The following is a 129272-nucleotide window of genomic DNA, read 5'->3' as shown; positions in this document are numbered from 1 at the left end:
AACGGACATATATAAATACTGGAAAGGAAAGATAGCTCAAATTTTAAGCTGCAAAACAAATTTGATTACTGCCCTTTTCCCGCGGTGTTTTAAAATTAGTCAACACTATAACATATACTATTCATGGGCGTAGCCAGGGGGGGGGTTCTTGAGGTTCAAACCCCCCCCCCCCGAAATTAAATCCCCCCCCCGCGAGACTGATTTTTACTTTCATTTTGTTTATTTTAGGTGAGATTTTAATACTAAATCATCACTTACCACAGCACAGCCGAGGCAGTTTTGAGTTAAAAACCCTCTACCAGGGGGTTTTGAGTTTAAATCCCCCTACCAGGGGGTTTTGAGATTTAAAAAACACCTATCAGGGGGTTTTGAGATACAAATCCTTCTACCAGGGGGCTTTGAGTTTAAAACCCCCTACAGGGGGTTTTGAATTTTAAACCCCTTACCAGAGGTTTTTGAAGTTAAATCCCCCTCTTCTATAAAACAAAACCAACAAATGCAAACAACAATCCCCAAATTCCAACAGCACAGTTGAGGAAGATTTTGATTTTAAAACCCCCTCCAAAATGTACGATAAACCCCATCTTCAATATAAAAAAAGCAAATTACACACTCAAAATTCTATGAGCGTAGCCAAAGGGGTTTTGAGCTTAAACCCCCCTCCCCTCCAGTTGGGGTTTGAAGCTAAAAAGTACCTCTTCAATATAAAAAAAAAGCAAATTACACACTATAAAATCTATGAGCGTAGCCAAAGGGGTTTTGAGTTTAAATCCCCCTCCTCCAGATGGCTTTTTCTTTAAAGTTTAAAACCCCTCCAGATGGTTTTGAGTTTAAAATTCCCCTACAGAGCGTTTAGAGTTGAAAACCTCTCTCTTCAATATTATTTTAAAGCAAACTACAGTCACCAAATTCTATGATCGTAGCTAAATAGGGTTTTGAATTAAAAACAAAAGAAAAAAACTCCAGAGATTTCTTAGTTTAAAACCCCTCAACAGATGATTTGACGAAAAAAACTTTCCTTTTCGATATAAAATCTAAAGCGAAATATAGGCAAGTGCTTGGTCAAGAAAGGTTACAAATTTATACCAGTGGCTTGGGCTCCATTAATAAAGTGTGAATAGTCTTCTGCCGAAATTGAAAATCATTAAATGTGTCTCAACAAAGATAACTAAGACAGATTTTAGGAGTCAGTCATAGAGATCGGGTCTAAATCAAAGAAATCATATGCCGAACTGGGAGTCGAATCCTTAGTAAGGTTGTGACAGAGCGTCGCATGAGGTTTTGCGGGACATGTTCTCACACAAAATGATTACGCAAAATAAGAGTTGCGGAAACAGCTTGCCGGAAAATGCGCCGAAAGGCGCGAGAGGGTCTAAATCAGTAAGAATAGCACATTAGGTTTTTGAAATAAAACTTTTTAATAGCAAGATAATGCACTGTAGATACCTCAGAATATGCATTTTGTTGGCTTTCAATACCAGAAATAGTGCTCGGCGGCGGGGCTTCGCCCCGCGCTGGGGGAGCACTGCGAACTCCCGCAGACCCCCTTGCTAGCAAGGGCGGGGAGTCTACAATAAACAATAAACGTCTTCCGAAAGGGTCAGAATGTAATAAAGATTAATTATGTACACACACATATATATATATATATAATTTATATATATATATATATAATTTTTTCCGCGGGGGGGGGGGGGGGGGTCAGGAGGGAACCCCCCCCCAAAACCCTCCCCGAAAAAAAATCCTGGCTACGCCCATGATACTATTTATAACAAAACTCTTATTACAAAGATTATATCAACTCACTGTGTCTGTCTGTCTGTTCAGTAAAAAGTTTTTACACGTAATAACTCCCACAACTAACAAAAATATAAAAATAGACGTTCAACAATTAGTTAATTAACTATTGATAATATGTTAATTTTTTGTTTGGTATCGAAAAGGGAGAGAAAATGTACTTGACAGATGTGGTTGTATAAATTGATTTAGTCCCCTTTATACTTAGTTTAAGAATTAGGTTGTCGCCTAAAAGTTTAAAACTAAAAATATATATCTACAAAAGCTTCTATTTTCATATGCCCTTCGCTGGCACAATAGTTAGTGTAGGCTATTAGTTCGAGGAGGGATAAACCCGCGAGCTTAAATTTAAGTCATCTAACAGTAACACTCACACAGATACCCCCTCTTCCCCCTCCCCCATTTTCCTAACTGGTACAGACAAGTGATAGGATAATAGCGCACAGAGTAAAGGTAAAAGGACGAATTGATATTGTCAGTCTAGTTACACCTGTAATGACATGACTGATTCAAACTAGTTCATTCAATTACACTTAATATAGGCTTTGCTTGAAAAAAAAAATTCTAGTTATTCATTACATCTAAGAGAACACACAATTTTAATTCACTAAAAAGAAAGAGACGATCAATTAATGAATAAAGTTCTTGGAGATAATTGGTTTGATCAATAACAAACACACATAGGACTACTTGCCGAACCCCCCCCCCCCCAAAAAAAAAAAAAAAAAAACTTTTTTTCATTAAATCTCACGTTAGTTATTGTTGTTGTTTTTTTAATCATAATACAAGCATAATTGTCTACACTCAGAGCAAAGACTTCCTTGTTAATTGATTATTGTAGCGAAGTCTATTTCTCTATGTTTTCCAATTTTCAGTTTAATAATAATTCATAAAATCACACAAAGTGATTTGAACTAGCTAACAATACAATAACTTTGAAAACAAAAATTCTTTTTTTTTTTTTTTGACAATTTTTTTTTCAGTATTTTATGTATTATAGCTACTTTACTTTTTAGTCTCCTGTCTTGGAGTGTCTCAAAGTTTAGATCAAGATTTACTACTGATGTTACTCTAGTTAAATGTCAATATACATTCACTTGTTAGGCCTATGTTATTTTCTGTATCATTTTTGATTACTAGCAGTTATTATACCTAGTAACCTAGAGAAGGCCGTGATGGATATGTTAAATTTTATTATCATTTTCTTTATTTCTCTAAAACTTGTGGACGCTCTTCTCTCCCTGATGTTGCACTTTATTATAAAATTAATTAACTTAATGATTGTGTTTCACGGGGTACGTTGTATTCAAAGTCATTGAACTATTATATATATATATTAGGACTGTGGCTGTAGTATAATGTAAGCTCATATCAGGGCTGATCTTAACTCTTTCTCTCCGTAATTATTTACCACATTCTGGTGGAATCAACTCTGATATCGTCAGTTAGGAGATAAAGAGTTAAGCATGGGCAAATTAGGTTGCCAGCAAGTGCCTCCGATTGGTGGAGGCCTTGCACAAGACTAATAAAAAAATATTTTTTTAAAATTAGAGCAGAAATAGCGACACTTGTGTTATTATTGGAGTACTGAACTAGAACACTAGGTTTTAAATAACTATGAAATTCTCTTTTTTTTTTCGCTGTTTATTTTTCTATTTCATTTGGGGGCCACCAAATTCACTTCACCTCAGTGCTCCAATTATTTTAGTCTGGCCCTGCTTATATCGATTAATTCGGTCTGTCTTTCTGTCCATCTGTCTGTCGGGTAAAAGGTTTGAGCATGTTACTTTTCTCAGACCCATTCTCCGATCAAGTTGAATTTTTGGCAGAGACAATATACGAAACAATAAAACAAATTAACCAATTAGTCAATTAATTACTACCAATTATTTTTTTTGTTTGATACCGACAAGGGAAATTATTTCTTCAGTATTCAGAGATATGGCTGAATATTTAAAGTTCGGTCCCCTTTTGATGGTTGTAGACCTAATTATTTCTCCCACATCTACTTTAGGATCAAATCAAAACCTTACCCTATTATTGATTGTAGCTAACAAAACATGAATCAATTTTTAAATTAACCAAAAAAGGAAATTAATTATTGATAATTAGTTATTTTAGTTGATATCAGTAAGGGGAAATAACGTCAGCTTTATTGAGAAATATAGTTTAAAACTGTGGAGTTCTTCCCCCTTTGATAAACTTTTTTTTTTCTTTTTGTAAGTATTTTTATAATTTTCATGTTGTTTTTTTTTTTTAATATTACAAACAATACAGAGGAATAAGACATTAAAAACATTATTTGGTTTTGTGGAAGTTTATTTCATATTTAAATTGCTTCAATTCATATTGTTAGCTTCAAATCATACATATATATAATATTTACAATCATTTAGTAGTTACATTTAAATAAATAAGATATCATTACATTTGTTACCGTTTGTAATAATTTTACATAATAAAAGATTTTACATAACAAAAGTCAAGCATTACTATTTAAGGTGTCAAAGCCAAACAAAAAAACAAAACATTTCAGTCTTACATTTGTAAACGGCGAAAAAAAAAAGCCTAAACTAACAATTTTAATATCTTTCAAAAAAAAAATAGATAAATAAAAACTAAATACATCATTACATTTTTTCTCATTATGTTATTCAGGAAACTTTTCAAATTCATATAGTTAGCTTGTTAAGTCTTTCAAATGTATTCTCAAAAAAAAAAAAAAAAAAAAAAAAAAAAGATATATTTGAATCTTAAGTTTAAAAAGAAAATTTGTCTTGTAATATAATGTATGACAATTTTCAAACATTAGTTTATAAACTAATCACAAGAGATATTGTTACATTATTCTGAAGGAAGCACAGACGAAATACACACTGGGTATGGGCTAATTTGCATTAAAAAAAACAACATTGACTTATGAAATTTTATTACAAACGGAAACAAAAGAATGTAACTAGCAAAAATTTACATAAATGTACAATAAAAAAAAAAATCAATGAGAATCATAAAAGTTTACCAGTACCATTGTTTGTTTTATCCATAGGGTTTTGTTGGTTCAAATTGTTCACATTTGACGTTAAGATCAATACATAGAGAGCATAAACAGTTGTTTTTTTTTTCAGATTTTTACCTTACACTAATAGATAATTATTTTAAATAAATAGTGTTACGTTTAAGCTACTGACCACTAAATACAGAAAACTAGATAGGGCACAGTGAAGCTGTACAACAGGCTACTGTGGGATTAATTAAATGTGATAAAATGGTTCACATTAAGAAAAAAAAAAAAAAACTAGACAGACTTACTATGAAAAAAACAACTAAAGCTTAAAAACTACATAACATTTTTACTTTATGTTTTTGTCATACATGAAGCTAAATCAACGGTGTGGCTGTATGAATTGTTTTCTGATGACTAGAGAGAAATATCATTCCATCACGCAAAGACTAGATTAGTCATTTTTATAAACATTTTCTAATTTTTCATGACTAGAGAAACAGACTATAAAATAATTTGAGAGAAATGATACTTTTCATACACCATAACGCTTGTGCAAACTGGCCAATCAAAGGTGAGGAAGCATGACTTTATGGGGAAGTACATATACAAACGTGTGTTGATAGCATTCTCCATAATGGACATGTTGAAAATATAGGAATGTTTTTTTTCTTCTATCTTCTCTAATAAGATTTTTAAAAAGGTATTGGTGGTAAAATGTCTAAATCAATGGATTTTCATTGATACAATTATTTTAAATTTCAGCAAAAGATTTTTACAAACTTAAACTATAACTCTTAAATGAAACTTTGTAAGCTAGTGTACACAAAATTGGATGTGATATGCAGAAATATATATACCCTTTTAACTTTGAATTTATTATGGTAATCAGGCTCATTCATAATTACTGCATTTCAGTGTAAATCGTAAATTCACACAAATTTACACAAAACTAATACAAAAAGAAGATATTGTTATAAATGTGTGTATTGAGTTAGCGGGAAAAAAATGATCAGATAAATGTTAACTCACACAAAGAGCATAGATTGCTTTATATGGCTTTGTAAGAAATAAGAAAACATGGCCACTGCTATAAAAGTCTCACATTTAATACGACTTCTCCATAATGTGAATATATTATTGATACATGGACCAAATAGGAAGGTAGCAAAGAAGGGGATAAAAAAATACAACCAAGAGTATTAGCATGTATCTGAGAAAAGGAAATACAGTCACGTTTATTGTATTTTAATTCGCTTAACAGCAGAAGTACATTTTCAATTATTGAAGTGGATAACTTATAACTATTTGAGTTGTTTTTTTTAAAAAGATCCCAAACAGGCCTACTGAATACTTTTCTATTCAAATGAGATTCCAATGACCCATTCACAAAGCTACGCCTACTCTATACAAAGCACTATTATATCATGGGGTCTGGATAAAAAAATATTGTACAGAAAGTATCTTGATAGATTACTTTCCATTAGCTAGTCGTTGTTACGCTAAAGTCAAAAAATTATATATTTACATGTGGAGAAAATGATTAGCTGTAAACAGCAGCTTCATAAAGCTCTCAGATAATCAGAAATTAATGAACCAAAATCAAGCGTAGGTCTAATAATGTCAGAAATTTACATTTCAAGCAACTAGCTTTTTGCAAGGAAAAAAGCTTTTTGTAGTTCAATCTGACTTCAAAACTTTCGTATTCAGCTGTTGCCGAAACCGACATTTTGGTTGTATCAATATCAAAATGTGAAATCCTGAATGACACTGACAAAGCCATTCAATTTCCTTCCGATCAGAGTGAAAGCTTTTGAAACTAGTAACACATACGAAATGAAGCAATATAAACTCGAGATTCCACTTTTCAATGAGTGTGTGTGGCTGTGCAAAGCCTAAATGAAATTGCGGGTACAATGTCCGCTCACACACTCAGCATAAAGGAGAAGATGGTAGCGTTCTATTTGGATAGAACAGATATTTATCAAAGCCCGGACAGAAGGCCTATAATAAGAACATTTCATCTGATGTTCTTGTTTGTTTTTTTTTAGTTATCTCCCTTACATAGGTTTCGTCTAAAAAAAAAAAAGGCGTTGTCGCCCTTGGTAGCCTGGACCTTCAATGCTTATACATAATTGACTTGCGTTTGCGTTCCACGCTGGTGCACGTGTCACGTGTAAGTCAAGTCAAACAACAACAAAGAAAGGTGCAGAATGGTGAGTATGTGCGATTGTACGTGTGTGTGAGTAAATGTATGTGTGCTTAAAAACAACAACAACATAGAATATTCTACCAAAAGGCAATTAATCTATGTGTTTGTTTTTTATTTGTTGTTGTTTTTTTTTTGGTGGGTGTGTGTTTCTGTAAGTCCCAATTATGGGACTGCATTACGCCAAAGTTTCAGAGAAAAACTAAATAGCGTAGCGTATTGTGGATGTCTGTTTGCGATTAGCCACTTATTTTTTGAACTGTGGCACTGTGGAAGGTCCAGTTTGTTCCCAGACACAAAACACTAGAAACTTAACCTTGAAATGTTCAAACTGATGAGTAAGAAATGAACAAGGTGAAAGGGATGACAGATCAAGCTTAAGATATTCAGCGACATTAAACCCAAATGATAGCTGTCCAGTTACAGCATTAGAATAATGGGAATAGAAGTGAATCAGCCAATATGTAATCCCCTTTTAGATTCACAAGCAGAGCGCTAATGAAAAGAAACAGTGCAGGGATAGGTCTGCAGTACCCTACGTTTGTTTTGACCTGAACACTGCTTAGTAACTGTAGAAGTAATGGCTCCTAGAAAACCTTTTGAAAGCAAATCTAATTTGCTATTTTAACTGAAAGGACAGCTCTGCTTGGAAACAAAGAATGTATCCATGTGAATAAAAAGCAATGTGCTGCACTTTGACTAAGAAGTATTTTATTTGTAGCGTTTTAGTTTGTGTAGTTTATATGTTTCAGCAAAGTGACCTTGATCAATGTGTCTCCTTAGTGGCAATTACTTTGTTCTCCCACGTGACTTTGGTATAGTGGTTATGGTGCCATTGGTAAAGAATTGTATTTCTACAGGAGAAAGGACGCCAAATCAATCACCACCTAGTGTTGTGGCGATACCTCAATGCAAGAATAATCATGGTCATTTAAAGTCCAGCTTCCTCATAAATCTTAGTGCCACATCGACATGGTAGCATTGATTATCACAGATAATAAATTAATAAATGTGCAGCAATGAATGACAACAATGCTGACACCTAAGTCATCAGTCTACAGTGACTTGTCAATAAAAGCCTGCCATCAGCTCTGACAGATAAGTATATTTTGAGATGCCCAATTATATTCATGTCACTTTTTATAAGGATGTATTCATAAATTGAAATTTAGGTAATGAAAGCATCCCCTTTCCCATAAATCACTAAATTAAAATTGGCCTAAAATCTGCCAAGGGGTTTTAATCTAGAGTCAGACGGTGACAGCCTTGCACTGGCATTGGATTTCAAGATAAATTTAACTACAAACAAAAAAATTAACCATAACCTACTTTCTATTTGTAACTTAATATGCAGACTACATTATACATTAACTATTATACTTATTTCCTTTAAGATATGGAATTGTTATGATTTTTTTAAACATTTTTTTCTTTCCTTTAATTAATGAAATATTTTAATCTTTAGAAACTTGAATTTTTTTTTAACTAAATTAAAAGTAAATTAAATAGTAAAAGGGACTTAAGGGAAAGTACAACAAATAATAATAAAAAAAAATGTGAAGTAATAAGGTAAAAGTGAAGGAATGGTATTCAGTAAAAATAATCACAGCGAATTCAGGAGCTACCCATGCCCTATGTTGTTACCAACATGTTTAAAACAAATAAATAACCCAGTCTAGTTTACTTGGGTATATATCCTTTGGTAGATGATGCTAGCATGAAAGCACTATTAACAATTACCAGTTTAAACTTAATACATTTTTTTTAAAAAGGGGAACTTCAGTCCAAAGAAAATTAAAGTGTAAAATATCAAACTAACAGTGTGGTGCTTTTGGTATTAAATATGTTAAAACATGTTTGGGAATTTCTACGAAACAATATATTATTTCAGGAAACTTTAACTCGAAAAAAGGGAGGGTAAAATAAAATTTAGGAAAAAGGTTCTTGCTAGCATCACCTACCGGGATAGAGGATAACAGCCTTAGAACTATCTAAAGGCAATATGCTCTATGTTAATTATCATAGACCCTAATAAAATAACCGTTTTTTGGCAGGTGGAGGGGCGTCATGATCCTGAGGTGCACGTCTGAACTTTCTTGCAACCTTGGGCGCCAGAGGTTCCTGTGGGTTGAGCCGTGCTTCTGATATAGATGCTGGTGGTTCTGGAAATAGCTGTCTGGCAGACTTTGGCTTGGGCTGGTAGTCAAAGGGTTTTGGCGGGGCTCTCACCTTGAGGGTCTGAAACCTGTTCACTTTCTTAGGTGCACTTGGTACAGCCAAGTAAGCAATGCTGAAAAATAAATTTAAAATACATAAGACTTTAAAAAAAAAAAACACTAAATTTATAGACCAACAAGAGGAATCTAAACCTCCACCTTCAATATTGAACACACACACACACACAAGCTAAAATATTCAAATTTTTAGAAGACAAAATTAAATTCAAATTACATAAGAGTGAAAAAAAATATATAAGTGGCTTTAAAAATCAAAACCTTCAGAAAAAAAAAGAGAAAAATAAACACACACACAGACACACAAGTTAACATATTTCAAATTTATAGAAGACCGAAAACTAAATTTAAATTACGTAAGATGAAAAACAAAATCTAAATTTATTGAAGAGGTCTTAAAGCCAGCAACTTAAAAATTGAAACAAAATAATTTAAAATGCATAAGACAAATAAATCTAACTGTATGAAAGGAAATGTAAAACCAGTAACTTTTGCTTGTTTCTCATTGGTCTACCATTTTACAGCATCAAGAAAAAAACAGGAAATACTATATGTGACAGCCCTTTGGAAATACAAATAGAAAATTTCACTACTAGTTTTGCTTTTTTGCTTAAGGTCAATATGACCCCAGGCCCAAAGGCATATTTTATCAATATGTGCACGCTATCTGTCCTGAATAATGAGGTTATAGTCTGTGAATGTCTTTAATTATACATAAGAAATCAAACATAGGTTTAAAGTACACAGGGCCTGTATTGTAACCATCAAGCACTAATTGAAATTTAAACCAAAATGCTTTACTAATAAATAAACGTATTCAAATTCACTTTAAAAAAAAAAAGCAGCTTCCATTTTATTAAAAATAAAATGGATGACCAGTGATCTGGCAATAATGTAGTCCTCGCATTCACTAGTACATAATTCTTTACATTCAAACAAAAAAAAAACAAACAATAAGTTCTCTCACATTCAAACGTGATATAAAAAAAAATCGCAATATGTGAAAGTAACTTTGAAATAAAATTGAAAAAACAAATTCCAAATACCATCACCATAATCAGAAAATACATAGAGAGTTCAATGTCTGAAATCAATCAGTTTTAAAAATGGCCAGGGACCATGTCCAAAGAGATGGTATGCTTAGATTGTAGGTACGGAAAGAGTGTCATAAAGATTTAAAACGTCGTTTGAGATTAATGCTAAGGTTTTACACATTAATACATCTTTTAAGATACTTTACTAATAATACATTAGCTTAACCTTGACGGGGGGGGGGGGGGGGGGGAAGGGGGCCGTAGCGCTGACCATATTGAAGACAGAGAGAGAGACACACACACACTGACCCAGTTTTGTCATTCTCTGCCGTGGCTTCTAGGTCAGCGTGTCACCTGTGTCACGGTGACTGATTTTGAACGTAAACATGTAGTAATAGGCTGGTGCGCGGTCTTTCCCACTTGCTGTTTCCCGGGACAGAACGGTCAGTAGGTCAAATAATTCCTAGTCGTTTTCGTTGTATACTTTAATTAAAACAATTGGTTGCCATGGTTATATGGCCCTAAGTTAATAAACATTTCTTAAACTAACTCCCCCCCCCCAAACAAAAATTTTAAAGAAAATGGTTGGATAATACCTGTGAATCAAGTCACAAAATAGTTCTAATCAGAAAAGAACAGGGAGTGATAACTTTGAATAGAGTACAAATGTGTATCAAGTGGCAAGTTTGTAATAATTCGAACTGAAAAAAGGATGGGGGGGGGGGGGCCTTGGATTAAAATTTCAAGTTTGTAATATTTCGTATGAGGAAGCTGGTAGCCTTGAATCGAGTTACAAGTTTGTAATAACTCTAATGGGTAAAATGATGTGTGTGTGGGGGGGGGGGGGAGTGATACATTTGAATAAAGTTACAAGTTTACAATAAATATAAGGGAGGGGGGAATACCTCTGACTCAAGCTGTAGTATTCTAATTAATTTTATAGTTTGCTTCCTTTGAATCAAATTACACGTTTGTACAAAATCTAATTTTGTAATACGATTAACGGTTCAAGGATGATTTTTTTTAATTTTGTTATATACTAACAAATTTAAATAAAAAAAACCAACAACACAGTCATTGATTCAGAAAGATATAGAAAACAACACTTACCGGACTGGTTCACGCTCATTGTAGGCCTGGATGTAATTGACTGGTCGCTGTTGTTGTTCCATTTTGTAGGGTATATCACTGGATACTAAATGTTAATATGACTTTAGGCGAATCACAGAACACGGAATGTAGACAATATTGCTAGTTCTTCGCAGCGCTGTACCAGAATTAGAACGTTATGAGTACATAGTGAAGTTATCTGCTTTCTTGCGATATCCTAATTCCTTGGTAGGAATGCAAACACTTGTAGACCTGAAGTACTGGTATCAAATGTTGCCCTATCACGCTAATGTAGAATGTACGTTTTTAATGTAGTAAACGTTTATTCATTTATTTTCGATAATTTTGGTCTACCTAAATCTAGTATGAATTAGTTGCCTTAGCTTTGATTCAACATTGTCGTATTAAGTCCAGTGTACATTTAATACGCTTCTTGATAATAGCTTGCAGCTAATTTGCTAACTTAATCTAAAATGCCAAGAAATTACTTTTCATTAGTAGTCTCGTTCACTTTTAACTACAAACTAGATGTTGACATGTCATACTGACAGGTATAGCGATAATGTTAGATAGTCCAATTGAAGAAATGATTCAGAATCGCGAACTAAGTTTGTAGATAGCACAATCAATCACAAATTAATGCTATTAGATCCTGAAGCCAGCGTAAAGCAGAATGCACTATAAAAGTTAATCATCTATCATGAAGTTCTAATCCAGATTGAATTTGTTTTTAATGAACAGAGTTTGGCACAAATATCTTGAAGTATCTTCTAGTGAACAAAGTGCACTTAATAATCCAAGAAATTACAAAGTAAATCCGTAGAACGGATCAACGTTAAGTTAAAAGTATTTCCTTAAGAAAGCGCGCGTAAGTGGATAATCCAGACGGGTAGGTAGGTAAGTGTCGCGGGAACACGCTGGACTGTTGTGACACACCGGTATTAATGTGGACACTCGGTGACCGGCTACCAGTCTTATAGGGGGAGGCCAACAGTAGGTAAGAAGCGAGAGAGAGAGAGGCGAGTGTGTATATTTTACAACCATAACGAGGCAGTCCGCTCGTCGTTTTACGATCCGACCAATCAGGCAGAGCGAGGGAAAGCGGGTACGCAAAATTACACAATGAAAGAGACAGAGAAGGGGGAAGGGTGGGGGTAGCGGTCAGTTGTGTACGCCAAGATGAGAAGGGGTGGAGAAGGAGAGGGCGAGCGTTTGGCATTTGAAGGGCTATTGTATTCAAGCGTGTCATAGGTCACTAGCTAATAGTCCTACATGACCATTACAATACTGTACGATTAAGTGCATGTATAGTCTGCTTGTAATGAAGTCTAACCATGACACTTTACGACAGGCGCTGATCATAAACTTTGACATCTCCAACTAAATTGTCATTAATTCAAACTGCGTCTTCTCCAGTTATCCCCCTATTGTGTATCAACTAAAGACCATAAGCCTGGTCCATTACACGGCAGAGGTCCCTATTGTACTGTAATTGAATACATTTACAGTGTTATATCTTTCATAGGCGTATCACAAGGGAAGAAACGATGGCACAATAATGAGTTGCTCTAACATTGCTTATCATACAACATTGGGAAAGGGGGAAGTACTGTAGTCCAAAAACATTTAGTAATTAGACTCACATTCAGAAACCATCATTTGCAAAACGCTTTCTACAAATATTTCATTTTTTCGTTCAAGCATTGAAAGCGAGACTTTGTGTTAATGGGAAATTGTTTCCAGAAGAGAGAATCATTAAGCCCGAGTGATTGTAAATGTGGTAATAAATATCTCTTGTCTGTAATAGTAGGGCCTAACCACTTGAATGGTCTACTAATTAATATTACTTACATGGAGTCAGGGAGAAGTGAGCCTGGGTAACTATGAAATATTACCGAGTATTTCGACCCAAACATTTGTACCAATTCGAGGCAAACCTTACAAGTAAATTGTAGTTTCCTTTTCAGACCTTGTGGTCTATAGGGCAGATGATGTACAAGTCTTTATTAACGTGAAGCCAAAAAAAAAGAGGGCAAAAAAGAGATATGCACACATTAGAATAGGTTATGAATGAATTCTAAATTGAAACATCAATGAATGAATGCTAATGAAGCTTATTTATTTACCTCTCTTGCAAATTCGCATGGGAGTGTCTGACACTTTCAAAAATATAATGGCAAAAGTGTCCCATTGTACATACACAATAAAACTTTCAAAGGTTCACATGTATGCATATATACATATTTGAAGATTTTAGAGAAGGCAACATTAAAACTGAAAAGCTTAGACTCACATTTGCATAATTATGTCTTATTTGTTTTCCACAGGAGAATAATGGCATTTTATTTCTAATAGTTTTAACTTTTCTGAGTTAGGGTTAGGGATTTTACATTAATTCCTTAACTAACAAAATAAAGGCAGAGGATTGATCCATAGTGTTAAAAAAAATGAAAATCTCTTTGTAGGCCTAATCTTGCAAGCTAGACTTTCTTATTTATCTTATAGAATACAGACGTTACTTCAAAATGACTATGCCTTAAAGAAATAATAAAAATTGTGTCTATTTCAGCAAAGAGTTATTTTAAGTTACGGTCTAATAATATAAAATATATAATAGTAACTAACACGTCCATTATAATGCAGTCTTGTCATTTTTCTTTTGTATTCAGGAGTATATGAACATTCAGCGTTTTTGTTTTTTCAACTAATGTCACACAAAGGCTGCTTGGACTAATTCAGGTATAAACGTCAAAACATGAGAAAGAAAGAGAGTCCAGAACAAAATCCACCGGTAGCGTCATAATGTATGCAATGATAAGAACTATATTTTTGGTTAGGTCTTTAGTTATAGTTTAATTTTACGAATGATCTGGTTAATATACTTTTTAAAAATCACAATAATTTTTATATTTATTTTTTTTAACCAATACTTGTGTGTGTGAAATTGTCTATCGGAAAATGCCGGGTACTTAAAATAAGCTAGTCCTAAAATATACTCAAATCTTGGGTAAAAGACTCGTCAAAGAAAGTACTGTAAATGTGTAGTTTCACATGCCTTTCTGGTCTTTTCTTTTTATAGTGCAACTCCAACTGTGACGAAGGGATGCAACTCAAACTGTGACAAAGGGATGCAACTCAAACTGTGACAAAGGGATGCAACTCAAACTGTGACGAAGGAGTGCAACTGAAACTGATACATTTGAGCCCTCTCCCTCTGAGACAATACTACCGTTCGTACTTCTCTCTAGTGACGTTAAGAAGTTGCAACGGTTTCGTAGGCCCGACTATGACTGCATGTAGCTGACACCACCAGGACGAACGTAAACGAAGAACATTCCAGAATGACAGTCTAGAATGGTGATCTTTTCAAAGGAGAATCAAAATAAATAAGATACATTTTTAAATTGCTCTCTAACTTCCTATTCTATAAATTTGCCCTATGGTTAAGTCAGACAGCTGTTATCCTAGTAACATTCTGTTATACAGTCATACTTTCAATATCACTTATCATACCATCATGACGTTTGAATAGGTTAATCCATCCATCCATCTTTCTTTCTTTTTTTTCTTATTATATTCTTATATATATGATAGGAGGCGCGGTGGCGCTTGGCTTCCGAACCGGGAGTCCCGGGTTCAAATCCTGATGAAGACTGGGATTTTTAATTTCGGGATCTTTGGGCGCCTCGGAGTCCACGCAGCTCTAATGGGTACCTAACATTAGTTGGGGAAAAGTAAATGTGGTTAGTCGTTGTATTGACCACATGACACCCTCATTAACCGTAGACAACAGAATCAGATGACCTTTACATCATCTGCCCTATACATCACAAGGTCTGAAAGGGGGAACTTTACTACTTTTTATATATTGGATAGCGTCTACTTATGGTTTTCTCTACAGCGGTATTGATTCAAACTCTTTAATACCAATTTTATGCACGTTTTCGGTTTTATTTGAAACGTAGAAAGTCAAAACATAATATTCCATGCAGAGAGGTAAAAAATTGCTCCAGTATGAACTACACATTGCTGGACATAAAATATTAATATATTGATTTACTCCATTTATTAAATTTTTATTTCCATTGCTCTTGTCAATGTGAAGTTGAACACAAATGATTTAAAATCTTAACTTTCGTAGTAAAACAAAAACAGAACTAGAGAATTGAACTAAACATTCAAATTTCTATAAGTATTGAAAAATAAACTAAAAACTAAATTAAAAAGACCAGTATGGGGATCGAACCTAGGACATTCTTCGTTATTAGTATGACGCTAAAATAACTTAGCTGACCAGTCATATTTCTAGGTGCGAAATTGCAGCTCACAATACATTTTTCATTTTTTTTTTGCAAACTTGAAAATCAACCAAAACTGAAGTAATAGTCGAGGAAAAAAGAAGGCTATGCGTTTGGGTTACACATAACTTCTTCTTCTAGGCGCCATTTACTTTTCAAATATATATAAGCTCTGTGCTGGACACGTGGTGGCATAGCGGTAAAGCGCTTGGCGACCGAAACGGGATCCCGTGTTCGAATCTTGGTGAAGATTTTCATTTTTAATTTCGGGATCTTTCTTGGATTGTTAATTTTGTGAGTCTGGATACGTGGCATTAGTTTGGGAAAATATAGGCGGTTGTTCGTTGTGCTAGCCACATGACACCCTAGTTAACCGTGGACCTTCACATCATCTGTCCTATCGCAAGGTCTGAAAGGGGAACTTTACCGCCTCTGAACTAAGGAGATTTAAAAAAAAAAAACTATAACTAGTACTGATATAAAGCGGTTACTAAGCAACGTCAGGGGAACATACTAGATCTGTACCCATAGTTAGGCAGTACTTTAGAAGGCCTGCATTTGTTTCGTTTACAAAGCCAAACAAATATGGGAAGAAATATCCTAGGTCTCTGCAAAACACTGTCATCGTCATCAAAGTACGAGTTTATTTTAAAAACGCAACATTTGAACGAAACAAAATATCGTGTTTACTCAAGCGAAACGATTACTTTCCACTGTTATCTTTCCAAGGTGTTGACGGATACCTCTGACTTACAGCCACAAGCCCGCCCCCCCCTCCCCTCATGTATTTGTGTCTTCTCCGAAATTGAAAAAAAAAAAAAGATAAATGTTGATAAAACTAGAGTCACGGACGAAATCATTCTGTATTGTTGTCAAGTTTCTAAACTTTTGAACCTTATTGAAAGCTCTTGACGTGCTTCAAAATATTTGAACCTTATCAGTAGAGTCACTAGGTTTGAATATCGGGTCAATACTTGGAGTAGGGTAAAAGTTCGTTTCTGGAAACATTTGGAAAGTTTGGGGAATCATTAGGAAAGACCAACACAAACTTGTATTGAGACTAAAAGATTTTATTTTTTTTGTGCTCGGGAGATCATTGTGTGTACTCGGGCGGAGAGATAGTTTTCTGTTATCTTGCCAAGATGTTCCAAGATTTCTTGACTCGCTTGACTCATATATACTGTCATCTCAAAAGAGCAACATAACTCTGAATTGTTGACGAGTCAAGAGTTTTTTTAACAGAATCAAGTCATTTCAACATAAATCATTTTTTTAAACCTTATCAACTCTTTGAGTTCTAATTAAGTCTTGTGAATCTAATCAACTGCCTTCTCAGGTGGTATGTTCTTCAGACTATCGTTGCGATGGTCCAGAGTTCAAACCCTGACGCTTCCATTCCTTGCCATCCCGCAATAGTCCTAAGCTATGATATAATAATATTTTGTTTCTCGACAAACGATGGAAACTTAAGAGATCAACATAAATAGCTCTTTTCAAACCTTAGTTGCCTGAATCAGCCAGGAAAATCAATGACTTAGAATAGTTTAAATCTTTAATTAACATGCACGATTTGGTTAACACAATAATTGGAGCTTGATGTAATGATCTTCTATTTTTTGAAGAAATGTCTGTAATTTATAAGATACGAAAATCTCTTCTTTATTGTACAAGAGAAATATATACGCTGTCAGTAGATCCAACAGATTAAAAGTGTGTGAAACCAATTAAACAAAAATACTAAAAAAAAAAACAATGTCATATAAGAGAAAAAAACTTTATGAGATTTATCTCATCTTTCTATATAATACGCTATTAACTAGTTACCACTAACTAGTTAAATAATTGATGTGTGGGCGGCATTTTTCCGACCACAGCTAATGCCCAGGCATTCATCTCGTTTCCATGAGATGATCCAAAGTCGCTTCTCGTCTGAAGGAGGTCATATATTAGAATTAAATAACTGGTTTTTTGATTGAATAGTGTATTGTCATCGACAATGAATAATTGTGCAAAGCTTCAACTTGATCAGAGAAATGTGAAAAGAGAGAAACAACTTGTACAAGATGTGTACCACAAACAACATGTACAAGATGTGTACCACAAACAACATGTACAAGATGTGTACCACAAACAACTTGTACAAGATGTGTACCACAAACAACGTGTGCACAAGATGTGTACCACAAACAACGTGTGCACAAGATGTGTACCACAAACAACGTGTACAAGATGTGTACCACAAACAACATGTACAAGATGTGTACCACAAACAACATGTACAAGATGTGTACCACAAACAACTTGTACAAGATGTGTACCACAAACAACGTGTACAAGATGTGTACCACAAACAACATGTACAAGATGTGTACCACAAACAACTTGTACAAGATGTGTACCACAAACAACGTGTACAAGATGTGTACCACAAACAACGTGTACAAGATGTGTACCACAAACAACGTGTACAAGATGTGTACCACAAACAACGTGTACAAGATGTGTACCACAAACAACGTGTACAAGATGTGTACCACAAACAACGTGTACAAGATGTGTACCACAAACAACGTGTTCAAGATGTGTACCACACAGACAGGGTTGGTATAAGTAAGAAATGTTTCGAAGAATCGAACAAATGAACACGTGACTTGAACCTTATCATACGTAATAAAAACACACAACCACACACTATGAAAAACAAAATTTGGGCTAATGGTAATAAATTAATTTTACTTTTAAGGAGGAAAAAAAAAAAAAAAGTAAATCACCATTCTGACTACTTTCCAAGGTTAATCTTTATGGGAAAGGTAAACTATATGTAGCTTATACCCCAATGGACTTATTTATTACAAAACGGCTAGTTTAAACTACATAGTCCAACATAGCTGTGGATGGGGATTTAGTAGATGCTGAAATAGTCAACTTGACTATCCGCTAGCTATTAACTAAATGTCGCTCGGTAAATTTGAGCGATAAAACTTTTCGGAAAAAAGAGGACAGTAAACGATTTATTCACGGTAAAAAAATATCCTGAGAAAAATTTCCACCCGAAACTAGTTTTTATAAATTCAACATTTTTCGCCTTAATTTGATCATCATATCAGTATGACCTTTTTTTTCCTTTTCCGTATTCCACCTTCATTTCTTACTGAAGTTTTGTATGCATGACTTGGCCAGTAGGCTATAGAAACTTAAAACTCACTGACCTAGATATACACTACGTTACCGAGCGCTGTATCTACTATTTACGCAATCCAGCCAGCTTGTTAAGGGTCATCCTGCCCAATCGCGGTACAGTCCAGCCAAGTGTATAACTTGTAATATTTATACTGGCGTCAACAAGTATCGTCAGTGATTACGTAGCACACACAACCAAAGTTAACTCCCCTGGCACTGATGCCTGGCTTAGGGTATCCTAATAAATTGGTTTCTAAACATTAAAACAACTTAACTTAATGAAACAATTTTTTTCTATCCCTAGTATGCGTATGCAGGGAGGAAAAAGTTAAAAAGTTCCCCTTCAGACCTCGTTGTCTATATGGCAGATCATTTTGTGGCCAACGGTTAACGAGGGTGTCATGTGTATGCATTTTTTTTCTATCCCTAGTATGCGTTAATCATCAATATTTTTTTTAAAAAAAGCTTTATTTGATTATTTTCTCTAATACATTATGACACCCCTCCCCCTCCTATTTTACATAAGTGTTCATCCCAAGGCCAGCTACGATTCGCCAAAGTCGAACATTCTGATAACTTTTGGTATCAGTTTGATCTCGCATACGCAGATTGTGTTAGATAAACAGTTATCATGATGACGTTTTCGTATCTACTAAGGCTACCTAATGTTATTCTTCCCAGGTGTTCACTTCTGCTCCTGGCCTTGGAAACAATTGTAAGAACTAAACTGAACGATATAGTTTTCAAATGTGATGGACCCAGCTGACGATTTCATTCTACGATGCTTCCCATAAAACTATCAGTATCGTCATCTTCTTTCTTTGAAGTAACTTCTGTGTTTGATAAGATAAGATAGTATTGACATAGGCGGCAAAACTTTTTGTTTCTTATCTGTATAGCTTAACTCTGACACACACAAACATTGTTTCTTAACTCAATAGCTACCAACTCTGAACTACGCATACAGAAGCCATACAATGTGGCACTATTAAGCCAACTGGGGTTTGTGCTTTCGTTTTGTTTTTGTTTAATTCTAGAAAGGTCTTTAGGGTTTTGTTTATGTTTTTTTGTTTAGTTAGAACGAGCTCTAATAATACAAACACTATAACTTTATGTCGTTATTTTGTATCTCCCTCTATAAGACTTACATAGCACAAGGGGTGTATCGGACGAGTAGGCCTACTGTTACTTATCTGTTACTTGGATAGAGTCAACATGTATCCCTGTTGTGACAGTATCTTACCAACATACTATCATATTTCATTTGGCCTCTTTGTCAAGGTCTACACCTAAGCTTTTAACTTAACAATATGGACATATATAAAGTCTAAAGTAAATACATAAATATATATCTAAATGTTCCATCTGGTATTTTAGTATGCACGAGGGTAAATGACCCTTTTTCATTATGGGTTAACAATGATGGATTTGTTTTTAGATAATGCTTTTGTTTGAATTAGAAAATGTTGTACTGTATGTTATATTGTTGTTTGCTATGTTTTTACAAAGTACTGTATAAATGTTTAGCCTTGACCCCTTTCCTTGTTTTGATAATATCTTTTTTTTTTCCTCGGAGGCGCGGTGGCTGAACGGTAAAGCGATTGACTACCGAACCGGGGGGTCCCGGGTTCGAATTCTGGTGCAGACTGGGATTTTTATTTCGGGATCTCTGGGCGCCTCTGAGTCCACCCAGCTCTAATTGGTACCTGACATTAGTAGGGGAAAAGTAAAGTCGTGCTGGCCACTTGACACACTCGTTAACCGTAGGCCACTAAAACATCTGCCCTATAGACAACGAGGTCTGAAGGGGGAACTTTTTTAAACTTTTTTTTTCCTCCCTGCCTAGAGTTACATCTATATATATAGTTTGTAATGATGTTATTTTTTAATATTTAGAAATTTAGGCCCTTAAGCATTCATCTTCGCAAGCAATAACATCTAAAAATCAACAATAACAAATAGAACGAGCAGGTCTATCTTATACATAGAGATCTATTACTGATAAATAGGATCACTCTATTTGTAAGCCTCCATGCACTAAGGCTCCGAGCTGGGATTAATCCCTTACAGCACGGTCCAGGTATCTGGCAGTGTTTTGCAGGGTTCGCTTGTCTTCTTACAGGGAAAGACCCTTGCATGCATTAGTTCTTTCAGTTTCAAGACTAGTCGTATCTTCGAATACGGATTGTCCTATTTGACTTTTCAAATGTCTCCTGTATCTCCTAACAGCTAGAGGGCAGAATAAGAGAATAAATTGTTCTAACTGCGCTCCTGAGTTATGAGCTCAGAAGCAGATTTAGCAACGTTGCTGTTCCTGATACCTTATTGAATTAGCGTAACATATTGTATACATCCATCAAAGGAAGACAAGAGCTTTGCCACTCAAACACCACACCCAGGGCCGGTCCTAACAATTGCGGGGCCCTATGCGAAACAGATTGCGCGGGGCCTAGTCTGGGTGGAAATAAGGATAATAAATGAAAATTAAGATTTTGTATTAGAAAATAAAATCGACTTTGAATTTTATTCATTCTTTACTAAGTACAAAATTGCGATCAAATTAACTTTATTTTACGAACCTTGCAACCTATGGCATATTTATATGCCAGTGACTATAAAAGTAAATAAAGTATTGTAACTACCGATTAAGGTGTAAAATTCGCCCGATTATTACATTTTATTACATGAAAGCTGACAATGCCTTTTTTTCTTTTATCGCGAGTAGGATTGGCTATTTCCGCAATGAATGACAACCACCAATGACAATTTTGTCTATTTTTCAGGAGATTTTAATAAATTCATGAGATTTCCATGAATGTTTCGTACATATTTTGAAATTTAATAATTACACATAGAATTAACGCGGGGCCTATGAAAGCGCGGGGACCACTGCGACCGCATAGGTTGCAGTGGCCTAAGACCGGCCCTGACCACACCCCTCAACCTAATAATATACTTACAACAAATAACAAAGCTAGTTGTTGTTTTTTTTTTAATGCCACTTCCTCCTTTACTAATGAAGCAGCTCAAACTATTATGAGTGATTATTTTGTTCTTAATTACTAATGAATGATAGATTTAAAAAAAAAAAAAAACTTTTTTTTATCCCGCCCCTATGTTTCTCTCTCTCCGCATGAAACAAAATCATGTTGAAGTGAATATATAAATCTACTTTATAAAATTTTTAACGTTTTTGAAAACAACAATGTCTTTATCGATTTATTCATACTTTTGAATTAGATTTGTTATGTTGTAGTATGTATAGTTGTATGCTTATGGTTTCTCCCCCCCCCCCCCCCTGTTTCACCCAGACTGAAAGTGGTGTGGAAAAAAAAGCTTGCTCCCCCCCACCTCCAAACCATTATATATTTTCTTGTTCATGTATATGAGTCATGTGCCTGATGACTTACTTCGTTGAACTCTTCCAGATCTTTCTGAACCCTGGCCTCGTGTTGATCTGATGAGGTAGCACATGTGAATGTTATCAGGCTAACTTCCATTTCGTAACATTCAGTAGGTCTCAGAAGTCATTGTTTAAAACCAGCCATGCAAAATCAGCCCACTTGGCCAATGTGGGACACGTCTTCCCCAGCACGATGGCCCATGAATACCCCCCCCCCCCCACCAGTCCCCCGTTTGCCCTAGGATGACTTCAATACAATGATAAGAATCAAGGGGAATAAACCCAAGGTGCAATGACATTGACTTATTTTTATACGCCAATCATTTTCGAGGAAGTTCGCCATGATACTTTCTTCAATATTGAATGTTAGTTAGTCTTTAGTTTTTGGTACGCCTTTGCTTAAAAAAAAACACAAAATAATATAATTAGAGGCTAAGAAAGCCTCCCCCCCCCCAACCAAAAAAAAAAAGGCAAGAAAAAAAAAGACAAAAGCCCAAGGATTTCAAGAATGTAAACAATACAATAGCTAGTGTCAAATTCACAAACAAAACTGAGGTATCCTAAAAAAAAAATCATTAATCAATAAGGCTGTTAGGCTGTGTGATGTTGAATATATCATTACAATATTTGCATTTCTTAATTGATTTTACAATTTGTTGGTTTACACTTTGACGTATGAGAGTCTGCACTGCCAAGAGATGGCTGCCTGGTCGTGCGGTTTGCACGCTGGACTGTCGTTCGGACTTATCGATGGTCCCGGGTTCAAACCCTGCCCGCTCCCATCCCCCGCCGTCCTGCGGGAGGTTTGGACTAGGAAGTAATTATCTTCAACTCTGAAGGAACATCCGAAATAAGTAAAACATTTTACAAACAAACAGATGTGCTCCACCATATTATATCTACACTATTATAAGATCGATTATGCGAGAAGAATCATGTTCCCAATCTAATTCTTGTATCATTTAAATGTATGATTACTGAAGAGGGGAGGCGATCATAAAGTTTTAGTGTTTAGAGTTAATGGTTCAAAGGTCTTGGGTTCAGATCTTGGATATTGTGGATTTTTGTGTGTGCTCTGGCCAGGGTTCAAAAAAGCTCTTAACAACTAATGCATATCAGTTGGTGCATAGTGCCGTAGAGTTGGCCCTACAATACCCTCGTCAAATTTGTCTTGGGCATTGTTGAACTTCCTTTCACCTGCTGAAGCACTTATATCAATAGACATGAGTTTTTCAAAATATAGTTTAAAATAAAGGAATTAGTTGTAGATCTGGTTATTTAATTATTTCTTTGCATAAACATAGTTTTATTTGTAACTATGTTTTCCTGATAAAACACCCTTGGGTGATGCGTACAGTGGGATTTGATGTTGACTACTGGGAAAACAATGCCTTAGACCTCGCCGTGTGGAGAGAAATGTGGACTACTGGGAAAACAATGCCTTAGACCTCACTGTGTGGAGAGAAATGTGGACTACTGGGAAAACAATGCCTTAGACCTCACTGTGTGGAGAGAAATGTTGACTACAGGGAAAACAATGCCTTAGACCTCACTGTGTGGAGAGAAATGTGGACTACTGGGAAAACAAAAGTCTTAGACCTCACTGTGTGGAGAGAAATGTTGATTACTGGGAAAACAATGCCTTAGACCTCACTGTGTGGAGAGAAATGTGGACTACTGGGAAAACAAAAGTCTTAGACCTCACTGTGTGGAGAGAAATGTTGACTACTGGGAAAACAATGCCTTAGACCTCACTGTGTGGAGAGAAATGTTGATTACTGGGAAAACAATGCCTTAGACCTCACTGTATGGAGAGAAATGTTGACTACAGGGAAAACAATGCCTTAGACCTCACTGTGTGGTGAGAAATGTTGACTACTGGGAAAGCAATGCCTTAGACCTCACTGTGTGGAGAGAAATGTTGACTACTGGGAAAACAATGCCTTAGACCTCACTGTGTGGAGAGAAATGTTGATTACTGAGAAAACAATGCCTTAGACCTCACTGTATGGAGAGAAATGTTGACTACAGGGAAAACAATGCCTTAGACCTCACTGTGTGGTGAGAAATGTTGACTACTGTAAAAACAATGCCTTAGACCTCACTGTGTGGTGAGAAATGTTGACTACTGGGAAAACAATGCCTTAGACCTCACTGTGTGGAGAGAAATGTTGACTACTGGGAAAACAAAAGCCTACGACCGCACCTAGCCTTCAGACAAAGCATTACTTGATGGCTGTCTGGTCGTCAGATTGACATCACGAGTTTGAACTCTATCAGCTTCCATAACTTGCCGCCCTGCCAGAAGTTTGGGACTATGAAGCGTTAATCCTAATTTCAAAAGGAAACGTCCAAAACTAATTTCAAAAATTAAAAAAAAAGAGTTTTAAAAATATTTTTTGATAGAAAATGAGTTGTTGTTTTTTTTTAATTACTTTTAATTACTACAAAAATATCACGAGACGTACTGTGTTCAATGTCAAAGTGGGTTTTTAGTATTAGTTTTTACGAGTTTGTCTAGATAGAGGATGTTATAATGAATCAGGTTCCCCACCTCAACAGTTTGTATGCATTAAAGCATTAATCAAAGAACAACAGCTAACCAAGTTGCACAATAACCGAACTGTATATAAGTGGTCAACGACCAACCGTCTCTACTTTTCCCCAACTAGTGGGGCGTACCTATTGCAGTTGGGTAGACTATGGGGCATTCTTAGAGTCGCGAAATTCAAAATCGGGAAATCCTCATTTGGAGGCCAAGCCCACCCCCTTGGAAACATATGTAAAGCAGAAAAAAAATGTGTTTACTTTTTTTCAATTAAAACAAAATATAAACACAAATAAAGCAAAATATAAACACAAATAGAGCAGTTTATTACTAAAAAATAAAAGATATATACATATGAAACAGGTCATGATTAAAACATATAAAAGCTATACACATAATTCAGTGCAGGAAAACTAAATACAGATCATAAAGAGATCAGGTCTACAGTCAATATGATGCTATACAAAATATATATTAAAAGTCTTTTTTTTTTTATTCGTTTTTGACGAAAAAAAAAAGAAACTAAAAAATTGAAAAAAAAAGTAGTCCTTTCTACTATACACAAATTTAATCCTATCCAGTTTTCAAAACTTGTCTCCCAGAATTCACGTTTTGCTATTTCTAATCTAACGTTGTTTTTACAGCCTATTGATCTAAATACCTCTGGGACTAGTTAATGTTGTAATGTTTTAGTAGATGCATTCAAAGAACAAAATGTACAAGTTGGACCCAACATTAGTTTTGAAAGTAACAAACTTTTAATGTACCGTTTCAATGCGTATTTATTTTACTGGCATCCACAGGTTCTCACTACCATGTCCTTGAACCTCCTCAGCACCACACTGGACTTGTCATCGTAGTACAGCAGCGAGATACTCCCGTAGTCTTTGGGCGCACAGCACGGCACCGGCGCCGCCTCTGGTCTTATGGTGTGCACCAGCATCTGCATAACGGCGTGGTTGGTGGCGTTAGAGTTGACGTCCATGGGGAACTGGCACTGGCCGGCGCAGAAAGAGGCGTAGTACCCTTCGGGGGCGATCAGAAACTTGTCATCGAACCCAATGTCCCGGAAGCTGATGTAGAAGTTGTGCCACCTGCAGACACCTTCGTTCCAGACGTTTTGGATGCTCGGGACAGAATAGGGAACTTCTTTTATGGAGAATTGGGGCTCTTTTCTCAGCCTGTTCCTCAAAGATCTTCGTTTTCGTAAAAGTTTGGAAGATGATTCCATGTAGGTGACCAAAAAAGCTTGCTTTTCAGGAGGCCCTTTATTGCCTATGATTCCTGTATGCCTCGGCTCGATACCGTGTCCAGTCGCGTTGGTCACTTTGAGATAAAGACCATTGTTTGAAAGCGGGAAAAGCTCCCAGATTTGCACGACTTGCGTCACGTCCAGACTGATCCAGCCCCTTTTGCTAGGATATGTTTTCAGGGTGGCTTCTAACTCCAGTCCTTTGGAGGCATCTTCTAAGACTACCTTGATATCGTACAGGTTTAGAGTGAACTCGTTGGAAGCTTCGCCTCTGACTGCCTCTTTGTACAGGCGTAGCTCTGCGGATTTCACGCGCTCGCCATCAGACACCTGGAAGTCGAAGTAAAAAACGCGGTCCCGCTCGTTTCTCGGGTAGCGAACTTTGTGGGGCATGTTGACATAGCTCACGATCATGTCTGAACGTTCAGCTTTGGCTTTGGGCGCAGAGGGCTGGTTTCTGAGACCCGGGTCATTCGTCTCCGACATTGTCTCGTAGAGATCATACATAAAAGTAGAAGCTGACTGAATGTGCTTGATTTGGGCTTTGACCTTTGGCTTTTTGGGCAGCCCCATGAGCAGCAGCAGTTCTTTTCTAAGCTCTTCTCTCTCCCTGTGCTGGACGTTGGTCAAAGGTACAGACTGACCGAGTTGGTTGTCTATGAAATAGGAAGGGGGCATGGCTTTTAGAGTAGTAAAAAATATAAAGATCAAGATGAACAAAAACTTCATGGTGACGTCTCTACTAAATTTGTTAGAACCTTTTGTCTATCTGAAATGAAAAAAAAGTAAAGTGAATTAATTCTATTAGCTTACGTTATTACAGAAAATTGAGTTGTCTTCTTTCAGTCTTGAAAGTAAAGCATACGCCAACTAAAGCAACAGTAAATAAAAAATGATCTATTAGAACAGATGATGTGAAAGCTCATTTGTTTTAAGGCCGACGGTTAACGAGGGAACCATGTGGCCAACAAAACGACCAAGCTTCTCTTTAACTTTAACGTATGTCAGGTACTAATTAAAAATTAGAATTGGGGTTTCTCAGGGGGCGTCTTTAAAATTACTGAAGCTCATAATCTAAGTCTTCACCCAAAATACCCACGCGGCCACCGCGCACCCTGCTCGTTGACCGCTATCCAAAGAAACAGATGACCTTAACATGCACGCCGATTAAAGTCTACCTTAAAGTTGAAATGGAACAATAGATTTCAAAACCCGCGATCTACGGGTATATGCTATGGCTAGCGCACTGATTAACACCTTTCCTTTCTCTGGATGTTTCAATTACCTATTGAATAAGCGTTTAGTGTACCAATTCATCCAGATCTGTCTTGTTGTATGTACAAGTGATGGATCTTTTAAAGGATTAAAATACGACTGGGAAGAATAATTATACAAATAAGATAAACAGTGGTAAAGAGTTTTACGGCAGATTCATAAGTATTGAGAACGATGAAGAAGAAGAAGAAGAGAACGATAAGTATTGATTCACACTCCTTATAAGAACCCATACGTGATTCTTCTCTAATACTCTAAGTATCTCAGTTCCCAATAGCCATTTCGTACCAGCTAGGGAAAGAAAAAAGCGGCTAATCTTTGTGAGCCCCCTTTCTAACTTTACAAAACTCCTTTAAGTTTTCCCTCTCACTATTCTATCCCAGTTCCTCAATCCTGGCGCGTCTTTGCTCATTCCTCGTGTTAATGAAAATAAAACTGTGTGAATGAAAATAAAACTGGGGAGAAAGTCCCTCCTCGCAGAACGCAAAGTGCGAGACGAACTGATTCAACTTTGAACTCAAAGAAAGCTGCGGATTATAGCAAGCATTTACGAATGTTTTACCGCAAAGACAAAGAATAATACGAAGTTGAGCTTCAAAGCTGAGACAAAATCCTTGCAAAACAAGAAATATTTAACGAATTAGAGAAAAGAACAACAATAAATTGAGCCTTTTGTGGACCTCCGTCCTAAAAATTCACGTGGACCGCAGTCACAGATTTAAAAACCGAATAGTAGATATATTCAATAAGAGATGCGTCAAGTATAGTCCAGCGGCAGAGATAAAAGGGTTGCGGACTTCGGCGTAGTCTGAGGACAATATTTGATGTTATTGTTTCTCTTATCCGAGTGACGCCACTGTGACGGGATGGTTGTAAATTTGTAAGCTTCGTAATTTAAGCTCCACGGCGCAGACGCCCCCCGTGGGCATTACGGGTAGTTTTTGAAAACATTGAAAATAAAACAAACTCTCGTAGCGAGCTATTGTCTTTTCTTCCCCACCCCAACCACACACACGTTTTTTTTTTTTTTTGTTGACGTTTTGCCAATCGCAAGGTGGTAGCGAGGGTACTAAGCGTCGAGGTACGTAAAACTGTCCAATCGATGTCCGTTGTTTAAATTTAAATTTGAACTTGAAACACAAGGTCCACAACGTGGACTAAGGCAGCCGGACGCTGTAAGCCTACCAAGTGGCCATCTTTGCTTGTGGTTGTTCAACACTCAATGACAGTTAGGCCTTTACACATAAACAGTAGCCCATCAATGGCAAGCGTGTGGCAATTGAGAGAGGGAAAAAATATGAGAATTTACTGCACCAACCCCAAAATTAAGATTTTGATATTTTTATCGATGGAATTAGAATTTAGGAAATGACTGCATTTCACAGTCATAAATGGTCATGATAAATGTGTGCACTTTTACAGACCTGTACAAGCAGATTCCTAAGTTCTTTCGCATGTGACACGAACTAATTGTTATTTAGTTGGCAAAAAGTGATCTTTCCTTATAGCGTCCTTGACATTGTCTAGAATCTAATTACTATTTTTTTTTTGTATGAAAATCCCCAAATAGTTCATGGCTAATGTTTGGAAATTCACAAATTACAATCGAAATCATTATAATTATAACCGTAATAAAAAGGGTATCTTGTAAATCTTATCAAGAAGGTATCTTTGAGACAAACTTTAATTTGATTGAGTTCGGCTCTAATGAGATAATTAAGCTAAGTCTGTCTGAGACAAAATGATGGACTGAAAAAAAGGTATTTTCAAGAGTGTGTGTTTAGTGGTGTTAAAAAAACGCTAGCTTAAACTTTATGGCCATTTCACAAGAACCTCAATGCTCGCACAAAGCTCACTTCATGGAACAGTACCAGGAAAAAGAAGAGGTGGCAGACAGAGGGGAAGACCACATAAAAGAATGAACGGGCCTGTCATTGAAAAAGCTTCTATCAAAGGCGAAAGACAGAGATGAATGGAGAAATACAGTCAGTAGATCTTGAGTGGTGCCCCAACGTTCGAACAGACTAAAGGATAGGTAAAAGGTCTGTGTTTTGAGCAAGCAAATTAAGACATGGTAAACAACTTGACTGGTGGGTGCACCAAAATGTTGCTTGTTTATGATTTCATTATAGTGTGTTATGTCATTTGGGGTGCTATGCATGGACAGAGCTGTGAAAAGGCAGTTGGTCATTTGGTCGATGTTCTAATTAACAGTCGTCCTAAGAACACGTTAATTTAAGGTCACATTTTTCATATTATTTATAGGTCTTAAAGTTTTTAGAGCCTTTTCTTTTTTTTTTTTTTTTTTTTTTTGAAAAAAGAAGGGGAGGGGGAGGTCTATTTTGACAATGTTCTTTAAATCATTTGGGGATATATGATACATTTACGATACAATGTAAAATACTCAGAAAGACACAAAGATAAAGGCACATTCCTCATTCCATATACTAGGACAAATTTATACAAGTGCTCCTTCTTCCCTAGTGCTGTTAGAGCATGGAATGGGTTGCCTGAGCTAGCCAGGAAAACCAGTGACTTGGCAGAATTTAAGTCATTGGTCAAAATACACGGCTAAATGCATGACGCATAGGACGTAATCATCTTCTTTTTTGAAGTAACGTCTGTAATATATAAGATAATATTCACAGTGATAAAAAAATGATGGTGTTCTTGTGGATAAATTAAGTTTACGACATTCTTCAATGATATTCTCATGGATAAATATAGTTTAAATATATAAATAGGCCATAATTTGCCTAGGTTGTTATTTGTAGGATTCCTCCCCCTCCCCATTACTTCAAGGAAAAAAAAAAGGTTTTTAAAAAGAAGCGAGGAGGTTTGTCCCTTAACCTTAGGGGGTGGGGGGGGGGTGGGTGGCGAGTCTTGACCAACCTTTAAACAATAAATGACCCGCTTTTCTGTTTTTTTCCCATGTATTTAGGCTAAGTCTTTTTTCTTTTTATACCCAGTAGACTATGTAACAGTACACTATCCCCGTTACCAACATCGCCCACAGCACTCTTTGACTTAACTAGAGTGTCATTATCCGCTGTTCTAACAGAATCGTGGTGACATTGAGATAATCGGTAGCCAGGGGATCATGGTCTTTACGACACAGTGTCCAAACCACACACTTACCTCCATTGTTGGCCACTTCGTGTTCACATCCAGCTAGCAGATCTGTTAGTAATAGAGCCCCTTCCTCTCACCCTAACCCAAAACACAGGATGAAGGTGTGCTATGTCTTACTATTACGTGATCTTTAACTCTTTCTCTCCGTAATTATTTGTCCACGCTTCGACGGAATTCTTCGTTTTGCTCATTACTATTTCACTCCCCTGTTATGATTAGGCTTCAATAGCTTTGTCGTTTGTTATCAGAAAATGTTTTACTTGGTATAGAATTAAATTAATTAAATTTAATGGTATCGTCAATTAGGAGAGAAAGAGTTAAGTTAATATTTTTTTTTATAAATGTATTCTTTTAGCCACTCTTACCCAATGGACCTTATTTACAAATCGAAAACAAACAAAATTAAGCCAAGTGATTCTCTATCTCTTCTATACAAAATACGAACACATTTTTAATACACTATGACAGTTTTTCGTTGTTTTATCAATATTATCACCTGACTAAATGTTTGTTTACGATTGGTGAATGAGGTCCGTTGAGAACACAACAGCGATATAACTAAACAGCCGTTATAACTACAACATTTTTTACCTCTATTTTAAATAGTGATATCTGAGTCTAGTAAAAGTAAACTAAAGTAGGTCCCTTTTTTTTTCAGACCTTACGATTATATAGGGTCAGATGATATAAAGCTCACCTGTTTTTATGGCTGATGGTTAACAAGGGTGTCGTCTGACAAACACAACAACCACTAGATTATTTACTTTCCCAACCTATGTAGGGTACTCATTAGTATTCTGTGGTCACTAAAATTATTGAAGTTGTTTATGAATTAAGTAAAAAAAAAAGTAAAACATCTGTGTTTGAACCATAAACCTGTATGCCAATTTGTGAGGGCAGTGGCGTAGCTAGGGTGATTGACGAAAAGGGGGAAAATTGGAAAATTCCAAGGGCCCCCACTTCAGTGGGAGTGGCCCAAACGACTGTTTTTGGCAAAAAAATATTTACATTATAAAATATTAAATATTACGCAAAATGCAGGGGTCCCCAAAGAGGTCTAGCCCACCGAGGCCCAAGATGATGACAAATTCCAAGCTACACCCCTGAGTGAGGGTGCAAGCCCCTCTCACCTCCCAAATCTGTAAGTAAGTAAATTTTCCCTTTCAGAATTCGTTGTGCTGGCCACGTGACACCTTCGTTAATCTTCGTAATTCTTCAAAACATTAGCTCAAGTTCAACCTTGCTACTAAACTTTACTCTCTCCTTTCTTTTTCTTTTGCCCAGAGAATCGCGAATTCACATCTCAAACTGGCGTCAGCGGAAGATAAGATATAAATGGAGAACAAATTATAAATAGTATTTTAATCTTTAACCAAGGAATTGAGAAACCTCTAATCCAGTCCCCATTATTCCTATAGTATTGTGTGTTTGTATGTTATGAATCTTGCGCTGGCTTGGACATGTTCGCCGGATGGAGGACAATCGCATCCCCGAAAGTCATCCTCTACGGACAATTCGCGACTGTCTCAAGAAAAAACTGGTCGCCCCCACCTCCGTTACATAGATGTAATAAAACGTGACCTCAAATCAGTGAACATCAATACTGACCATTGGGAAGACATAGCTCTAGACCGCAACAGATGGAGAGAGACAGTGACCAAGAAAGCTATGGACAGTGAAAGTACATGGGTCTCAGCTCAGGAAGAAAAACGTACAGTACGAAAAATGACCAGCTCCTCTACCACCGAAGCAAAAGCCACCTTTAACCTGCGATATTTGTGGACGGGAGTGTCTCTCCAAAATAGGGCTCCACAGCCACATGAGGAAGTGTGCAAGATGAACCATAGTCGTTCTTTGACTGAAGGAGGCCCAACAACTATGAATCTACGTAAGTAAAGTAAAGTTCCCAGATCTTGTGGTCTATGAGGTAAAAGTCATCTGTTTCTATGGCCCACGGTTAACGATAGGCTATCATGTGGCCAGCACAACGACCAACCGCCTTTACTTTTCCCCAACTAATGTCAGGTACCCATTAGATCTGAGTGGACTCAGAGGCGCCCTAAACATCCCGAAAGTAAAAAAAATCCCAGTCTTCACCAGGATTTGAGCTAGGGACCCCCGGTTCGGAAGTCACCGATCATCCATGAATCTATGTAGAAGCTTTAATGTTTACTTTCCACGGACTCTTTAGGTCTATACTTAAAAAGAAATAATTCTGAAGTATTTTAGACTGTTTTAACATTCTATCAGCCAACAACAATAAAGTATGGAATACTTACAGACTTTTAGACAGATTTCATCGTTAATTATCACTGACCTACGTAAAGAAGACGATTAAGAGAAGAGAACTACACAGACTCTTAGTAGATTCTTGCTGAGATAAATAATCCATACAACGAATCGGTACATCAAAGCTATCTGTCTTGTATCTTTTATTTTTAAGGGCTAGTTGGATGAAACAAGAGGCAGGGCGGGCTGAAGGAGGGGGGGGGGCAGGGTGCTAAAACGAAAACACAAAAAAGAAATCACTCAGATAAATATTACATTTGGACTCATATTGCCTCATACTGAACCAGAAAATAAACAAACATGGCGCCGTCAGACTACGATTTGTTAACTGTAGAGGTCCGAGGCTCGTGGGAGACAGGGGTCGGACCTTTTGATGGGCTTATCACTTTGCCCTAAGGCTTTTGACACATCTTGAAACAACTTTATAAGGGTTTGTTTTAAAGAGAGGGGGGGGTGGCGATGGACGTTTTTGAGGGCCCAGGTATTTTGAGACCCAAGTGGGGACGATAAGGCTGTAGCAATAGTGTCTAAATGGATGTGGTCAGGTGTCAAGGGACAATGTTTTGATGATAACAATTGCCGAAGTACCCCCAACCCCCTACCCTACCCCCTCCTCCATCTCACATCATCTTGTTGAGCGCGCTGGGTTAGTGTAGTACACTACTGACGCTATTGTAGGACCCGTACCAACACGGACGGCAGGTTTCATGAATGAAATCGAGTACTTATTTACAGGTGTAGTGTAGCTGTATGTGTGCGGTGCAGGTGTGTAGTAATTACTACAGCCGGACCATTACGCAGGAACACACTAGTAGCTTCTTATAACACATTTAAAAAAAAAACAAGAGCGTAGCTGGCCCACCCTCCCGTATAAAAAGATCTAGGTGACTGCACACTCTACTAATTTTTAGCCGCCCCCGAAAGGGGAAAAGACGCTATTAGTTTTGTGCGAAATGTCTGTCCGTCTGTCCGTCCGTCCCGTTTAGATCTCGTAAACTAGAAAAGATATTGAAAATCCGACATCACAATATTTTAGACCATTCAAAGTTCTGATGCAACGGCTACTTTTTTTTCTGAAATCGAAAAATCTCATTTTTAAAATCAGTTACGCAAACACAAACTCAAAATCGGCCCCCGAAGAGGTCCACCCAGGCAGGCTTCAATATTTTAATTTGAGCTAACGTCGGAAAAAGAAAGAGGGGATGGAATAGGGTAGGTCGAAAAAAAAAAAAGCGTTTATATTAGCATTAGATCTTGTCTCTAGGATAACAATATACACTTGCATGTACAAATATATGAACAAACTTTATCAGAAATACTTTAAGCATTAAGTAAATAAATGTATACGTCATTGTGTTTACATCATTGAAGCTAGATGCTGCGAAAATTCAAAGTGAATTACATAAAGTCTGACTGAATATACGGATTCAAAGTTATTGAGCCCGATGAAGTACAACCAGGGCCGGATTTGTGGGTGAGCAGGCTGGGCTACTGCCATTAGGACTCTTATACGTTTCTGTTGTTGTTGTTTTCGAAAATTCCCTACAATATTTACGTCTTCCTGTTAGTAATATTCTTTAAGATGCCATTATTTGTCCATCCATCCGTCCAGTCATTGTTCATCCACATCAATATAAAATGCTAAATTGTGTGCGTGTGTGTTGTGTATACACACACACACATATGTGTGTGTGTTTAAGCAGCACTGAACTTCAACAGGATTCTGATTTATAATCCCCAATTTCTACCAAGGCTTAAACTCGTCTATTTTTGTTTCCGACCACTTGGGTTATCACGCTTATCATACTGGTAATTGCTGAAAAGACAGATAAACAGTAACAAAGATATTTCCTTTAGTAGAGCATATTGCTGTCAGCTGCACGTGGGACAACATTTTACTTCTTTTGAGATTCCAGTCAACACTTAACAGGTCGCCTAGAGCTCACTTGTTTCTTCTTCTTCTTTTTTCCTCGTTCTCATTTTTAGGTTGGAGTGTTCAGATAACTAAACCAATATATGAGATGAACTGCGCAGTGGTTTCCAAATCAGGGAGCTCTCCATATAGTTTTCTTTGTATTGGGGTGTTTTGGGGCCAGTGTCTTGTACGGGCCTCATGGTATAGAGAACAGTTTTGAAGGACATGGTCAGCAGTCTCTGGTGACACTCCGCTTGGGCAGATTTCACTGGTTCCAATTTTGAGCTTGCGGTACACACATGTTTCTGAAACCGACGATTACTGAGCGTGTCCTGTGGCCGGCGTTACAATGAAATCACTGTTGCTACAATTGCTGTTCCAAACATATAGAATACATCCCTGCTCCCACTGCGATTTGAACTCGAGACTATAGGTTTGCCAGTCAGGCGTTTAACCACCTTTAGTAATTTTTGTTAGTTTATTTATTATATGGGAGACGCGGTGTCTGAGCGGTAAAGCGCTTGACCCGGGATTCCCAAGTTCGATTCCTGGTGAAGGCTCTTTGGGCGCTTTTGAGTCCACCCAGCTCTAATGGGTACCTGACATAAGTTGGGGAAAAGTAAAGGCGGTAGGTCGTTGTGCTGGCCACATGTCACCCTTGTTAACCATAGGCCATAGAAACAGATGACCTTAACATCAGCTGCCCTATAGACCACAAGGTCTGAAAGGGAAACTTTTATATATATATATATAAAAGTAGAAAAATGTACTTCCATTCAATAAAAAAAAAATCCTGTCTAAAACTGGCTAACAGAATTCGAGTTAACCCTTTAAATCCTGTAGATAATACGCAATCAGATACACCTGGATACTCTAAGCTTCATTGGCTTGGGGGCGACTGGACCACTCTCAGTTACAACGTACACGTTTCCCATGGCCTACCATGAGTCGGCAAAATGGTTTTGAACTGGCTCCCTAACAGTTAGCGACCGTTGTGTGATATTGAATTAGGACAAGCCAAGCATTCATTAACTTTCGCACCGTACCGGATAACCCTTGAGGTCTATTGGTTTTTAACTAGAAAACAATGGTCACTGATTGCTTTAAATGTCACAGCCGGACAGGGAGTAGAGAAGTTGGCTAAGGTGCAAGACTTAGCTATTGACTCTGGCCTCGGGAATATTTGAAGTAATGTTCCTTTAAAGATCTGCTGGTTGAAAGTAAAAGAAAAAAAAAGGGGGGGGGGGCAGGTGTTCATATCGTGGGTAGGCGATGAGATATTAGTGTGAACTGTGACTGAGTTATTGATTCACTAAAACTGAATTATTGATTCACTAAAACTGAATTATTGATTCACTAAAACTGAATTATTGATTCAATAAGACCGAGTTATTGATCCTAATGGTACATATGTAATGATAATGTAATCATAGACACCTTTTTATCAAGGAGAACAAGTTCAATTCAAAGAATAACCACACACAACCACAGACACGACGCATAAAGAGAGATGCAAAGTGCAGGGCCGGATTTAAATTTGATAAGGCCTAAAGGTATTTAAGACTTGAGACCCCTTTTAATCAACATAAGACAATGTTTTCTTTGCTTTTTCTTCAAAACCGAACATTTTTTTTTTGGGGGGGGGGGGGGCAAAGCTCTAGCTTTTGTTGCCTACTATAGGTAAATCCACCACGGGCATGAGTTGGCATTAAAATTAACACAACTGAGATAGTATGGACATCAGACCTATATGAGTATACACTATATCTCAACTGGACGCGCCGATCTCTAAACACTATACTAAAATATCCTGAAACAGGGTGTTGTTTTGTAAAGTAGTTTTAAAAGTAAAGTTTTTTACTTTAAATTATATAGTTCTGTGATTAATAGCCTCTTCCACTTAAAATTCGGAAATTAGAACTTTATTATTTCTGAACTTTGAAAACTAAAGATCATTACTTTTCCGAGACAGAAGAGCGATTTCCAAGATGCATAAAGCGAATTCCTTTACCGCTTGAAAAAGAATATGTACATTATAATGTGACCCGAAATTTAACCGTGTTGCCAGTTTCACAGGATTAGTATGATATATATCTATGGTAGAGGTGTGGTGGCTAAGTGCTAAAGCGCTAGACTTCTGAACCGGAGTTCCAGGGTTCGAATCCTAGTGATGAATGGGATTTTATATTTCGCGATCTTTGGGCACTTCTGAGTCCACCCAGCTCTAATGGGTACCTGACATTAGTTGGAGAAAAGTAAAGGTGGTTGGTCGTTGTGCTGGCCAGATGACACCCTCGTTAACCGTCGGTCACAATAACAGATGACCTTTACAATGTTACATCATCTGCCCCATAGATCACAGGGTCTGAAAGGAGAACTTTACATTTTATAAATATATCTATACCATCTATGGTATTGACATAACAATGACTGGTGTATTTATCTAATTTGGCAATAAAATTAATACAAATCAGGTAAAATGAATACTATGGAACGACGAACAAATATAGAATATTGTGATTTGTAGAGGAAACTACTAGAACTGTGATAATGAACTAGATGGTGTGTAGCTCTAGAGTTTGGTAGAATCGCTGTAGAGGCTTCGATTACATTTCTTCTTCCGAATATTTTAGCGTACTTAACATTTCATTTCTTGTTTTCAATAAAATAAAATAGAAGAGCTATAGAAGAAAAAAAAAAGGCTCTACTATTGGATGTAGAATTGAGACAGGAAAAGTTTAACTCCACTCTGTTCAAATAGATAAAAGTGATATCAAAACGGCTTCATTGTTTCTTCTGTCTATATAATAGGGGCCTACATTCGTCTTTAACAGTTACCCAGAATTCAATATGAAACTATAAGATTCTTCTCTTCTCTTTTTCATTGGCTGACCATTAGAGTCTTAAACTTTGGACTTAGCCTACACAATGTTTCTTTCGTATACAAGTGACGAGCGCATGGTGTTGTCAGTACAATGGCCGACTGCTGGACATTGCTTACATTTGACTTGTGTTCCACTCTTTAGTACGTGAAGTGCATTAATACTAATTTATGTCAAGAGAAATAGAATAACTTACCAGAACTATGGCGTTAATAACATAGCAGACATTTAGAGAAGGGGAGGAAGGGGATATGATAGAATGAACAGGATAGCAAGAGTGACAACAGAGTGTGATTGCAATATGGTTTTCTTTCTTATATCACACTTATGTACCACAAGAAATCATGTTCAGATACTGACTTGTATTATTTTATTTTAGTAATTAGTCATAATTGGTGACTTCAGTTAACTCTATCTAACTACTATAACCATAGGAGGCGCGGTGGCTGAGCCCTTGGCTTCCAAACCGGGGTCCCGGGTTCGAATCCTGGTGAAGACTGGTTAATCTCGGGATCTTTGGGCGCAACAAGGCACCCTCGTTAACCGTAGGCCACAGATCACCATCTGCCCTGTAGACAACAAGGTCTTAAAGGGGAACTTTACTTTTTTATTCTTTACCATAGCTAGAATTCTTGTTCATCTTCTTCATTCTCACTCCCCATTGATCTCAGACAGACAATATATTTCACTACATTCAAGATGAACATTGAGACCTATCTGTTAAAAACTTTTTTAGATTAGTTTGTCATTTTAGCTTTCTTTTTTATGTATCACAGCACCTCGAGCCTGCATTATATTTGTTAACAGCGCTCTATATATTAAACTATTATTATTATTATGTTGAAAACTAAAGAATGTTCATTCTCTGGAGCTGCCAGGGTCGAGTTTCGTTAAAGGGAAACAAAATTCATCGTAGTCCCTTTATCATTTTTCACATATAAATTTTCTGGTAATGTAGCAGGTCCTAACCCTAAAGACCTTTCTTCAGGGAACAGTACCAGGAAAAGAAGAAGGGGCAGACAGAGAAAGCCATGGAAGGACAACATTAAAGAATGGACGGGCCTGCCATTGAAGGCGGTTCTAACTAAGGCAAAAGACAGAGAGGAATGGAGAAAGACGGTCGACCAATCTTGCATGGTGCCCCACTGGTCCAACAGACTAAGGGATAGGTAAAGGTAAACATGTTTTAAGAAAAAAAATAATAATTTTGTTTTCAGAGTTGATTTTATAACTTCTCATCCAATGGATCTGTTCGAATCCACAGCACCGTTAGAGCGTTGGTTGTACAATTGACACTTTAAATTGTGTTCCTTCTAGTTCTCTCTAACAGACCAACACACAATACGCAACGCTAATTTCGTTCAACGTATTTTCCATGGGCCTTAATTGAGGTTAAGCGTACATCAAAGGCGTATCTCTAATTGTGCTATTGTGCGCAACCTGCGGGGATCAGACCAGGTGTGGTCCGCTAGAAGTGGAGTTGAAGTCTCCTTAACATCGCCCAAATAGAACTGCTATCTATTCAGCTAATTGAGCTTTTGTGATATCTATTGACACAGCTTTAAATCTGGAATATATAAAAAAAAAGAGAACAGTTTGGCCTAAAGACTGATCCCTATAACTAATTAGCTTAGTATGTTAGTTTATAGGACATTTAAAAAGTGTGCTGGTGTGAAGTGTCAAATACAAACGTGAAATGCTTAATTGAGAAGGGGAGACAGTCTTAATTATACCATCTTTTTCTCAGAAATATTGCCGAAATACGAGATTTCGTAACCATGAAGTGTACGGGTAGATATACAAATGTAGACGAAGCGATATTATCTTATCTTAGTAAATGAAATATAATTTTGTGAATCACACAGCAAAAAAAATAAAATAAGTGTTCATTTTGTTGATTAATAGTCTAGAAAAATAAGTTCGTTCTTTTCAGTAGTCAACGATTTACTAGGATGTTGTCTCGACAGTACAACGTGAAACTTTCCTTGGCATTTAAAGAATTGATGCACTTTTTGTTTTTTTCTCATTGTAAGTAGAGATAAAGATAAAGAAAGAAGTAGCTTTCAATAGCCATTACAAATATCGCCCTTAAAACTTGCTATTCAACAAACAGAAATTTTGTTTTGTTTTTTTAAAATGTCAATGCAACATCCTAAGATGCAGGACATGTTTTTAGTTAACAAGAACAAATGGTTTCATACGTGAAACATAGACAAGGGATACATTTGTGTTATCGTATCTTCAGATTTATAATATATGACACATTCCCAATATTTTGTTCATATAGGTGCACACATAGGGTTATTAAGGCTACATTTTTTTCTCTGTATTTTGTTCCCTAATAAGAAAGTGTAAAATTTATTTTGTTATACTTCAAAATCATACATTAAATTTTTGGTTAGTATTCCGTATGATAGGGGGGGGGGCGTGTTTGCTGAGTGGTAACGCGCTTGGGTTTTGAACCGAAAGGTCTCGGGTTCGAAACACAGTTAGCACTGAAATTTTGAGTTTCGAGATTTTTAGAGTCCAACCAACTCGAATGGGTACCTGACATTAGTTAGGGGAAAGTAAAGGCAGTTGGTCGTTGTGCTGGCCACGTGACACCCTCGTTAATCGTCGGTTATCATTTAAATCATCTGTCCTATAGATCGCAAAGTCTGAAAGGGATACTTTACTTTTTTTAAATGTCGTACAATGAGATGAGGTCTATATTCACTACCATGTTGCCTAATCTCATTACTTGACCAGTATGACATATGCATTAACCCATGTCAGTAGGACATATGCATTAACCCATGCCAGTAGGACATATGCATTAACCCATGCCAGTAGGACATATGCATTAACCCATGCCAGTAGGACATATGCATTAACCCATGTCAGTAGGACATATGCATTAACCCATGCCAGTAGGACATATGCATTAACCCATGCCAGTAGGACATATGCATTAACCCATGCCAGTAGGACATATGCATTAACCCATGCCAGTAGGACATATGCATTAACCCATGTCAGTACTTTGTTGTTTATATCCCATGTCAGTAGGACTCTATCCACATTCAATACCATTAGAATGTTGTTGTTTTTTTATTTCACAGCAATATTCTATGCCAGTAGTTTTTTGTCTATACCTCAAAGTCTAATATCAGTAGTATTGAATACCTAGTAGAATAATATCAATGTGGTGTCTTTTAAAAAAAAAATACAAGTATAATGATGTCACCCAGCCACCGCGCCTCCTAAATTTGTTGATGAGATGCATAGATAAAACCATTTAGCAATACAGATGTATGTGTCCATGACCGTACCATGGAAGAGAGACCAATAGATGAGCGAACATGTTCCTGAGTAAGGATGCGAATAGCTTTAAGAATATCTCATTTTCCCGTAATAAACAATGTTTAATGTTAGCATATGCATATATTTGACATAAATCGGGACAGGTTAGTATGTGTCATGCTTTAGCCAGGGCCAGCGTTACGAATTGCGGTGCCCAATTTAATGGGTGATTGCGAGACTCCATCTTCTGTTTAAAAAAAAAACAAACAATTACTATTAATTAGATCCTTATATCAACATGTACTATACAACACGAATAGGAAGCAGCTCAAATGCAATGGGCGCCAGTGGGTTAATTAAAGTTACGTCAATCGTATTATACACTAAATATGTTAACCCTTTAAGTCCTACATTTTTACAGGCCTGAGACAAGAGCCTTGACTGACAGTGATATGCTAATGTAAACTGCAGGCCCCTGCCTAGCACCTGGCCCAATATGGAGCAATCGGTCAAAGCGGTCTAAGGCCGGCCCAGGTTTTAGCCATTACTATTTTAGAACTATTAAATATTATTTTGGAGAGTAACTCTGCCTTAGAAAACTAGATTTGTTGATGAACTGCATTAACAAAACCATTTAGCAATATTGATTTGTGTTTCTACCTTGAAAGTGGGGGCGGTAGATGAGGAACTATTCTCAAAGAACTTTACATATTCTAGATTTACTGTCACGTGGTATGCACCGGCTACAAAGAGATCCATGGCTTTACCCCAGACCGACGCTATCTCCCTTGTCCTAAGGAAGGTTTAGGCTAGATGGTAATTCTGAAGGAAACCCAAAACCTGTAAAACAAAACAAAAGCTAGCCCAGTATTAACATAGTGTTTAAACACGTAGCCACCTAAAATACTGCACTCATTATCTGATGACTTGAAGTCAAGGCTTATATATATATAGAAATCATGTTTCGGTATTTCAAAAGGCTACTAATAGTAGTAGCCAGCAGAAGCAAAGGCTATCAAGGTCACATTGTTGACCGTGCTAAGGCTTCTTTACAAATAGATCTTCATTTTACCAGCTTGGAAAAAACAAACGCATTCTTTGTGTTTTGTTTTACTTAAAACCCAGAAGGCGGGAAAAGCGTACTATTCCGGTTTCCAACTTTTTAAAATTCAAACCCGGGTCGTGCTTATGACATTGAATGGAATGGCGACTAAAAAGAAAATACCCCCCCGGGTAGATTGTGACCTTCAGCGAGGTACAACACTAGATCTCGTTCCCGCGTTAGTTCAGTCAGGTTTTGAAATGCCTAATGACTGATTATATTAAATAAGACATATCCTCTGTAAAATGTATTGAATTAAATATAATAATAACGAGTAGGCCTACTACAGAATTCCAAAGGTATAATTGGCTTTAAGATATCAGGATTAATTAAACATGTCTTAATTTTATATTTTAACTTAACCTCTGTAGCATGATTCTAGTTGACTACAAATAATGAGAAGTCACCGTAAGAAGCTTGATGTACAGAGATTTCCACTAGAAGGTCTTGATCAAATCTTTCCCAGAAATAATTTGTTATGCCTAATTAAGTTTTAAAAAATCTTTATCATTTTTATTTTTACATTTTCACGTTCGTAGAAAGCCATTAGGTCGATTTCCACAGGACATTCTGTATGGCGATCTAATAGAAGGGAGGAGAGCCGCTGGTCGCCCACTTTTACGTTATACGGACGTATGCAAACGCGACATGAAGCTATTCAAAATCGACACTGGCAGCTGGGAAGAGGTGGCACTGAATAGATCCACATGGAGAGAGAGAGCATAAAGCGCTTGGTGATTACATATGCCCAACCTGCGATCGCTGCTGTGTATCAAGGATTGGCCTCTTTAGTCACACAAGAAGTTGCAAAGGGAAAAGATCGTCTCTCGAAAAGTAAAATGCCACTGATAGAAGCACATCACCGAGGTTACAAATCTGCTGGCAAGTTTGATCATCTAAACATTACGAGAGTCACATAAATGATTGAAAATCTTAATGCTCACAATAAAATAAGACACTGGTTTCTCTTTCAATTAAAGATTTTACAGACAACTTACAGAGTTTAGTATTAGACATTTCTAATAGTCAACAGCAATCAAAGCCATCAATTATTAACACACACACACACACACAATCATTCATTCTATTAGTAAATCAATGACAGGGTGTGTGCATTGTTGAATTGTTATATACAAATTTTATTTTCGAAACAATCACTTTTTTCAAAAGCATTATATCAAAACCATGATTCTAATGGCATAATTTAAACAAAAAATGTAAACAATAAAAGATTTTGTATTGATTTTTCCAAAAAGATATCAATTTGAGAGAGAGAGAGAGAGAGAGAGAGAGTGAGAGAGAGATGTGAGTAAAATTAATAGAAAAACATTTAGTTTATATTTTGAAACAAAACTCAAACAAATGAGAGAGAGAGATAGAGAGAGAGACAGAGAAAGAGTGAAGAAAGAACAGAATTTTTAGATGTAAAAAAAAGAGTGAGAGTAAAAAAAAAAGAGTGAGAGTGATATGATAGAGACAGAGAGGGAGAGAGAGAGAGAGAGAGAGAGAGGGAGTAGTGAAAAGAAAGAGCGTCTGGAAGAAGAGAAGAAAGAAAGAGAAGAGACAGACATTGAAGAGAGATGAGAGAGAGAGAGAGAGAGACAAGTTAGAGAAAAAAAAGAGAAGAAAGGCGGAGAGAGAGAGAGAAGAGAGAAGGGGTAAAATATAGAGCAATTCGATATTTGTGCGTGTGTGAGAGAGGTCATGTAGATCCAGGGCTAGTGATCAATTAACAAGGTTACAATAGATTGACTGAGTGATGCCCACTTTATGGTCAGCGCCAATCGTAAATGTCAAACACCACAACTCATTAGGAAAGACGCAACGAAACGAGTGCGCACAAGAGAGTTATAGAGAGAATATGAGAGAGAGAGAGAAAGAGAGAGAGAGAGTCGAGAGTGTCAGAATCAGGGAGAGGGTGGGGGGTCCTAGATAAGAGCACTAAGAAGCAGGTACCGTAAGTGGACGAGTTACATTTGCATATTCACTGTATGGGCTGGTGTACTATGACACCCTTAACACAAAAGCGCCCTTTTATGGCAAGTAAGTGTCATGCTCGCTAATCTAGCCAACCCACCCCCTCCATCCCCACTTTCTAGCTTGACCTTGTCGCCATTTTCTATGAATGTACTAGTCTTACGAAAAGGTGGGGGGGGGGGGGGTCACTTTCTTGTTCCGCTTCGGTGGTTTTGTAAAAACCTATCCCCCTCGCCTACTGACCACGCCTCTCCTCGCCTACTTACTTGCTACGTTTTGCACCACTGACCAGTGGTAGTTCATATCTATGACACCCCCCCCTCCACTTCTCTCTTCGACCGCCGGACCATAACGTCTCAAGACAGTCCAAGATCTAGATGTCCCCGCGTGATCGTAGATCGTCCCCCTCAAAACACTTCGAGATTTAGTGCATCGTACATCTAGATCTAGTCCACTGATAATTCATTGACAATCTATATCTCGTTAGTTTTTTTTTTTTTAAATGTTAAAATTCTAAGATCCTTCTCAAAATCAAGATACTAATAACTCTTGTGTTAAATTAAAGTCTATTAGCACCAAATGATCTCAAAGGACTATCTCGTTCGTTGATCACTAAATAGTTTTCCTGACACTTTGGACCGTATCTGTCTGCCAGTTACTTCAAAACATGGAACAAAATCGAAGAGTTGTCAACAATACCAACAACAACCGGATTAACGAGAGAGAACCAGCACCAGCACAGTAAGTGAACACGACTTTTAGTATACATTTGAGTATTTCTATTACTATTGCTTTTCACCTTTTTTAATACCATTCCACTTTTATATGCCTCACCAGATTTTTATATTACTTTGATCACGACATATACATCAGTAAATAATAATTAAAGCTTCCCAAAACTATCTGTATGAACAATTTTCAGTTTCTACAAGTCTGTGTAGAAATGTAATCTCAATAGAATAGAAATGTTTGTTAGGAACAGCTGTAACTTGGCACAATTCACTTGATTTGTAATTTAAATTATTACATAAAAAATCTAAAATATGTGCAATGCCTGCTGTTTATTTGTATTGGCTACAGGTGATACATTCATGACTTTAAACTATTTGATATGATATACTCATTACTAAACTGAAGCTATTTGATATGATACTTTCTTTACTCTTAAGTTATTTGATACAATGCATTCCTTACTTTAAAGATATTTGTTATGATATACCTCTTACTTTAAAGATATTTGATATGACAAACACCTTACTTTAAAGATATTTGTTATGATATACCTCTTACTTTAAAGATATTTGATATGATACAACCCTTACTTTAAAGATATTTGATGTGACACACACCTTACTTTAAAGATATTTGTTATGATATACCTCTTACTTTAAAGATATTTGATATGACACACACCTTACTTTAAAGATATTTGATATGACACACACCTTACTTTAAAGATATTTGTTATGATATACCTCTTACTTTAAAGATATTTGATATGATACACCCCTTACTTTAAAGCTATTTGATATGACACACACCTTACTTTAAAGATATTTGTTATGATATACCTCTTACTTTAAAGATATTTGATATGACACACACCTTACTTTAAAGATATTTGTTTTGATATGACACACACCTTACTTTAAAGATATTTGTTATGATATACCTCTTACTTTAAAGATATTTGATATGACACACACCTTACTTTAAAGATATTTGTTATGATATACCTCTTACTTTAAAGATATTTGATATGACACACACCTTACTTTAAAGATATTTGTTATGATATACCTCTTACTTTAAAGATATTTGATATGACACACATCTTACTTTAAAGATATTTGATATGACACACACCTTACTTTAAAGATATTTGTTATGATATACCTCTTACTTTAAAGATATTTGATATGATACACCCCTTACTTTAAAGATATTTGATGTGATACACCCCTTACTTTAAAACTATATCTACCTGCAGAGCTTACCCATTACTTATTAGCTGGATATTTGTTAAAGTGCTCACCTTATACATACTCAAGATAAAGAAATCCTAAAAATTACTGAAGTTAAAAAAATAAATTATGCTTTTTCCTTTTTTTTTTCAATTCGGTCTTTCTCCCATTTCTTTTACTAATGCACTTTTACCTAATGCACTTTTACCTAATGCACTTTCACCTAATGCACTTTCACCTAATGCACTTCCACCTTATGCACTTCCAACTTATGCACTTCCAACTTATGCCCTTTTGCTTAATGCACTTTCACCTAATGCACTTTCACCTAATGCACTTTCACCTAATGCACTTCCATCTTATGCACTTCTAACTTATGCCCTTTGCCTTATGCACTTTCACCAGATACATTTCCTCTTAATGCACTTTCACCTAATGCACTTCCACCTTATGCACTTCTAACTTATGCCCTTTGCCTTATGCTCTCCAGATACATTTCCACTTAATGCACTTTCACCTAATGCACTTTCACCTAATGCACTTTCACTTAATGCACTTTCACCTAATGCCCTCCTGTGTCTTGTTAAAAAGGATCTACAGTTATTGTTTATGCTTAAAGCTAATCTTTACACGAAAAAGAAAAATCTCGTTTTAGAAGCAGGCCATAACAATAATCACCTCATTAATATCACTACCCTAACCACCTCATTAAAGTCATCATCATCACCTCATTAATATCACTACCCTAACCACCTCATTAAAGTCATCATCATCACCTCATTAATATCACTACCATAACCACGTCATTTAAGTCATCATCATCATCACCTCATTAATATCACTACCATGACCACCTCATTAAAGTCATCATCATCACCTCATTAATATCGCTACCATGACCACCTCATTAAAGTCATCATCATTACCTCATTAATATCGCTACCATGACCACCTCATTAAAGTCATCATCATCACCTTATTAATATCACTACTATGACCACCTCATTAAAGTCATCATCATCACCTTATCAATATCACTACTGTGACCACCTCATTAAAGTCATCATCATTACCTCATTAATATCGCTACTATGACCACCTCATTAAAGTCATCATCATCACCTTATTAATATCTCCATATCTCCACCATTGCCACAATATTACATCATCGAACTCATTAATATCACCACAATCGCTAACCACCATGTTCACCTCCAACATTACTTTTATTGACAACCTCACCACATTACCATAACCAACATCACCACCAGATACCATCACCAGCATTAACACCGTCATCATCACTAATCACAAACAAATCTACTTCCACAAACTAACAATATCATTTCATCCCCATATTAACTGATAATAGTAAAAACAAATACGATTTCAAAATCAACACACACACAAACTCATCTTGCCCCCACCATAACATCTGTAATTATTATTTCGATTTTACTACACACACACACAAACTCATCTTGCCCCCACCATAACATCTTTCCCCTTTAGCAGGGTCTGCTCCCCTATTTGCATCCCCTGCTCCTCCACACACATCTCCTATCCCACACATAGCCTCCTGGGACCCACATTTTCCTTCAAGGGGTTAAATGGACCACATACACTGCCTGTTCCTCGGACACCTTCTGCGCCTAATAGGACTCCTTCCCACTCTGATAAAGCGCCTGCTCCCCACAAATGCTGCTTAGACATACAAAGCCTGCTTCCCACCCACCTTCTGCATCCTACACATTTCCTTTCCCCACATACACCACATACTCCCCATACATTTCCTTTACCCACATACACCACAAACTCCCCACACATTTGCTTTCCCCACATGCTGGTAGATACACCACATACTCCTCAAACATTTGCTTTCCCCACATGTTGGCACATACACCACATACTCCCCACACATTTGCTTTCCCCGCATGCTGGCACATACACCACATACTCCCCACACATTTGCTTTCCCCACATGCTGGCACATACACCACATACTCCCCACACATCAGCTTTCCCCAAATACACCACATACTCCCCACACATCTCCTTTCCCCACATACACCACATACTCCCCACACATTTGCTTTCCCCACATACACCACATACTCCCCACACATCTCCTTTCCCCACATACACCAGATACTCCCCACACATCTCATTTTCCCACATACACCACATACTCCAGACACATTTGCTTTCCCCACATACACCACATACTCCCCACACATTTCCTTTCCCCACATACACCACATACTCCTCACACATTTGCTTTCACCACATACACCACATACTCCCCACACATCTCCTTTCCTCACATACACTGCATACATCCCTCACACATACTTTCCCCACACAATCTGCATACTATCCACACATTTGCTTTCCCCGCACTCACCACATATTTCCCACACACACACCCTTCCCGACATAATAGCCTGCGCCCCAACATATAACTCCTCACCCCTCCGCTACATTCCCCCTGTCTTCCACATCCATGAGCACCTTCAGCCCCTTCCCAACACATCCTTCTGTCCCCCACCTAGACACACAGACACACATTCTACCCCCACCTAGACACACAGACACACATTCTACCCCCACCTAGACACACAGACACACATTCTACCCCCACCTAGACACACAGACACACATTCTACCCCCACCTACACACACAGACACACATTCTACCCCCACCTAGACACACAGACACACATTCTACCCCCACCTACACACACAGACACACATTCTACCCCCACCTACACACAGACACACATTCTACCCCCACCTAGACACACAGACACACATTCTACCCCCACCTAGACACACAGACACACATTCTACACCCACCTAGACACACAGACACACATTCTACCCCCACCTAGACACACATTCTACCCCCACCTACACACAGACACACATTCTACCCCCACCTACACACACAGACACACATTCTACCCCCACCTAGACACACAGACACACATTCTACCCCCACCTAGACACACAGACACACATTCTACCCCCACCTACACACACAGACACATTCTACCCCCACCTACACACACAGACACACATTCTACCCCCACCTACACACACAGACACACATTCCACCTCTCACCACCAGTTCCATCAGTGCTTCAATATAATATGCATATTTTTTAATAGTGTTTCTTGTTGTCCCTCATCTAACAGGCCAGCTGATACTGCAGTACCCAGTGCACCGAAGAAGAGGAAAAGTGACCAAGGGCCCACCCCTTCCCTTAAACCTAAGGGACTGCCACGCCCATTCGACTACCTGAACAAGCCAGCGTCTGCTAGGAAGCTGTTTTTTGACCCGCCGCCAGCGTCTGCGCCATTGCCCGACTACTCCCGCCTGCCAGTCCCACCTGTGCCGAGTGGACGCAGGAGCCACAGAGTCCGAGCCGTCAGCAGACTTCGAGAAGGCCACACACTGATAAAGAAACGCCTTTTCAATAATGGATAGTTCTTGTCAGAATGTCAGCCATGTCTCCTACATTTTTACATTTTATTTTTTTGCGACCACTCAAAAGTGCTTAGAAACTGATGACGTCATCCCTTTTTTGTTTTGTGTACTTTAAATTCATGATAGTTAAGTAGATCTTTAAAAAAAATCTTTTGACAAACGAAAAATTCTACCACAACATATTGCCAAAGTCTGTAGTCAACTGTAGTGCTATAGTTGGCTACAAATAGCGTAAAAAATGTTCCCTCTCTCTCTCTCCCTTTTTTTTTTCACTGAAAGAAGTATGTTTTAAAGATTAAGAGTTATTGGTTAACATTGTAGACTTATTATTATCATGTGTGTGTGAATTGGTCAGTACAAATGTTTATTAATGTATGCGTATATCTGCTGCTATTTCCCTACTTTAATATTTTAGCTCAATGCTTTAAGAATTATTTTAATTGTCACATTTAATTCTCTATAATATATCCGTAGTCTTGTAGATGTAGAACATTGTTTATTGTTAGGAAATTCGTTGGTAGACTTCTTCAAATTATTTTGCCATCTACGTCTCTAGTCTATACTAAATGACAATAGATTGTATCCTTAGAATTATCACCCCTTATACTGCCTATTTATATCCATTGTCTGTTTTGTGCTTTATATCTTAGTATAAAGTTGTCCATTCAGCTTTTAATCACACTTGATATTACAGTTGCCATGACTTGAACTATGTACACATTTTTTTTTTCAATAATTACCTTTTGTTAGGAGATATGAGGCTATTTAAAATTTTATTTCCTAAATAACGTTGTTTCCTTGGATGAGTTATTTGCATGTACATTCACTTGATAAAATATAAAAGAGTTATCTGAGGCCAAATATAAGCAAAAGATGTATTTATAATTATAACTAATGTTTCTAGTATGTACAACTGTACTGAGTTTATAATGGTGTTGCTTCAAGAATTAGTAATTATCGTTTAGTATAGTATAGCACAATAGACTGTAATGAAGGCCTCATTTTATTTTCATATTCAGTAATAATGTGTAGGAATATCGGCTCATTTTGTACAATCTAATAATGTGATTGACACAAACAACATACTGCTCTACTCTATGTAAATAGCTAATGTGTTCAAAATATTTTATCTTTTTGTTTCATATAAAAAATGTGTTCGATTTGATTGAGCCATTATTGCAAATATTGTATTCTCATTTATTGTTATTAATATTTTCTGTATTTTTTTTTTAATTATTTTTTTTTAATTGCCATTGTCCATCCTATAAATAAAGAATGTTAACAATATGTCACTTTAGAACTGCCATGCCAATGTGTTCGATAGTTAGTGATGACAATATTGAATGTACCTAAATTAAATCATCTATGTTACAATGCTATACAACTGAAGAGTATAAATAAAATACATGTATATTGGAATTGAGCAATAAAGATGAAATCTATATATTGACATTGTTTTTTATTTTTTGCCAAATGTAAGTTTATTTACATGTTTAAGATAACATAACATCCTTTTTATTGGTCCAATCAAATGGAAATACAATAAAACTACAACAGACCACCTTAGCCTACTTACTGTAACAATAACAATATAGATGCAAATCTCCAGGATGTTCCCGCAGAATTGAAGACTCTAAGACTGTCCAAACTCCTGCAGGACGAAGGTGTGTGGCGTAGGAACCAGGGATATCGAGACTGCAGTTCGGAGCTCATTTCACATGATCAGGCAGCCATATTAAATGACACTGGAATTTATGATTGCCTTTTTAAAGAACTTTTCTTTATCTACTGTGAACACTTTACTCATAATAAAATACAAATACTTCAAAAAAAATAAAAATAAATAAAAGCAATAAATTATTCAAAATCAAAACCAAAATAAATAAATAATACATGTCAAACATGAAGGGCTGTAAATGTAAATAAAATATCAAGTGTAGATTGTGTTTTTTTCACACAAACTCGTAGGTGGGCCCCGTGAGTCAAAATAAAAAATAAGAGATATGAAAATATAACCTTATCCTGACCTTGCCAAATTAAAAAAATAAGATTATTTATAAGTTACATATTCAATTAACAACCAACCTATGTAAGAACCTTGTAGTATAACAAACATGCAAATGATATAGTTGATATATCTAAGAAAAATTAATAATAATCTTTTTTTTGTTGGAGAATATTTTTTTTTACAATAAACTAAACAATGTCAAGGACGCTAAATGGGACCTAGATGGTGCCAACTAAATAAAAGAGCTCATAAACTTTGTTTCAAGCTAAACAGTAAACCCCACACACACATATACACACACATACACACACACACAAGTCATATACCTATAACAAAAAATATCTTCTCAACCCTTCCTTCATTCTGACACAAAATGGCACACACATGTCTTTCCCAAATTCTAGGACACGTTCCTTTATATGTGCTTTATTTCCTAGTGCCATTAAAGAGGTGGAACGGGTTGCCTGAATCAGCCAGGAAAACCGATGACTTATTAGAGTCTCTGGTTAACGTGGATGACTAGATTAACACATGGATACATGTAGGATGTAATTATTTGTTTTGAAGGAACGTCCGTAATTGACCACAAGGTCCGAAAGGGGAACTTTTTACTTTTAAACAAGACATATAATACACAATATAATTCTCTGTAGCCCACTGTCATACAGAACATAGGCTTCCATTATTGTCAAAGAAGGGAAGAAGTTATCTGCGTTTAAAAGTGTCTAAATACAGGGGAAGCAATGAAATACATTATAGAGCGTTGTAAGCAGTGACTTTATGCATGCGTTTTGATATTTGACATCATGACATAAAATAATGAGCATTAAATAAATATATGTCTAAATTCTAATTGGTACAAATTAAAAACAAATAATCATTAAGACTCTTTTAATGAATAATACAGTTGTTTATCGGCGAGATAATGCACAAGGGGACAAATCTAAATTCATATCGCCTCACGTCGTGCTTTCTGTACAGCCAAGGTATCTATAACATGATGTTTCCTTATCCGGGATATAGATCAGTGCTTTCTAGTATTATAGACTACTAGTGAATAGAAAGATTACATAGCAGTGGTGAAATATTTAATGTAAAAAAATAAATAAATAGGAAATTCATTTTTGGGCAATCCTCCATTAGGGGCCCGGTGGGGGATTTCGAATTTCAACCCGCCCCCACTTCCACCACCTTAGCTGCGCCACTGATGCAGACATTACAATCATCAATACAATAAAAATGTCATTACAATGGAGACTATAAATAGATATACATGGAACATTATCAAGTGAAATAGAGTGAAAAAAACATGATATACTGTACTACTTTAAATAAGGTTTGGATAAAATTCATACTGTTTAAATCATGAATAGGAGAGACTTTCATAAGTGGAATATATCCGCTTTAATAAAAAAGGTATTGTGATAAAGAATGGTCCTTTTTTAAATTAAAAAAAAACAACGCACATACAAATTTATTTGACTTTTCGTTACAAATGGATTACATTTCATGATTTCCTATCATATAGTACCCTGAGGCCCGTGGAGCCTAGAACTACTTAAAGTTTAGACACGTAATCAACGGTTGCATCAATTTAAAAAAAATGTCTCATCCAATGGAAGTGAGTCTCTGTTTCTTCATAATGTGGATACATTTCTTATCTTATAAAATACAGGCGTTATTAAAAAAAAAAAAGAAGATGATTACGTCCTAAGCGTCATGCATCTAATCATGCATGTTAACCAATGACTTAATGTCTGCCAAGTCATTGGTTTTCTTGGCTAGCTCAGGCAACCCATTCCATGCTTTATTATCACTTGAGAAGAAGACTATCCTGAAGACTTTCTAAATTCAGGGATTTTACTTAAAGGTGTTATGTGTCCTAATGCCAGATAGCACTGTGATACGGGTAGGATATGGACCTCGGGCCGTAGGTAGGCATCATTGCTTTATATTTAACTTAAAGCTTTCACTTCACTTTTCGCTTGATATTAGAATATTGAATGTTGTTGTTTTCACCTATCTCATACAAAAATATCTTTGGAATGTTTTTTTATGGTCTTGTTTTGCAATTCTAAATGGGAGATAACCTACCCACCTCATCTTGTCTCGTGCCACCAGTTGTCGTCCCTTGTTCAACGCAGACGGGAGAAAACATTGGTCAAGGTTGACAGCTTGTTGCTGCTGCACATTGGGACACCTCGTGTTAAGGAACGTGTCATAAGGCAGCGCGATAGCCCTGAAACAAAAGATTATTATGGTCACTGGTGTCGTGGGTGTCCGCACGGTAGGATCCTCGATCTGAGGGATCACCAATATTATCGTCGACACGAGATAAGTGTCACTTTTGTTGACCAAACCCGGACACCCCATGTTTTTACTGCAGGCATATGTCCCCGAGTGCTGTTAGCTGGAGTATTTCTCTCATGATTTTACCTAGCTCATAACACCTAACATATGAGAGAGGATAGACAGTCTTATCTTATCTTATAAAATACAGACGTTACTTCAAAAAAAGACGATGATTACGTCCTACGCGTCATACATTTAGTCATGCATATTAACCAAAGATCTAAATTCTGCTAAGTCACTGGTTTTCCTGGCTGGCTCAGGCAACCCATTTCATGCTCAAATTGCACTAGGGAAGAAGGAGTATTTGTACAACTTTGTCCTAGCATATGGATCGAGGAATGTGCCTTTATCTTTGTGTCTGAGTATGGGCTAATAAGATAAGTTTATTGGTCCGAACAAATGGAAATTCAGTTTGACTACAATTGTCCTTCTCAGTATTACAACTAAAACAGTAATAATATAGATGCCAACACGATTAATATTCATATACTTATAATACACACACACAACCAGCGCTTTATGAATCAGGCTTCTATGTACTTCTTGGTGATGACAACGACCTTGAACCACCCTGACTGAAAGAAGAATGAAGTTTTTAAATCTTTCAGTTCTAGCCTAAAAGGAAAAGGAGCCAACCACCTCGACCAGATCTGATGTAACATAGTTTAATGGGTGCATATTGTCTTTAAGAATTGTGTATGTTTTAAAAATGCATCTTTCCTTTAAAAAAGTTCTTCAAGAGATGGTAGAAGTGTTTCTGTCATATAAGATTAAGAAATATGTATTCAGACCACAAATGGATGCACTCTGACCTCAGCAATGCGCACTCTAACCTTAGATTTGTGTGTCACGATCACAGAAATGTGCACTCTGACCACAGACGTTTGCAATCTGACTACAATATATGTGTTAAGTTTATTTTGTTATTAACACACTAACATCAATATAGATTTAGATTCTGTCAGTTCCGAACAAACAAGCAAATATAAAAAAAAAATACATTAACTCTTTCTCTCCTAATTGACGATGCCATCGTTGATTTGACTCCCATTAAACTAAATTGATTTTTTGGATCTATCAACTTTAATTTGTAAAGTGTAAAAAGAACATATATTCTCCTATAATTCAATACAAAATATAACAATTTCTGATGACAAACAAAAAAGTTATTGTAGTTTAATCATAACAGGGTAGTGAAATACGAATGAGCAAAATGAATAATACGATCGGAATGAGAAAAATAATTACGGAGAGAAAGAGTTAAAAAAAAAAAAAAAAAGGCTTATGGAAGGGTAAGAAGTCCGCATTTACAACTATATCGTTTAATAATGTAGAAGTTATTTCACTTACCATCCCTTAGATTAGCTTTTTTTTTTGTTTTTTTTTGCTTGTTCAGTTTGATTTAATTCTATCTATCTATCTATCTATCTATCTATCTATCTATCTATCTATCTATCTATCTATCTATCTATCTATCTATCTATCTATCTATCTATCTATCTATCTATCTCTCTATCTATCTATTTATCTATCTATCTATCTATCTATCTATCTATCTATCTATCTATCTATCTATCTATTTATCTATCTATCTATCTATCTATCTATCTATCTATCTATCTATCTATCTATCTATCTATCTATCTATCTATCTATCTATCTATCTATCTATCTATCTATCTATCTATCTATCTATCTATCTATCTATCTATCTATCTATCTATCTGTCTATCTACATATATATATTAGAATAAATTTGAATATATGTTCAACATATTTCCGCGATCTTCATTGTATTTATTCTTGAAAAGCTTACAAAAACTGGGGTTATCTTCTCTTTCAAATGAACGTCTGTAGTCTATAATATATGGCTTAATCAACACATGGATTCGCATATACGTATACACTATATGATACAGCCAAAATGTATTTATACAAATATAAGAATCACTATTTTGCTTTCGTACATAGTTTAAATAATAGGCACAAGAAATGAATAAACAACAACAACACAACATTGGGACTCTAGGTTTAAAACAAGCCTAAATTTGTTTAAAGACTTGCTCATGTCAGTTTAAAGAGGAAGTAGTTACTCTTGAAAGAAATAAAACATCGCGTTGTCAATAGGTTTAATCACTCTAGTGTAATAGTATATCTACCGTTTAGACTTAAATCATAGCAAATGGAATGGGTCAAGTCAAAACAAAGTACTAACGCTAACATGACCTCGCGATGACCCAACGTGACACCTTGTTGATAAAGAAAAGACCTCCAAACAAAAACAACAGACCTCAGTGTGATCAATGAGACCCTTTTCATTAGGGAACATAATGACGTGGGAACTGGGGAACCAGATGCAATCTCTGATTTTGTGTTCATTTAACATCTTGGCCAGTTGACTTCATGACAGTATATCTACTATACATATTTTGGGTGTTTAAACGCTCAATCAGGAGTCAAGTGATCTAGGTGGACATTATTGTAGTTATTGACATTTACTGTTTGTGAATTTTCTATGACAAACTACAGCAGACATTGTAGGATGACTCTAGGTTTAAGAATAAAAAATGTTACGTATTTTATGTGTCAATCTATTCATGCATGTTAATCAATGACTTAAACTCTGCTAAGTCGTTGGTTTTCCAGGCAACTCATTCCATTCTCTACTGGCACTTGTGAACAAGGAATACTTTTACGAATTTGTTCTAGCGTATGGAATAATGTTATGTTTTTGTTTTTCTATTTGTAAATTATGGTTCAATGTTTTATGTTTTATAGCTACTTTACTCTCTATTCTTCTGTCCTGAAGTGTCTCTAAGTTTAGTGATTTTATTAATGGTGTTACTCTAATCAGCTTGGAATATTCGTTTGTTATAAATTTCACTGCTCTATTTTGTAGTTGCTTTAGTTTCTTTTTTTTTTCTTGAGTTGAGGGGTCCCTTGAGTATTATCTTTTGACACCTTGGAGTTGGCCTATATATCCTTCATAAAATAAAAACAACTAATTAGTTATTTGTAGTAAGATAACATAAACCACTGTAGTAAATAGAAATAATTATGCACTACAAGTAGTATATAATTATAACAAAACTTCAACATCGTATGTACATAAACTAAAAGCGTATGAGAGTAAATTACCTCAGTAATGTATTGATATTGGCAGATCGCAACTACAATGGGCAAGTCTGAATACACTCTTACCTCATCGTGGGCTGTTATATATGCCAGGTGGTCGTCTTGTTGGGGACATTCTGACGCACATTGGAACACAAACTTTGCACAAGTCACACTCTCACCCGTACCACATTACCTCCCTCCCTGGTGCATTGCTGCTGACCAAACACCACCCTTTCGGTCACCTCGGTGTAAGTTGACCTGATTGGCTATTTTGAAATCGGCCTGATTGACTGTCTTAATGATGTTTCGTCTTGACGGAAAGCAAATGAGTAACGCCTGCTTCTAGAATATAGTCCAAGGCCTAAATACCATGCCGCTTTTTGACCAGATCATTAGCCTGCTGGAGGTGCGGTGGCTGAGCGGTAAAGCGCTTGACTTCAAAACCGGGGTCCTGGGTTCGAAGACTGGGATTTTTAATTTAGAGATTTTCGGGCGACTCTGAGTACACTCAGCTCTAATGGGTACCTGACATTAGTTTGTTGGTCGTTATGTTGGCCACATGACACCCTCGTTAACCGTAGGTCACAGAATTAGATGACCTTTCTATCATCTGCCCTATAGACCTCAAGGTCTGAAAGGGGAACTTTACTATTAGCCTGCTAGTCTAGGACATCTCCCAGAAGATACAGTGATCAGAGACAAAACTTTGTCGTCCACGATATATCAATAATAACGATTTTTGTCACACGCTTTTCTAGAACTTGGTTTCCAAGAAGAAAGGTCTCACGTTCAAATCTTCTTGAAGACTTTTGAACTTCAGAATTTTTTAGGAAGCTCCGAAGTACCCAAGTCTAATCGGTACCTATGAAATGTTGGGAAATAAAGGTCTTTGTGCTGGCTACAGTAGTTGTTATTGTAAAGTAGTTACGCTGAGGTTGTCAATCGTAGTCAAACCGAATTTCCATTTGATTGGATCAATAAAAGTTATCTTATCTTATCTTATCTTAAAAGATACCCTTGTTATCCGTCTGCAATAGAAACGGATTCAGAAATTGACTAGGCTATAAAATTTAAAGAAATAAAAAAGGAATAACAATATATTTTTTTTTTTGATGAGGTTTCCATTCCACACACACACACACACACACACACACATTCACACACGCACACACACTTATGTTCAAATTATTTGAATTTTTTAATTTGCTATTTGTTTATTAATTTTAAAACGCACTTGGCTGGTGACGTCACTCGTCAGATGTTTTTTTTGTTTTGTTTTGTTTTTTAAGACAAGAGCAAACTCTCTAACCAAATTGCAAGTAGATGCTGGAACACAAAAAGTCAGATTTACAGTAAAACGGTAATAGAAATAAGTGCTTTGCAACTCTGGATTAGTCTGAATGCTATACTTTTACTTATGCTTTAAGATTCCTTCACACACACAAATACACACACGCACTCACACACACACAGGGTATCCACATAAGGCCTACTAATTTTTACTTGAGTATTGGCTGAGCCGCTGAGTGGTAAAGCGCTTGGCTTTTCGAATTTAGGAATTATTAGGACGCTTCTGATTCCAGCCAGTTCTAATGAGTACCTGACATAAGTTTAATTGGCCGTTGCGTTTGGCCACAGATCACAATCGTTAACCGTCAGACATAGAAACAGATTTCATTTACATCATCTGATATATAGCTCGCAATTTAGGGCTTTATCCAACAGACTGACTTCTTTACAGTGAACGGGACTACCAGTTAGCACAATCTGTATAGTACATCATTTTGGCAGATTTAAACACAAATTTATAAATTAGACTTATACATTTCAACCATCTTTTTTAAAATTTACAATGACTTTTATTAGCTTGTTAACTCTTCGTGTGTGAACGGTAGGTCGAAATGGATCTCGAAAACAGCTCTAACCATTTTCTTAAAATTTGACAGCTTATGTAAATCTTTGAGAAAAAAAAATACCTAAAAAATGTTTCCTTCGTAATCTATCCTTCATTAGTTATTAGAAGCATATCGCTCTTACAAAAAGTCATTAAAGCATATCGCTCTTACAAAAAGTCATCAGCTGTATAAAGGAAGAATGGTATATTTTTTTTTACAACGCTTATATTAACTTGCTCTCATTCATGGGTTTTCGGAATCGATTTTTCAATCGATTTTCAATCACTACAACTCATCCTGTCATTATGAATTTTATGTACACGCCCATGTTCGATGACAACATATAAATCAATAAAAAAAAATGAGCCAATTAGTTTATCAGTTATCCGTAATTAATTAGTTTTATTTTAATATGGATTATAAAAATGACAAGGTAACAAATTTAATTTAAATTTTACTGGAAAGCGTGATCAAAAGGCTAAGTGCGTTTGAACTTGGCTTCCTATGAAGGGGGCTCGAGGTTCGACACCCGACTCGAGCAGGGTTGTGTGTACTGAGCGCCAAAGGGCAGTACGGAAAGCCTACTCCCAGATACCCCTTCCCTCCACTGGTCCACAAATTAGATTGAACCATGGCGCTCTGAGCATGCTATAAGCATGAAAGTAGCGCTATATAAAAGCCATAAATTATTTATTTTATTTTACTTTCCGCGCAGAGGAATACAAAACTTGGCTGCCCCAAGCTGGCTTACTGCTACACTGACGGTCGAACTGGCTGTCCAGCCTCGTGTCGATGGTCCATCCATCTACGTGAAGAGGAAGCCAGCGGCCGCTCGACGGTCCTTTCTGCGCTCCTGTCAGCCGTTTGGTAGCGGATTCCAACCTTGTACTTACATCAAATTCAGATCGAGACAGAATAGTCTTCTAAGGAAGGGTCTCTTAATTTTGTAATATATTTTTTGGGGGTGGGGAGGGAGAGATGGAGGGCTTTCGCCTCTTTTTTTGTTATTTCTGTCCTATACCATTTTGTTTAGTTAAGCTCCTGCCGCCGATATTAAATGTTTCCATTGATATCGGGTAGGTTGAATTAGGTCAGGGGTCGGCAACCTTTTGAGTCGGAAGAGCCAAAAATTAGAATTTACAAAATTTTAAAGTTTTTAAAGAGCCACAACATTTTATCTTGCCAACAATAAATAGTACTCACACACTCTTTATAAACTTTTTATTCCTATATATATATATATATATATATATATATATATATATATATATATATATATATATATATAGTGTTTTTCACTACAAATTAGATAATATATATGGCGCTTACAACACTAACTTGAACTTCACTAACAAACAATTGAGCAACTGAATTCAATGGGAGCGATGGCTTTTATGGTCTTAGAAAGTTTGGATACATTTGGCTCATACCTTGTTTTTAGTTTCAAACACGACTCTAAATTTTCATTTGTAAGTTGGCTTCTCACTTTTATTTTAATTATATTTATACAAGAGAACGCTTTCTTGCACGAACATGTCGATCCAAAGATGTAGCACTCTGGAAGACTATTCAACTCATCAACTCGCGGCATTTCTTTGAAAGCTGTTCACTTTTGTTTTGTTACGAACATACATTTTTGGACCTCCAACACTTCCAACTTGATTTTCAACTCCGTAAATTTGCTACCCCACAAAACTTTACTTTTTAAATCGAGCTATTGTATTTCTAGAGATCCAGTATCAAATTCAAATGGATCAATGTGGATTTCGTTACTATTTGTGTTGAAATGGTGTACTATGAATGCTAGAATAGTTTTGTTGGTTTTAAACTGCTTAAATTTATCAAGAAATTCATCTTACATTTTTTATAACTGTGCTGAAGTAATTCGTGTCAAAAGTTGCTCTGATTTTATCGCGATACTGTTTTAGACATTGAAAATGAAGTAACTTACCGCTCTGAATATCTTCTGCAAAAATTTTTTTTTTACTTCAAAACAAAACAATTCGGCTGGGTTTTACTTTCCTTGCAGCTTTAGATTCAGCTCATTTAATTTCAATGTTATATCCACCATAAAGAACAATGCTTGCGACCATTTGTCGTTCTCTAATTCAGGGTGATTAATGCCTTTATCATTTAGGAATGTATTTATTTCATTCAAGCACAAAGCAAAACGTTTCAACCTTTGGAAAGCCATCGCACTTTGTTGGGAAGAAGGAGGTCGGGATACTGTGTCTCCATTTCCTTTAACTCTTTGTCTCCTAACTGACGATACCAACGTTGATTCCACCAGAATGTGGTAAATAATTACAGAGAGAAAGAGTTAAGAAGTCTTTAAACTGACGACGGTAGAGTGCTTTTGACAACATGCTGTTAACAATCTTGATGACCAAATTTATGACCTCAACTATTTCGGCCTAAAATGTTTGGGCACAAAGCGCTTCTTGGTGTATTTTGCAGTGAAACGTAAGAATTTCGCGGTTTATTTTGTCGTTGTTGCCCTTTTATTTTTTCCTGTCATACATCTGGCTCCATTAGGTGTTATTGAAACGATTTTAATAAAAGCGATCTTAATGTCTTCAAGGTATTTTTGCTCGGCATGCGCTATATTTTCTCTTCTTGTTTGTTTCGAGAGTGGTAGCAATCCTAGAGTTTCTTCTTTTGGACCTTTGGGAAGACATATACCTGACAAAATGGACAACTTGTGCCGTGTCTTTATGTCGCAAGACTCATCTATAGCAAGTGATAAGACAGAAGAAAGTTGGATATCTTCCGGCTGCAAATATGTTACATTTAAAGACAATTGAGCTATTTGAGCTATTCTGTCTTGTTCTGTTTAAGTGAATAGTGGCAAATCTTTGATTTTTTTTCAAAATTTCTGGTTTGTTTTTAAAATCATGAATCAGTTCTTCAGATGCATGTATGAAACAGTCTTTCAGATACTCACCATCTATAAATGGTTTGCCTTTTTCCGCAATTTCTAGTGGTACCGCAAAGCTCGCCATATTAGCATTACATATACATTGCTTCTAACTTCGAGAAGATAATCGCTTCTAAATCATTGACTTGAAACCACAAACTATTTGTAAAAGCCAAAGCACGCGGTGAAGATGCTAATTTATCTTGCGTCGAAAGCGATTTAAAACCTACATAGAAACATGCGACGACGGCCGAGAGCTTCCGACGACTGACAACAGTGAGGACGCGTGTAATGGGTGAGGGGTGTAGTGAAAAACGAGTACAATAGATAGAACCGGTGCCTAATTCTCGTTAAAATATTCAGAACTATTTGAAAAAATGTTTCGATAAAACAAATAATATTTGCATATGGAACTAAAGAGCCGCAGCTTTACACCCAAAGAGCCGCAGCTTTACACCCAAAGAGCCGCATGTGGCTCGCGAGCCGCAGGTTGCCGACCCCGGAATTAAGTTCAAGGTTCCATTAATATAGTGTAAATAGAATTATCAATTTACATAATGATTACAGGAATATTTAAATAACTAAAAGTGAATTCCTTGTTTTACTTATAGGCTAAGAATGTGTTTAAAAATAGGTTTGAAACGAAAAAAAAACAAAAACAACATTCTTGTAGGTCTATTTAATCAAGTGAAAACAAATTAAAGCTAATCTTTATACCTCTTTGTGGTAGGTACCAAAAATACTATACATTTATTTATATTAAGAAACATTTCCACTATAGTAAAATGCATATTATTCAGACAGTGCGATCTATAAGGGAGATGGCGTAAAGGTCATCTGTTAACGAAGGTGCCATTTGACCAGCACAACGACCAACCAGACTAAAGCCACGCGTGCTTTCTATCACGTGTCTCTCATTGCCTCCTGGTGCCCCCCCCCCCACTTCAACTTTCACTCCCTTGTTTATCCCCTCGACTGCTTTGAAGTAGATCATAACATGACTTGTTCCTGCGAACCCCCAGGGGAGCACAACACTGCAACTACACTAAATTAACAGCTTTCCATGTTTGCTCCCATGTCGTTGCAGTATCTCCAGCTTCGTTGATGACCGCCCTTTGTTTGAGGCTTGCCTATTTCCTTGCTGATCAAGCGCTTGTCTTTCGTAGGGTGTGTCCTTTTCAGCTCTAAAAGGTAAAAAGTAAAGTTCCCCTTTCACACCTTTGCGATTTATGGGGCGGATGATGTAAAGATCATCTGTTTATTTGGCCCATAGTTAACGAGGGTGTCATGTGGCTAGAACAGCGACCAACCCCCATTAATTTTTTCCCAACTAATGTCATTAGAGTTGGATGAACTCAGAGGCGCCCTAAAATCCCGAAATTTAAAATCCCAGTCTTCATTAGGATTCGAACCTGGAACCCTCGGTTCGGAAGCCAAGCGCTTTACTACCCAGCCACCGCGCCACTTACCCAGCTCTACTTGCGCTTTTAATCTCTTGGGCTATGAGTTTTTTTTGCTTTGTTTCTCTCCTAACTTAATCATGGTTACATCAGAATCTATTCAGCTAATACAAACAAAATCATCTGCCACAATTCTACTCATAGTTACATCAGAAAAACTCACACACTTTATCTAACAATAATAAAGTTTTAAGGATATCACAAACACACACACACACACACACACGTATTTGTTCGAGATAGGTCATTGGGCTTACAAAGTATAGAAACGTGTATTACATAATTAAATAAAACTTTGAGCGATGACCTTACATGATTTGAGACTGAGATCCACAAATATATTGAATGACAATTACACATTGCTATTACGAACATCAGGAAGGACGTTTTATAGTGCAAATAAAAGTAAAATGTCCCTTTCAGACCTTGAGATCTATAGGGCAAATGATGTAAAGGCCATCCGTTTTGGGTGTGCGTGTTATCTTCAAATACCTCTGTCTATTATTTGTCTAATTTTTAAATGTTTTTCTTTAGGTTTCTTGATATCGCATCCAAAGTTATTATTATCACTTTCTCCTTTCGTTCTATTCTTCTGTATTTTATCATCATCTTATGACTTCAAGAATTGACACAAGATCTCACTAATCGAATCGCAAATAAAGAGCAGATGAGTGTGTTTAAAATTGTTTTATGATTAACCTCAGTAGGATGACATTCAAAACGTTAACACAGAGAAAAATACAAGGAATAACCTTTATTGAGAACATCTCCAATAATGAATTAAAGCCACAATTTTAATGCTTAAGATGTATTTTTTTTTTCTAAAACAATATAAATGAATATATTCACATCATTATTATCTAAATTGATAAATAAATATTGCACACGCTGAAATAAAAAAAATCACGATTGGTTTACAACATACAAAACAGTAATCTTACATTGACCCTCATTGCTAAAACATTGTAAGTCTGGGAGAAATGAAAATTGTAATTGCATTTTGAATATAGCCTAATACCAAATGAGCAAGAAATGAAACGATGCTGGAATGCGGTTGGATGGGGCATACATTGCGAGAAACAAGAGGAAACATTGCGAAACAAGGCGTGGACAGGAACCCACATGGGAAGAGAAAAGCTGGAAGATTAAAAGCAAACACATGGAGGAGATTGGTAGAACTAGATGCGAAGTCAGTAAGTAATTTTTAAAACAAGTTTAAAGGTTATATATGCTCTAACAGAAGTTGGAGAAAATATAAGCTAGCAAAGGTCTAGAAGGAATTGTGTGTACTTTTATATTTTAATCTAATTTTTTAAAAATATATTTAGTATGAAGAATTTAAAAATCTGGCCCTAAACATATAAAAAAAGGAAGAGCGAAAAAAAAACGAAAAAAAAAAACAATGAAAAAAAAAAACACCAAACAAACAGATAAACAACACCATTAACTTTTAAAAAGAATAAGTTGAAAAAAATGTTTCTATTTCCCTATTATTCCATTTATATAGCCATCAATGCCCTCAATGTAAAAGAAATATCTATTAAAGGGGAGAATGGTGCTTGATTGTAAGGCAGGGGTTCTCAATCTAAGGGTCACGACCCCTTTAGGGGTCGATTGACGATTTGCCAGGGGTCACCTAAGACAGGGGTCGGCAACCTTGAGCCAAAAATTACAATTTATAAAATTTTTAAGTTTTTAAAGAGCCACAAAGTTTTTTTCTTGCCAACTATAAATAGTACTCCAACAATGAACTTTTTTTAATAAAAAAAAAACGAATTAATATATAAGTAGTGTTTGCCACAACAAATTAGATAATATATATATATATATATATATATATATATATATATATATATATATATATATATATATATATATATAATTATGTTTTTAAATTTTGGTAACACCTAAAGAAATTAAACATTTACTTGTACTTCACTAACAAACAATCGAGCAAACAAATTCAGTGAGAGCGTTGGCTTTGTATGGTTTTAGAAAGTTTGGATACATTTGGCTCATAACTTGTTATTTTTAGTTTCAAACACGACTCTAAATTTTCATTTGTTAGTTGGCTTCTTACTTTACTTTAATTATATTCATGCAAGAGAACGCTTGCTCGCACAAATATGTCGATCCAAAGATAGTCATCACTTCGAATGTCAACTTCTTCACCTCACTGTAGCAATGTGGAAGATTATTCCATGCGTCGAATCTACTCGCGGCATTCCTTTTAAAGCTGTCCACTTTTGTTGCGTTACGTACATACATTTCTGTACCTACTACTCTTCCAACTTGCTTTCAACTCTGTAATCCAGTATCAATAACAAATGAATCAAGGTGGATTTCGTTACTATTTGTGTTGATACGGTGTACTCGGAATGCTAGAATGGTTTTGTTGGTTTTGAACTGCTTAAATCTGTCAAGAAATTCATCTTTGATTTTTTTATAACTGTGCTGAAGTAATTTGTGTCCAAAGTGGCACTGATTTTATCACGATACTGCTTTAGTCATTCAAAATGAAGTAATTGACCGCTCTGACTATATTCTGCAAAAAGAATTAATTTTTCTTCAAAACAAACCATTTCCTCTAACAAAACATAGGTTGGGTTTTCCTTTCCTTGCAGTTTTAGATTCAGCTCTTTTAATTTTCGCTGTTTTTAGTTTTCGCTGTTATATCAATCATAAAATTAAAATTTTGCAACTTTTTGGCGTTCTCTAATTCGGTGTGATATATGTCTTTATCATTTAGAAATGTATTTATATCTTTCAAGCATAAAGCGAAACGTTTCATCACCTTACCTATGGAAAGTCATAGCACTTTTGGGGGAAGAAGGAGATTGGATTACTGAGTCTCTATTTCGTTTAAGTGGTAGAGTGCTTTTGACAAGATGCTGTTAATAATCTTGATTACCAAATTCATGACCTCATCTATTTCGGTTGAAATCGTTTTGGGCATAAACATAAGAATTTCTTGATTTATTTTGCTCCGACAAATCGTTGTTGCCCCTATATTTTTAATGTCATACTTCTGGCTCTATCAGTTGCTATTTAAATGATTTTATTAAAAGCATTCGCTCTATCGTCCCGAGAGCGGTAGCAATTCTAGGAATGACATATACCTGACAAAAAAAGGCAACTTGTGCCGTGTCTTTGTGTCGCAAGACTCATCTATAGCAAGTGATACGGCAGACCAAAGTTGAATATCTTCCACCTGCAAATAAGTTATATTTGAAGACATTTAAGCTCTTCTATTTTGTACTGTTTCAGCGGATATTGGCAAATCTTTTTGTTTGTTTATTTTTTTTCATGATTTCTGGTTTGTTTGTGAAATCACGAAATAGTTCTTCAGATGCAAGTAGGAAGCAGTCTTAGATATACCATCTGTAAATGGTTTGTCTTTTTGTGCTATTTCTAATGGTACCGCAAAGCTTGCCAGATTAGCAATACTTGTAAATTGCTTCTAACTTTGAGAAGATAATTCGCTTCCAACTCATTTACTTGAAACAACAAACTATACGTCCCAGTCAAAGCTCGTGGTTAAGATACCAATCCATCTTGCGTCGAAAGCAAATTAAAACCTACATAGAAGCGACCGACGACGGCCGAGAGCTTCCGACGCACTGACAACAGTTACGACGCATGTAATGGGGGAGGGGTGTGGTGAAAAGCGAGTACAAGAGGCTGAGAGATAGAATCGGCGCCTAATCTTCGTTAAAAAATTCTGAACTTCTTTAAAAAATGTTTAGATAAAATAAATAGTATTTGCGTATGGAACTAAAGAGCCGCAGCTTCACATCCAAAGAGCCGCATGTGGCTCGCGATCCGTAGGTTGCCGACCCCGGACCTAAGACATCGAAAATATGGATTGTTTTTGTCTATTCTTCTATTGCTGTGTGGATGGGAGTCGCCGAAGAGTGAGATTGTTAAAAGGGGGTCGTCGAGATTAAAAGGTTGAGAACCGCTGTTGTAAGGGCTGCGTAAATTACCACAAGAAAAAATAAAAAAACAGCACTTTTTAATGTGTTTTCTGATAGGCAATGTAAGTGGATAGAGCTACAGTTATATGACATACTAATGTTGATCTTATATATTTAAAAATTATATGAAAGACGATGGTTGTAACCACTTGGGTTGTCTGCTCAATAATACGTGAACAAGGTCAAGAATTCTTCACCTTAAACCGTTATAGTATCAAAACAATACCTCACCCCTCAAAAGGGCTGAAAATATACCAGAAGAGTTAACAATATTTTTTTAAATTAACATCATTGGTTTTGTTAACACTACATTCTCGCTAACCCTTTACTTATTTTTTTCCTCCGACAAACAAGCTGCGCATATAATGATTTTAAAAATGGGGACACAAATAAAGAAGTTCAGATTCTATACCCTCAATGACTTGGGACGTCTTTCAACAATTCCTAACATTAGCTTGTAACCTCTTTATGATTTCGAAAGCACATCAGGCGGTAAATGGACGGGCATTTAAAAAAAAACCGTCTCTAATGATTTTCCTAGAAATTTGAAAGTTTATGTTAATCTTTAGGAGAGAATAACTAACTTATTAGCCAATCAGTAAAAACTCTAATTTGGATTTTATAATTTTTCTAATTATAATCATCACAAAAATAAAAGTGGCTTACGTATCTTTATAGAAATGTCGTTTTGTATTCAGTCAAAAGTTGAATAAATAAATAGTCCTACACGAACATATTACGTACCGTCGTTGTGTAGCCTAAATATCAGTAGTTAGACTGTTTATAGAAGAACCTGACTGTGCAATTATCATCGGTAGGAACTTTGCAAAAAATAAAGCATTATAAGAAAGAAATAGCAAGAGAAATTATTAACTTCTTAAAGGTTCAGTGTGGGGAGTTTGTAAATAACAATTAAGTTTCGTCTACTTATAGCATTGACAATCAACATAAAAAGAGTTTAAGTTAAAAAGCATGCATCTAAAATAAAATATGAGCACTTTGTATTTCGGTTTTTTCTTTTACTGCCATTGGTACGAGATCTAGATATGAATAGCATTGCTCTAGGAACTCTGAGTAGTCCTGATGAAACGGAAGTAGCTAACTAGAACTCCTGTTGAGCATGCGCGACATATAGTTCAATGTTATGTGATCCAGGTAGATGGATATTTTATGACTTGAATGAGAACACGAGAAATAGATATAAGAGTCCATTGTGTAGAAATACTTTTAACCAACAATGTTCATAAATTTGGACACCGCGAGCACTGTAGTTGTGTACGTATATGGAGCAGAAGACCAGAAGGGAAATATGGAGGAATTGGTGTTGTAGCCTGGGAAGGTCAAGGGCGTGGGCATTCCGAAATGAGGCTGGGTCAGCATAGCATTGTAGGCATCGGGCTGGATGTAGCCGCTGACCCCGTAGAGGAATGTCGAGTTTGGTATAGTGGACCAATCTTTAATGGCAGTGCCGTTGAGATACTCGAATCTGTTAGCTGGATACCAGAAGGGCAGGCTCTGAAACAGACGTGAACTTTGTTTAGTTAGGGCCACGAGATGTACGGGTCAAGGTGATTTGGTTTGTGTAAATAAGATGTCTACAACAAATCAGCTTCGAGAAAATACTGCTAATAATAGACATTATATTTCCCATAGAACTAAAAATATATTTCTAGCTATTTCTCATATGTTAGAGAAGTTAGTTAATATGCGCCATATATATAAAAGTTCCCATTTGAGGATTAAATGCGTTTTATTTCGAAAAGAGGATTTCATTTATGTTTATTCACTTGAATAAGTATCTCCTACAATACTGTGGAGACCGGGTCATCAGACCTAACTCCGAATTCAAACATATGTATAACAATAGTACAGTTCCATCTTAATAATTAGTTTAAACTCTGCCTTGCTTTTAAAGCATTGATAGGGTGAAAGAATATCCATGGGATAATCAAATAGTAAAAGAGTTATGAATGTAGTACTATCAATCCCTTTGTTTTGCTTTGTCAATTTCTAGCTTTGAGACTTCTGTTTAAAAAAAATAATGTTCATAATAATAATTTAATTAACAATTAACAAACATAAAGTAGGCTCAAGACGCTATGACAACTTATCAGACATAAAAATGAGAGGTTAAAATGACAAATTATTCTAAAAACAAAAAAGGTTTGAACAGATAGGTTTTAATGTTCTTGAATGTAGTAAGTTCCCATTTCAGACCTTTGTGGTAATAGGGCAGATAATGTAAAGGTCATCCGTTTCTGTGGCCTACGGTTAACGAGGGTGTCATGTAGCCAGCTCAACGACCGACCGCCTTTACTTTTGCCTCAACTAATGTCTAACAGAAGATGTAGTGAAGCATGTAATTTATCTGAGCTCAATGTACTAAAAAAAAAAAGCCCGTAAACCGTAACTTTTGAGAAGGAAAAGTCGACACTAACATAGCTGATTCCAATAAGTACACAGCTCTCTTAGGGAAATATAAAGTGATCAGGTCACTAAGTTCAAATCAAAATTCTTCAAACCAAAGGCTCACCAGTAAATAGAATTAACACTAAGAATTCATCAGTAAATATTTTTCACCAAATAGTAAAGTAAAAAAGTAAAGTTCCCTTTCAGACTTAGGGCAGATGATGTAAAGGTCTTCTGTTTCACCTTCACCAAATAGCCAAAAAAAAAATGTCTCATTTAAATATCATATCAGTAAATTAATTTAAAAGTATACAATATGTAGACCTCACATTAATAAAACAACACACCAGTAGTGTCACTTCACATCATTAGATATATAGGTGATGTTGATTGTGTAGTGTGAAAGATATATGATACTAAAACTCCCCACTGTCTGAAATGACTTTATAGTTAAATCATTTTCTTGTGAACAAAGCATAAACCTATGTGAAATCCTGTGATTTTCAGATTTCTAGCTGGCGCTTTAATTCTTTGATGAAGATTAATATTACTGGCTTATGTGTCCACCACATCTTAGCCGTTGGTCACAAAAACCTGCCTCTTAACCATTAAAAAATATATATTTTAAACTTGACCAATTCACTTGGACTATGTTCGAGGTGACTCACAAGCATATCCTTGGCAGAGCCAGAGAAGAAAGCGTTCCAAGGGTCGTAGTTCCCATCCAGCGTATGTTGAGTCAACCATGTAATACAACCCATGATGGTTCTCAGAACTGTCTGCGGTGTACCTAAACAAACAAACAAAACAAAAAACAACCCACAAATAAATTACAATAACAATATTCTTTTACTTTTTTTTTTACTTTTTGTCCTCTAAAAGCCATGAGTTTCCAACACAGAAAAGTTATATAATCCAAGTGGAGATAAATGGTTTCGGTACTGTACCAGAGACCCTATTGGGGACAAGTTTCGTGCCCAGACTTATTCACATTATAACAGCTCAGTGGATACATTCAATTCTGATAGAATTAAGAGTATTTTCATGATTGAAAGTAAAATCTAAGTGTTTCCTTTGAAAAGTCCAAGTGGATGAGATGCTCTGACCAGTAAGTTCCCCCCTTCTGCGAGACTCAAACTTTCCAAACCAACCATGACTTACATTAATAGACCTACAACTCGTTGTAGCTTACCAAGATGGTTTAGTCCCGAATTCTCTAATATGAAGTGTAAAATGTATTACAAAATCAAAACGGTTCCACATAGAAACATCCTAACATTGGTATCATCGGGAAAAAAAGGATATTAGATATACATATTGCGACTGAGGTTAGCATGTTTCGTTTAGTCGCCAGCTAGACCTTTTATCTCCAACAGAAAGTAAAGGTACCCTTTCAGACCTTGATGATGTAAAGGTCATCTGTTTTTGTGGCCCACGGTAAACGAGGGTGTTGTGCGGCCATCACAGCGACCAACCACTCAAACCCTAACTAATGTCAGGTACTCAATAGAACTGGATGGGCTCAGAGGCGACGAAATTTAAAAAATCCCAGTCTTCGAACCCTGGACCTCTCGGTGCGGATGCCAAGCCCTTTACCACTCAGCCACTGCGCCTCCTTATATCCAGCATAACATATATATTTATTACGCTTACAAGACCTAAACGTCACATACGAGACCTTTCTAGATTTGCTACCTACGAAACATTTCTTTAAGTCGCTTGCAAGAAATTCTTTATTTCACTTACAAGACTGTCAGGGGGAGGTATGGCGAGAGTGAATACTTGGATATTTTGGTATGATAGTTATATCCTTTTGTTTAGGTACTCCCAAGCCCAGGTAATGAATGTGAATACTCTTGCACGTGTTATGAACTGAATGGTTTAGTCTTCTTTGAATGTGCGAGAGAGTGTGTGTGTTAGTGAGGTCTAGTTACCGGTCTAGGAAGGTTAGACAGTTTCTTCCTCGACTGGTGGTGGTTTATTAATATTAATATTATTGTGCATTATTTGTGCCCTATCGGATATTTTAGTATTATTTTTATTTCCATGGATAGCTTGAGTTGAAGTGTATTTGTTTAGTAATATTTATTTAGTAACCCCTAACGAGCTTGAGTTGAAGTGTATTTGTTTAGTAATATTTATTTAGTAACCCCTAACGAGCTTGAGTTGAAGTGTATTTGTTTAGTAATATTTATTTAGTAACCCCTAACGAGCTTGAGTTGAAGTGTATTTGTTTAGTAATATTTATTTAGTAACCCCTAACGAGCTTGAGTTGAAGTGTATTTGTTTAGTAATATTTATTTAGCAACCCCTAACGAGCTTGAGTTGAAGTGTATTTGTTTAGTAATATTTATTTAGCAACCCCTAACGAGCTTGAGTTGAAGTGTATTTGTTTAGTAATATTTATTTAGTAACCCCTAACGAGCTTGAGTTGAAGTGTATTTGTTTAGTAATATTTATTTAGCAACCCCTAACGAGCTTGAGTTGAAGTGTATTTGTTTAGTAATATTTATTTAGTAACCTCTAACGAGCCTAACGAGCCAAGCAATAAAAAAAGAACCCCGACAAAGACCTATACGTCACATAAAAGACCTGGCTGGTTTTGCGGTATGCGCTCTGGACTGTCGTTCGGACGTCTTGGTAGTCGTAGGTCATCTCCCCATCATGCTTTCGGGAAGTTTGGGCTAGTATGTAGATTTTCTTCAACTCTGAAGGAACATCCGAAATATGTTAAACATATTACAAACATTTACAATGACCTTTCTCTACTATAAGGCTTACTATGTTTAAGTCGCTTGCAACACATTTATTTAGGTTGCTTATAAGACCTGTATGCCGCCTACAAGACCTTACCCAGCCTCCAGTGTGATTTTCCGGTGCTTTCATCAAAGATACTCCAAGTGTTCATCAAAGCATTGGCTGCCATCGCAGTGGTGAAAATTCTATCTTCACCTCGAATCTGGTGAAAGTAATTATACATTGGACGAGCTTATAAGAATGTGCATTCAAAATCAAACATTATGAATTGTGTATAACTACATATGGATAATGTCCCCGCCTTAAAGCTGGTGCCTCAAATTGTAAACCTCAACATCCGTATATCGTGAGCTAAATTCATTACTTATCTTAACATCATCTGCCCTATAGATCGCAAGGTTTGAAAAGGAGAATCGTACTACACGAGATTTTTAGAGTAAATTCCTCTTACCTTCAGCTATCCTTATAATGAGAGTAGACCGATTCCATACTTAAATTTGAAGAGAGTTAGATACTATATAGGCAATTCTTAAAATTACACAATATAAGGTAGGTTTGTTATATCCCAGGACAATTTCGTCAGATAGATAAAGACAAACCTATTGACCAATTGGTTAAGCAATCTGGAATTCCAATTCACTTTAAGACTGAGGATTGTACGAGCCCCTGAGTCCATCCAACATTATAGGTACCTCACGATAGTTGGGGAAAGTAAAGGCCCTTGTCCTGGCCACATGACTTCCTCGTTAGCCGTCGGCCATATAAACAGATGAGCTTCTAATCCCTCCTCTACATGGACGGGTTGCATGTTGAGTTACACGTAGAGCCATGTTATAGCCCCGTTTTTTTTATATATCATTTTACAATTGCAGTTGTTTTCTGGGATATGAATACATTTTAGTATAATGAAGATACGTTAGAAAGTAAAGACAGACATAATCACAAACATAAAACACAACTTCAAACACAGACAAGACCAAAGACAGACGTTACCAGTGGCTTGTGATCGTGAGTGACGTCACCATCGCCAAGGAAATCGTCAAAGTAAACCTTTTCCGATTGTTCACTTTTGGCTTGTGCTAATATCGCTTTGGTCATCTCGTACTGTGTAGCATTCTTAAGGATGTTGTATACTGCTTCCATCACCTGTAAAACCAGTGAACTATACATGTAGTTTTTAACTTAATTTGATAATATATTTTTAAGAAACTGTAAGTACAATCAAACGGATAAGCTCTAATGAATACCTGACATTAGTTAGGGAAATGTAAAGGCGGTTGGTTGTTGTGCCGACAACATGACACCCAGTTAACCGTGGATTACAGAAACAGATGACCTTAACATCATCTGACCTGGAGATCGCAAGTTCTGAAATTATTTTTTTTATAAATCAACTGACTCTGTAAGTAAAAATCTGTCCGCCACCCATTCACAAATCAAGTTGAAACTTTACATAATTATTTATTGTACCTGACAAGAATAAATTTTTAAAAAAAGATTAAGCAATAATATTTATTGGTAATTAATTATCTGGTTTGGTGTCGAATAAGGGAAGTAATGCTACTTTTGAAATAGGTGTCGCTGTACATATAAAGTTATTCCCCCTTATTCTATTTAGATTTAGTTGTTTTTATTTTGTTTTTTTTCCTCCCACTTCCCAATCTCGGATCAAGTTAATACTTTGCATAATTATTCATAGTCGATAACAATACATGAGACACTTGAAAAAATAGCCAATTAATTTATCAATTAGTGGCTATTAATTATTTTGTTTTATATAGCAAAAATGGAGCTTATCTCTTCTTTTAATACATATTACCCTGATTTTAGAGGCTCATTATTTAACCTTTGTTTTTTTAAAAAAAGGTTTTTAGGTATTGTCAATGAACGTTGAATGGTGTAATACTGAAGCATGCGAATGTCGTGTAATACTGAGTTCTTGCTTCCTGAAGTACTCTAGACTCGGGACAAGACAAATAGTACAAACTGACCTAAGTCCGTTTCAGCAGACAACATGAAGTTTATTTTACTACAATAATAATACACTGCACTCCTTGTTAGTGCTACAAGTCAAGAATTAATAATCCTATCCGCATAGCAGCGGTATCAAATGTTTCAATCACGTCCGCATCTCAGCGGGTAACAATAAGAACAATTACTACTAGTGACACTGGAGCTTCAACTATAGATATCCATTGAAATACGAATAATACCTTAATATTCAATAAGCACATAATGAAATCAACTCTCAAATATAATTAATCAACAATCATTAGTCCATCGACTTTCATGCTATATGCATATATATACAAGTGTCCAGGAAGAAACGTCCAACCTTCCTGGACCGGGAGCAAGACCTTACTGACTTGACTTGACTTGACTGAACTCAAAGTCAACTTTTCATTCTACTTCCTGTTTTCTACATCAGGAATTCCACGTGTCTTTTAAACTATTAACATGACGTGAACTTTAGATCATGCAATGTCAACTAAGACTGTGACAGGTATCTATTTCTGCATAGGCGTAGCCTATTAGAGGTAAATGTTTAAATAGAGGTTTTAAATCTACGCCAGAGCTATGAATTTTTATTTTGTGAACATATTATATTACCTAGCATCACGCTAGTAAATGTTTGTAAAATATTTTACATATTTCGGATGTTCCTTCAGAGTTGAAGATAGTTTACTTCCTAGTCCAAACCTCCCGTAGGATGACGGGGAATGGGAGCGGGCAGGATATGAACCCTCGACCATCGATAAATCCGAACTATAGTCCAGCGCGCAAACCGATCGACCAGGCAGCCACCAGGCAGTACATTACCTCTGCATTCTCTGGTTCGTTCAGTTAGTCCAAGCATCTATGAGGTACTTACCACAAGTGGTATAGAACCAGTCTGGGCTGCCGTGGCTAATGCTGAGACAGTTCTTGAAACAAACCAATAGAATTCGATCTGGGACGGGTAGTAGGTCAAGGCAAGGTCAGGGCGACCTGTGAAGTTCGTCTTGATGACAAACGCGATCAGTGAGCTGGTATTGATATAGATTTGCTGTTGGGAAAACGTACTTTCACTAGTAAATAAGGCATGGTCTGAACAAATAATTTACAAATCGTTCTGATAAGCACATGCATTGACGAAGTGGAAAGAAGCATTGGAATGAGTGAGAAAGATTGGTTTAGAAATTGTACATAGATTAACAGTACACGCCAGCTAAGCCCTTTGATTTGTACCCAGGTATCGTTTATTATGGCCAAAAAAAAAAGATATTTTTTTTTATTTTATAAACGGTAAGACCACATTTTAATGATCAACCTAACATTATTTTTTTTAGCCTGTGAATTAGTGTATCTGTTACAATGACATTTCACTGCTCAGTCTCTCTTTACTTCTCTCTTGTTTTTCGCTCTGTAACCCCCATTTTTTTTTTTTTTTTTTTTTAATGTGCATCAATATTTCTCCCACATATGCGCCCCGACACATACACGCACTCATATTTTTGGCCCGTAAATTCTAGTATCACTTTCGCTTATCTCCTCTTCCCTCCTCCCCCCACCCGCCAGCAACAAAATGTGAGTCGTCCGTACACTCTATTTTCTTCGGCTTCTTAATTCAATCTCTCTCTCTCTCTCTCTCTCTCTCTCTCACACACACACACACACACATACATACATACATACATACATACATACATACATACATACATACATACATACATACATACATACATATATATATATATATATATATATTTGTTAGCTATACTTTTTCTCTGTAACCTTTAACCAAACAATGTTTGTAAAATGTTTTACATATTTCTGATGATCCTTCAGAGTTGAAGATAATTTACTACTTAGCCCATCGCGCAAGTCATTTCAAATACGGTATTGGGTACGTCTTCATTTTTTTTTTTTGAAGAATTAGACTGTGTTGTGTTTAAAAGTCTGGATTATGTTATTGTATGCTATTTGTTATGTTAGTAACTTGTATTTAAGAACTCACTATTGTCCTATATACCATCTCAAGTAAACAGATTGTTTAACAACATTTCCTCTCAAATAGACAACAACCAACCACCAACACTACTAAAATGGGGTAAGAGTAGAGTTAGTATTATTTTTAAAACGTTTTTTTGTGTGTGCCTAATCTCCTCTCTCGTACCCGCCCCTATTTGAACATACAAACAAGCTCAAAACACACTAAAGCGTAAATTAATTTACGGGTCTTAAATTCAATAATTGTAAAGGAAATGTGTCAATTGAACCGTATTGCCGTACACGAGCTGTTGTATGCCACGAAATGTACATATTGCAGTACAGCTTGACTCACCAGAACCCAATATATGATTTAAGTAAACTACTTAGAAACACACAAAATAAAACTCTAACCTCTAAAACTGGGTCAGCTAGGACGTCAGGGCTGACGAGGCCGGAAAGAATTGATGACGTAATTCCGTAGATAGTATTGGCAGCCACGGTGACGTCGACGTTATTGAGCTGAAAGGGCATACCCACGTTCAGATAGAACAACTTCCTAAGTTCTTCAATGGACTGGATCTGCAGGAGAATAAAATATATTCATAGATTTTTTTATTTTTAGAAAACTATCAATGTAAAACTGGAACTCCTTATTTCAAATAAAAATAATTCAAATGAAAATTAACATAAAAAAACAACAACAAGCAAAATAAAAAAAAATTATAAAAGGTTTATTTAAGCGAAAGAACCTGCACATTTATAACCACAAATCTCAATACTGTCAGTACGTGTACAAAATTTCTATCAGACAAATGAAGTGAGTTTATATAAGCTTTGTAAAAAGTGTAGTATTATTGGAAATGTTTACACTAAAACTAAATTAAGTTTATCTGACCTTTGTTTACAAGTTGATTTTTAACTCATACTTAACACATTCAACACAGGCAACACTATTTAAAATTTAATTTCTACCTTGTAGTGCGTTTTAATATAAGCGTTAGTTTTTTTTAATTTTATTTTACGTTTTTTGGTCTTTCCTTGAGAAATAACGCTTGTTACGTCAAAGCCCAAACGTCATTCAGGACGTCAAGGGACAGAAGAAGAAGTTCGAAATAGAGAACATTATTATGAAAGTCAAAAACGCAGACGACCAGCCCACCAGTAGTCTTTGTAGAGGTGCACATCTATTAAATATAAAAGAATACTGCTGAACTAAACAGTTTTTTTTTTTTAATGAACAAAGTATGTGCTATTCACCCAAGTTGTGACCAATGCTATGTCCCCACCATCAGCTTTTGCTTTGTCCAGAAACTTCCGGATGTAAAAGTAGGTCCTCGGGTCAATGGTATTGACATTTGGGTCGCTGGAGAATGGTCTGTAGGCGTATTTCTTGAGGGCAGTAAAGACTGTGAATAAATAAAGGAAGAAAAGTTATCGTAAATAACATTTAGAATTCTAGATATTCACTTGAATAAGCTTTGAGTCTTGAAGAAAATAGAGATTTTTGCAAAAGAACAAATGCCTAGCTTAATTTGAATTGTGTTATGTTCTATGGTGATTTGCGTCCACACAAACATACATTTTTAGAATATGATTTAGAAGCTTGAACATCAGAGGCTACAAAGGTTTGTGTATTTCTAAACAGATCTAACGATTTTCATAGAAAATGACAGTTTATGTATATCTTTGCGGAAACAATCCCTAACTAATTGGCTACATGTTGAAAACTTTGGTTTGACCGTTATACTTATTCACAATTGTTCCGAACGACGTCAAAAGTGTTTTTGTTTTTTTAACACTACGTCACAATGCTTCAACGGGAATTACCGCACTCGACTCAAATGTTGAAAAAGAACTTTAGTGTAAGAAGCTCAATGGAAAGGCTCAATGCAATAAGAAGCATTACAAGACTTGAACAGAATGAGAAATCATAGACCACGTTCAGCTTCATTAAGTAGGAATTAATTTTTTTAAACAAATTTTTGTTTCGATATAACTTGTTTTCTCACTCTCTAATTCTTGTTGCTACATCTAATTCATAATTCCTATAGTCACACATTCTATTTTTAATTCATGTATTTTCAGTTTTCTTAAAATGCAATACAAGAAAAATATGCTTTTAATTATTCTGTCAAATTACAAGAAATAATGTACACGATGAATTTTTTTTTCTTTAAAAGCGCTGCATAATTGATTTGTACATTTTGTTTACTAATTTCACAGTTCTTCTTAACATTCTGACAAATTATTAATATTTGATACACTTCAACTATTGGTTACAAAAGAAGGTTTATTGAATAAAACAATGATAGCAGATTGAATCTATTATACTTTTATATTAATATGGAATTGTTTGGTTTCTGTTTAACCTTTCTGCGTGCCTTTTTCTAGAGCGACAATCAGCTCATTTTTGTGTGGTTATAAAAGACTTAAATTTTTACCAAACTTTTCACCTCTCATTTGTAAAGTCTTATAGTAATAATGAGGCTTGTCTTCGAGTCTAAAGATCAATGAGGAATGCAGTATTTCCCGTGGTACGCAGCCCCAGCTTTGACCTACATATTTTGCCACAACAGTGCAAGCAAAACCATTGTCCGCAGGTGGTTGATTTTCTTTTCACCGTCTGCGTCTGTCCTCGGCAACAGATTATCTTTTATATGGGCACGTATTTTATAAAGGTAAGTATTCTAAATAGGCAAGTATTTTATATAGGCAATTATTTTATAAAGGTATTTTAAAAAGGCTAGTATTTTCATATAAAAAAAAGTAACCTGAAGTTAAGTTCGTGTTTTGACTTTGCCACAGTGACCACGCCTCTGGCAGAAGTTTTCTCTGTTCAAATAGCAGGGCACCCAGCCCGAGGTTAATGAAGGTGTCGTCAAAGTCTGGAGGAATGTGGAACGCTCGCAAGTACATATCTCTGTGAAGTTAGATGCAAGGGACAAAATCAACTTTATGTCTTTAGCAATCTTGAAGTAAACCTAATTAGTTGGGTTTAGTCCCTTTAAATCAGTGATGCCCAACCTAATTCGGCCCGCGGGCCGTTTTAATTTCCGACACTCGTCTCGCGGGCCACATGACCGAAAAGTTTCAAAAACGAAATGAAATTGTTCTGAAACTACATTGGTAGAAATTGTGGATTTAATACTTAATTAATAGGTTATTGGGCATATTTTTTTACGTGTCAGAAAACAGCTTCATTTCTCTACTTAAAATGTGAGCAACAGTGTAGATTGCTTTACAACCGACTCATTTTTCTGGTCTCTTTTTGAAAATATTCACATGGATCCTCCAATCTCTAGGCGTAGTTTAACAATCTTTTATTTGCGACTCAAGACAATAATGCCGCGATATTTATTTTATAATGCCGTTTTTATGTTGTCGTTTTTTTTTTAAATGCCCCACTTTCTTTATAAAATAAATATGTTGGCATTCATATTCAACAAAAAAAGTAAAGATAGGTTCACTTTTCGTGGTAGATTCTACATTCAGAGTTCCAAATTCATAAACACACAATCATAATACCAATACATCGGAAAAAAAGTGAGGGCCCAAACTTAGGTAACGATACATTTTTTCAACCTTTTTTTTTTTTTTTTTGGAAGGGAGATTTCTACACTTTGTTCCGACGTTTCGGCGGGCCTGATGGAACCACCTCGCGGGCCGGATGTGGCCCGCGGGCCGTATTTTGGGCTTCACTGCCTTAAATAATTGTTACCGCTATTTCTCCCTCACGCATTCTCCGATCAAGTTGATACTTTAAACAATTATTTATTGTTATTAACAAATTAGTCAATTAATTATTGGTAAAGGAAACAACTTGTACATTATTGGTAGATATAGTTGTAAGGACGGAATTATTTCCCTTTAGATAAGCTTTGTTGTTTTTTAAAAAGGGATCCTTTAATATTTTGCTAGTTAGGTTTTTAAGACATGTATGGCAATCTCCAATATGTGCGGTTCTTAATAGCTCTATGAATACTGTGTGGAGAAACAATTACTTAGTAATTTTTAATGGCTGTTGTTTATAATTTTGTAACCATCGCGAACTTTGGTCTCTTGAAATATGTTTTAAAAAGATTTAAAATATTAATTAGAGAAATCTTTGTGAATAGAATCAGAATCCATAACAAATGCAGTGTTCTATTAGCAGAAGAATAATAGGCTGTATGCCTGGTCGAGCGGTATGCGCACATAACTTTGGTTCGGATTTGTCGATGGTCCCGGGTTGATACTCTGCCCGCTGCCATCCCCCGTCGTCCTGCGGGAAGTTTGGAATATGAAGTAAATTATCTTCAACTCTGAAGGAACATCTGAAACATGTCAAACATTTTTTTTTTTAAATTCTTAGACGTTAGGGAAAGGTAAGGCGTAAACTGGTCAACTGGTCAACAGGTCAACTGGTCAAAGAAATAAACATTTGAAAAAACGTCGAACTTTTACAGAGAAGGTCCACTTACTTGTCCCTTAAGAGGAATTCAATTTCATCCACTAGATTCTCCATGCCTAGGACTTTCAGCAGAGCCTCTATCACATTCATGGGTAGCTCGTCAGTGATGTCAAATGTCGCCTGTTGACAGGATGTAGAATAGCATAAAGGAGTTTAATGTCATTGTCCCTTCTATCTTCTCTCTCCCCTTTCTTGTTGTAGAAAATTGTCGGTTTCGAGTGTTCCCTTCATTAATCACTACTTATAAAAATTGTCATATGTCTTTTTCATCTTAAAAAGAGTCACTATTTAATTTTACATAGTTGCTCTGCTGGCATTTATTTTTTTTAACTACTAAGAGTTTTAGAAGGACGAGAACTGAAGAATATTCAGTAGGGTCTTTAGATTTACAAGTCAAATTAAGCTAAAAAAAAAAAACCAGCCCCCTAACCACATAATATATTAAGTAACATTGTCTCTAGCCAATACTTATAAAACATCCCCTCTCCCCAAGCAACAGATATAGCCTACGTACGAAGTGTGTAAAACAATGGCCAAAAGGTCCATTTATTTGATTAAGTCTTCTACCTACCAATACCGATAAAAAAAACTATGGGTCCCGAGAACTAACCACTAAATTGTCCGGTGCACAGCTCCAGTAGTTCAGAGTGGAATTAAAGACCAGGGGCCAGAAGGACATGGTTGAAGTGTTATACTGCTGGTTCTTGTCATGGTAGTTTGAGAATGCCTGGAGAGAAAGAGTTGGATACAGACTTAGTATGAGTATAATTACAATTCTTTGAATTTACTGTTTTAATAATTATCACTATTATTTGTCCAATGTTAATATTATTCGTCGAAATGAAACTTTAATTTTCATTAATTGAGAGAAAAGATGAGAGATGGAGAGAGACAGAGAGAGAACACATGAAAGAGGGAGAGAGAGGGATGGAGAGACAGAAAAAAAGAGAGAGAATGCATAGAAAGAATAATTAGAGAGAGAAAAGAAAAGAAAGATTGAGGTGAAAAAGAAAGAGCTAGAGGTAAAGCGAAAGAGAGAGTTTAAGAAGAGAGAGATGTGAAAAAGAGAAAGGTGAAAAAAGAGAGAGGTGAAAAAGAGAGAGGTAAAGAAGAGAGAAAGGTGAAGAGAGAGACAGAGGTGGAGAAAAGGAGAAAGTTAGAAAAGATTAAAATAGTTTTTCTCTCTCTATTTTTTTGGTTCTTATTGTCTGCAAACTCTAATATTCGCATATTTATGTTCCTAGATAGCGCAGTAATACTTGATTGGCACTCAATTGATATTATTTAATTAAAGTAGTGCACAGAAAACCTTGAGCCCAAGTTGCCTAACACTCACCTGAATCGACAAAGTTAGTTGCTCATTGGACGGTGCGGGGGTGCCACCATACTTAACCGCCTCCAACAAGGTCGAGGTCACCCACGACGTCACGAACATGTTGTTGTCAAAGACGTCGAACAGCCGACGCGCCTCGGCCATGTCCAGCGCCCCGTTAAAGTTGAGCTTCACCCCACTTGAGTACACGCCTTTGGCACGGTGCCACTCTTTTAATGGAACATAAGGCTGATCTTTCTTTGTCTAAGAATTGAAATATAGTCTTTAACAAGCAAAATATTTAAAAATCCTTAAAAAAAAACAAAGCTTATTTAAGGGGAAGAACTTCTCATGTACAACTATATCTCACAATAATGTAGAAGTTATTTCCCTTGCGCTATATAAAAACAAAATAATTAATTACTAATAATTTGTTTAAACAATTGGTAAAAGTTTAAATTGATTCATGTTTTGTTAGGTACAATCGTATACAATTTCAATTTGATCCCAGAATGTCATGGGAGAAATTACAATTGTCTAAATGGACAAAACCCTACATACTTAGACGTATGTGTCAATATAGACGGATTAAGTGCCATTGTTGAATAGATTCATGTCTTGTCTACGCCAATGAATGACTGTTTCAACTTGATTCAAGATTGGTAATGGGGGAAATAACGAGTACTAACTTTTTACCAGACAGACAGACAGACAGACAGAGTGAATTGATATAAGCTTTATAAAAATTGAATGGAGAGTAGCCCGGACTGGAAACCGCTGCGCAGTTCATCTAAAAATTGCAATTAGTTAACTTAACCCTCCAACATGAAAATAAAAACGCAGAAGAAGAAGAAGAAGAAGAAATTATGAAAAGTATGAATTTTATCCATTTTATGCTCGAGTCCATTTTTTTTTAAATAGACAAATGGAAAAGCTCGACGGAAAAAAATCAAGGGAGATAAACTTTGTATTTGTTAAAAGAACATTCTCTTTTTATTTTATTTCCTTTTTTTGTAAACAATATGTCTTCGAGTTAAAAAAAAAACAGCATATTATATTATAATTATTATTTTCTTCACGTGGAAATGCGAATGAAAAACAGATCTCGATATTTCATCTGCATTGTTAGTTCTTACCTGATCATCTGCCGTTAGTTCCAGCAGTTTCTCAACGAATGTTGCAGATACTTGAGGTTTTGAGAAGACAACTCCCACAAACAGCATGCAGACGATGGTAAGACTTAAGTACGTCTGAGATCTCTTCATTCTGTACTTAGCTTTGGATTAGTTCCTACGAAGTTTAAAAATTATTATTTAAATTTTATGTGTCGATTTTTGAGGTAAAAGAAAAACACTCTGCATACGAAATGATAAACACGTTTCACTTAAGCTAAACAAAATATGCATTTTATAGGCCTAGCTTAAAGAATGTTTGCAAAAATGATAAGGCTCATTATAATGTTACAAACATGTTTTGGATAGTGCACAGTTTAATTGTTTTTTAATGCACAAAACAAATACATAATGTATTGTACGAAATACTTCAAACCGACGACAATTTTCAATCCCAAGATGCTATATACAAGCTACAATTATATATACTATGTATAAATCACCCCAAAGCTGTATACCAGTAACAACTACATCTTTTGTATTTTGAACTACTGAGGTTGTATACTGGCGTCAACTTCATTGCCTGCATATCCACCTGAATGCTGTACACCAGCTACAGCTACATCCTCTTTATTTCTACATTGTAGTTGTACACCAGCTACATTCTCTTTATTTCTACCTTGTAGTTGTACACCAGCTACAGCTACATCCTCTTTATTTCTACCTTGTAGTTGTACACCAGCTACAGCTACATCCTCTTTATTTCTACCTTGTAGTTGTACACCAGCTACAGCTACATCCTCTTTATTTCTACCTTGTAGTTGTACACCAGCTACAGCTACATCCTCTTTATTTCTACCTTGATTTTGTACACCAGCTACATCCTCTTTATTTCTACCTTGATTTTGTACACCAGCTACAGCTACATCCTCTTTTTTTCTACCTTGTAGTTGTACACCAGCTACAGCTACATCCTCTTTATTTCTACCTTGTAGTTGTACACCAGCTACATCCTCTTTATTTCTACATTGTAGTTGTACACCAGCTACAGCTACATCCTCTTTATTTCTACCTTGTAGTTGTACACCAGCTACATTCTCTTTATTTCTACATTGATGTTGTACACCAGCTACAGCTACATCCTCTTTATTTCTACATTGTAGTTGTACACCAGCTACAGTTACATCCTCTTTATTTCTACCTTGTAGTTGTACACCAGCTACATCCTCTTTATTTCTACATTGTAGTTGTACACCAGCTACAGCTACATCCTCTTTATTTCTACCTTGTAGTTGTACACCAGCTACATTCTCTTTATTTCTACATTGATGTTGTACACCAGCTACAGCTACATCCTCTTTATTTCTACATTGATGTTGTACACCAGCTACAGCTACATCCTCTTTATTTCTACATTGTAGTTGTACATAAGTTACAGCTACATTTTCTTTATTTCTACATTGATGTTGTACACCAGCTACAGCTACATCCTCTTTATTTCTACATTGATGTTGTACACCAGCTACAGCTACATCCTCTTTATTTCTACATTGTAGTTGTACATAAGTTACAGCTACATTTTCTTTATTTCTACATTGTAGTTGTACATAAGTTACAGCTACATTTTCTTTATTTCTACCTTGATTTTGTACACCAGCTACATTCTCTTTATTTCTACATTGATGTTATATACCAGCTACAGCTACATCCTCTTTATTTCTACCTTGATATTGTACACCAGCTACAACTACATCCTCTTTATTTCTACATTGATATTGTAAACCAGCTATATCCTCTTTATTTCTATACCACCCCCATAAACTTTCACAGCACCCCTATAACCTTTTACACCACCCCTATAAACTTTCACAGCAGCTCTATAAACGTTCACAGCGCCCCTACGAACTGTCACAGCGCCCCTACGAACTGTCACAGCGCCCCTACACAAGCTACAACTACACCCTCGTTATTTCTACATTGATATTGACTATTAACTGCAATAACATTTTCTTTAACTTTAAGCCGCCTCAGTGATGTATGCAAACGACATTCCGTAGTCTACATTACGACCTGATGAAAGTAGAACGACTTTATCGCAAGATAAGATCACAATAAGTCAGAAAGTCAATACCTATATTTTATTTCAGTTGACTGTTACTTTTAAAAATATGAGCCATCGCATCGATCCCTTGAAAAGTTAGACCATTCGAAAGGAAGAATAGACTTTACATCTTTCCCTCTATCTGAAGATCCGCTAGGGTTGAGTCCTTCTCTCTATCTAAAGATCTGCTAGGGTCGAGTCCTTACCCCTATCTAAAGATCTGCTAGTGTTGAGTCCTTCTCTTTATCTATAGATTTCTCTCAAAGTGGATAAATAAAACAAAATCTCCTCTCGACCCTTTTCAAAAGCATCTGTTTTGGTCGTGCCTTGATAATTCACGTGTCCACATTTTTATATTTGTGAAAACGACTAAAAGAACTAAGGGGGATAACATTCTTTCTAATTGTAAACAAAAAGTGTATGACCTATATCCGTTTATATCGTACAGTATGTTTAATTCACATGAAGTCTCGGTAAAGTTTTATAAGCATTACATTTCGAGAACAACACATATACAAGTGAGCTTAGTCATTAATTTATGTTCTAATATCGGGCATGCTACCTTGCCTCATAGTGGCGCCCGGGTGGAAACGATCGTAGGAGGAAACGATTAGGCTAAAGGGTAGCAAAACAAGACTCTCGTGGGGGTGCCTAAGGGGGTGCGAGAGCATTCTCATTGCACTGTGCGGAGTTGTAAAAAAGCTCCCACAGCCTTGTCACAATCCAGGCGCCGTTCCTCAAGGGGCCGTTACATAAATGGCGTGTCCTGCACGGTTAGCCTAGTAGAAAAGGAAAATGGCAGATGTCCCGGTGCACGCGGTCTCCGGCCGCGAGTCTGACACCCCGCCAGACAGAACAGTGTATACTGTTCTCATTCAGGCCGGCGAAAGGGAGCTCTTGTTCACTTTTGCTGGCCTAGAGTTCCAAAGGCCGAAGGCTCAACTCTACCTGACAGTTTCAAGAAGAAGAAGAAGAAGAATCCCGTAATCAAGAGAAACTATCGTCTTATATGTTAAATGTAAGGATATTTAAACAACATACGATCAAATACGTAACTGCAGATTTCTTTTTGAAAAGAGAAAACAATTGCATTTCTACGAGTAATCTAGTCGTGCATGTTGGTTAGAGACTTACAATCTGCTATGTCGTTGGTATTCCTGGCTGATTCAGACAACCCTATCCATGCCCTAATGGCGCTATGGAAGAAGAAGCGCTTGTATGAATTTGTCCTAGCATATTGGAATAAGAAATGCGACTTTATCATTGTATCTTTCTGAGTATTTTTTTATGTTGTGTTTTGCATTTGAAAATTATGGTTTAACGTATACAGGAAAAATAATAAAAGTTCGTTGTATTTTTACAATACCACTTTTCAAGTCAGAACTCCATGAAGAAATCTGGGTACAACCTGGACACGGATCTCAAAAACGGCTCTAACGATTTTCCTAGAAATTTAACAGTTGATGTAGATCTATATCGGTGAGAAACGAATTACTAGCTCATTGGCCCCACTGGAAAAACTTTAGTTTGACCTTAATAATTTAAAAATAAAAAAAGAAAAAGATTTTAAATTTCACTTGAAAACTAGGTCTAGATCTAGGACTATCGCGTTCTTGAAACTAGTATCGCGTTCGGGAATTTTCGAATGTAAGATATTATTGATTCAAGAGTTTAATAAAAATAATGTTCAGGAAAACTTTGCATACTAGTCTAAATCGAAATGGACTATTATAAAGTGTAGTAGATCTATACATGCGCTTACCCAGGATTTTTCACTGGGAAAGGGGGCCGGGTAGGAGAGGAGGTAAATAACTAAATATATTTGTAATCTTACATTCATTAGGTATGAAAGAAAAACAAAACAATCGTTCTACGTTGTATAAAATAAGTATTGTCTTTAAAAAATGTGCATTTGTTTTTCTTGTCAAAAAAAAATATTTCCATAATCAAACAAATTATTTACTATTGCTCCCACACCTTTACTTAATTGCCATATTTCAATAATAAACTTAAATGGTTCTTTACTCTATATTTCAAAGAAGGCCCTGACAAAATATTTGTTAATTAATTGTATATCTCTGATTTATACATTTATTAATTTCTTAAAAAAAGCATTCACTAGATGGATAGTTGGCATCTCTTCTGTGGTGTTGACTTCCTCTTTTCTACACTAATCTCTACGGATACGTTTTAATATACAAGACGCCCCATCATGGGCGTAGCCAGAATTTTTTTTCGGGGGGGGGGGGTTTGGGGGGGATTTTTTTTTTCTCCCCCCCCCCCCCCCCGCCTCCCTTCCGCTAAAAAAAATATATTTATATGTATGTATGTGTGTGTGCATATATAATCTTTATTACATTCTGACCCATCATTCTTTCGGAAGACGCTTATTGTGCCCTAGAATAGGTTCTACCTGTAGTTGGTGGAAAAGTTGCTAGCAAGGGGGCCTCCAAGCACGATTTCTGATATTGAAAGCCAACAAAATGCATATTCTAAGGTATCTATAGTGCATTTCCCTGCTATTAAAATGTTTTATTTCAAAAACCTAATGTGTTATTCTTATGACTTACACCCTCCCGCGCCGTTCGGCGCATTAACCGTCAAGCTGTTTCCACAAAAATCTGTCACTGGTAATGTCTGAGGCCTCTTCCCACCTGCTCTGTGGACCTCCATGAATGTGTGGCGCCAAGTTGTACTAGGATGTCATCGCAACTCTTCTTATGCCTACTTCATTTTGTCGGAGAACATGTCCCGCAAACCTCATGCGACGCTCTGTCACAATCTTACTAAGGGGTCGACTCCCAGTTTGGCATAGGATTTCCTTGATTTACACCCGATCTCTATTACTGACTTCTTAAAATGTCTTAGCCATCTTTGTTGAGCCACATTTAGTGTTTTTCAATTTCGGCAGATGACTATTCACTGCACTTTATTAATTGAGCCCCGCCACTGGTAGAAATGTGTAACCTCTCTTGAATACGCTCTTGGAATTAAGTGACTGTAGTTTGCTTTAGATTTTATATCGAAAGGGGAAGTTTTATCGTCAAAATCATCTGTTGAGGGTTTTAAACTAAAAAATCTCTGGAGTTATGTTTGTTTTAAAATTCAAAACCCCATTTAGCTACGGTCATAGAATTTGGTGACTGTAGTTTGCTTTAGAATAATATTGAAGATAGAGGTTTTCCACCTCAAAACGCTCAGTAGGGGGATTTTAAACTCAAAACCATCTGGAGGGGTTTTAAACTTTAAAAATAAGCCATCTGTACTAAAAGGATTTAAACTCAAGCCCCCAATTGTCTTGGCTACGCCAAAATAATTTTAGTGTGTAATTTTTTTTTTTTATATTGAAGAGGTATTTTTTATCATCAAACCACTCTGAAAGGGGGTTTAAACTCAAAACTCCTTAGCATTTTGAGTGCGTAATTTGCTTTTTTCTTACATTGAACATGTAATTTTTAGCTTCAAACCCCGCTTGCGGGGGGTTTAAACTCAAAACCCCTTCTGCTACGCTCATAGATTTCTGAGTGAGTAATTTTCTTTTTTTATATTGAAGAGGAATTTTTTAGCTTCAAACTCCACTGGAGGGGAATTTAAACTCAAAACACCTTTGAATACACCCATAACACGTTGAGTGTATAATTTGCTTTGTTTTTAATATTAAAGAGATATTTTTAAATTCAAAACTGAGTCAAAACCCATTTAGCTACGCTCATAACATTTTGAGTGCGTAATTTGCGTTTTTTTTATACCGGGTATTGAAGAGGTATTTTTTACCTTCAAACCCTACTGATGAGGGAGTGGGGGTTAACTCAAAACCCTTTTGGCTACGCTTGTAGAATTTTGAGTGTGTAATTTTCTTTTTTTTATATTGAAGAGGGAGTTTATCGTAAATTTTGGAGGGGGTTTAAAAATCAAAATCTTCCTTAACTGTGCTCCTGAAATTTGGGGGATTGTCGTTTGCATTTTTTGTTTGTTTTGTGTTATAGAAGAGGGGAATTTAACAGCGAAAACCACTGGTAGGGGTTTTTTAAACCCAAACCCCCCTAGTAGGGGGTTTTAAACTCGAACCCCCCCCCCCCTGGTAGGGGGTTTTAAACTCGAACCCCCCCCCTGGTAGGGGGTTTTAAACTCAAACCCCCACCCCCTCCCCTGGTAGGGGTTTTAAACTCAAAACCTCCCTTGTTATGCTGAGGCAAGTGATAGTTTAGTATTATAATCTCACCTAAAATAAACAAAATCCAAGCAAAAAATCAGTGACTAAATTCCGATCCCCCCCTGCGGGGGGGGATTTCATTTCGGGGGGGGGGGTTTGAACCCCAACCCCCCCCCCCCCTGGCTACGCCCATGCGCCCCATACTCTTACCCATCATTAGGTACACACTATCTCCTTCACCACCAAAGAAAAAAAAAGCATAAGTAACCCCACTGAAGTTTACGTCACACAAGCTAAGAGACCTTGTCAAACAAAACTGTATTAATGGTGGCTCGGTTATAATGTAAGACTTGGTTCTCTGTTAAAAAGTCATCCTTCAAGGTACAGTGGAAAGAGCACGAAGAAAATGTCCGACCAAAGAAAAACTAGCTTGGCAGCGCGGATGATTTGACCGGGCTGTCTCTTGATATTCTGCTTCGTGGTCGCCTAGTGAACACCCCGCTCCTTATAGGGGTAGCCAAGGGTACTGGTTGCTTGCCACTGATGAATGAGTGTAAAAAGTGTAAAAGTACAAACAAGGGGGTTATGTCCAGCCCCCCCCCCCCTTGTGGGGCCCCGGGGCAACGGTGAGTAAGAGACCCACGGTTCTCCGAAAAGCGGATAGCGCTGGACACCAACTCGAGGGTAGGTCGGGTTCTCCTGGAGCTCTCTAATGGGCGAAATTGGGCTGACTGGCATGGCCTTCGCGGGCTGAGTCGGGCGGCTCTTTTGCGCTCATGAGCTAGGCTCTATCTAGAACGTCCCCCGAAGTAGTAGTAGAGGAATGCGTCGTACCCAGTGACAATTCTGATACTGGGGATATCGAAAAAGCTTCGTCAAACCACTCCCCATTGTGGGAAACTCTCAGGTTACGCGAACTTTCACAGCACCCCTATAAACTTTCACAGCACCCTTACGAATTGTCGCAGCACACCTACGAACTGTCACACAACCTTTACGAACTGTCACAGCGCCCCTACGAATTGTCACAGCACCCCTGCGAACTGTCACACAACCTTTACGAACTGTCACAGCGCCCCTACGAATTGTCACAGCACCCCTGCGAACTGTCACATAACCCTTACGAACTGTAACAGTACCCCTACGAACTGTCACAGCAACCCTGCAACGAAAATCAAGGGACAGGTGAGATGATATGGGAGATTAGACTCCAACAACTTTGTTAATCAAGTTTATTAATTTAAGGCACAAGTCACATGGTGATGATGGTCACGTGAGGAGTTACTTCTTATCTAAAAAAAAAACCTACTTTCAAGTCAATAACCTTATAAATAAGATCTCTCCCCCCCCCCCCTTTTCCAATTTAGATCTATTGTATATAATAGCAAGCTTTTTGGTGCATCTTCTGTATATACTGAGGTATCGATAGTTTATACTCTAGACATTTATTTAGAACCATATAATAATGTGTGAGCACCTTTTTAACACTGTAGAATACAATTTGAAATTATATTTGCAAGCAACTAGCAGGTCATTATAGAGAAGCTGGTGTACAGATCTGTTACAGTTACATATATGTCTTTTTCCATGCGACAGTGATACCGATAATTTAGTTTAAAGATGATCTAAAAATGGTATAAAGTATTGAAAATTTAAAAAGTTTGGGGGCGTAGAAATTAAATTGATGAAGAAATAAGAAAAAAAGGAAAAATTATGAAATAATTAAGAATATCCCCCCCTCCCAAAAAAAAAAAAACAAAGCAAACCCAGCCTTTCTTTTGTCTGCCTTAGAATAATCGGGTGTTTTTCAAGGGAGTTAGTCGCTTACCTGTTCTTCCGAAATTGTTGAATTATCTTTTCTTGGATGTTTTATACAGTAGTAACATATAAATATAAACAGTAAATCCAAATATCTTGTAAATATTAAGTAGAACGCCGTGTTGTGTAGCAAGTAGAATGTGTAGAGCTCAGTTTGAATAGTGTCTGTGCTGTCTTAGTGGTAAGCTAGCTGTCTTATTTCCTAGTGGCTAATGATTATTAGAATGTTACTTTCTTAATACTGTGTGTGTGCGTCTACTCCTTTAGAGTATCTGAGTCAATGAAGTGTGTGTTTAAGTTCTTGGTCTGATTGAATGAACGGGCTGAGATAATACGCACGCACCAAACACACACACACACACACATAGTGACACACTTGTGAAAGGTCGAAACACACAAAAATAATTATGCTCGTGTCAGGTCACGGATTGATATAGTCACTGTGTGGAAGTCTAACCTAGTTTGGATTTTCTTTAGTTTTTTTTTTTTTTTCTTTTTTATATTAAATTCGTAGTTTGATTTAATTATTGACTTATGGTGTGTGTGTGTTTGTGTGAGGAGAGAGATGTGGTGGGATAGAGACAGAGCAGAGTTGGGACTTTAATGACAGTAAATATTCGAATTAATTAAAACAAGGATCTAACATCACGTTTTCGTGTTTTGTTTCGCAAGTCCTGCTACCTGGGGGTGACTTCAGTTAACCAGATAACAATCGATTCGTATCTTTATATCAATATTCAACTTTATATTTCCATCCTCATACAGTCTTCTTTGTCTTTTAACCTTTTCACTGCTATGAAATAGCAAGAATCCTTCACTGCTATTAAACTATTTAAATGTTTCGCCGCTTTTAAATAGTTTACATTTTTACCCATTTTAAATAGTATGAATCTTTCACCGTCATTAATCGTTTAAATTGTTCACAGTGATTTAAATAAATATATGTATCATTCTCCTATTATTATTTTAAATCTTTCAAAATTTTAAATCTATAAGTGTTTTTTTCTGTAACAATTTTTAACGTCTATCTACGTACTTTGAGTAAGTGCAAGGGAGACAACAAATATATTTCAGAATTTCAAGAAAAGTTATTGCGCTTGTCGGTTATTGTTTTGTAAGTGTTACATGCCAAATACAAAAATACGTTGAAATAAAAAGCTTATGTAAGGGACAGAACGCTAGAATTACAATAACATCTCTTAATAATGTATAAGCTATCTCTCTTTTGTCCAACAAAATAATTAATTACCAGCAATTAAATGACTAATTTGTTGGTTTTTTTTTAGCGGCCCACCGAAGAAGAGAAAGACACTATTGCATATGTGTGGAATGTCTGTGCGTCCGTCTGTCCGTCAATCCGTCCCGTTTAGATCTCCTAAACTAGAAAAGATAGTGAAAATCGTCATCATAATATTTTATTCCATTCAAAGTTCTGATGCAACGGCTCCTTTTTTTCTTTTCTTACAGCGAAAAATTTAATTTTTTAAATCACTAATGCCAGCAGTTTTTTTTCATAAAAATACTACACTTTTAAAAATATTTACTATATATATACTATACGTATTAACATATTACGTATTATATGTATTATCAACCACGGGATGCTCAAAATTAAGGGAAATAACTATTTACCATATTTGTAACACATTTAAGCCAACGGTTTTAGATATTTTTTCAACAAAAATATTTCTTTTTACATTTGTATTGCAAAGTTAACTAATTTCTTTTATACTAACTTCTACATGTCCCTTCACAAAACATTCAGAGCAATTATATATTCATTTTAATATTATCTAACTTCACATTCTCTTTCACCTATCCTTAGGTCTGTTGACCGCTTGGGCACCACACAAGATCCGTAAACCTCCATTCTTCTCTGTCATTTGTCTTTGATAGAATTTCATTCTGGCATTCTTTCAGAAAATATTGAAACCTGCCTTTTTAACTGCCTAGGTGGACCACTTCGGGGGCCAATTTTGAGTTTGTGTCTCCACACAAACTGTCTTTGTAACCTTGTTTTCTACTTGATTCATGTAAGAATAATTGTGTGAAGTTTTAACTTGATCTGAGAGCAGGTATGGAAGATATATCGCGTTCAAACTTACAAACAAAAATTAAAAAATCATACCGATGGCCAGGTTGAGTTGATATTAGCTTTGTAAAAAGTAATGTAACTTTCAACTAATATTTTGATCAAGTTTTTGACTAAATCATTAAAAAGCTGTTTTGAAAAGCTTTTTTTTTCATATAGTTATTGTATGCATTAGCTAAAGTAGATCCACCAAAGTGCACATCATTTCGTAGACTCAAAGCTTCTTAAGAAGCGTCATGTTTCTTTTAAAAAAGTTAAAATTTGCAGGCTCGAACCAAAGGCTAGGAACTCGCCCAGCGAGTCTCCATTGATCTTAGACAAACAACATGCTTCACTGCTATCAAGAAAAACTAACTACCTGTAGAAAACTTTGTTAGATTAGTTTGTCATTTTAACTCTTGTCTGCTTACATAAGGTTTGTAAACAGTGCTTACTTTACCTTTTACCTTTACCTATCCCCTAGTCTATTGGACCGTTGGGCACCATGCAAGACTCGTCGACCGTCTTTCTCCATTCCGCTATGTCGTTTGCCTTAGTTAGAACCTCTTTCAATGGCAGGCCCGTCCATTCTTTTATGTTGTTAAATTATTAGCAATATTGCGCAAGTTCATTGCACTTGGACCCATGACTCTTGACTCATTAGGGCCCACATAAAAACATGGGGATGATATTAAAGTCCTGGTGTTCACTAATTAAAATTTCGACACAGCTGCTAATTATTCAATTTTTTCAAAGCTTAATCTGTTTCTATATTTTTCTGTATTTAAATTGTGTTACAACAACTCTTTTACATTATCACGTAGTTGCAAAAGGGTATTAAATCCTACATGATCTGTTCGATGGTAAATGCACCAATGAAATCAACTGTGAACAATTTTTGAATCCTCGCTACTGGAACAGATATGTCATAGTGTACAACATCGTGTTGTCTGTCTGAGGTCAATGGAAGTGGGAGAGCGTACAAAAGGTAATATTGGAAATAGCTCCTCATACACATCCATATCTCTCTGTAAGTAGCATTTATTTCCCTTTAAAAACATTTTTAATTACCAATAAATGATTAACTAATTTGTTAATTTTTTTTTATTGATTCTTGTTTTGTTAGGTACAACAAATAGATGTGTAAAGTTTCAACTTGATTTGAGAATGGGTGTGGGAGAAACAACGTGTAGAAACATTGTACCAGACAGACAGACAGAGTGAACATAAGCTTTGTTAAAACAGTAGAGCAGCTTCAATAAATATTTTATTGACCTTGAGGTTTACACTAAAACTGAACAGAATGAGTTAATGTTACTATATTTAGATGTAGATATAATTTGTTTCAGTTTTAACATAAGTTTCTATTTAAAAAATGTAATCCATACACTCCCTTAATTTCCTAGTAAAAGATGTACATCAAACCAAATAGAAATATACTAGTAAAAATTGTGAAGCCTGGAAGCAGTGTTAAACTTGAATTAAATGTACAAATTAAGTCCGGTCATAATTTTTTTTTCTTTTTTTACATAAAAGACATTGTCTTCGAAATATTCAGATAATCTAATCTAATCTACATCGCTTCCTTGACTAAGAAGCTAATAAGCACAAAAAATGTCATATTAATAGTGTTGTCAAATGACTTAACTAAGCTTGGTCCTTATGGTGCTATCATTTATTTAACAGAAATAAAGATTGTCTTGGAAGTAATTAGTACTAAGAACTTCTGTCTTTATTTGCCGCGAATTGTTGGGCAGTAATCCAACATCTCCCTGAGACTGCATTGGTTTAGACAACACTCACATACCACGTTCGAGACACTGTGCTCTCTCTTGGTCAAATACGACAAGGCGTTCGGTTTTGAGAGTGTGATATCCGCTAATGGGTCAACTGAATCTGCTCAAAGTAAAAACAAAATATCTACAATTAAGACACAAGCTAAATAAAAATAAATAAGTAAAATTAAAAGTGCATTAAACGCTATTGTATCAATTATTGTTTGGATCAGTCATGTTTTTAAATTTGTATTAGATTTAGACTAACAATAATATATCTTTGTGATTATAAATATTGTTAACGATTGTTTTGAGACAGGAGTGCATCTTATCTCCCTTCCTCTTCCTCCTAGCCATCGACTACATAATGAGCAGAGCAATGAACCAGACTGCCTTTGGTATTCCATGGCCTGAACAAAACCGATTGACGGACTTGGACTTTGCCGATGACGTTGCACTACTCGAGGCTACAAATAAATGCATTCAAGAAATGACGGAGAGCCTAGACAGAGAGGAAGCCAAAATTGGCCTCCGCATAAACTTGGATAAGACTAAAATTTTGCGAGTGGGATATAAGTCAAAGGGTGACCCCGTCAGACATGGCCAGTCAAAGCTTGAAGAGTTGGACAAGTTCACACAACTTGGCAACATCATAAAAAACGATGGGGATGCCTACCATGATGTAGCGTGCCGAATAGGAATGGCAGGAAGCCTTTTTCAAAGGCTACAGCCTATTTGGGAAAGCAAAGACATTGAACTTAAGACAAAAATACACCTTCTCAACACAATCGTCATCTCAACAGCAGCATATGCATGTGAGACATCTGCCAAAATTGAGAAAAAGACTAAATGTGGCTCAACAAAATGGCTGCGACGGATTTTCAGTTATACAAATCGGGTCTCAAACAAGGAAATCCTGTGCCGAACTGGGAGTCGAACACTTAGTGAGGTTGTGACAGAGAGTTGCATGAGGTTTGCGGGACATGTTCTCCGACAAAATGAACCACCCATACCAAGAGTTGCGATGACATGGAGGCCAATACGAGGAAAGCGCAAACAGAGACGTCCTTGTATAACTTGACGCCAAACTTTCATGGAGGACCTCAGAACAGTAGACACCAGGTGGGAGGAGGCTTCAGACATTGCCAGTGACAGATCTTTGTTGAGACAGCTTGCCGCCCAATGCGCGGGAGGACCTAAGTCTAAGTCCTTAAGTTTTTTGTTTTGCAAAATTTCATGATTTTAGCTTTTTGAATACGCTATGATCTATCACTTGTCTGGACCAGTTGGAAAAGGGAGGGGGGGGGGGTGGTGGTAGAAAGAATGTGATGTAATTTCAGCAATTAATTTATTGGTATCTGGGTGATCGCTTTTAAATCTATTTATTTATTTATTAATACAAATGTGAGCGACCTAAATTCAAACTCGAGGACTACGACCTCCTCAGCCTCCTCAAGCCAACACGCTAACTACTGTGCCTTAAAGATGCTTATGAAAAAAAAAGGTTTATAGAGTGTAGTTATTTACAAACTTTTCTTTCCGCAAACAATAAAGGGGAACAAATCAACATATACCACCATATCAGTCAAGTAAAGTTTATTTCGCTTGTTAGAGATAACAAACAAAATAATTAATTACTAAAAGTTAATGAACTAATTAGTTGTTTTTTTTTAAATTTATTCTTGTATGCCATGCATAAGAAAAAAAAATTCAGCTTGATCCGAAATGGGGTGTGTGAGAAAAATCGTGTAAAAACTTTTTACCAGATAGATTTTTTAAAACTAAAATAACTCCATTATACAACTTAAAATACAATGATATTAAAGAAATAATAATTAGAAAAAAAAAGGGTCAAACCGGGTATTGAACCTGTGATGTTCACACCGTCAGCTCCTTACATGAACGATTTTAGAAATTAGGCCTGCAATTAATTTATTGGTACTTCCATTACATAGACATCTAGAACTAAATCTAGACTTCTGATTTAGAATTAAGATCTAGTCTAGAACTAGATTTACTTCTAGATCAATATTAATTTGGCTAGAGTCAATCTGTATCTTGAACAGACTTACGTATTCGGGTACTTCAGTATGTTTGAAAAACAAAATGGTTGGTCTTCAAGAGACAAAAAGCAACCGCTTCTACTGAACTTTGCAAGTTGCAGCACACTTCGAATGAGTCTTTTCAGATTGACTGACACTACTAAACACTATAACTTGTGCCGGTAAAAATAAAAACAATTTGCAAATAAATAAATGGAGGACACATATTAAATTTTTAGTCAATTTATCATGTATATTTTTGTTTTTTTCAAATCTTGATTTAAAAATGATACAGAAACAAAAGAAAATTGTTTGCGTACTACACTTTAAAAAATAAAATATTTCGTTTTCAGAGACCGAAAGTAGATGGTTTACAAATTCGGATTTTGATAAAGGAAAAATAAAAAAATAATTAATTTATAAGAAGAAATCTAAACAGACTAATAGACAGACTGATCACAAAATAAATGTGGCATTGTAAATTAACAACAGGTACTGTTGTTTTTTGTTGTTGTTTTTTTAGTTGTATAAGTTTTCAAATGTGTAACAACTGTAAATGGTGTTATAGCAGAATTAGAAATTAGTTATTTGTTTCGGGAAAAGAGGAAGTTTTGACGCGATTATTAAAAACAAGGATAGGTTTTAGAGATAGAACAAAACTTAAGCCGACGTAAACAGACTACTTCCAGGACGCCTTAGAGATAGGAAGCCTTTGATAAACGTCTAGAGTTAGCTGACATTCGACGGTTCCCTTCATAGCTATTAAACTTGTTCGACACTCAGCACCAGCGTCGACTAACTTCTATTTGTTCGGCCTTTCGATGGTGTTATTAGATTACGTATTATGTTGTTAAGTGTTACCTCCAATTTGGTAGGTATTTGTACGAGACACCGCGGAAGCGCCTAACATGGGTACTTAAACTCTTTCTCTCCTAATTGACGATGCCAACATTGAATTAACATTAAACTGAATTGATTTTTGAATTTATAAAGTTTAATTTATGTTGCGTAAAAAGAGCATGCCTTTTCCTACAATTTAACACCAAAATATGACATTTTATGATGATAAACAAAAAAGTTATTGAAGTTTAATCATAACAGGATAGTGAAATACAAATGAGCAAAACGAATAATACTATCGAAACGAGAAAAATAATTACGGAGAGAAAGAGTTAATATCCTGCACATTGAAAAATACTACGCTTATTGATGATGGTATGACCGTCCCTAACGCATTCCATACGAAGATCTCTTGGACATAATAAAAAAAAATGGTTAGTGCAAATATAAATGTGTAATTACAACTAACACAGGGCAGGTGGGGGAAGCCCAAGAGTTTGTAAAAACCACAAACTCCTTTTTGTTACCTTGTATGTTTTTGTTTTTTTTAAAGTCATGCTTGTTAATATTATATATTATCAGGAAATTTTCAAAGAAAAAAACAAAATTAGAATTGTATACTAAAATCTAAACAAAACGTCGTGTCTAGTACAGATACAAACCTGCCTGGTCGTGCGGTTTGCGCGCTGGACTGTCGTTCAAATTTATCGACGTTCGAGGGCTCAAACCCTGCCCGCTACCATCCCCCGTCGTCCTGCGGGAGGTTTGGACTAGGAAGTAAACTATCTTCCACTCTGAAGGAACATCCAAAACATGTAAAACATTTTACAAACCTGCCATGACGTCTCTCCGGTTTCTAGGGTAATAGATGTCACAGACGGCGTGTATCGCGTCATACAAAGCGCCTCCACATATTCCGTTGGAAGAGGATCGAGATGAAGAGGTGCAGACTTTAGTCGGTATTCCCTGAGTCCCCGAGTCGTTAAGTACCAGCACAAGCAGGACCGTGGTCAAGAATCCGTAGACCATAGTGTATTTGGATGATCTTCCTTTAAATGTGGCCGTGGACCTGCTGGATGTTAAGAACACTTTTGGAGTTTGTATGACGTCCTTCTTTTTATTTAACCGGTTACGGACTTTACTTTAAGAACGAAAACTAAGACGTTTATATAAGACGTTTATGTTGAATAAAGATTTCAACTCTACCTAGTCAACACAATGTCCTCACATCATGTATGGTGCCCAAATGGTACAACATATTATGGGATAGATGAGGATGAAGTATTAACTCTTTCTCTCCCTAATTAGTTACCACATTCTGGTGAAATCAACGCTGGTATCGTCAGTTAGGAGAGAAAGAGTTAATACCTTTTTTTATATTGAATTAATGAGGTCTTTCTTTAAATGTCTCGAACAGAGTTGCCCTATGAGCCTGTCTTATTATTAGAATAAAAAAAACCTTGGTCAATAATTACTTATAAAATGGAAGAAATTAAACATGAATAGAAAAATGTACTACTGTGTACTAAACAGTGAAACAGAAAAGTATTTATTGATACTATTAGAACTATTTTTTTGCAACATTATAATTAATAAAAATATAATATAAAAATGTGATTTAGACCTGTAATAAAATAATAAATAAAAATTGCCTTAAATTATAATAAATATGTTTACCAGCTGTAATGTGAGTCACCCTCGAACTCAAGTCTTGTCGGAGTCACTTCTGATCTGTTGCATTCATGGGACAATATATATATAGTGGTTCTTATATGATGAATTTTTCAATAAGTCAGGTATATTTTTGTTTTCTAGACAAGTAACCATACAACGGTCTTGATGTTTAAACATTTTTCTTTGAAATGTAGTTCTTTTTTAAATTCTGGCCAGGCTGAAAGGCTGACAGGATGTCTCCGGTTTTAAGGGCTGCTCCAGAGAGACGTCACTGACGCCTTCTCGCCAAAGGAGACCTTAGTAAGTCTTTAAATTAGAAAGATTCTAACGTCAAACAATGTTTGAAAAATAATTCTATTTTTATTTATTTATTTTGTCTTCTTATTGTCAAAACGAACTTTTCAAATTTTTCGTGACATAATAATTTTTTTTATTCCTTCTATATTCTTTTCTCATTTTTTCTGACTTTCTCACTCACCATGTTTCTCTCTTTAACTGACTTTCTCACTCACCATGTTTCTTTCTTTAACTGACTTTCTCACTCACCATGTTTCTTTCTTTAACTGACATTCTCACTCACCATGTCTCTCCCTTTAACTGACTTTCTCACTCACCATGTTTCTCTCTTTAACTGACTTTCTCACTCACCATGTTTCTTTCTTTAACTGACTTTCTCACTCACCATGTCTCTCCCTTTAACTGACTTTCTCACTCACCATGTTTCTCTCTTTAACTGACTTTCTCACTCACCATGTTTCTCTCTTTAACTGACTTTCTCACTCACCATGTTTCTTTCTTTAACTGACTTTCTCACTCACCATGTTTCTCTCTTTAACTGACTTTCTCACTCACCATGTTTCTTTCTTTAACTGACTTTCTCACTCACCATGTTTCTTTCTTTAACTGACTTTCTCACTCACAATGTTTCTTTCTTTAACTGACTTTCTCACTAACCATGTTTCTTTCTTTAACTGACTTTCTCACTCACCATGTCTCTCCCTTTAACTGACTTTCTCACTCACCATGTTTCTCTCTTTAACTGACTTTCTCACTCACCATGTTTCTTTCTTTAACTGACTTTCTCACTCACGATGTCTCTCCCTTTAACTGACTTTCTCACTCACCATGTTTCTCTCTTTAACTGACTTTCTCACTCACCATGTCTCTCTCTTTAACTGACTTTCTCACTCACCATGTCTCTCCCTTTAACTGACTTTCTCACTCACCATGTTTCTCTCTTTAACTGACTTTCTCACTCACCATGTTTCTCCCTTCAACTGACTTTCTCACTCACCATGTTTCTCTCTTTAACTGAATCTCTTTCTCAAAATGTTTCTCTCTTTAACTGACGTTCTCACTCCCCATGTTTCTCCCTTCAACTGACTTTATCACTCACCATGTCTCTCCCTTTAACTGACTTTCTCACTCACCATGTCTCTCCCTTTAACTGACTTTCTCACTCACCATGTTTCTCTCTTTAACTGACTCTCTTTCTCAAAATGTTTCTCGCTTTAACTGACTTTCTCACTCCCCATGTTTCTCCCTTCAACTGACTTTCTCACTCACCATGTTTCTCTCTCTTTAACTGACTTTCTCACTCCCCATGTTTCTCTCTTTAACTGACTTTCTCACTCCCCAAGTTTCTCCCTTCAACTGACTTTCTCACTCACCATGTTTCTCTCTTTAACTGACTTTCTCACTCCCCATGTTTCTCCCTTCAACTGACTTTCTCACTCACCATGTTTCTCTCTTTAACTGACTTTCTCACTCACCATGTTTCTCCCTTCAACTGACTTTCTCACTCACCATGTTTCTCCCTTCAACTGACTTTCTCACTCACCATGTTTCTCTCTTTAACTGACTTTCTCACTCCCCATGTTTCTCCCTTCAACTGACTTTCTCACTCACCATGTTTCTCTCTTTAACTGACTTTCTCACTCACCATGTCTCTCTCTCTTTAACTGACTTTCTCACTCACCATGTCTCTCTCTCATTAACTGACTTTCTCACTCCCCATGTTTCTTTCTTTAACTGACTTTCTCACTCACCATGTTTCTCTCTTTAACTGACTTTCTCACTCCCCATGTTTCTTTCTTTAACTGACTTTCTCACTCACCATGTTTCTTTCTTTAACTGACTTTCTCACTCACCATGTTTCTCTCTTTAACTGACTTTCTCACTCCCCATGTTTCTCTCTTTAACTGACTTTCTCACTCACCATGTTTCTTTCTTTAACTGACTTTCTCACTCCCCATGTTTCTCTATTTAACTGATTTTCTCACTCACCATGTTTCTTTCTTTAACTGACTTTCTCACTCCCCATGTTTCTCTCTTTAACTGACTTTTTCACTCACCATGTTTCTCTCTTTAACTGACTTTCTCACTCACAATGTTTCTCTCTTTAACTTACTTTCTCACTCACCATGTTTCTTTCTTTAACTGACTTTCTCACTCACCATGTCTCTCTCTTTAACTGACTTTCTCACTCATCATGTCTCTCTCTCTTTAACTGACTTTCTCACTCACCATGTCTCTCCCTTTAACTGACTTTCTCACTCACCATGTTTCTCTCTTTAACTGACTTTCTCACTCCCCATGTTTCTTTCTTTAACTGACTTTCTCACTCACCATGTTTCTTTCTTTAACTGACTTTCTCACTCACCATGTTTCTTTCTTTAACTGACTTTCTCACTCACCATGTTTCTCTCTTTAACTGACTTTCTCACTCCCCATGTTTCTCTCTTTAACTGACTTTCTCACTCACCATGTTTCTTTCTTTAACTGACTTTCTTACTCCCCATGTTTCTCTCTTTAACTGACTTTCTCACTCACCATGTTTCTTTCTTTAACTGACTTTCTCACTCCCCATGTTTCTCTCTTTAACTGACTTTCTCACTCACCATGTTTCTCTCTTTAACTGACTTTCTCACTCACCATGTTTCTCTCTTTAACTGACTTTCTCACTCACCATGTTTCTTTCTTTAACTGACTTTCTCACTCACCATGTCTCTCTCTTTAACTGACTTTCTCACTCACCATGTCTCTCTCTCTTTAACTGACTTTCTCACTCACCATGTCTCTCCCTTTAACTGACTTTCTCACTCACCATGTTTCTCTCTTTAACTGACTTTCTCACTCACCATGTTTCTCTCTTTAACTGACTTTCTCACTCACCATGTTTCTCTCTTTAACTGACTTTCTCACTCCCCATGTTTCTCTCTTTAACTGACTTTCTCACTCACCATGTTTCTCTCTTTAACTGACTCTCTTTCTCAAAATGTTTCTCTCTTTAACTGACTTTCTCACTCACCATGTTTCTCTCTTTAACTGACTCTCTTTCTTAAAATGTTTCTCTCTTTAACTGACTTTCTCACTCCCCATGTTTCTCTCTTTAACTGACTCTCTTTCTCAAAATGTTTCTTTCTTTAACTGACTTTCTCACTCACCATGTTTCTCTCTTTAACTGACTCTCTTTCTCAAAATGTTTCTCTCTTTAACTGACTTTCTCACTCCCCATGTTCTTCTCTTTAACTGACTCTCTTTCTCAAAATGTTTCTCTCTTTAACTGACTTTCTCACTCCCCATGTTTCTCTCTTTAACTGACTTTCTCACTCCCCATGTTTCTCTCTTTAACTGACTTTCTCACTCACCATGTTTCTCTCTTTAAATGACTTTCTCTCTCACCATGTCTCTCTCTTTAACTGACTTTCTCACTCACCATCTCCTCTCCCAGTCCATATTGTTATATCTGTTGTACAAACAAAATAAATTAAAAACTGAATTAAAATACCTTTTCAAAGATATAAAATTTAAAGTTTACCCACACGACTTAAAATGTTTTAAATAAATGACCAAGAAATGACAGCGTAACAAAATATCATAATATCAAATTCAAATCTTGTCTTGGAGAATACTATAATCGATCACTAAATAATTGCGTTTCTTTCTTATACTGGTCACAATTTTGTTGCAGAGCTGTAAACTCTTTTTCCAGTTCGTCCAAAGTAGATTTTTTTTTTTCAAATTTTCTGCACTTGCCGTATAGAATGTTGCTTAAGTTGGCTTGTTGTTTTAATAAGGTCTTCCTATGTTCATTTAAGTTGGCTTGTTTTAATAAGGTCTTCCTATGTTCATTTAAGTTGGCTTGTTGTTTTAATAAGGTCTTCCTATGTTCATTTAAGTTGGGACATTCACAGATTAGGGTTAAGAAATGTATTTGTTAAGCGGTCACTTTGTTTTTAAATCGGTCAACTAATGACAACAGAAATACGTTAATTGAATTATATAATTTTTTAAAACTCCATAACATGGAACGGAATATATTAGTAATAATCAATTATCAATATGAATTAATAGAGTTTAAGATATGAATAAAGAAATATAAAGCCAGGAGATATGAATAAAGAAATATAAAGTTAGGAGATATGAATAAAATATATAAAGCTAGGAGATATGAATAGAGAAATATAAAGCCAGGAGATATTAATAAGGAAATATAAAGCCAGAGATATGAGCTAGGACAGTGGTTCTCAAATTGCGGTTCAAAGACCGAAGGGGCTTAGCTCTCACCAAAAGCCAGAGATAATGAAATAATAATCAACTCGCCACTCATTACATTTTTACATATCTATTACCATGGGCGCCGCTACCCCCTGGATTCGGAGTAGCCAAATTCTAGTAATTTTTTCGCACCATCAAATCAATTAACTTCTAAGTAGCAACCGAACAAGTAGTGCTTCCACTGGTTATTTTCGTAGTAGAAATAAGTAGATTAACCAAGGCTTATAGAATATTTTTAATAATATTTAGTTAATATTTAGAATATTTTTATCTGCCAATTATCATTCGATGTGATAAATGTTATATTTTCTTTGAACAAAAGTAAAGAGTCTTTCGGAGTTTACGGTCGGTGTCAGCGCTCGATAAAACAGCAGGTTAAACACGTCCACCAGTTTACATTAGAAGAGATACTAGAAAGTTTTTCACATGCCGTCATTCGAGTCAAAACGTTGATTTGGACCAACGGAGCGCTGGCAGCAGCAAGAACCAAAAAAAAAAAATCAAATAAATCTGAGCTGCAGCATCATGAATTAACTATATTTACTGGGTATTTTAGTGATGAAACTGAAGATATCTCAGGCACTGAGCTGATGTCTTTGAATGTTTGGTTTGTTGATTGCGATTGTATTCCACTTCATTGGTTTGTTGTTCAGAGAGACTCGCTGCATGTGTCTAACGTCAATGTACAGTCTAGACATGGTCAAGCTACTCGGCCAAGGCTTCCCCGTGATATAGTGGGAAGCGTGGTCGAGAGGCTAAGTGCGCTAGAACCTGGCTTGGCTTGGCTACCTATGAAGGGGGCTCGAGGCTCGACACCCGACTCGGGCAGAGTTGTGTTTACTGAGCGCCTGAAGGCAGCACGGAAAAACCTCCTAGATACCCACTGAGCTTGCTATAAGCATGAAAGTAGTAATTTATTTATGGCTTGTATTCTTTTTTCCGTAACTGTCCCTAGGGTTGGTGATAACTTTACTTCTTTTGTGTGAGACACAATCAACTGAAAAATACGAATCCATTCGAGCTTTAAGTCTCAACTTAGAGATCTTTGACTGTTTGTCGGATCTTAAAATAACGACTGCAAGTGAAACCAGACTGCACATGTGTAGTAAATGTCTCCCCCTCTTGTGTTTCTGATTTATCTTTTCAGTGTCGTCAATTATCTGTTCTTGAACCAGTTTCCCTGGTGTTGCAGTCTGTACAACTTAACATAGTGGCCGCTCAACAGCACATCAGCAGTCACATTAAAGGCATAAAAAAAAACAACAACATGACCATCCTGAGGAACACGTCAAAGGTGTCATCTTGAGGAAGGAGAGACTGCTGACAGAAAAACTTGATAAATGGCTATATGACCTAGATACATGAAATTGTAATACTTTCATAGAGTTGGGAAACTTTTTTTCTTCAATTTGTTTTAGGGTTACTCTACATATGTTAGTTGTCCCATTCGTACCAAAGGAACACTTATGCCAAAGTTTTATCAAGATTGGTCGAACAGTTTTGAATACATACACGCATACCTATATACAAATGCCTTACTTTCTGCTTTATATAATAGATGTTGCTCAAGCGAATCAAAAGTACTATACTTTGTGCATAGGTCATAACCTTTTTGTAGAAAACTCCACATGTAAAGTAAGAGTGGATTGAATATTGATTGGTTAGTAAATTAGACAATGGAATACACAGTAATAATTTAAGAATCGGTGGACATTAAATAGTCCGGTATTAATTGTAATCCAATAGTTGGTGGACATTCAATAGTATTTTGTAATAATATAAGAATCATTGGATATGAAATAGTTTCATCTGTTGTAATAATTTAAGAATTGGAGGACTTTCTTTTTCTTTATATCAGCTTATATTCTCTCCACAATATCTCTAAATAATTGCTCTCCTGTACACTCTCTTCTTTCCTTCTTCAGCATTTTCATCTTTCACTCTCCCACTTCCCTCTATAAACCCTTCTTCATTTCTCACATAACTCTTTTCTGTATAGCTCAGCCCCACGTTGAAATGAGTTAACGCCCTTTGCTTCCCTCCTCCTTCTTTCTATGTTTCCTTTCCCATATTCTCACTCCCTCCCTCCCTCTCTCTCTTTCTTATCCTCTTTGAACTATGTTTTAGACTAAAGATCAATGTCACAAGATCTATACTTTCTGCTGAAGCCATAACAAGATAAAAGCGTGCATGAATATCCAAAGTGTATGACATTTTAATTTCCAAAGAAAATAAATTTTATAATTTTGTGGTTAGACTACCTTTTAAATGATTTTTTAAAGAGAAAATTTTTTTTTAATTTTAAGTAATCATTATATGGTAGCCTGGTCATGCGGTTTGCGCGCTGTACTGTCGTTAGGACTTATCAATGGTCCCGTGTTTAAACACAGCCCGCTCCCATCTTCTGTCTTCCTGCGGGAGGTTTGGACTAGGGAGTAAATTATCTTCGTCTCTGAAGGAACATCCGAAACACAATACGTAAAACAATTTACAAGTAAACATCACAGACAAAATATCTATCTATATAATATTTACTTCAACAAAAAAGTGAAGTTAAATATAGATTTTTTTTTTTTTTTTTTTTTTTTGCAAAGGTTTTTTTCTTTTTACATAAAACTTCATTAACAGAAAACGAGACTCCATATTCTTTCTATTCCATTTTACACAAAACACAAGGAACAGGAGAGCCATTGTGATATAATTGTATTTCTAACTACAATATGACTACAATGTTTAAGAAAATTAGCCTAATTCATGAAATGTACAGCTCTCTATATCTTAAACAAAGAAAACTATATGGATGAAAACAAAATTCTAAAAAGGCTTTTTTTCTAAAACCTATTTTTTGCTTTTAGAAAATTCATTATATGTCTAATAATCTAAAAAAAAAACAACACATTAAATTATTAAGTAAAATAGTCTTCCTATTTGGCCGTCTCAAGACTAAGAAATAATACTTGCAAAAAAGCAACAAGACTTGTATAAAACTAAAATTTTTAAAAACAATTTCGCAGTCGATCATAACTAAGGCTGCAGCAGTGGTTGAAGTAAAACCCAATTATATAACTTCTTTTGTATGCATTGGTCATGAAATGAAATAGGTACTTAAAATAATGTTCACATTTTTTGACAGAAAGCATGAAAATATACACCTTTCTACAAATACAGTTATTGAATTTCATATTTCATAATTTCAATGCTAGCATCCATGAGCTATATAGAGACCTGATTTAAATACGTTTAACAAAGATTCAGTTACGTAGAGGAATATCATTATTATTTTTTTCCGTAGCCGAAATAATGACAGTGGTCCAGCATTTCGAAGACAGTGCAATGATTATAGCAGCATTCACATGTTACTGTCCCAGTTCCTTGCCGTTTGGTCAAGTACGACAAGGCGTTTGGTTTTGTGAGAAAGATGTCATCTATTGTGTTCACTGGGTCTGTGGAAAGTAAACATTTTTTTTTTAATAAAAAGCAAAACTATTTTTAAAAAGATTTTATTTTATAAACTAGAGCTTGCATAATGGAAAGAACAGCAAATCACTACCATGTCTCTAACTTCTGCAAGATTTATCCGCATTTGATATATAAAACATATATATTTAATTACCAATAATTAATTAAATTATTGTTTATTTTGTTTCACTCATATTTTGTCATGGACAACAAAACATTGTGCACTAGAGTTTCCATTTGATCCCAGAATGAGAAACAAGAGAAATAACGTCTTTACGAGTTTTTATCAGTAATACAACCATGCTTTGTCTTTTAAAAAGTATTTTTTCTATATTTTCTTGTTTTAAATTTGTCGTCACGCTTAATATTAACTAGTGTATTAAACCTGGTGGTGGAACAGATGGGGGTAGTGGTGTGTGTGTAGTCAGCCGACGCAAGTCGCCCCAGGCCAGCGCTAGACGAGCGGTCAACTGTGACGAGTTACGACGGTCAGCCGTTACGAGTGTCAACATGACGGTTCGGGAAGGATCGGTGTCGTGAGTAGAGCTCAGGAGCGTCACAAGGGAGTCGGGTGACCAACCAGAAACGTCGAGCGATGTTCTGCCCTGTTCTAGAAGGCCAGTAGGGACCCTATAAAAAGAGCGGAGACGTCACAGTCAAGACGATTCAGAACACGGTTCACTACAGTCCGGTCGACTACAGCACAGTTCAGCGGTGTGGTTCTGTACGGAGCATTACGACGATTCAGTGCGGAGTACTATCAAGTACAGTCAAGAGGAACGGCTTCTTGATCTTGGTCTGCGATCGAGACCGACACAACGAACCTAGTGTGTGAAGTCAGTCCTGAACTGTTGAACCCAGTGCAAGCCGCGAACGAGATAGAGAGGCCAGTGCAAGACTTGATACGTCGGTACAGTGTTAACGGAGATATATCTGTACTGCCTGTGTTACGTGTTGCCAATTGTACAGTATTGGCTCAGATTTATTCCACTATTAAAGTGTTAAGTTACTTTGGAGCCCTGAGTCAAGTTCTTAAAGTTGGTGGTGTATGGTGCAGTTTGCAGAGAGCCTGGATAGTGAGATTCGTTACAATAGTATCAGGACAAGTTAACATTATAAACATTGTCAAAGAAAAAAAAAACACAAATACGAATTGTATACAAAACATTGGAACAAAACGTCTAAGGCAAAAAAAAACAAAAAACAACAACATTGGAAGAAAACGTCTGAGGCAAAACAACATTGGAAGAAAACGTCTAAGGCAAAACAACATTGGAAGAAAACGTCGGGTCTTGTACAGCTACAAACCTGTCATCACGTCTCTCCGGTTTCTAGAGTAATTGGTGTCGCAGGCGAAGCGTATCGCTTCACGCAAAATGCCGCCACATATTCCGTTGGAGGAGGATCGAGATGTCACGGTGCAGACTCTAGTTGCTATGCCCTGAGTTCCCTTGTCGTTAAGGACCAACACAAGCAGGACCGTGGTCAAGAATCCGTAGAACATAGTGTATTTGAATGATCTTCCTTTAATGCGACCGTATACCTACTGGATGTTATTTAGAACACCATTTTATTTGTAGGATAACATTCCTGTTATATAACTGGTAACGAACTTTGCTTTAACAATAAAAACTTAGGCGTTTATGTTAAATAAAGATGTAAGCGCTACTTAGCCGTTATACGCAATGTCCTCAGGGTTTTTCAAACACCTTTCTTCAGGGAACAGTACCAGAAAAAGAAGAGACAGACTTAGAAAGCGATGGGTAAACAATATCTTATCTTATCGTATAACGTTGAAAAAGATTCTATTTAAAGCTAAAGTAAATGAGGAGTGGAGAAAGATGGTTAACAGATAATGTATGGTGCCCCAATAGTTCAACACACTGATGGACAGGTGGGATAATGTGGTTATACTATTTAAAATATTAATTGAGGCAATTCATTCCTTAAATGTCTGACACAGAGTTGCTTTATGAAGTAGTCTTATTTTAAGAACATAAAACTTTGGTTAATAATTAATTATAAAATGTACAGAAATTAAGCATAGATGAAAAATGTAATTCTATGTACTAATCAGTGATTCAGAAAATTATTCATTGATACTATTAGAATTATATTTGCTACATTATAATCAATAAAAAAAAATATTTAAAAATAGCTGTTTACACTTATAATAAATAATACATAAAATTTGCATTATAGTATAGTAGATATTTACCAGCTGTAATATGATTCTCCCTCGAACTCGGGTCTTGTCGGAGTCCCTTCTGATCTGTTGTTTTTACGGAACAAAATATATAGTGGTTTTGATATGATGAATTTTCCTAGACCCCGTGTATTTTTTCTTTTCTAGACAGGTAACCATACAATCGTCTTGATGTTTACTAGTTGTACTTTCAAATCAGGTCCAAAGGTTGACGAAGTGTTTCCGGTGTCAAGGGCTGCACCAGAGGGACGTCACTTGACGCCGTCTCGCCTAAAGATTCCTTAGTAAGTCTTTGAAATGGGCAGACACTATCGTCAAACCCAATGGTGTCAAATCAACTTTCTCCAAAGATTTCCTAATAAACACCGTTTGTTAGTTTGTTCTTTTTGTTGAACCAATACAGTCAGCTGATGACCTACTTTCATTAATTGTTACACAAATGTAAAATGAGTGTGAATTCTATAATAAAATCCCATATGGTTTCCAACGGAATACTCTGCACTTTCTGAAAACTTACAGAGACCCTTAGCCATGTGCTGGCCCCCCTTATTATTTACTCCAGCCTCGAGAAACACTAGGGTTCCGCGAAAAGCAGTTTGGGAAACACTGGTTTATGCCATTTAGTTAATATTTTACGACGCAAAGTTAATTCAAATTAGAAACATACTGAACATCACCTGACCATGTTTACTTTTTGTTTTAGACTGAAACACATTAGGATGTGTTGGAAAAACTTCGGAACATGTACGTTTTGCGCCCCCCCCCCCCCCACCTTAGCCAGCAATTAGTCTGGGGGAGCGTTGAAAGCACCCACAGTGGAAGCGCCAATCACTTTTCAGCATTTCTGAGCAACAGAATTTCATTCTCCTTAAGTCTAGCTTGTACTCTTCCTCCTAGTAAGAACATTGCAAGTCATAAAATTAAATTAAGAAATGGTGCGACTGGCAGTATGGGAAGTTTGTGAGATATCTTCATCCGAGGCAAATTAGCAGTGTTTCTCAAACTTTTGCCGTTGGAGCCCAGCTAAGTCTTTTCATTTTTAGAAATAGTACACTAGTAAACATCAAGAGGATTGTATGGTTACCTGTCTAGAAATAAAAAATACACGGGGCACACTTTAGGCAAGGTCTTGCCCGTAATCCCTAACGGGATAAGGGAACTTGGCATCCTGTTGGTTTGTGTGTGTTATTTTTTTAATTTATTTAGTCACTATCACTGTTATTCTTCCTTTGTTTAGTGCCTTCCTTCCCGGGCATGCTACCCTGCCTCATAGTGGCGCCCTGGTGGAAACAATCGTAGGAGGAAAAGATTAGGCTAAAGGGTAGCAAAACTAAACTCCCGTGGAGGTGCCTAAGGGGGTGCGAGAGCATCTTCATTGCACTGCGCGGAGTTGTAAAAAAGCTCCCACAACCTTGTCACAATCCAGGCGCTGTTCCTCAAGAGGCCGTTACATAATAAATGGCGTGTACCGCACGGTTAGCCTGGTATAGAAAAGAAAAATGGCAGGAGTCTTAGTAGATCTATACGCGGCCTCTTGCCACTAGTCTGACCCACCCGCCAGACAAAACAGTGGACACTGTTTTCATACAGGCCCGCGAGAGGGAGCTCTTGTTCACTTTTGCTGGCCTAGAGTTGCAAGAACCGAAAGCTCAACTCTACCTGATAGTTTCAAGAAGAAGAAGAATTGCCTGCCTTAGAATTACAACAATATTTTACTATATTTCGTCAACGAAACAATGTTTAACAGCATTTCAACCATTCGATTAGAATAACGTAAGCTGAGAAGTTTTGGAAATGTCTTCATCAAAGAGTATGCAATCGATATGGTTGCTAACGCTTCTCTCGAAAACGGTAGACATTTTAAAAGGTTTATAATAGAAGATGATACAAAGGCTTTAATTTACAATATTTTAATATTTTAAACATTGATTAAAATGTCATTTTACTGGTTTGATTAATAACTAAAATGAAAGAAAAAAAAATCCTTGTATATATATATACACACACACACACACACAAATATAAATATATATATATATATATATATATATATATATATATATATATATATATATACTAGACATATGTTACCCGCGACCCGCGGGTCTTTATTTGCGCATTACTTTCGATATAGTCACTGAGAGTGTTTTGTAAACAATTAAACGAAATAATAATGTAATAAGTAAAGCGAATGTGTCAATGTAAAAATAGTGTGAATGGAGCTATCAAATCAAAATAGCTAATAGGCTTAAATCCATTTTTTTTTCAAATTAAAACATTTGCTTGTAGGCCTACATATATTTGATTAAAATTTGAGATGAATAGACTTAATTTTGTATGTTCATGTGTTAAAGTATAAAGTAGATATTGAGGTAGACATAGATCTAAATCTACACTAATCTAGAGTTATAAATGGGCTTTTATAGAGCTCATTCTCGTGTTGCGCATGCGTGACCTTTTTTTCATGAATGAATATAGGCCTATCTCAACACGGCTACGCAGCTTTAGTTTGAATGTTAATTTGATTAAAATATGAAATGAATGGACAATAATTAGTATGTTTATGTGTTAAAGCATAAAACTATCTTTGCGAAAAGAAGTTTTATCATCTTAGAGTTCAATAAGAGTTTTAGACCTAGGCCTAGGAATAGACTCAGTAGAGAGATGTGTTAATGTGTAACCATTTGGTAATGTCTAATGAAAGAATGTTCGCCAGGAAATATGTAGTCACACTGATATCAGGAACTAATTTATGTAAAAAATGCTTTTGAATAATCTAGTGGATTGGATTTAGATGTATGTTAAACGTAGCTAATGATCCTTTCACGTTATTTCTCTTTCGCTACGAAAATAAAATTAGTTTTTCGAAAATGGGTTTACCCGAAGTCGATACATTCTTATCTATTAAAAAACGAAAAGAGCGATAGCTTTGTTAAATGAATGGGATTATAAAGTGAACAATTAAACGAAATAATGTTTAGTACGCGATTCATGAATGAATGTAGATCTAGGCCTATCTCAACTCGGCTTCGCAGCTTTTATAAACAAATGTAGCTTTAGAAAACCAAATTTGAATGTTTATTTGATCAAAATATGAAATGAATGGACTTTAATTAATATGTTAATGTGTTAAAGTATAAAACTATCTGTGCGAAGAGAAGTTTTATCATCTTAGAGTTGAATTAGAGTTTTAGATCTAGGGATGGGATTATAACGTAAACAATTAAACGAATTAATATTTAGTACGCAATTCATTACGGTATTGTCTAATGAAAGAATGTTCGTCAGGAAATCTTTAGTTACATATATAAGGAACTAATTAATGTAAAATATGCTTTTGAAATACAAAATTGAAGGTTAATTTTATTATATAATGAAATCAATGGACCTTCTTTTGTATTTTCATGTGTCAAAGTAAAAAACTGTCTGCGCAAAGTGTATTTCTTAAAATTAGATCTAGGTCTAAATCCTTTCTATCTTTTCTCATGTCAACATTGTAGACATGGCCTATATCCATAAAATACTATAGCTGTAATAGAGTCGGACAACATTTTTTTTTTGAGGGTCTTACGTTTGTTTTAGGGCTACAACACATACACTGCGGTCTAAGTTAGTACCCAAGGAACATTCCTGCCTAGTTTTATCAAAATTGGTCAAGCGGTTTTGATGTCTATAAGTAACATACATACATACATACACCTCACATTCTACTTTATAATATAGATATATATATATGTATATATCATGGGCGTAGTCAGGATTTTTTTCTTGGGGGGGGGGGTTTGGGGGTTTGTTATTCTTCCTTTGTTGAGTGTCTGCCTTCCCGGGCATGCTACCCTGCCTCATAGTGTTTGATAGGGGTTTTGAACTCAAACCCCCCTGGTAGGGGGTTTTAAAACTAAAAACCCCCCAGGTATGGATTTTAAACTTAAACCCCCCCTGGTAGGGAATATAAACTCAAAACCCCCTGGTAGGGGGTTTTAAACTCAAAACCCCTAAGCTGTGCTGGGGCAAGTGATGGTATAGTATTAAAATGTCACCCAAAATAAACAAAATCAAAGCAAAAAATCAATTACTGAATTCCGATCCCCCCCCCCCCCAGCATTTCGGGGGAAGGGGGTTTGAACCCCAAACTCCACCCCCCCCTGGCTACGCCCATGATATTTATATATATATATATATATAGGCCATATAAATTTAAAAGGCTAATGGTAAGGACGTCGAACGCCTCACAAGAGAATGTCGCACTTCCCATGGGGTGTACCCCACAGCTTGAGAACAGCTGCAGTGGATCATGCCAATTGGTACTGGACTTGCTGTCCTAAGATTATCATCATGTTTAGCAAGGTGTCTTGTAGTGGGTCTGTTCTGTTCACCCAGAAATAAATGTCTATAGTACGATCAATGGTACGTTAGTCAGGAGGGGACACTGGTCCGTTCTACCGTAAGAACGAGGTACAAATCGCGTTCATGAAAATGCATGAAAATATTTTCTGTAATAGAACCTTTTGAATCGAGCTGGTTGCTAAGGTAGGAAGGACCTACTTCGAAGATGAAGTGACGAGCTTTAAATTAAAAAAATATAATTTCTAAAAAATTTGACAATTATGTCGTGTTTTTTTAATACTAATATATAAAACATCTAAAGTGCAAATGCAAACTTTTTTTTGGGAGGGGGGTAAAAGAAATATATACAATGAAGCCTATAATAAAAAATAAAGATCTAGATTACTACAATAGATGTACCACAACCCCTGGCACCCCTTCTCGGGTCAAACTGTAATAGAAAGATGTTTTTATTTTCATTTCTTCTTGTGATGAAAAAAACAACACTTTTAATGGTTTTGGCATCATAAATATTTCTTTTTCTATTTTTAAATTACTTTTATTCTTTTCTTATTTGTCTGTTCTCTCTTTGACTGACTCTCTCACTCACCATCTCCTCTCCATGTCCATATTGTTATTTCTCTTGTACAAAATAAATTAAAAATTGAAATAAATATCCTCTCAAAAGATAGAAAATTAGAGTTTAACATGATTTGGGGGGGGGGAGTGGGGGGGGGCGGACCATTTTATTTGTAGAAATCACAGCTTGTTAAAAGAATTAATTAAATATCAATATTATTAAAACTTGTTATTTATATTTTAAATTTTTAAAAATTTTTAATCTTTATATTATGTCATTGCCCTGTTGGCCAATTGGGTGAGGGGGGGGGGCAAATATATCTGTTGCCCTTTCCACCTAAACCGTTTGAGTATGTGTGTGTGTGTGTGTGTGGGGGTCCTATAACTCTGAAGAAATCAAAGTTTGTGAACAAAATTAGTTAAATTACTATATAATTTTATATTATCTCACTCCACAAATCAAATTCAAATTTTATCTTGGAGAATAATGTATGATCGCTAAATGATTGAGCTTCTTTCTTAATCTGGTCACCTTTTTTGTTGTGGAGCTTGAAACTGTTTTTCCAATCCGACCCAACCACATTTTAAAGCAAACACTTCACACTTGTCCCATAGACTGTTGCTTTTGTTGGCTTGTTGTTTTGATTGGAGTCTTCCTATGACAAATTATATGATTTAACTTTTTCTCAAAAAGGCCTGCCAGTAAAGCATATGATGAATAGTCTGAATAATCCAGGAGAATGTACAACCATGTTTGTACAGGTACAGTGATCTTGTTGATACTTATTTATCAACTCGTTCGTACTTTACTCGGTCAGACTATATCAACGCCACCCTTTGATCATGGAACATGAAAAGGACCGAGATGCCTGTGTGTAGTCGCTGAATGAACTCTTTATGTTGTGTCTGTTCTATATATGTGTATGTTTCTGTTGTGTTGTCTTTATATGAGAAAAGAGTCCTTGAAATCACAACACATTTCCATAAGGATCAATCAAGCAGTCTTAATCTTAGTTTTAGTGTAACGTCCTAAGAATGTGTTTACGACATTGATTCTGTGTGTTACTAAATATCTAAATATTGTCTAAATATTCGTGATGCCTATTGAATGCCAAATTCTGTTTTGAGAGAAAAAGAATGATGTCCAAGATTCTCTTCTGGTAGCATTGTCAGATTTTAGTGTGGCTATATGCCAGCGAAGTTTTTTCAGACTTAATTAAGTTGATCAAGAATTTATACCAATCAGCGATGCGTCTCACTAACTAGGCATTGGTGGAAAACAGATTTCGATAAAGTTATTGATAGTTTTGTGACCAAGAAAGAGCGTACTATTTATTTGTAGTATATTTTTGTTAAGGTATAATAACGTTTTTTCGCAGTTTTATATCCGAGGGGGCATCAAGAGGAGATCCAGGACTGGGCATCAAACACCATAGCTACGCCACTGCCACATTCTTACCTTTTTCTCTTATCCTCTCTGATCTATGTTTCAGACATTTGTCACTATACTTTCTGACGTTGCAATGACAAGATAAAAGCGTGGCATGAATATCCAAAGTGTATGACATGTGTATTTACCAAGAATCAAAATTTTTGTAGCTTTGTAGTTCAACGAACTTTTCATGATCTTGTAAGAGAGCAAGGGCTTTTCATTTTAAGTAATCATTGTCAGAGGCGAAGCTAGGGTGTGGGACGGGAGGGGAGAATGTGAAAATCCTTTCCCGGGCTCCTACTTGAGCGGGGCCCAAATTTTTTAATATTTTTTTTTAAATATTAAATATTACACAAAATGCAAGGGCCCCTAAAGAGTTCAAGCCCCGAACGATGGCGAATTCCTAGTTACGCCAATTGTTATTGTCACTTATAAAAAACAGAACTAACAAAAGGAAAAAAAAATCTGCATGATTAAATCTAGATTTTATTTTTTGAAAAAGTATTTCCTTTACTAGAATTTCATTAACAGAAAACGAGACTCCATATTCTTTCTATTCCAATTTACACAAAATATAAGGAACAGAAAAGCTATTGTGATATCATGCTAGTGATGCATTCTGTCTACAATGTTTGAAAAGCATAATTCATGAAATGGACAATACTCTCGCCTTTTACTAAAAAACCTTTAGGTGACATTAGGGTTAGAAAACCAAAGTCTAAAAAATTTATTATTTGACAATTTTATGTAACGGCGACAGTACATTCTTTATAAGTTTAATAATCTAGAAACGTATTTAAAAATTGATGTAAAATTGTTTCCGTTTTTTTGTCGCCACTTTACTAAAATATAATACAGTACTTGCAAAAAATATTGATACTTTTATGAAACAAGTTACTTTTTATTTTTAAAAGGAATTTGCAGTCGATTAAAAAAAAAAGGTTGCCACAGTGACTGAATTTTTTATGAAGTGGTGATGATATGAACTAGGTACCTAAAATAATGTACACATTTTTTTAATCGAAAGTATACTAAAATACCCCTTTCCGATTTTATTTTAGTTATTTTATGCCTTAATTCGGCTACAAAACGATTCAGTGAAAATCAATTGTACAAAGCTTCATGGAGTTTCAGATACATCTGATGATTACACTTTTCAAACTATAAACTTTCTCGTATAATAGGAAATAATAAAAAAATAGAAAAAAGCAAATTTTGAGAAAATTTTTTAAAAATCGGATAAACATTAAAAAATATCTAATCTATACAATCCATTTAACACAGCGGTTCTCAACCTTTTAAATTGTTTATCATGAATAATAAAAGCTCAAAATCGCCAAATAAAATAGTAAAATTTACTTTATGCTTCAAGCGAATAAGCCTATAAAATGGATTTCATACTTCTTAGAAGTGCACACAAGTTATCGTCTGCTTTCATCAAGTTTATTAACGTCTGCTTTCATCAAGTTTATTAACGTCTGCTGTATCCTGTACACCAGAGACACCAAAATGTATTCATAGCTATTCACCTTTGATTTGAAAACCAATAACAATATTTAATCGATCAAATCCATCTAACAAGACATTTTGCAATCAGCTTATGTATAATGAATAATAAGGTTAGATGTTGTAGATTTAGAATTTATCATAATTAGTTATTATACAAGGTAAAAAAAAAAGTATACTATTTACTTATGTAGTTTAATTTCTCAATGCGGAATCAGTTTAAAGGTATGCAAGATAAAAGAAATAACTGCAATTTCTCTGCAAATTCTCCGTAATTGGGTCTGGGAAAAATTATGTTTACAGACTTAGTACCAGACAGACGGACATAATTGATATAAGCTTTAAACAACAACAACAGAAATAATTTTTTTAGGCTTAAATACAGTTATTGAATTTGAAATATAATAATTTCCACAATAGCATCCATGAAATATAAAGAGACCTGATTTAAACGAGTTCTACAAAGATACAATTAGATAGAGGAATATTATATTTTTTTGCCGCGGCCGAATAAAGAGCAGTAATCCAGCATTTCGGAGACAGTGCATTGGTTAAAGCAGCATTCACATATTACTGTAAAACTGCTTTGTTTTTTGGTCAAGAACGACAAGGCGTTTGGTTTTGCGAGTACGATGTCATCCATTGTGTTCACTGGGTCTAGAGGAAGAAGAAATAAAAAAAGCAAGAAAAATGTTTTTAAAACAAAACTTTCTAAAACCTAGAATTTGTATAAGGCTAAGAACAGCAAATTTTTGACGTCTCGTAACACTACCAGAATTACTCGAATTTTCCATATGAATCTAAATTACTTAATTTTCTAATAATTAATGAACTAATTATTTATTTTGTATATGTTTGATGTTTTGTCATGGACACCAAATAATTGTGCAAAGTTTCAACTTGATCCAAGACTGAGAAGCGAGAGAAATATCTGTACATATACTGTATCAATAGTCATGACAAAGATTAATCTAACAGGGAATTGTCTGCGCGTAAAGGTAAAAGGCAAATTTGAATCAGATGGAGTCAGGGAATAAGGACAGCATGTGAGGGAGCAGCTGCGATAGTTTTACACTCCAGTACGTTTCTGTGGATGCAACCGCTAAATAGCAGGGATATGGAGAGACGTTGACCCGGATTGTAAACTCGAGGAGGGTCATGCGACCTTCTCGGAAGTGGATAGTGATAGTAGCGGGGAGTATTTGAGACATCGCCACAATTTCAGCCTCACCACCATAAACGCCGGAAGTAGTCATGTAGGCAGCGTAATGTCGAGCAGAGTGTATGACTGTGGTTCCTTGAGTAAGAGCAACAAACAGGGCGTCGCCATAGTTACCCCAATGTTCGCAAACGAACCTTACAGCCATCTTGCGAAGTTCGAGAGCAACAGTTTTGTGAATGACATTTTTCCAGAAATATGCGACTGATAGAAAAAAAACAGTTACCTGATGCAGGAATTTTGACTACATTGAAAGACCCGTTGACTCCACGAAATATATGTGAAGCGGTGACCATAAATAAGGGCAATACGAAGGGGCAAAATCAAATCAAGGCTACAAAAAAAAAATTCAACTATTTTAATGACACCAGATGTTGACCGGGGGGGGGGGGAGAAGAAGGGGAAATCGAACATTGTAAAGTAAAGTTCCCCTTTCAGACCTTGTGGTCTATAGGGCAGATGATGTAAAAGGTCATCTGTTTCTGTGGCCTACGGTTAACAAGGGTGTCATGTGGCCAGCACAACGACCAACCGCCTTTACTTTTCCCTAACTAATGTCAGGTACCCCTGAGAGCTGGGTGGACTCAGAGGCGCCCGAAGATCCCGAAATTAAAAATCCCAGTCTTCACCAGGATTCGAACCCCGGTCCCCGGTTTGGAAGCCAAGTGCTTTACCGCTCAGTCACCGCGCCTCATACATTGAGTTTGTGTCTAAATGCAAACGCTCTTTGTAAATCTTGTCATAGCACTTGAATTGGTTAGATTCACCAACCTGTCATGACGTCCCTCTTGTTTACAGGACGAAAGATATCACAGGCTAGCATTATTGTCGAGTAGAGGTGACCGGTACATAGGCCTCTTGAGTTCGATCTGTCTGTGCTGGTGCAAACTTTGGTGGCAACTCCGTGAACTCCCGAGACTTTGAGGACCAGCACAAGCATGGCCGTGGTCAAGACCATGGAAACCAGTGGGAAACTTGAAGACATCTTCTTTCAGTGGACCTGCTTGAATTTAGTAACACTTCAAGAGTAAGACTGACCATTTTTCTCTAGCGACAGAGAATATAACATATATGCTACAGAGTTCTACTAACAATATCAAAAGAAAATCTTTATTTATCGATCTTCAGATAAGGATTAATACAAGTTATAGCATTAAGAAATAACTTGATACATTTTTAATGCAAAAATCTTTTCTATGTTTTGAGTTCGATTTTCAAATCTGGTTTTCATTTCTTAAGCACTAGTAAACATGATTTAAAAGAGAGTTTGTTCTAAATATCACACAAACTCAGAGGAGGCCCCGTCGGACCTGCTCATGATAGAAATATTCAACACATGTTATTATTTTTCTTGAAAAAAGGTAATATTGTCAAGAAATGACAACAGATATCATCTTAGATCTTTATTAATGTGAACCACAATTAGATTCTAAAAAACTCTGTTTGACGTGAACGTACTATTTGCATTCCTATTCTGATAAAAGTAAAAGGAAGTTCCCCCTTTTAGACCTTTTGGTCTATAGGGCAGATGATGTGTTTCTGTGGCCTACGGTTAAGGAAGGTGTCATGGAACTTTGGACCTAAATTAAATGTAATGTTATTTAGAACTTAGATTTTAAATAATTTTATGAAGTTAATTGTTTTATTCCTTTAAAAAAAAACAATCTATCCTATACTTTATATCATCCATCATGGTTCTCAAACAAATCATTGAACCGAGACCGTAATTGAAGTACTTTTATTTATGAACTTGTTCACAAAGTTTAGTTAGACATGCATATGTAAACATGAGACTATCACGAATATCAATTAACCACTACGTATGTACACCAGTGTTTCCAAATATGACTACTATTGAAATCATCTAGTATATTTTTCAAGCGAATCATTTAATCGAGCGTCGAGTCAAGGTACTTATTAAAATTTAGACTTCTAAACTTTCTGACCAGAAAGTCAATTTTTATATAATTCATCAAAGAGAATGAAACAAATCTTTAGGCATTAAAGTATTTTTAATTATAATTTTTTAAAAATTTGTTTTGTATATAAAAAAAGAACGGAGTAACCTTTTACCGATAATGAGAGGTATGCTAATTTTGGTTCTAGTAAGTTTTTCACTTCACAATTTCAGAGCAGCCTGTTATCAATATTGTAATTTAAAATATATATATATTCCGTTTTAAATTTTGTCCAAAAAATTGAATCATATTTTAACAGATATTCATTTTTGTGAGTATTATAAACAAGGCAGGCTAACAGACGGACTGACTAAAAACATAAACTTAAAAAAATATATATTTTTTAAAATGTTTCTCTTTTTTTTTTTCTGACAATCTAAAATAAACACACGACTTTGTGATGTTAATGACATAACAATAATTAAACATCAAACATCAATCCCTAAAGTTATTCACAAAAATACATTTGAACCATATACATAAATAAATATAGACTGGTAAAAGGAAATAACTTCATGGAACTTGTTGTCGGATTTCCGAATTCTGAAAAGTTGCATGATCTTCAGTCTTTGAGATTAAACAAAACTACACTGCTGTATACTAAAGTACACAAATTGCAAGTCACAAATTTTCGTTTCATAAAACTCCTTTTTCGGCCAGTCTATATTTATTTATGTCTATGATTTGAACACTTACACACACACACAAACACACGCGAAACAAAGATATATATCTTTTTTTTTTAAAGACGTATTAAATGGACATGTGTTCTATTTATCTAAAACAAATAACGCCACAACAACCACTGCGCTAAAACGGCTGCGCCGAAACGTCCAGCTTAAGTCGAAGTATAATACCCACAAATCTCTTTCAGAATAATAAAAAAAAACAGAGAGCACAAAGACAGGACCTAGTCTTAAAGAAGAAGCAGACAAACTGGAAACTACTGTCACAGCGAAGCAGACTAATACTACAAATCAACAGATGCGCCGGACAGCCTTGCATTGTCACATCGGGTATTGGCCAGGGATTTCCCTGCTTTTTGCGAAGTGGTCGACCAAAGAGGAATAAATACTTTGAATTTTAAGTACATCGGAAATTGGCCACATGCATCGGTCGTTTTGCGATGAACTGGCCACGCTTCGAATTTGGGTTGTACTATATCTACCGGTATATAGTTTATGAACGTCCTAGGTATACTTGATAATTTGCTTGTAACAAGTATCTAGTTGTAAGCCCGTTGCTTTATGCCCCTATCTATACTCTTGTTTTAATATCCCGAGATGCCTCAAGATTATTTGACCAACCCTTTTATATTTTTTCTTTGTCACGATAAAAACAGTTGGTATGTTTGTTTATTTTCGTTAAAAACTCCTTTCCGCTTTTATTTTGACATGCTCCAATGACACGATATGAATCACACAAACTTTTCGCCCGTGAGATATTGTATCTCTTACCTAAACATTAAACATTTTAAAAATAGAATATCTAACTTCTTTAACTATTCAATTTGACATCCAAATGTAGATTTAGCCTATATTACATTACTTTATTATTATTATTTATTTTTGTAAACACAAAAACGCGAGTCCATAAGGCTATTAGTATTTTTTACAGTAGAAAAATAGAAATAGTTGACTGTTTTTATGAAATATTTCCAATGGCGAGTTACTCCCCTAATAGTATTTAAAAGTAAAGAAAGAAGTACTAGTTTGTCCATATAAATATATGTATTTTTGATTTTATGAAAAAATTATTGGGAAATCTAAAAAAAAAAAATCACTTGTAAAAATTAACCGCTACATTTTGATCTTGAAATGGACTTCGTTATTCTAGGCACTTAGTAGTATTAACAGGTTAAATGTTCGTCACTTTTCGTTTAACTTAAACTGGAGGAATGAAGTAAGAAATGAATTAAGTCAGAGAGTCTTTTAAAGTTTTGACTAGAAAGTTATACAGTGCACGAAGGAGAATACAAAATATGTTGACATTTATAAAAAAAAAAAAAAAAAAAAAGACTTATCCAATACAATCCACTACAAACAAAAGTAGAATGTAAGAAAACAGTGACTAAAAATGTCGGATTATTACCAGTTGCAAAGGCGAGCCTTGGTTCTATGTCCAGAGCCTATACTCTTCTCGTATTCCTGAAACTTTATTTTATATAGGGCCTGTTAGGGGTTGCACTCTTCCTGAACCTGCTTAATTATATTTAGAGATGTTTTAGTAGCTATTGACAGTTGGCCAGGTAGCCATACAAATGTCTTGATGTATTGACAGTTTCGGTTGTTGCCGGTTGGTATCGAGGATAATTTTGTCTTTCGTTTCTTTAAAATTTCTTGCTCGGGTAGAATGATTGACGTTTCCGTTGTCAGGTCGTAGAACTGGAAGGGTCACTCAGCTAGCCGGTTTGTAAGGCTTCGTTGGTCAGTTTACCTGTGTGGCCAATACTAGTTTAAACAAATAGTTCTCATGTATTTATGTTTTATTTTTTATTTAAAATTTTTAAAGTTCAAAACACATTACTGGGGGGTTCATGTGTCGACATGTAATCTTTTTTCTTCATTTTTCTTCACTCTTTCACTATTCTCATTTTGTATTTTGTTTTCGATGTTCTTTATTCTTTGTCTCTATGTTTCACTTTCCCCAGCTTTTAATAAATTACATTTCTTTTTCTATTTTTCCTTTTTTTCCCCTAAGATCTTTTTTCTTATCCTTTACTTTTTTTCCACATGTCTATTTATCTTTCTATTTATCTTTCTATTTATCTTTCTATTTATCTTTCTATTTATCTTTCTATTTATCTTTCTATTTATCTTTCTATTTATCTTTCTATTTATCTTTCTGTTTATCTTTCTCCCTTTACCAGCACCATCAGTCTCTTTCTTTCTATTTCTTACATTTTTTATCAGATATTTTTTTTTTTCACCTTTTGACAAATCTTATATCACCTAGCGGTGGCTGAGCGGTAAAGCGCTTTGCTTCTGAACCGGGGGTTTAGAAGTTCGAATCTTGGTGAATACTGGGATTTTTATTTCGGGATCCTTGGATGCCTCTGAGTCCACCCAGCTCTAATGGATACCTGTGATTAGTTGGGGAAAAGTAAAGGCGGTTGGTCGTTGTGCTGGCCACAAGACACCCTCGTTAACCGTAGACAACAGAATCAGATGCCCTTTACATCATCTGCCCATAAAAAAATTTCTAGGATAAAATTAAAAAGTTGTATTTTTTGTTGTAGCTATTAATCAACGTCTTAATGTTGATCCAGTTCAATGTCTTTCTTAGGCCACAGACATTCTCACAACTGTTGAATGTCGTTATCTACTAAACAATATTAAAAAAAAATAAAAGCAAATCCAAAACGGACTAGCTTTTAACGAACATTCACATTGTACATTTCGATTCTAAACATGTTGTGTATATTTATACAAAATACAAATTTTGTCATAATTATATTTCCTTAAGTATCTTACCTTGTATATTAAATTCTTTAAAGCCTTCTGAAACTAATTGTGTGAGCCATCAAAATATATAAAGACTCTTATCTTTATTTTTCTTTACTGGTAAAAGAACGAGTCCTGCTCTTTCTGTTTTTTGACCTACACAACTCATAAAAATGCTTTATGTAAAAGAAGTTCCTGTAATAAAATAGTTTAATTGTCTGCATTGTAAGTAAGATACAGTTATATATATTTATTTTTATAAATTCAAAAGAACAACATAATTCTAGTTTGGTTTTACTTGAATATACGTTTATGTCTTAGGTCTTTGAACAAAGTGATTGGTAAAATTTAGCTAACAAGCTAGATACTTTTAGTTTAACTAAAATTTATTAATTTAGACCAAAGTTTAATAAGACAAAATAAAAATTAGCCAAAATAATGGTTTAATTTAATTTTTTTCAAGTTTGTCAGTTACAAACTAAAAAGTTCAATTAAATGTGTAGAACTTTTCAATATGTGGTAGTGGTTGAAATGCACAGCTATGTAGCCACGGTCTTCATTTAGAGAGGGATTGGTAAAATACGATGGTGATAGCATGGAGCCAATGTCTGCACAGAACTATTCATGTTGTTAAACTTTGTTTGCCAAAAGCTTCAATGCAAGATTATGTATTGGGTTGTTAAGATTTATTTTTGAGTCACGTGGTGTGTTAAATTTCTGTTGGTTTATATAATAAGCGGGTTAGGTCAAACTTTAGTGACCATAATAAATTCGTTTGCTGTAATAGATAATTTATTAACTGCAAGAACATTAAGTACACTCTTTTTATAGCTTAAACCTTAGATAAAGCGGAAGTGTAGAAAAGATAATAGTCTTTAGTAGACCTATTATTGAGTTTTAAGTCTAAAACTTAGGTCTAATATGTAGATAAAAGCATTAAGATAACCAACTATAGGAAAAATATTATCCTCTCCCTCTCTGCCCAAAAAGTAAATAGATTGTGTGTCTGACTGGTTTTAAAGACCTGGTCAGATAGACATACACATGTATACATAGCGTATTGTAGTGTGTAGTAGATGATGACCATACAAACTGATTTTCTTTCCTAGCGCGTTACGCAATAGTGTATGTTGTGTGTTAAGTGGTCAGACAAGAAAATAACACATTATTACACATTGGTTTAGAAATAGTCAAGTACATCTACCTTTACACTAAGATAGTTATACAACCTCTCTGCCCCCACCCCCCCCCACCCCCCCAGAAAAGTAAAAAAAAACCCTGTGTTTCCGACGTATCTTATAAAATACAGACGTTACTTCAAAAAGATGATTACATCCTACGCGTCATGAGTCTAGTCATGCATGTTAACTAAGAACTTAAATTGTGTAAAGTCATTGGGTTTCCTAGCTGGCTCGTTTTCCAGGCTGCCTGATTTTAACAACCTGGTGGTCAGATTAAGGCCACAAGATATTTGGAGAAGGGAAAGCGGGACTCATGTCGGTTTTAGATTTTTTTGAGAAATATTGCTTTCAACAACTTAAACTTTATTACATTATATCAGAAGGTACACACACAAACACAATGTACACACAATGTAAGCTTAAACACAATAATAATTTTATAAATTCTAATGAGTAGTGTAGGCCTATCGACTTTCCAACATCATCTAACTAGAACACTAGATTTATATTATAATTTTATATTTCACTTTTAAATATGGTGCGGTTATCTCTGGGTGTCATCACCACCACCACCACCACCACCCACTATTAACTTTTCCAATTTTCCCAACAGAAATTAATTTTGTTGAATTAATACATTTTAACTGATTTCACTGATTTTTGCACTAATGAAAATGATTCAATTCTTTTCTGAAAATAATGTTTTTTCAATAGTTTTACATATCTTACAATGTATATTTATTAAAATCACCTAAACATGTTTTCTTTGTTAGAAAGCGGAATAACATTTAGCTGTATTATTCAAACTTTCACTACCATCTAAAGATGTAATTTGCCGCTACCTTAGTCATCTAATTAGTGATGGGCAAGAATTAACTACAAAGTTGCTAACTTTTAGTTTAACTAAAAAAATTAGTTAAGGCCAAAGTTTAATTAAAAAAAAATAGTTTAGTTAAAATCCTAGTTTAATTAATTTTTTTTAGTTACAAACTAAAAAGTTTAATTACAAATTTTACAAACTTTTTTAACATACATACGGTCATACCAATAAATATTTAGATATATGTAATTCAGAGAATATATATAATGAATGATAGAGAGGAGAATAAACTAGAGGGTGCACAGGTCACTAGAAAGCCTTTTGACCTTTACCCTATAATGGCAGCTTTTCCCGCCTTTAAAAAAAAATACACGTGTTCATTATATTTCTAGCAAGTTTCGCTGCTTGATAAATCCTGATAATTCCTTGCTTCTATAGATCTACATTTTGCTGCTTTTTTATTAAACACCAGTGTGTTCCTGTATTAGTGTATAGCTGCAGGCCAAGAATTTTGCTTTACTATAGATCTAAAAGAAATGTCGACTCTTTTTATTTTAAAACTTTTTACTAGATGGATCTAAATTCTAAAGTTAGAGTCTAGTGACGTCTAGTCTATTACTATTAGTCTATTTCTTCTATTACATCTATAGTCATAATAGTCTATATTACTCTATATTTAATTATTTTGGTCTCTTAGGTCTTAGTCTTAAGTAGAGTCTAACTCTTAGTAGTCTTAGATCTAAATGTAAATTTAAAATTATAAGTCAATAATATAGATCTATTAGTTTAGAGATTCTACTATTCTAGAAGTAGAATTAGAGTCTAGATTAGATCTAGATATATCTAGAAAATTCTAGATTACTTATTAGGCTTATAATAGTACTGAGACCTAATTTAAGATGCAAAGATGATAGTTCTATAATAATAATGACTATAATAGGCCTACTAATAATAGTCGTCACTATGCTAGATATCTAATAGTAACTAAATCTAGATTAGATCTACATCTACTTCTATTATAATTATACTTATATCTACTATCTAGATCTATTAGATCTAGATCTAGTATTATCTACTAGAGTATATTATATTATATTATAGATCTAAATACCCATATCTTGTTATAATCATAATTATAATAATCTAAAATCTCTAGATAGATCTAGAGTTACTAAGATATCTACTAGACTCTATTTAGATCTAGTAGTAGTAGTAGTAGTAGTAACTAGTATTTCTTAAATTATTTTTAGATTAAAATATTAATTATTTGATCTTGGTCTAGTAGCTAGATCTAATTCTAGATTTAGATCCAGATTATATTTCTGATGATATTCTGATCATTTCGTTTGTAGAAGATATTATTAATATTCTAGAATCTAGAGTTAGCTAGCGAGTCAACATGCAGTTTTATCATTACTTCTAAAAAGGTAACTTATATTAGAACTTGGACAATTACTTCTAATTTCTTGCTATAAATTTATAATAGTATCATTCTAGTCTAATCTAGTGATTCTATTAAGATCTACATCTATCCCATAAAGACATTTAAATCTTTTTTCATGTGCACAAATAAATGTTTATTACATTTTGCTAAAGAGATTGGTTGTTGTTTATATTTTTCATTTTTGGCTGTTTCGTCCTTAAAAAAGGTCAAAATAGTTAGTAAAAGTTTAACTAAAGTTTCTTAGTTTAGTTTAACTAATTTTTTCAATTTGTGATTAACTAAAAGTTTAATTACTTTTTTTTTAGTTCAAACTTAGTTTTAGTTTAACTAAAAAAAAATTAGTTTAGTTCCCATCACTACATCTAATCATCTCGGAGAGTGCTGAAGGTTAACCATAGGTAGACTGGGTATCAAAATGGGCCCTGGCATGTTACATATTATATTCACCAAAAAATGGTTGTGCTCCATCATGGACATACGGTGGCAAGACCGCACTACAAACAGCGATGTCCCTGCTAACGTCGGTATGGACATTATAGAGGGACTTCTTATGGTCAGACAGTTACGCTGGCGCGGCTGGGCAGGGCACGTATCCCGTTTGGGAGAAGAACGTATGTCAGAAGCAGTATGGTCAAATCTATTGCGTCCAATAAATAGAGCTGAGAAGAAACTACAAACGTCGAGATGCTGCTGAAGAAATTAAAAACCTTTCATGCTTTCTGCAAAATGATGAGAAACGGACGAAACTGATCACCCAATCCATCGAAAAAGCAAAAGAAGGTAGTGAATGTTATGGAGTTCCTGTTATCCAAATAACCAGAAGAGAGAAAAGACTTGAAGGGGAGTTGAGTTCTGATGTAGGGCTGTCAATAGAACTGCAATTCAAACGTGTTGCGACAGACGTGCTGGACAGACTTCCTATGGAGATGAAGAACAAATTCCAAAGGCTAGTAAACCATGTGGACACCTTTGGGTTTCTTCTTGAACCAAGACACCTCTTGGAGTCTATGAATGATGACACGCTGATGAACAACTGTGTTATTTTTTCATGTTGGATGAGATAAAAGCAAATCGCTTGTTTAGTGATGCCATTGATGCACGAGCACTTTTCATCAACAAACCAGCACCACAATCACCAATTGACATATTGAGGAAGCTGGCTTCATATGGTAATGATGTGTCCTCAAACGTTGCAACATACATCGGAATACTGCTAACTCTGGCCTCTTCCATTGCGTCATGTGAGACTACATTCTCAAAGCTCAAGTTCATCTCAGAAGCACAATGACACAAGAAAGGCTTTGCATGACTTTAATGTCAGTAGAATCACAGATACTAGACACAGTAGACAGTATCGATATAGATGATGTTATAGATGCCTTTACTGCACAGAAAGCACAATGTGAAGCGAAATGAATTGAAATTTGTCACTTGTGTATTATTTCGCCAATAAACACTATTCTTTAAAATATTCCTAATGATTATTTCTTGATAATTTTACTGATATACTTTACCAATTTAAGTTTAGGTTTATATATTTATAAGTCAAAATG

General features: G+C 35.9%; 5 protein-coding genes and 2 long non-coding RNA genes across 10 annotated transcripts; 3 read left to right on the top strand and 4 right to left on the bottom strand.

Moving 5' to 3' along the window:
- Nucleotides 1-8520: 8520 nt before the first annotated feature.
- On the bottom strand, nt 8521-12703 carry LOC106057576 (uncharacterized). Its single transcript, XM_013214821.2, has 2 exons — nt 11386-12703; nt 8521-9297 (listed from the first exon to the last, which is right to left on the bottom strand). The coding sequence occupies exons 1-2, from the start codon at nt 11445-11447 to the stop codon at nt 9036-9038; spliced, it is 324 nt and encodes a 107-aa protein (XP_013070275.2). The 5' UTR covers nt 11448-12703; the 3' UTR covers nt 8521-9035.
- A 12416-nt stretch (nt 12704-25119) lies between these two features.
- Nucleotides 25120-33138, bottom strand: LOC106057536 (bone morphogenetic protein 7-like). 3 transcript variants are annotated; one of them, XM_013214773.2, is made up of 2 exons: nt 32753-33138; nt 25120-26835 (listed from the first exon to the last, which is right to left on the bottom strand). In XM_013214773.2, the coding sequence occupies exon 2, from the start codon at nt 26793-26795 to the stop codon at nt 25602-25604; it is 1194 nt and encodes a 397-aa protein (XP_013070227.2). In that variant the 5' UTR covers nt 26796-26835; nt 32753-33138; the 3' UTR covers nt 25120-25601. The 3 variants fall into 3 exon arrangements, with proteins under 3 accessions (XP_013070227.2, XP_055890050.1, XP_055890051.1); XM_056034075.1 differs by having other exon boundaries at nt 32791-33138; XM_056034076.1 differs by having other exon boundaries at nt 33018-33138.
- An 11116-nt stretch (nt 33139-44254) lies between these two features.
- LOC129927000 (guanine nucleotide-binding protein subunit alpha-1-like) lies at nt 44255-49621 on the top strand. The gene is made up of 2 exons (XM_056034072.1): nt 44255-44661; nt 49083-49621. Exons 1-2 carry the CDS (start codon nt 44588-44590, stop codon nt 49372-49374), a joined length of 366 nt encoding a protein of 121 aa, XP_055890047.1. The 5' UTR covers nt 44255-44587; the 3' UTR covers nt 49375-49621.
- A 14241-nt stretch (nt 49622-63862) lies between these two features.
- On the bottom strand, nt 63863-91484 carry LOC106057535 (uncharacterized). Of its 2 annotated transcripts, XR_008778383.1 has the most exons (14): nt 91195-91484; nt 83137-83290; nt 82025-82264; nt 81299-81415; nt 80699-80808; nt 79010-79158; nt 77496-77644; nt 76650-76817; nt 75139-75312; nt 73260-73412; nt 72363-72468; nt 70178-70299; nt 66968-68615; nt 63863-64759 (listed from the first exon to the last, which is right to left on the bottom strand). XR_008778383.1 is itself a non-coding variant. In XM_056032147.1 (13 exons), exons 2-13 carry the CDS (start codon nt 83263-83265, stop codon nt 68328-68330), a joined length of 1905 nt encoding a protein of 634 aa, XP_055888122.1. In that variant the 5' UTR covers nt 83266-83290; nt 91195-91484; the 3' UTR covers nt 63863-68327. The 2 variants fall into 2 exon arrangements, 1 of the variants encoding a protein (XP_055888122.1); XM_056032147.1 differs by having other exon boundaries at nt 63863-68615.
- Nucleotides 91251-94781, top strand: LOC129926673 (uncharacterized). Its single transcript, XR_008778385.1, has 3 exons — nt 91251-91365; nt 94080-94243; nt 94382-94781. It is a non-coding gene; the product is annotated as an uncharacterized LOC129926673 (long non-coding RNA).
- On the bottom strand, nt 94505-98981 carry LOC106057575 (molluscan insulin-related peptide 3-like). The gene is made up of 2 exons (XM_056032153.1): nt 98746-98981; nt 94505-95151 (listed from the first exon to the last, which is right to left on the bottom strand). Exons 1-2 carry the CDS (start codon nt 98939-98941, stop codon nt 94988-94990), a joined length of 360 nt encoding a protein of 119 aa, XP_055888128.1. The 5' UTR covers nt 98942-98981; the 3' UTR covers nt 94505-94987.
- On the top strand, nt 97748-106420 carry LOC129926672 (uncharacterized). Its single transcript, XR_008778384.1, has 3 exons — nt 97748-97943; nt 99803-99886; nt 105294-106420. It is a non-coding gene; the product is annotated as an uncharacterized LOC129926672 (long non-coding RNA).
- The last annotated feature ends 22852 nt before the right edge of the window (nt 106421-129272 follow it).

This window comes from Biomphalaria glabrata, chromosome 6 (assembly GCF_947242115.1).
Source record: "Biomphalaria glabrata chromosome 6, xgBioGlab47.1, whole genome shotgun sequence".
NCBI classification, from domain to species: Eukaryota; Metazoa; Mollusca; class Gastropoda; family Planorbidae; genus Biomphalaria; species Biomphalaria glabrata.
This window is presented reverse-complemented; position numbering and strand designations above follow the sequence as displayed.

Coding starts and splice junctions, on each gene's coding strand:
- LOC106057576 (XM_013214821.2), bottom strand. CDS start 11,447: ATGGAACAACAACAGCGACCAGTCAATTACATCCAGGCCTACAATGAG. Junction 9,298..11,385: donor AATGAGCGTGAACCAGTCCG/GTAAGTGTTGTT, acceptor TTTATTTTTCAG/CATTGCTTACTTGGCTGTAC.
- LOC106057536 (XM_013214773.2), bottom strand. CDS start 26,795: ATGAAGTTTTTGTTCATCTTGATCTTTATATTTTTTACTACTCTAAAA.
- LOC129927000 (XM_056034072.1), top strand. CDS start 44,588: ATGGAACAAAATCGAAGAGTTGTCAACAATACCAACAACAACCGGATT. Junction 44,662..49,082: donor AGAGAACCAGCACCAGCACA/GTAAGTGAACAC, acceptor CTCATCTAACAG/GCCAGCTGATACTGCAGTAC.
- LOC106057535 (XM_056032147.1), bottom strand. CDS start 83,265: ATGAAGAGATCTCAGACGTACTTAAGTCTTACCATCGTCTGCATGCTG. Junction 75,313..76,649: donor TAGCTGACCCAGTTTTAGAG/GTTAGAGTTTTA, acceptor TTTTCCCAACAG/CAAATCTATATCAATACCAG. Junction 72,469..73,259: donor CTCACGATCACAAGCCACTG/GTAACGTCTGTC, acceptor TACTTTCACCAG/ATTCGAGGTGAAGATAGAAT.
- LOC106057575 (XM_056032153.1), bottom strand. CDS start 98,941: ATGGTCTACGGATTCTTGACCACGGTCCTGCTTGTGCTGGTACTTAAC. Junction 95,152..98,745: donor CCGGAGAGACGTCATGGCAG/GTTTGTAAAATG, acceptor TACTTTGAGCAG/ATTCAGTTGACCCATTAGCG.